The sequence below is a fragment of the Microtus pennsylvanicus genome, chromosome X (assembly GCF_037038515.1).
Source record: "Microtus pennsylvanicus isolate mMicPen1 chromosome X, mMicPen1.hap1, whole genome shotgun sequence".
Lineage (NCBI taxonomy): Eukaryota > Metazoa > Chordata > Mammalia > Rodentia > Cricetidae > Microtus > Microtus pennsylvanicus.
In genome coordinates, this window is record NC_134601.1 from 119,770,984 (window position 1) to 119,915,162 (window position 144,179).

Consider the following 144,179-nt stretch of genomic DNA (forward strand, 5'->3'; position numbering starts at 1 on the left):
TTTGCTGGGTATTATAGCTTACAGCAGTCTTAGCTAGAAAGAATTTGAAATAAAATTGGCTCAAAGATGGGGATATTATTATTTTGAGAATAAGAATGAGCAAAAATGTACAGTTCTGTCTGAGTTCAAATCCCTAATGGAATGGATAATCCCACACTAACAGAATTTGATTTGAGCTGTGATGGCCTCTACCATGGTGTGCCAGAGTTGACTACCTTCCATGTCTCTTCTCACAAAGCAGGACTCTTTCCTAGTGTAATTCCAGCTTTTAGGCCTCTTTACTGCAGTTTAGATGCCTAGTCTTTGTATTTTATGGAATTTTCAAGTGTTTCCTTGAAATCAAATTAATACGGAGTATACCATGTTAGCCAGATAGTTGCCAGTGAATTTTCTATTTGCTTTTAGTTTTAGAAAATGTAGATCATGAAATGTCCAAACAAATGATGTCATAATCCTTCAGAAATTTTTCCAGTTAATCCTCTGGTTCCAGACTTTGGTGAAAACAAGCGATTTCAGTCCTATTTTGTGGTCAGGACAGGATCAAGGTCATTCTGACCAAGTGGGTGCGACCCTGGGTATTTCCTAATGGAGTATGACAATGAATGAGGGCAAAATGCTTCTGAGGGGGAAGAAAGAGAGGAAAAGGAAACCGGTACAGGTAACGCATGGCTGAGGGAAAAAACAGACCAGATCAGAAAGACAACATCCCGAGCATTCTTGGTGGCCAACCCTGCCGGGATCGTCGAACAGAAGAGCATGCAAACTGAAAAGGCGGGATTTTTGTTTTATTTTATTTTATTTTTTATTTATTTATTAAAGATTTCTGCCTCCTCCCCGCCACTGCCTCCCATTTCCCTCCCCCTCCCCCAATCAAGTCCCCCTCCCTCGTCAGCCCAAAGAGGGGATTTTTATTTTAATATGAAGAACAAGAAGAAGGTATTCGGGGAAATAAAGACACTGAGAATTAGTGGCGCTCCAGAGAAGTACTATGCTTGCTGTTGAAAGCATCTGAACACCTCCTCAGCTCGGTCAGCATTTCCACAGACAGCTCCACTTAAATGTGGTTGGTCATCCTGTGCCGGGAGAGCAGAGGCTTGGGCTGGGTCTGCAGGCTAACATTTTCATTCCTGATGGCGATAGTGGTAAGAACGGGCATGTTCATATATCAATGAAAACTGTAGCAGTGTCCAGATAGTGATGCTGATTAGTCTGGTAGACCTAAGGATCAACCGCCAAGAGGCACACTGTAAAAAACACCTAATAGTAGGTAAAGGCCCTTTGCAAGAGAGACTGTTGGCCTGAGTTTAAGCCCTAGCAACCATAAAAAGGTGAAAGGAGACAACCAACTCCAAAAAGTTATCCTCTGACCTCCACACAAACACTGTGGTACACACACCTACATACACATAGCATACAATCATAGTAATAATAATGATAATGAATAAAATATAAACATATATATATATATATTTTTTTTTCTGGTGCCAAATAATGACATTTTTTTTGTTGTGAAATGGAAAGATATAATGATCCTTTCAGTACTTGTGTGGGCCCTTCTATGGGCTAGGGAAGTACTCTACCCTACTCCCCTAGCCCTCAACATTTTTCTGTTGAACTTTCATCTTGGCCATTGGTTTACCACTTGTCATTGATCATTTGTCAATGAGCATAAGTTTGGGCAGAGGACATGAGCAATACACGCATATCTCCTTTGAGGCCTATTTTGAACTGGACGAGGTGATGGTTAGTCAGCATCCCCAAACGGTTTGTTAGGATTATTGTCCTCGCATGTGCTGACTTTTCTAAGTTAGCAAAGAGCATCATACTACTGGTCTACAAACAACTTTAAGGGTGGGGAAGCATGCTGGAAATGTGCTGAGGGTGAGGGCAGTTTCCGTATTTCTTACCTGAAATCCCAAGACTTGCTTTAAAATTTCTTTCTTTTGTTTTTTTGTTTGTTTGTTTTTCTTTGGGGAGTGAATGTGTATGTGTGTGGAGGCCCTTGGATGTGTGAGGTCAGATGCCTTCGGGGTCCACAAGAGGGATCTCCTTGTTGGGGTTACAGGCAGTAGTCAGCTTCCCAGAGTGGGTGGATGCCAAATTGGGTCCTGTAAAAAGCAGAATGTGCCCTTAACCACGAAACCATCTTCCAGTCTTGAGACCTTGAGGCTTTGTTTAGTTCTTTTAGATTCTTTATTAATAAGCTCTCTAGGCCAGGCTGGTCCTGAATTCCCTGTAGAGCCAAGGATGACCTCGAACCTCTGACCCTCTGTCCTCTACCTTCTGAGTGTTGGGATCACAGGTGTGTGTCACCGCAATCAGTTTGTGCGGAGCTGGGCTCCACCAACGAAGCCACCTCCTCAGCCTCCTGTCAGTTTAAAGAGTCCTTTTTTTTTTCTGTGTCTGGCTAAGCGTTAGGTCTTCAAATATCCGGTAAAACTGTCAAAATTAAAGTCATTTGTTCACATTTAAGCCAGGAGAGTCATTCTTAACCTGAAAATGTCTACGTAGGAGGCTGTCAAGGCCCTAAGGAGCCAATGGGGCAAGCATGACTTCAGAAGAGCAGCTTCCCACGGGGAAACAAATCACTTTTATTGCCTTTTCCTTTTCCTTTTTTTTCCATTTGCAATTTGTAGACTCATAAATATTACACATAGTTAAAAATTGAATGGAATTTTATGATTTACTTTTTCATAAATCTTTTAGAGAGTATTTGCCTTGTTCTCTGAAGCGATCATGATATTGGAGATGAAAATATTATATAAGCATTTTGATAGATTCCAAAGTTTTTTGTTGTTGTTGTTTTAATGTGGGCCAGGAATATGGCTCAATTGGTGGAGTGATTGCCCAGCATACACAAAGCCCTGGGTTTCCATCCTCACCAGTGCATAAACTGGGCACAGTGATAAGTCCGGTCAAACCAGCACTTAGGAGGTGGGGGCAGGAAGAGAAGGGTGACGAGGTCATTCTCCATCATATTGGAAGTTCCAGGACAGCCTGGAACACATGACATCTGTCTCAAAAACAAAAAGTTGTGGGTTTTTTTTTTTGTTTTTTAATTAGTTAAAAGACCCAGGAGTAATGGCATAGGCCTGAAGGGGAGGCAGGCTGATCTGGGATCCAAGGGCAGCCTAGGTTACATAGTAAGTTAGAAGCTGGCCTTCGTAGGCTACATGAGACCCTGTCTAAAATGGAATGAAATGTGAACTAAAGCGAGTTGGGTGGGGCAGCACCTGTTCGTGATCCCAGTACTTAGCAAACTAGAACAGGAAGACCAAGTTTCCGACCAGCCTGGGCTGTATCGAGAGAGCAGGTCTCCGAAGGAGAAAGCAAGTCATTGAAATGGAAAGGGCTGTGTTCTAGGTTCTAGTTTGCCACACTCAAAGGAATAGAAACAAACCAAAAGAACAAAGCATCCAGCCCACCCACAGGGATACCAAGACCTTGCCAAGTGCAGTGCAGAAGTCTCTGCATCCTACTTGTACCGCTTTGCTTTGATCAGCCAAGCATCTGTGGAGGTGCAGGTGAAAGGGGTCTAGTGGCATAATGGAATGGTCTTTGTGACCCCAGTAGCCCAGGCTCCTGCAGCTCACTGACATCCTGTGCGGCTGTTTGCAAATCATTGTTTGAATATTGTAAATCACTCCCTGGGAATAATAGTGCACTCGCTTACAGGCGACACCTGTCTGCTTCCCAACTCCCCATCCATTCTCCTCTGCTCGCTCTGCTCCAGCCACACCAGGTTTCTTTCTTTCTTCCTTTCTTCCTTTCTTCCTTTCTTCCTTTCTTCCTTTCTTCTTTCTTTCTTTCTTTCTTTCTTTCTTTCTTTCTTTCTTTCTTTCTTTCTTTCTTTCTTTCTTTCTTTCTGGTGATGGGGATCCAACCCAGGGTTTTCTGCATGTTCAGGCAAACACTTTATCATTGATCTATACCCCAGCCTCAAACACAAACTTAATTTTTCACCTCAAAAGTTGCCATTGTTTCTCCTACTCGGCTCCGAGACTCAAATCCCTGTGACTTTAGCCCTCACCTTTTGGCCATGGTGCTGGGACTGGAACCTAGGGTTTGATGCATGTTAGGCCAGCAGTCTAACATTGTGCTACAAGCCCAGCCACAAAGCATCGTCCTGCTTCATGCTTTTCAGAAAGTTGATATCATCATACTCACCAGGACTGGGTACCCTCACTTTCTTCTCATCTGTGCTCAGATATCACATTGCCCATTTGGTCAGGGATAGATTCCCTTACTACTTTATCCAACAAAACAACACCAAATGGCGTCTCTTTTGGCATTGTTCTCTGGCTGTTTATTATCTCCTGGCCTATTTATACATCTGCTTATTGTGTGTCTCTCATTGTTCCTTCCATCCTCTTACCTCTTGGCACGCCTCACTCCGACATATTTATGTATTTATTTTCTGATTTTCTAGATCCCTTGGCACACTATAGGTTTTCAGTATTTATTTGTGTAATAAATCAAAATTTGAGCTTGAACTCCCCTTAGTCAGTCAAACAAGAATTACTGAGCAGTGTTGATATCCTAGACACTGTGTGGCCATCCAAAAAGCTGGACTATGCTGAACATGGAAAGGACTGAGATTCTCTTGAAAGACCAAGGAATATTTCCATGGAAATTCCCACTCACAGAGGTATAAGAGATCACAGCTTCTTCTGAGACCCTCAAAAGTCTCAGACAGGGGCTTTACTTGCCCTGGGGGAAAAAAGGTAGCACTTACAGTCACCTCATTATTTGTTTATCAGTTTATTCTCTTTTCCCTCACCTCTTGGGTTTACTCACCTTCAGATCAAGCTCCAAGAGCCTGACCCTGAGAGGCCACCACTCAGAGTCTGGCACCTATGGGCATTGAACAATGTAATTGATCATTGGGACAGAAAGTGAAGGGACAAGGCTGAGAGCCCAGCCGATAACGATATTTGTACAAAGCCCACATTATCCCTACTTGCAGATGGCCACGGTACTTAAGAAGGCTGCCAAGTCAGATTAAAATCAATCAAGAATGTAGAATATGGGTCTTAGGTTCAACAGACAGAACTACCGGCGAGGGAGTAGTTGCCAGACAAAAGCCTCCCTGTCTCGGCGTAGGTTGGAGCAGGGCAATGTTCAGGGAAAGGCTGGTTAACCAACCCAGCATGTAATTGAGTCTGTCCTTTTCTCTGTTCTCCTAATGATTCATTAAGCAGACTGTACCGCTCACTGCGATCCAGACTCATGACTTCAAATCAAACAGAGGAGGCCAATTTCTGCAAAGTGTGGGAAGGAAACAGTCAGTGCCCTCAGCTTGACTAGGGCGGGCTACGGAGGCAGAAACCCTACAATTGCTTCTCTCTGAGCAGAGTATTTTTGGAAAACTACAGCTTCTGGCCTAAACAGAACACAGGTACTTTTTAAAAAAATGCTCTTGCCTACTGATAAATACATGCCTTCGACTCAGCTACCATTATGTCGATTGTGCTTTAATGAACCTATCAGTAATTAGGAAGCGAGAAGATTTTAGCTGCAGGTAAATGGTTACATTCGAGAAAGAAATGCGCATAGGCACTAAACAACTTAAATATACAGTGTTAAGAAATTAACTTTAACATATTATTTTAAGTCAATGCTAGGAATTGTTGGATAGCAGGGAGTTCATAATAACATTTGATTTTCATTGTATGCCTGTTGCATACTAAGTGTTATGATAGGTACTTGGCAAACTTCATTCTATTTCATCCTCAAACGGCTTTCTGGAATATATGTATGCCATTAGGCTCATTAAATAGATGAAGAAACTGAGTTTCTGTGAAATTAAGCAAGCTGACCTAGGAATATAAAGAAGCCAAGACTTAAAGCCTGGGTCAGTCTGACTTGGAGGGTATACTGTTTGTATTGTATTTCCAAGAAACTTGTTCAGGCTTTTGTAACAAAGATCAAGTACCCTTTTTCTTATTTTTTTCAAGACAGGGTTTCTCTGTGTAACAGCCATGGCTGTCCTGGAACTCACTCTATAAACCAGGCTGGCCTTGAACTCACAGAGATGTGTTTGCCTCTGCCTCCTATGTGCTGGGTTTCAAAGTGTGTGCCACCACAATCCAGCAGATCAAGTACCTTTTAAAACAAAGTCCGAGACTGAGGGTAAGCCAATGGTCAAGCACTTGATCAGCCTGCACAGTATCCTTGGTTCCAGCTCGACACTATAAAAGTCCTATCAGAGGGCCAGCCAGATGGCTCAGCTATACAAGCCTAATTCCCTGAGTTCAAGTTCCAGAACACATTTTACAAACATGAAAGAAATTAAAATAATTTTCAGAAAAAATTGAAAATGAAGAAAGTGTGAATTTGCTAGAGATCATATTGAGAAGTAACAGCTTTTTTAAGTAGTTGTGAAAATGAGTAATTCTCCATTCTTCAATAAATTAGGAGATATCATCCCTCAAAGAACATCAAAGAAGAGAAGGCAGAAAGAATGTAAGAGCAGGATGATGGAAAGAAATCCTGTGAAAAGCTGTCTTCTGGATCTGATAAAAATCAGTCCTTGCCAAAATCCGCAACAGCCATGCTTCCCTGCACAAGAGCTATGCAAGATGGGCCCTTCAGTATCCCATCATGCACTGGGGAGGGACAGTTGGCAGTTGATGGTTATGATGGGGGGTTGATGAGTCATTTTCTTCAGTAGTGTAGACACTGGTTACTTGCTGGTGCTCCAGCAAGTAACCCCACACTCAGGCTTACAAAAACAACCCTAAATCGAACTCAATAGGTCACAAAAGATCAAAACCAAAACCAAATCAAAAAGACATGAAAGTTTAAAAGTAGGGACTTGTTGGGAGTCCGAGGAGGATGCAAAAAGCTAATGGAAAAAAAAATGACCGAAATCCATGATATATATGTATGAAATTGTCAAAGAATTAAAAAAAAAGACTAGGAGATATCCACTGGGCAAACAAAGATTGGAGGGAGATTGTAATGAGTCTTTTCCTGTCCCTCCAGCCATGTCCCAAATAATGACATGGAGATGTCTTATTAATTATGAAAGCTCAGCCTATAGCTTAGGCTTGTTCCTAACTAGCTCTTATAATGTAAACTAACCCATTTATATTGATCTATGTTCTATCACAGGGCATTACCCCTCTTCCATCTTGCATCTCCTATTTCTCTCTGTGTCTTTTATGCACCTAGATTCTCCTCCTCTTCCTTTCTCTTCCCAGAAATCCTGCCTAAACCTCTTGCCTAGCTATTGGCCATTTAGCTCTTTATTAAACCAATCAGAAGGTACCTTGGCAAAGACACATCTTCACAGTGTACAAATATTCCGCAACAGAAGACCTTCAAGAAGATGAAAACCACTTCAAAGCTAAGTCATGAATATAAATAAGGAATGCAATAAGAAGGCATTTTCTCCAGGCAGTGGTGGTGCATTCCCTTGATTCCAGCACTCTGGAGGCAGAGGCAGGCTGATCTCTGTGAGTTTGAGGCCAGCCTAATCTACAGAGCTAGTTCTAGGTCAGCCAAGGCTGTAACACAGTGAAATCCTGCCTTGAAAAACAGAAAAAGAAGGGCATTTTCATGAGCACTACAAAGAAATCTCAACAAAATGAGCTCCTTCCTTGAGAACTTGCATATTAACAATCATGGAAGTAATCCTAAGGAACTTTCTAGACGCTGGCTTTCCAACATGTTTTGCCTGACCGTCTCTAGTGTTTCATCATGAAACACTTAGAGAAATAGTCTCCCCGTCACACACAGCTAAAGAGCAGCATATTTGGACTGGGCTTTTGGGAGTCACTGAGTGAGAAGTCTCTTTTAGGTTCTGGCTGGCCAGTCTTTCCTGAACATCTCCAAAAACATGAGGTTCACCTCTGCTGCTCCAACTCCACACTCCTAATTGCTTCTCAATACTTGTTTATTCTTGATCTGAAAATGTCTAATACCTTGTAACTTTCATCCTTGTTTAGAATTAGAGAGAAGCCCATCTTCCTATTCTAACTCCAAAAGGACCTGCCTCGTGCCCCTAAATATTTTATTTCCTGAGCAAACCATCCTCATTCATTCATCTGTTGCTCATCTGTCATGATTTATAATGCTGTATGATGTGACTCTTTCGGAGGAGGTGAAGTTGGTCTGTGTCCTCATGAAATATATTTCCCAGAATTGAACATAATAAATCAAAGTATGGTAAGATACATCATCAAAGCACAGAACAGTCAGAATGCTATATTTCTGTTTCAACGGCCTAGGAAGGCTTTGGTTTGGATGTCCCTGCACCCAACCTGTATTTTGAAGTTTCATATTGCTTGGCTGCCATTGAATTCGGGCCACTAATGCCCTCAAATTATTTTCTTTTGCATGTTGATATTTACCATGCTCTTTCAACAACCTTAACTTTTGGTCCAAGGATAGAACACAGGACTGGGTCCAATTTAAATTTCACCTTGGGCTAGAGCTATATCTCAGTGGTAGAGCACATGCTAGCATATGCAAGGTCCCGGATCCAATCCCCAGCATCATGAAAACAAATTAAATTTTACCTTTATACATGTATACATTTTTTACATTTATGCATGAATCCTGTTTTATTCTTTAAAAGGTACTGGATGGCCAATATATCACCTCTGGGCTAATGTCAGCTTGGCTAATGTCTTGCCTTGCGGGATGATTTATTCATATTTCCTCACGGCTTCTTGATACTTCATATATTGAGAACCAAGTCCACTCAGCCCCTCTCCAGGTTACTTAAAGAGAGATTGCGAAAAGACTTGTCTGGGAAAATAATCCTAGTCCATACAGACTGTTGAAGAAATTTGCCAAATTTGATCAAGATAAATGTGTTCATCAGCACTTAGGCCTTTTCTATGGGATTCTAAGACAAGCTTTGAAAATTCCTTGTGAAAATATGGAAACTAGATTCACAGGATTGCTGTAGTCTACTAAGACAATAAGAATATCACAAAAGACCCAATACCCATTTGTCAGGTTTAGTAAAATAGTCCCTCTACAATGGCATTCTTCTCATTTGATTTCTCCCTGCAAGATGTCTGAAGCCAGGACCTTGCCTATGCTAAGCCAGCCCTGCACCACTAAGCTATAGCATCATCTCTGAAACATACTGAGAGGCCAAACCACCACTGTATTTTCATAGAGAATTAACATTGCAATCTTATAGTCACATTTGTATCCTCTACTGTCTTTCCAGTTTTGAAAAGCAAAGCATTTGCCATTTCCTTCAGGGATTTTCTAGTTCTCATAGATTGTAGATGATATTTTATGGATCTAATTGAAAATTGTTTCCATATTCTTAGATATGATTTACCCAAATTTGAAGATTTATATTCTTTCGGGTGTCATTTTGTTTTCTTTCCTTTTGTTTGCTTGTTCATCTAGCAGGACTAGGGGTGGAATTCAAGACACTGCATATGGTTAATGAGTATTACACCACTGAGAGACATCCCCAGCCCAAATATGGACTTTCTAAAGGACAGTTCCAGGTCATTGTTTTTGTTTGCAGCATTGGTAGTGGAATTGCAGTACCCTTCCGAAAAAATTGTTCTCAAAATGAGTAAAGGATACTGAGCAAGCAAAATAGAATTCATGGTGGCAGTGAACTTACAAAAAAGATGCAGTTCTTTCTAGTTAGACTTTCTGAAATTTCGGTTCCAAGTCTGTGTGGTTCTTGTGGTTTGAATCTTTGGCTCCCTTCTCCCTCTTCCCAGACTTTTTATGTATCTTACAAACTGAGCTGCGCAGAGAGCCTAATCCCTAGCTCTCCAGCAACTTTGGGCTCCTGAGTTGTTTTCTCTATACTGTGGACTTAATGTGCATGTCCTCTTCAAATTCCTATGTTGAAACATTAATCCCTGATATGATGATAATTGGAGATGGGGCCAGAGGGATGTAATTAGAGTCTGATAATCAAGTCCGAAAGATGAGATTAATGTTCTTATAAAAAGAGGCTCAAGAGAGTTTGTGTTCTCTCTCCCTCTCCCTTTCCCTCTCCCTTCCTGACCTCTCTTTCCTTTTCTAGAATACAGGGAGAAGACTGCCTGCCTACCAACCGAGAAGAGAGCTCTGACCAGTTACTGGATAGGCTGCCCTATAATCTTGACTTTCCCAGTCTCCAGAATTGTGAGAAATAAATATCCTTTTTGTTGCTGTGACTGTTGTTGAGTTAGGGGCTTGGGGGTCGTGGACATTGAAGCTGGCATGTGATATATACTACAGCATGATTTTACCACTGGACTGCACCCCAGACTATCATTGTTTAAGGCACCTAATCTATGGTATTCTTTTGTAGCTATACAATGAGAACACTCCACTCTTATTATTAGGGGCTCTAGTACCTTTACAGAGATAATTCCTTTTGCTTGTTTGTAACACACACCTCTTGGAAACAGATGCATTCATTCAGGTTTATTGCTTTTGGTAAGCTCTGGTGCTATTTCTACAGTTCCTGTTACCAATGTGGTTGAAAATTAGTTTGCAAGCAGAAAAGATGGAGTCATCGAGGGCTTCTGAGGTCAATAGGCTGGGAAATAAATTGTTCCGTTTATCAGGGTGAGAACTGAATCCTTGTATTAACCTTCCTAATTGCTTGCTTACCTTGTTTTTATACTTCCTAAGCGAACAGGAACAAAGCCACTTGCTGCTGTTCTCATTAACACTAATGATCAATAAGTAGAAAAATGCTGATTCTTATATTTTGTTCAACATTATGTGTGCTTAATTTAGAGCTTATTAGGGCATTGCCAGTTTTGCTCATTATGTCTTCAACAAGATGAATGTGTTTCTTCGGCAAGCGGTTACCATGAAGCAGTAATGACTGACTCCGGTTTTGTAATCAAGCAAGGTTTTCAGTTGTAGTTACAGCCGGGAGTGGGGAGAGAAGATATAAACATGAACATTTAATATTGTCTTCTTCTCTTCTCAAGAGACAAAGGTACCTGTAACTGTTAGGCATAGAAGATAAATAACCAGAGCTAACTTGGTAAGCATTTGGCCTTGCACCCTTCCCTAATTTCCTTGAGGTTCATTCCATCCATTAAAATCATGGCATGATGGACTGGAGAATTAGATCAGAAATTAAGAGCACTTGCATTCTTGTACAGGGCCTGGATTTGGTTCCCTGTACCTACATTACAGCTCAAAACCATCCATAGCTCTAGTCCCAGGGGATCTGACGCCTTCTTCTGACCACAGGTGCCACAGATACCACGTAGTTATGTGGTATACATATAGCAGACAAAAATACTCATATGCATAAAATGAATAACATTTTAAAAACACAATCGCAACACAAAATACAAGTAGATGCTACAACATGGATGAATTGCAAAATGCTTTTAAGGAGTTAAAGAAACCAGTTACAAAGGACCAAGAGTTGAGACCCTAGAAACTTTTGTAGGATGAGTATTGAGTTGATCTAGCTACTTTAAACTGAAATGGAATATAGGAGGCTTTAGGGTTTTCAGTTTTGCTGACCTTCAGCTTTGGAGGATGATCAAGGGGATCTGAGCAGATGGAGTTAGGTTGCCAGAGGACCATCTGATGGTGAACAGCTGCTAGGTACATGAGGTCCAAAGACTGATAGAATCACAAGGACTATAACACATACAACCCATTTCCACCATGAAAACCAAGAGATCCAATTCCAAAAATTGCAATGAAAAAGATGACAGTATCTGATATGTTCTGAATCTGATTTGGTAGCCTGCATAAGGCCAATGAGACATTAGAGAAATTATCAGGACTATATACATAATACTTAACCTTGTTCCAATGACATCGTGTAACCCAATAAATGGTATGAAATTAGAAGCTGGGTAATTGTGCCCATGGAAAACACTGAGTCCAGCGATGTTGTAACACATAGGTAAGTTACTAAGGTGATCTAGAGCTTTTCCTCTTCGTTATAAAGAAAACAGAAATAAAAGACTACCTAGAAATAAAGACAAACCCAAGGAAGGAAGAAACAGTGAAACTTTCACTGCTTTGTTCATCTGACAGATATTTAAGATCTCTTAGGTGTTGCCTTTTTCCTGAGTCTATTGTAACATGAGGGTCTGTTTGTTGGGGTTTCTGTCCTGCCCGATTCCACAGCTGTTTAGCCTCAAAGAAAATCATACAGAGGGTGTGCCTAAGTTATAAACTGATTGGACCATTTGCTCAGGTTATTAGCTTCTTATTAGCTCTTATAACTTATATTAATCCATTATTCTTATCTGTATTAGCCACATGGTTCAGTACCTTTTTCAGTGGGGCAGGTCACATTCTGCTTCTTGGGTGTCTGGCCAGAACTGCAGAGAGAGCTTCCTTCTTCCCAGAATTCTCCTGTTCTCATTGTCCTGCCTATACTTCCTGTCTGGTTGTCCCACCTATACTTCCTGCCTGGCTACTGGCCAATCAGCGTTTATTTAAAACATAATCGACAGAATACAGAATTGTCCCGCACTAGTCTATGGGAGATTTTTCATCAGGAAGGTCTTCTTCGCAAGGTTGAAGTGGGGAGTGATGGGCCTAGTTAGCAATTCCTGAGACCTTGCTGATATAAGAGAAGGTGAAAGTGCCATTGACCCTGAGGACCCTTCCTGTTAGGTTTAATTGGCACCTGTTCTCCCAGGTGAAAAAGAAGCTAATGTTTTTTTTCTCCATGGGTTAGGCAGCCTCTGTAACTCAGATTCTTTGGTATCTCATTGGAGTTCAATGAGTCTAAAGGCAAACCCTGGTTTCAAGGTTTCTTCATCTAGGAATGGATCCACTATAGAACAGGGTGTTCATGAAGCTCCTTCAAAGGCTTAGGCTGGGAGTTGAATGAGGCCATGTGTGAACTCTCTGTAGAGCTGATGGTATGCTTGCCCTCCCAGAAAACCGAGTCTCCTGGCAAAGGTTTTGTTTTTGTTTTGTTATTTTAAAGGGTTTTGTTTGTTTGTTTGAGACAGGATTTCTCTGTAGCTTTGGAGCCAATCCTGCTGGAACTAGCTCTTGTAGACCAGGCTGGCTTCGAACTCACAGAGATCCACCTGCCTCTGCCTCCTGAGTGCTGGATTAAAGGCATGTGCCACCACCACCCGGCTTAAAGATTTAATTATTTATTATGTATACAGTGTTCTGTCTGCAGGCCAGACCAGAAGAGGGCACCAGGTCTCATTACAGATGGTTGTGAGCCACGATGTGGTTGCTGGGAATTGAACTCAGGACCTCTGGAAGAGCAGCTTATGCTCTTAATCGTTGAGACATCTCTCCAGCCCCTGGCAAAGGTTTTGAAAGGATTACCTTCGGGGTCTCACTGTTATATTACAATGCTTCAGAGAACTGAGGTCTTCAAGAGGAATGAAAAAGTACGTAATTCTCAATTAGCTACATACTAAGCAAACTGAGAGATAAAGGAAGGACCACTAATTACCGCTTTAAAGAGATCCTGGAAAACCAAATCGGGGAATAATTTAAATGGCTGAGGTTGGAGTATTGGAAGTGAACAGCAGGAGGTAAAAACTCATAACGGGGGTCAGTTACTGATTAGAGTTTTAAGTTTCACTCACACTTTAGGCCAGAGAAAACATTCTTTATAATTAGGAAAAGCATGAGAATCCTTTAATCTGATTGGAGAGATGGTTGTGAGTGCCCTACCTGTCATATCAGCAGCCCATACTTGGGAGTTAATGAGGATGCCTGAAAGGACTCAATTGTTGCTTGCCTCTTCATCAGAGGTGATCATGGCTATTATTGTGAGATTTTGTAGAGGGCCGAAGATAATTTAGGCTCCTGTTTTTGTTTTTGCTAGGTTTCTGCCCAGTAAAGTAAAAGGATATTCAGGAATTAGAATATGGAGACAGAATACATTACTAGGACTGGTAAAGTGCTTACTGTACAAGCATGAAGACATGAGTTCAAATCCCCAGCAGTTACTTACAAGCCAAAAGGCAGTCTATACCAGTAATCCTAGTGGTGGGAGGGGAAATGGAGACAGGCAGATCCTTGAAGCTCATTGGCTATACTGCTTAACAAATCAGTAGGCTCCAGGTTCAATGAGAGATCCTGTCCCCAAAAATAAGGTAGAAAGTGCTTGAGGAAAACACCCAACACCACCCTGGAGAGCATGCACACAAGCATGCACGCACGTGCACGGCGCACATACAGACACACACAGAGGCACACATGAATGCACAATGCACATGTATGCGCTCACGCCAACACCATTCCATAGACATCATAGAACAGGATAAAATATTTGGTTACAAATGATAGCCTTTGCTGGAGAGGATGTGGAGTAAGGGGTACACCCATCCATTGCTGGTGGGAATGCAAACTTGTACAACCACTTTGGAAATCAGTGTGGCGGTTTCTCAGGAAATTCGGGATCAACCTACCCCAGGATCCAGCAATACCACTCTTGGGAATATACCCAAGAGATGCCCTATCATACTACAAAAGCATTGTTCAACTATGTTCATAGCAGCATTATTTGTAATAGCCAGAACCTGGAAACAACCTAGATGCCCTTCAATGGAAGAATGGATAAAGAAAGTGTGGAATATATACATAGTAGAGTACTACTCAGCAGTAAAAAACAAGGACTTCTTGAATTTTGCATGCAAATGAATGGAAATAGAAAACACTATCCTGAGTGAGGTAACCCAGACCCAAAAAGATGAACATGGGATGTACTCACTCATAATTGGTTTCTAGCCATAAATAAAGGACATTGAGCCTATAATTTGTGATCCTAGAGAAGCTAAATAAGAAGGTGAACCCAAAGAAAAACATATAGTTATCCTCCTGGATATTGGAAGTAGACAAGATTGCCGGGCAAAAATTGGGAACTTGGGGGTAGGGTGGGGGTAAGGGGAGATGGGGAGAGAAAAGTGAGAAGGGGAGGATGGGGAGAGCTTGGGAGAATGGGATGGTTGGGATGGAGGAAGGGTGGATATGGGTGCAGGGAAGTACATATCTTAACTAAGGGAGCCATTTAGGGTTGGCAAGAGACTTGACTCTAGAGGGGTTCCCAGGACAATGTCCCCAGTTAGTTCCTTGGGCAGCTGAGGAGAGGGAGCCTGAAATGGCCCGATCCTATAATAGCCATACTGATGAATATCTTGCATAGAACCTTCATCTGGCGATGGATGGAGATAGAGACAGAGACCCACATTGGAGCACCGGACTGACCTCCTAAGGTCCAAATGAGGAGCAGAAGGAGGGAGAACATGAGCAAGGAAGTCGGGACCGAGAGGGGTGCACCCACCCACTGAGACGGTGGGGCTGATCTAATGGGAGCTCACCAAGGCCAGCTGGACTGGAACTGAAAAAGCATGGGATCAAACCGGACTCTCTGAATGTGGCTGTCAATGAGGGCTGACTGAGAAGCCAAGGACAATGGCACTGGGTTTTGATCCTACTGCATGAACTGGCTTTGTGGGCGCCTAGTCTGTTTGAATGCGCACCTTCCTTATCCTGGATGGAGGGGGGAGGACCTTGAACTTCCCACAGGGCAGGTAACCCTGACTGCTCTTTGGACTGGAGAGGAAGTGGGAGGGGAGGGGGGAGGGGGAGGAGGCAGAAATTTTTAATAAAAAAAATAAAAAATAATATTTGGTTACAGGAGTCCCGTGAAAGCCTATTGTTTGGCAAGTGTTGGAGGCCAATTATCTATGTTATTAGATATTATAAGAGTAGGAAGTCTCAGTATCCAGGAGAAAACACATGGTCCTATCTGTGGCTTACCCGAGGTTCCATTCTGTTGATGTTAATGGTCAGAGTTCAAGTGGAGCTTGTTCCATTGACACCTGAGGCTCTGATAGGTAGTAAGCCTTCCAGGGTCTTCCTTGCCACTTTGAAGGCAAATGTCCTTAGGAAAACATCCAATATCTGGACAGTTTTCTGCATGACCTACCTACCAAGAGACTTGGCACTTGTTTGTCAGTTGATTTTCTGCAGGAGCAGAACCAGTGGGAGACCTTAAGACCTTATGCTGTGAGAAGTTCTGCCTGATTTTCTTCTCCTTCTGTTAGCTTTAGCCTCCTTTTATCGGCCCTCTTCCTCTTCTAGATCCTGGTCATACAGGATTTGCTGTGATTAGCGGGCCATCATTGGGAGTGTTAGGGCCAAAAGATGATTTCTGTCATTTCCTTCAGATGCCAAGGAAAGATTGAGGAACAACTCCGTCTTGGGAAGGATATGGCCTTTACAGGAGGATAAATCAGCCAGAGTGGACTTTTACATAGCCTTCTCAGAGCACTCTAAATAGGCAGAAGGTTTTTCTTTCCCCACTGGGCCTCTGGTCAATAGTTGCCAGTTACTAGTCATATCTCTCTAACATCTATCTTAAATTGTTTGGTTATGCTTGTTTGTGCAAGGCCTGCTAGCTACATAACAGATATAGAATGGGTGCTTTGTTTGTTTTTGCTCTTGTTACTGTTGGCCTCTCTTCCCTTCCTAGAGGCTATACTCATGCTCTTCCAAGTGGTCTCCTCCATCTCAGCAGTGGGGAAGAAAAGAGAGAACTCTCTCAAGGCTGGAGAGATGGTTAAGCGGTTAAAAGCACCTGCTGCTTTTGCAGAGAACACAGGTTTGGTTCTCAGCATGGCAGCTCGCAGCTGTATGTAATTCCAGTTCCAGGGGATCCAACCCCCTCTTCTGAATGAACTCTGAAAGAACCAAACATGTATGTAGTGCACAGACATACATACATATGAAAAAACACTCATATATATATATGCATATATATAATAAAATAAATCTTAAAACATTTTTCAAAAATCTGTCCCTCATTGTATTTCTTTATGCTTCAAATATCTCATATTAAAAAATCATTCCCCCCCACTTTGTGTGTGTGTGTGTGTGTGTGTGTGTGTGTGTGTGTGTGTGCGTGTGCACAAGCATGATGTTATAATTGTCAAGATCGGAGGACAACTTCTAGGAGTCTGTTCTCTCCTTGTACCATGTGGGTCCTGAGGATTGAACTCAGTTAATCAGGCCTTGGTATCAATCACCTTTACCCTCTGAACCAACTTGTTGACCCAAAATTATTTCACTTCTGATCAACCAAAGAAAACTCTGTTTTTAGAGAGCCCCATATGATCAGGTTAAGACTACTTAGATTAACCTCTCTACTTTATGGTCAACTGGTTAATAACCTTAATTACATCTGCAAATTAATTCTTTGTGAGTAGTAAAACAGAATCATCCCAGCAATCCGATAGGAAATGTGTGGGAACCAGCTAATAGCTTTGCCTGTCATGGTACTTTCAGATGCATCATTGTGTCCATACTTGAGGAGTGATCTCATCTTTCGGCCAGTTCAAAGGTGCCGATGGCTCCCAGCTCTCTACCTCTAGCTCCTAACCCCACCCGGGTATCTGTAGACCTGCACCAACAATTCTCATGGTTCCATGTAGAGTTCCTACTTGAAACTCGAGGCATCATTTCCCCACCAGCGGGACCTCTTTCTAGGTTCCTTTCCCTCAAGGAATCATTTCTCGGCTGCAGTATTAACTTTAAACCCATTGACCCTGCTGCTGCAACTGCCTTACTTTTCCCACTGCTGTGACTTAAGGGGAGAAGTTTTACTCAACTCGTGTGGTTCAAGAGGCCAAAAGCCCTCATGGTAGAAGAAGCGTGGAAAGTTTATAGAAGTTGGGACTATGTGCCAGAGACTCTTCACATCTTAAGGGGTCAAGAAGCAGAGAGGGTGGGGGGTGGAGTGCCCACACTCAGCTGACTTTCTTCTTTCATCCAGTTCCTGAGGTTGTTGGGCTTCTGTCCAGAGCAAGGCATGCCTCCTAAATTAATCTTTGCTAGAAAATGTTTGGCAGACATCTCTGAAGATGTGCCTCAAGTATGCCCTTGGTCTTTCTTTTTTTTTTCCTTTTTTTGTGTTTGGTTTTTTGAGACAGTTTATTTCTGTGTAGCCCTGGCTGGCCTGCCTCCCAAACGCTGGGATCCAAGGCATGAACTACTACCTCTGAGCCATCCTTGCTGTTTCTTAAGCCAATCAAGTGGAAATTTGAAATTAACCATCACAGCAACATATACCAATCGACCCCGCCCCCAAATTCCTCCAACCTGCTTCCATCTCTTTACTCTCAGCTACGGCTACCTTCACCTCTCACATGAACTGTTTGGCAGCCCCATAATTCATCTCTTCACTTTGACCTCTATAGAGCACATGGCAGATTTCCACTTTAACCTCCTTTCGGTTCCTTTTAGCAAGCTGCCTCCCTTAGCTCGGCTTCTGGTTGTGATATACAGTTCAACAATCAAGTATACCCATGCAAGATCTAGAAGGTGGAAATGATGTATCGTGACCAGAGGGCCTTGCTTCTGCTATTTCCATTGGCAAGGAGAGTTATAGAGCTATTTGGCCCTTAGTGACTGCTGTGGAGGGAGTGTCCAGTGCCCAGGCTCTCACTACATGAGTGAAAAGAGCATTCAGTTTGCTGGATGATTTCCAGACCATGGCAAAGAAGAAAAAGTCTTGGAGCCAGCCATTATGTGGAGACAGTCTTAATATTCCAGTTCACTGATCGCAACAGAAGCAACAGATTTCTGGCAGTCAGGCTATTCTGAAAGGTTTGTTGGAAGCTCAGTCTAGACTTTGCTCCCCTAACAATTCCAATTGTTTTTTAAACAGCTTGTATTTGTACCCAGGCGGTATATTTTATCAGTACCTGAACTCTGCCTACCACATCACCTAACAAACAGCCATGTCTCACCCACTGTGATATTCTTGAACTCCGAACCCCCAAATCAATGGGGGCACTACCTTTCCTTAAGATCTTCCAATATCTCCAATATTTTTTTTTATCAAGTTTGAGTCTTGTTTACAAGATGTATTTTTATTTATTTGTATATGTTTGTATCTATGTGGTTGTATGTTTCATGTGTGCAGGTGTTCTTGAAAGCCAAAAGAGGGCACGGGGTCCTCTGGAGCTGGAGTTACAGGCACTTATGAGCCTGATGTGGATGTTGGGAACTTAAACTGGGGTATCTTAGAGAAAGAACAGCTCTTTTTCATATATATGTATGTATGAGAGTGTCTGCCAAGACCAGAAGAAAGCATTGTATCCTCTGGAGCTGGAGTCACGGGTATTTTTTAACTACCTGACATGAGACCTGGAAACCAAACTCAGGTCCTCTAGAAGGTCAGGAAGCACTCTTTAACGATCGAGCCATGTCTCTAGGCCTCTGAGTATTTGAATCCTACGTGAAAGGTCTTATAACTTGATCCCCTTATCCTCTGCAGCCTCGTATTTACCCATTCATTCTCTGGCCATATTTGTCTTCATTGAGGTCTGCAAGACAGCCACGAGCCTCCTCTCTTTGTCTTGGTTCGTGCTGTTTTCTCCTCTTACCCTGTCTTCTCTTGGCTAACCTTCTTTTTTTTCAGTTTTGGCTAAAGGAACTATGTTCCCCAAGAAAGCTTCTCTGACCACACCATTATCACCCAGAGTCTGGGTGAATACCCTGCCATGTTCTCACACAGCCTCCTACCCCTGACCTTTGAAACACTCCACTGAGTTGTGATTGCCAAGTGCAACCTGTACTCCCTCCCCAATTATGCCACATTGGAGGGTCCATGTCTAAGTTGCTTTATATTCTCACTACTCAATGAGTACCTGGCCCAGACATGAGTGTACAAATTAGATGAACTAATAAAGAAATGGAAGTTTTTATTTTAGTTATTTATATATTTATTGTGATGGTATTTGAGATACAATCTAGGGCCTCACACATGGTGGACAAGTCCTCTACCACTGATCCACAAACTCAGGCCCAAATCATAGGATTTTAAACAGAAGCTCTAATCCTGTTTGTATTTGTGTCTTAGAAAAATACACACTCACCAAAGGAACTGGGGTGGGATCATCTGGAGGGCAGGGGCTGAGACAGAAAGTACAGTTTGCTCGTCTGACATAGTGCAGTATCCGTGGCAATGAAAGGGAGACTATTTCAGAAAACTGTAATTTACAAGAACTAGAACTAGAACAGTGAGTGGGCAAAGGGAGAAAGAGAGAACAGACTCCCATAAGCTGTCCTCTCCTCTCTGTATGCAAGCCATGGTGTTCACACACATATAGCCCCCCCACACACAATAAATAAACGTAAATAAAAAATTAAAACTAAGTTATAAGATAGGGCTTTATTATGTCTTTTGACATTTCGATTCCATTTCATTCACATTTTTTGAGTACTTACTCTGTGCAAAGCTTTGGGCTAAGTTGTGAGGCATTGCAATTGCTAAGACAGCCAAAACCTGGTGGTTGCAAGGCTTTGGGTTAGCATGCTGGACATGTAAGTACTTTAACATCAAGCAGAGAAATCAGAAGTGGCATAACTGAGAGTTTATGTTGTGACACTTTGTGGGCTTTTAAAGTTTTCATTTGTTTTGTCTAAAGTTAATGGGCTAGTAACCAGTGACACTAGACATAGTGTACCTTGCTGGGAAGAAAGTTGACTGTCTAGAGAAAGAACACAGGACTCCTTAATTCTTCACCTCCCACTGTCTGGTAATATGATCTTGAACAAGTTGCTCAACTTCTCTGGACTTTAATTTTTCTCATCTGGAGGGTGGACTTTTTGAATGAAATGACCCTAAGAATTCTATTATTTTCTATATTTGTCATATTTAAAATGTGAAGTAGCTCTAAAACTCTTTCGGTCATCTGATTAGAATGTCAGTACCTAAGAAATAATGTCAATATCATTTTAAGTGTGCTAGCATTTCCTCTAGTGTTTAGAACATAAGGACATATCATGGTCACCGACTACAAGCTTTGATTTCTTGATTCTAAGAGATGAATATTAGTCACCTTTGCCAGTTTGATAACAATTTGCTCAAATGTGCTTCCCAGTCCACTTTCTCGGCCCTTCCAGCCTTATGATTTTCTCTTTCTTTTGCTTTTATATATTGCCTGATAGGAATGCAAAGGAGAACTTCAAATATGCGATTTTTTTTACCTACTTTGATAAATGAGTCGTTTTAAATTCTAGACTCAGACTGTGAGGCAATTGTCTTCAAATATCAGTGGAAGGAAGACATATGAAGGCACACAAAAAATAGGATTAGAATCATGAAAAGAGCTATTTCATCACCTGATCTTCTCTTTGCAACTAGGCATGCAACAGCTTACAAGAATGGTCAGGAAGGCTAGCGGCTGTTAACAGATGAGCCCAGAAAGAGCAGTGACTTAAAATAAAGCCATTTCTCTTTCATTTTCAGTACAATTGATGGCAGCAATGATGATGGTGGTGATGTCTGCCTGCTCCATGCAGTCTGTCATTCAGGATGGAGATTCAGTTACTCTCATGCACAATCCATGACCTTCAAGGACACCCAAGGTATTAACATTCAGATATCAAAAGCAAAGTTTAGGAGGGCATGAGGGAGGGAGAGTCTTACTTGTTGGATATTTTGAGGATTAGTGGTAGTGGTGGGTTTTGTTTCTTTTGTTGTTTTTTTTTGGGGGGGGACAGGGACTTTACAAGTAACTGACTAGCCTGGAACTCACTATGTAGACCAGCCTGTGCCAGAGATCTCCTGAGTGCTAGGGATTGAAGCCAGGTGCCACTGTGCCCAGCTGCTTACTGGATGCTTTTGTGATTAGTCTTGGTACTGTTTCTATCCACATTCTGTTGGTCTGACCTCAGCAACATGGGCACACACAGTTGCAGCAGAGGCTAAGGAACAGGGTCTAGCTCTTTGCTAATGGAGGAAAATAGCAAATTTTGATTACTACATGCTGGTCTTTGGGCTCTGCCTTATGCAAAGATACTGATTATTCTTTATAGATATTCTCTCTAGGCTTCCTCCTTCTACCATGTCTACACTTGCTGATAAAATATTTTAGAGTCGATTCTCACTTGCCATGAACAATTGAAAACTCTGTTCGGAGTGTTGATATTCACCAGGTAAGCATGGTTTTCATGGTACAAGCTTCCGGCTTCTCTAAGCGCTCTAATTTCTGCCTTGGAGTCTTATAGTATGCTACTTTGTACAAAGTATATAGTGACCATATGTCACTCTGGATGACACACAGATTTAGCTTCAGGTCCATAAAACTAGGAATATCGCTTGCTTAATGTTATCAGGTTTAGGAGGTCAATGATTAAAAAGGAAATTGACTTCCACTTCACTTTAGGCCATTTATCTAGGAAATTAAATCATAGCTGCTGACTTTAAGAATCTTCTTATAAGATACATAGCTTGTATTTGATGTGGAGTAGTGTTTCTCAGAATATGGCCCCTGGAGTCACATCAGTACTCTTCAGTAACTTGCTGGTAATACAATTTTTCAGGTCTCGGTTCAGACTCTGTCTTACATATGTGGCTAGCCTTTGCTGCAGTTTGGGTAATAAGGCCCAGTAATCTGCACAAGTCCTATAAAAGCATATTCTAGAACCACTAAATAGTTATTTAGTTGAGTTGTACTATTTGCGGGAAATTTTATTTCAAGAACCAAGTCAAAAATATTATTTCAAATTTTTTTCTTTCGTGTATAGTGTGTGTGTGTGTGTGTGTGTGTGTGTGTGTGTGTGTGTGTGTGTGTTGGCATGCATGTAGAGGTCAGAGGATAACTTTGAGGATCAGTCCTCACATTTTACCTTGCTTGAGACAGGATCTCTTGCTTGCACTGTGCACCAGGCTAGCTAGCCTGAGAGCTTCCAGGCACTCTGTCTATGCCTTCCGTCACCCCGCCCCCCCCCCCCCCCGAGCACCGAGATGACAGATACATGCTACCACTTCAAGACTTTACATGGGTTCTGGGAATTCAAACTGAGGTCCTCATCTTTGTACAGCAAGTTCTGGATTTACTGAGTCATCTTCCCAGAAAACAAACAAAACATAAACCTTCTTCCTCTTTTCTCATATTGCTGTGAATTAAGATTGATGTAGGAAATTCACAAAATGAAAAGATTGCTGCTCTTAAGAGTCCTGAGACTTGCCTGAGGATCAGAACGCAAAGCAGCCACACCAGTCAGCCATACAGGCCAGGCAGTGGTGGTACACACCTTTAATCCCAGCAGTCACACTAGTTAGCCATAGAGGCTGGGTGGTGGTGGTGCTTGCCTTTAATCTCAGCAGTAGAGAGGAATATAAGGTGCTCTCTTTTTCCGTCTGAAGATTTCACAGAGGTAAGAGCTCTCTAGTGGCTTGACTGCTTTGTTTTTCTGATCTTCGGGTTGAATCCCCCCCAGTTAAAAAAAAAGAATCCTGCGACATCACAAGGGCATCACTTCCAAAAATGTCAGCCATAAAGATGTAAAGTTCTAATGAAGCATGTCTGTCTAGCAGCTTCCTTAAAAAACCTGTAGTCATACATGTGATTCATGACTGCTTCTTTGGTCATCCAGGCTTTGTCTACAAATGATGAACGCAGAGGTTCACAACTATAATGCCAGCAGTAGGGAGCATGGGGCAGGAGGACTGTTGAAGCTTCCAGACCAGGCTGGGGCAGTGAGTTCAGAGACAAATGTGAGACTTTGAATAAAATGAGAAGACAGAGATGAGGGAAGGAAAGAAGGAGAGAGTGAGGAAAAGAAAGTGTCACAATTCTGTTTGGGTCAGAGATACATAATGAACATTTATGATGAATGAATGCGTAGTTATCTCATGGATTCAGGTGCTGTTGACTACTATTCTGGAATGGGGTCCGTTGTTTGAAATCACATTTTGATCCTTTATTCTAGTTAAAGTTTCATTAAAAGATACTGAGTGCCTTAAGTATATGGCCAGCCTTTTCTTCACGTCACAATTTTATCTATCCACTATTAAGACTAATGCCTCCAGTCCCTCTGAGAGACACCGAAAAAAGCTTTCTATGAAGGCTGTGCTGTTCCATTTCTGGAAATGTCTCTAAAAGATCTGCTACCGCATGTTAGCATTTGCCGTGACTAAGACAGGCTTTGTTCCCCTAGTAGCACTGACATTTGGAGCTGGAACCTTCTTTGTTGTGGGGCGAACATATATGCTGTAGGGAGTTAAGCAGCACCTCCCATCCTCCGTTTGTCCACTGGATGCCTAAAGCATCAAGGACTCCCAGCTGTGAGATATTCCAGACACTGCCACGGGTGCCCTGATGAGTAAAACTGTCCAGTGTGAGAGTAACTTAATAATTTTGTTCAAAGCTACAGAAAGAACATAGGTTCTACATTTTCCTCTAGATCACTGGTGAGGACTCTGGAATGGCAGAACTATTTGGAAAAGATCCACTTCACAAATCCTCATCGTTTTAGGTCCATTTTCTTTTTGGGACAACTTTATCATGAGATGTACAAATGTATAAACTCTAAGCATCATTTCTGCACATAACTTATATACTGACTTAATACTGAGTTATACTACTGTGTACAAGTAATCAAAAAAGCTGACTACAGGAACTCTATAAAAGACTCTACTAGAGAGTGCACCACTAACTGAATGGCTTTTAGCTACTCCATGATAATACTTAAGTCATTTAAAAATTGAAATAAAATATATTAATCCCTCTGGTTACAATCTACCTCAAGATTCTAACCATGGAAATTCGCCATTGATTTCAGAATCTGCTTCCTAGAATGGAAGAAACAAGCTAATAATTCAGCTTCTGGGTTTCTTTCAGATGTCGTTTACTTCAGCATTATTGTGACCTCTCCTTACTTCTGCTTGAATACTTCATATTTTCAGTGTGTCGACTTTTTATTTAAATCGTCAGTATTTAGATGATATTGTACTTTAATTTCCTTATTGACCTTCTCATTATCCTTAATGTTCCATCTCATCATCCATGCGGGCATGTTTTAGCTATTTTTTAAAGTAACTTTTATCATATATATTATATATGCTTTGCCTATGTGCATATCTGTACACCCCTTTGTGCCTGGTGTCCAGAGAGACCAGAAGAGAGTGTCAGACCCCTGGGAACTGAAGTTACAGTTATGAACTGTCATGTGGATGCTGGGAACTGAACTTGGGTCTTCTACAATAGCAGCCAGTGTTCTTAACCAATCAACCATCTATATAGCCCTATGTGGGCATATTTTAAACACTGTCCTTTTTCCCTTTTCATTTAGTCATATTTTAATATGGAGCAAGCATAAGAATGTGCATCTATGGCAAATTTAACAGGAAACTAAAATTATTTTTTAAAGCTTTAGATAATATAGTATCCAAATTTTATTGCTAAAAAATAGAATCTCTCTTTTACCCTCACATCTTGTAGCTAGCATACATGACAGCAAGGCACTCTTTAAAAAATTTAACAAACACATACAAATTCTGGTTATTAATTTTTCACACATAATTTTGTATTATTAACATAAGGCAGAATCATTCTGAAAACAAGGACAAAAGAATAAAAACAATAATGCATTGGCATAGCAGATGAAACCGATATTAGGTCAGAAGAAACATGTATACAACAAAGCCTACAATTTGAGAAATGTGGAAATCAAAGTCAAGCTAGCTAATTACTAACAAAGATGGCAGCCGTGTTTCTTTTTGTCTTTCACAGTGAATGCACGATTAGCACTTAGTACTAAGGCTGGGGAATAAACCATCTATAATCTACTGAAAAAGACCATCTGCTTCTATAAATTTTGTTCTCATATACTTGCCAAAGGAAGAGAACATATTAACAAAATAATGGGCCCTGCTCTGTTAATTGTAGGTTGTTTGCAGTTTTGCTATTGCTATTAGAATTTAATAAGCCATTCCTTCTGCTAAATTAATAAGCAGCCAAGATTATGTAATAGCTGCTTTCAGCTGCTAATTATTTTCCCATAATTCCTTCTCTACCCCCAGCCCTCCCCACCTTTTTTCTTTTTTTCCTTTTTTGGCTAGAAACACAGAAATGAGACTGCCAATATGTCATTAGCAAGTCTCCCATCATTTCCAGAGGTACAAACCAACATTAGTAACATATCCAATGAGATTAGACTTGGGAACTGGCTAGCTCAGAAACCTTGAGGACATAGGTGTTCTGTATACAAAAAGAAAAGGCAGTGTCTTGAATCAGAGGGTAGGTTTTCATTGTGTAGTATTAGTGCTCTCTTTAAACTGGCTAATGACATCTGTTTCCTGTATTAAGGGAGAAAAAAAAGACATTGGCATTTCAGGGGCATGTTTGGACAGGAAACAAGAGAAATTTGGGCAGGGGGCCTAAAGACCTACCAAAAGCCAATTCCACTTTCTGTTAACCACTTTCATATTCCAGTATATATCAATCACACACACATCAGTAGGAACCTTTCCAAGCAGCATATTATTGCTGAAAGGGGAAGGTATTCTAGTGTTATTTTGCTAAAGAAAAGCATCATAAAATGACCTCAAATTCCTATCATATATATTACATTGGCACTGTAAGGCATAAACATGAACATTAATCTCTAATAGGGGATTTTTTTAAATTGAGTAAATACAACTTTGTTTAAAATGTAGCATCTTTTTCTTACATTGGTTAATTTAAAATTCATGTTTAGTAACCTCTGCAAAGGAAGGCATGGCCCAACAAATGCTCTTTTGGCTTCCTTTGTAGGAATAGAGGTGACTGAAGTACTGAAGAGTATTTGACATAGGAAATCCACGGCTGTCCAAGCAAGGTCACCTAATCCTATGGGTCTCTATTCCCCCTATCTATAAAAGATGAGTTGAACTAGGTGATTCATCCATTCTATCATTCAAATAAAACATGGACATCCATTATATGCCCAGAACTAAGTCAACATTTCAGCTTTTAACAAGTCTATCATCATTTCATAATTTGATTAGGCAACTCACATTTATCAGTAGTGTTAAAGACCAGGCGGGGAACTAGGTTCTTAAACGAATAAAATCCAAGATGCGCTAAACAGAAGCATGAGGGTAAAAGAGGGATTCGTTGTTCCGGGGCTTTAGGGTGAGGCTTCAGAGATGTGACATTAGAGGAAGGACATGCCAAGAAGAGCGAGTCGTCAGCAAGGCTAAACTGGAACCCGGTCGGGGTGAGGTAGGGGGCGAGACCGTGAGAAGCGGGATCTGGAGGACTAAGCGCCGTCTGGGCTTTTGCAGCAGAGAGCGGACCGCAACTCCTCCAGTCCGCTGCACTGCTGGGTGAAGCAAGCCCTGCAGAGCGGCTCTTGCAAAGCTTGGGGCGAGAAGTGTCTGGGCTAGCTAGGGCTGGAGCAGTGCAAAGGAAAGGAGGGGCCTCCCTGCAAACGCCGGCACCACGAAAGCGCTGACTTGTTTTCCCCAGAGTTGCAGCCTTCCCGTCCTTCCTCCCACCATCAGCACCGACTGTCACACCTCCCCGCCCAACCCTCTGGGGACCAGGAGAGTCACTGGAGCTCGAAGTCAGCTCTTTGCAGGGCGGACCATCCTTAGCCTGCACCACAGGGTCAGCTAAGGGCGCCGCGGAACCCCATCCTCCCGCCACTAAAAGAGCCAGGACAGCCGCGCGGGCTGTGTCCCGGCGGCACGGGGAGAAATACGCAGGCGCCCCCCCCAGGCCGCTTCCGGGTCACGTGGCCAGACTTCCGGCCCTCGCCACGCCTCCCCGCGGCAATTTGACCAATCGGCTTTCTTGCTCTCGCCGGCAACTGCTAGGATACTAGAGGCGGTTGGCGCCCCCTTGGCAACTTGGCGCTCGTCCTCCGGCCCGCCTCTCCGCTCGCCGCAGCCCGGGCTCCTCCTCCGTCCAGCCTCCGGGGCGGGGACTGTTGGCTCGCCCTACCCTCGCAGCCTGAGCCTGCCGTCCGCCAGACGGGTCCCCTCCAGGCGGCACCACGGCTTCCCTACAACAGCACGGAGACGGGGGCTTCCCCTCAGCAGCCGCCGCTGCCTCGGTCTCCGCAGCCGGCCAAGCTCCGGCGCGTCCGCGGCCCGCGGCTGCCGTAAGTGTCGAGGGGATCCGCTGAGGTGGCAGGGATGGGAAGAGGGAGAGATGGTCGGGCGCGCCCCCCGCCGCCCCGTGAGCGCCCCGACGACCCCACCCCGAGTCCTCCCGGGGCGCCGCGCCCCAAAACTCACTTCTGGCGGCGGTGGAGCCCCGCTCTTCACTCTGCGGCGCGCCAGTGATGTTGGGGCTGGTCCTGGGTTCTGCGGGGACCCCGAGGCACCTGTGGTTCGCCGATCGCCTCAAGTTTGGCGGGGCATTTTGGGGAGGGGCCGGGGGTAGCAGCGACCGAGGACTTGGCGCCCCTGGCGGGCCAGCGGATGCCATTGTCTCTGCTCCGCTCCTTGCTGGTCACCTCTCCTGGCTTTGGGCAGTGATGGAGTGTGGGTCCCGGGAGGAGGGGAGGCGTCCAAGACTGCGGGACCCCAGGGATGCTGGACCGGAGCCCATTCCAAGGCTGAGCCCATTGTTGCTTTTTGTTTTGTTTTTGTTTTAATATTAATCTGAAGAAATTTTTGTCCCGAGATTTGCGGCAAAATCAAAGCGAGGGAAAAGGAATACTTGTGCCAGGGCTTTCGCCCCATGTTAGCACATCATTTGTTTGAAGGAAAATGCGTGGTTTCTTCGTCCTACAAAGTGGTAGGGCGGATACTGGACCCTGCTACAGATAGCCTGGAGCACACTCCTGTCGTTAGCAAACCCTCTCCTGGTCACCAAGATTTAAGAAAACCCAATCGTTTTCTTCCCCAAGTTCTAGTAACGGTTTGCGTTGAATGTCCAGTTGATGCTTTACTTGTCCTCTTCGAATGCTGCTGTCTTCAGAACTTATATGGGCGACACTTGGCTAGCAATGAATTATATAGCGTGTTGTGTGTGGGTAATAGCCAATTTTAACTTTACTAAAGTTAAATGGCTACGCCATAAATTTCCGGATGTTTTCTTGATGCCTTTTTGGGATATTGCGAAATGAATTTCCTGTTGAAATTTAGAGCCAGTTTGATTTTATATTAGTTACGTAAATTCCTCTTCCCGATGTTCAAATTTAAGGTGGTGTAGTGAATATTAAGAACCTGCCTTGGGGTCTCACTTGCACTGTCGCTGTTAAAGGAACTTAAAAGGGTTAAAAGAGAAACCTACCTGGATTTTATCTTCAAATTAGCTTTACAATACAGCTTGCTTTTATCCGTTGAATTATAAAATACCTGCTTTAGAAAACTAGCCTGACCAACAGTCATGCAAATGCTAAGTAAATCCATACAAATTAGCTTCAGTATAAAAACACACTAGAATCCAGCATACATTCAAATGTGTTCTTTTTTGTTTTAAAATTAGTATTCTGTAAGATGTCTCAAAATTTTGTTTTCTTTATTTTTTTTTAATTTAAGTATTCTATGCCCTGTCTCAATATGAGTAACTTTTGGTCAAGCTTTTCAGACTTGTATTCTCTTTCACGTACATTAACTCAGTTCTTGAGTGCTTATTTGTGATAGATGGATTTTATAAAAATGAAATGCAAACATAAAAATCAGGCTTTTGTTAAGAAAAATGTGTTGTTTGTGATTAGCATTCTGTTTTGCTTAAAATATGCTAGCATAAATTTGGGGGGAGTGCTTTAACTGATGAGTAGTCTGTCTGCAAGAAATTCAGCCTGAAACTACAATGGCCTCAGGGTGAAAAACAGTAGGTCTCCTCTTTCCTAGAAATGTCCCTAAAGCAACTACCTGGTGTCTACAGTTGTCTTTGATGCACAAAGAGTGTGGAATGTGTAACAAGGGAGAAAATTGTTTTTTAGATTATCAGAGTTCTTGTTCAAAAATTTCACTCGAGCTTACCACCTATTCTTATTGCCACACACTCTCTTCCACACTTACCTACATATCATTGTAAGAAGACCTTTCCAAAAGAATTTTCTGTTGTTATAACCTGCGTAGAAATGTTGATGGCTTACTAATCATTTGGCAGGGTGTTTAACTGTATCCCCAAAGCAGCTCTGCAAGCCATGTGATCTTAACAGTTTATCCTAGGTAATTGTATGTAATCTTGATTTTATTTATCTTAACAGATGCAGTTTATGTTGCTTTTTAGTCGTCAGGGAAAGCTACGGCTGCAGAAATGGTATGTCCCACTCTCAGACAAAGAGAAGAAGAAGATCACAAGAGAACTTGTTCAAACCGTTTTAGCTCGGAAACCTAAGATGTGCAGCTTCCTGGAGTGGAGAGATCTGAAGATTGTTTATAAAAGGTATCATTTTGTAAAATTTGTCAGAAAGGGGAAATCAAATGCTAGCATTATATCAGATGAGGACATTTCAGACTTTTCTGTTGATAAACAAGGATTAACAAATATTTAAATGAAATAAGTTTAAAGGAAAACTTTCCAAAATGGGTGTTTTGATTGCTTGCCTTAGACTGAAGTACTAGCAGCAGGGGAATCATTTTTAAATTAATTATATAATTAAAGACAAATAATTATTTATGCTTGGTCATCGTTTTAGAAAATAGTCAATGGATTCTTTTCATTACGGGGTTAATAGGGTTAGTATTTTAAATTTTTAAGTAATTTGATAAATTCAGGCATGCATAGACAATAGTATGATGATCCTTTCTCCCAACAAATCCATAAAGATTTATTTATCAAATAATTGATATTTGGCATTCATCTTTATTTTACAGAATGTTTTTTGAGGGAACATTTATTTCTTCCCCATTTCCTGCATTTAAAATAAAAGCATTTCTGCATATAAAACACTGTTTTGATGGTGTGTGCAGAGAACAGTATGGAATGCCATGAAGGTGAAGAGAAATCATGTTTTCTTCTGTTTTCTGTCACGACATTCCAAGTATGGATGGATTTTGTGGTGGAGGAGGTGCCAGGGGAAGAAATTAGATTTATAGGATAGAAAAATCATCTTAAATACTTTAGGCTTATCTTTATTTCATAGTGAATTTCATCAGTTTGGGTGGATTTTTTATTCAATGTTTGGATTGGTACTTGTTGAGAAAGATCATAGAAAAATCACAGCATTTGAGAACTGGGAAATGCCTTAGAACAATCTACACACTATATAGATATATATATATATATATATAGATATAGCCCAGGGACAGAATCTTTTCTAAAACAAGTAGAAATCCAATTGCTTTTGCGGATCAGAAATAAGAACCCTGTACCCTGGCTCAATTGGCCTCTGCTGTCTGCACTAGAGATGGGTCTTCGATTTACAAAACATGGTTACTGTTCAAATTTCAATTTATAAAAGATGAGAATTTGGAAATAGGTCACATACTAATGATGGACATGGGGCTACAACTTAAGGTTTAAGTGTGGAGGCAATGATTTTAAACAGGTGTGGAAAGAAATAAGGTTAGATTTGCAGTTCTCAGAAGATTGCAGTGAAACCCTGGCTGGGGGAGTGAGAGGGGCTGAGACTGGCACCTGCAGGATCAGTGGAGAACTACATGATAATTGGATCCTGAGCTGAGAGGCTGGAAGGGAGACCTGTTACCTAAGGAAGTTGGAGAAAATTTGGTCACCCCAAGAAGCAGAGAGCCAAGAGCAGCCAAAGAAAGAGGGAGTGGTATCACCTCCACTTCTAGAGTTTGGCTTATGGGAAGAAAGGTAAGCTAGAGAATTTAGTTAATTTGGGGGCAAGTTGATATGGCCATATTTGTTCACTTGGCTCTCTGATGGGATGTGGTAGGCATAGCCATGAAACTTGAGGGTGAAAATTAGACTTTATGTATTAAATCACCAGCATTCTGGTGCGGGTGGAAGGGCTAAAGAGGGGGCCCACAGATCGAAATGAGAAGCAAAGGAGTGGTATTAGGTCAGTAGTCAGGAGCAGAGAGATTTGAGAGTAAGAACACTAATGCCGGCTGTTGCGTGAAGTACAGTAAGAGTGAAGAGCTTTTTAGAATCTTCTAGTGAGCATTTCATGCATTGCCTGTTGCCAGAACATTGTCAGTGAAGTAGAGACAGGATTTTTAATGTAATGAGGTGAAGGTGGAAAGGTAGAGAAATTGAAACTGCATGGATAGAATATTTGGGAGAGCTTTGCCAAGGACAGAAGAGGTGATAGCTGCCCATAGACCTGGATTCTGGAATCCTGGATAGGGTTTATAAAAAGTGCGAGAAGTTTAAGCTTATTTCTAGATAGTGAAAGGAGTCCCCCGTGTGGAGGAAGAAAATCCTAGCAAGAGAACAGAGCCCATGAATGGGCGGGCCATTCAGAGGAAAGGAAACATCAGGTTGGAGATCATACACTTGCCACTCAGCCTCTTCCTGTAGATCTCCCCATCTTTTTCAGAAATTACAAAAGAGAACTCCAACCTGATCTGATATTTAAATCAAAGGGATATTTTTTTTCAAATAAAATTTGGATTTAACAAAAAGAAAAAATAATTTTATTGGGATGTTTCATATACAAAATGTAAAATGTTTTTCTGTAGGCCCCTCCTATTTCATACTGAAAACATCATCTACTGCAAACTTAACCATGTATTTTGTTATTATCAGGTGATGTGTTTTCCCTGCTCCGGCTGGAAGAGATAAGACCTTTTAAGGCATAGAACTTCTACTGAGTTCCTAATAAATTCTGCTCCAGCACTTTCAATGTTTCTCTTAGCATGTGTTTTTTATATTGTCTTTGTTCATTTGTCCCTGAACATTTGGCATACATATTTTCCCTTTGTGGGAGGAAGTGGTGGGGGTACAAGGGTAACGTAGTTGAGAAGACAAGCTGAAAAATTTGAAGACTTACTATATGTTCCCATGTGCCATTACCTAGTTTTGTGACTTTGAATATTTTGATTTTTTTTGCCTTTGTTTCCTCATCTTTAAAATAAATGCTCCCGAATATCCACTAGAGACAGAACATTATATGCTTAGTTGGTGCAACATTTTATAGTAGAGGCGATTGAATTTAGGCCTTTTAAAATTAATTTTAAAATGCATCCCCATGTTACCAGCTTGAGAATTTGTTGAAGGGTACTTATTGATTTTCTTTACTAACAAAAGAAATTTTAACGACATACCAGTGGGTATTGAGAATAGTTTAGCTACATTCATGCACAGTCAGCTGATATTTAGCTGACTGCAGAGAAGTCATGTGTTTTGAATATAAGAATAGGCACTTTCAGATGTTCTGAGTGCCAGTAATTAGAGTAAGCCCTAATCCATGGTGCTAAAAATAACTAAACACACCTCTCTTCTTACTAGTCTATTATTAATTTTACTAAGAGAACAACATGAGCTCATATTGAATTTTAAAGCACCATTTGGTCCTAAAAATAGGGAGTACTCTTCAGGTTTTCTTAGTAATCTTTTACTAAATCTGTATGGCATTTTTTATCTCTTTCCCTTTCTCAAAGTTCTTAATATTGAGCATATTTTAATTTTAGCCAGGTGCAGGATTATTTTAATACACTTCACAGCTGTGGTTTTTAATTGAAAATTTGGGCTCCTGGGTCAAATTTCTGTTCTCATCCAGTTACTCAAGCCTGGTTCTCCTATAAGTGCAAGTAATAATGATATCTTGGTAGGAATGTTATGGGATTAAGATGGTAAAATATGCAAAAGCCTTCACTAACTTTTAGCACCTCACGGATAGTGACTCTGTTCTCTCTCTCTCTCTCTCTCTCTCTCTCTCTCTCTCTCTCTCTCTCTCTCTCTCTCTCTCTCTCTCTGTGGTACCTGCTATTGTACTTCCCCAGCTTTCTGAAGAGGTGTTCTTATCATGCTAATAGCTGTCTCTTCACCTGGAAGAAGTAGTTCTTTAAGTTGATGCCTTTTCCTCATTCTTAGTGAAGTAAACATTTAGAGGACTAAAGCTATTAGTGAATGATATAAGAGATACTGGATTTGATTTCTAGAATGAAAAAGAAAAAACTCAAATGAAATACTAGCGGAGGAGTTCAATTTTTTTTTCTTTTAAAAGTATTTTTGGCCAGGCAGTGGTGGCGCACGCCTTTTATCCCAGCACTTGGGAGGCAGAGGAAGGTGAATCTCTGTGAGTTCGAGGTCAGCTTGGTCTACAGAGCTAGTTCCAGGACAGGCTTCAAAGCTACAGAGAAACCCTGTCTCAAAAAACAAACAAAGTATTTTTGATTGGTACCTAGATATATCAGTCCTGCTCATTTTTAAATTCATGGTTAGTATACTTTAAGACCTTTAACTATTTAGTTGGTATTTAAATATTGCTTACTTGTAAACAAAGAGGCAGTATTGTGGATAAAAAAAAAAGCAAGGAGATACATACTGGATGCCTAACAGTAGCATGGGAGACGTTTGCAATAAAGAATGTTACTTCACATTTACTATTAATTATCTCTGTAATAGGATTATTTGTTATTCTGTTCAGTTCATAGAAATAACTTGTATCTGTCTTTTGATCTGTCATTTTTTAATTCTTTTTTTAATATTTATTTATTATGTATACAATGTTCTGTCTGTGCGTATGCCTGCAGGCCAGAAAAGGGCACCAGACCTCATTACAGATGGTTGTGAGCCACCATGTGGTTGCTGGGAATTGAACTCAGGACCTTTGGAAGAGCAGACAATGCTCTTAACCGCTGAGCCATCTCTCCAGCCCTGATCTGTCATTTTTAAATATGTTCCTTTCATCTTTAGTTTTCATAATTCAGAGAATTTCCTATATCAGTGTTTCTCAACCTGTGGGTCACAGCCCCTTTGGCAACACTCTACCTCCAAAAATATTTACATTACAATTAATAGCAGCAAAGTTACAGTTATGAAGTAGCAATGAAAATAATTTTATGTTGGAGGAGTCACCACAAGAGGAACTGTATTAAAGGGTCGCAGCATTAGGAAGGTTAAGAACCGTCCTATATCATTTGTGCCACTCTGGAGATGCTGTTGAAAAGCATGGATTAGGGAGGGTGGAGAGTTGGAATAGTCTTGCTTTTTAAATACATAAACAAATCAAGGCTATGATGGGAACAAGAGGAAGTTCTTTGCTCAAGTTAGAGATGGTGCCCTGTTTTGTCTTTCCTGTTTTTTTTTTGTTTGTTTGTTTGTTTGGGTTTTTTTGGTTTTTTTTTTTTTTTACTGGGGATGAGGGAACACATTGAAATGTCTACTCCGAAAGACCACAGGCTTACAGATTTGAGATTTCTGTGTATACATTATTCTTCAATGACATATTCTAAAACAATGACAATATCTTCAATAAGCCCGTCAGTTGGGATATATTGACAGCTTGTTTTCTCGCCATTTGCTTGTAGTTTGAATCAATCACACTGTATATTTAGTTCTAATTAAGTAAACTAAAGAAAAACTGGCTCAATTATATTTTTAAATACTCAGAAAGCAACCTGAAAAGAAGAGCAAGATCAATTACTCCTTCTAAGAGACATGATTGAGTTATTCCTTTTTCTCTTTTCTTTTTGCTTGTGTTTTCCAAAATTTCTCTTGTACATTTATTACTTTTGTAATTTAGGAGAAAACAAATTTATTTTAAAAGAAGAATAAATGTAATTCTAATAAGCATGAGGACCAGTACAACAGGACATTGAAAATATATTTAGAAAACATGATTATAGGGGTAACATTTTTTCTGTGATTCTGTTTCATTACAGATATGCCAGTTTATATTTTTGCTGTGCTATTGAGGATCAGGACAATGAACTGATTACCCTGGAAATTATCCATCGTTACGTGGAATTACTTGACAAGTATTTTGGCAGCGTGAGTAGTAGTAGATTAGTTTTTATCTTGTCTCTGATAAGCTTATTATTTGGGGATTCTAACTGTGAGGAGAGGCAAGACTGGCTATTTATTTATTTATTTCGTTGGTTAGTTGGTTGGTTATAGTTGGTTGGATATTTCATTTGTATTTTAATAAATAATAAATAAAGCTTGCCTGAAGATCAGAGAGTAAAACAACCTTACTGGTTAGCCTTACAGACCAGGCAGTGGTGACACACATTTCATCCCAGTAGCCACACTAGTTTGCCATAGAAACCAGGCGATAGTGGTGCACGCCTTTAATCCCAGCACTAGAGAGGAATATAAGATGGGAGGAGACAGCTCTCAGACACAATCTCATTCTGAGATTCCTGGAGGCCGGATCACCATTTCAGACTGAGGCAGAGGTAAGAGCCAGTGGCTGGATGCTTTGCTTTTCTGACCTTCAGGGTTTTTACCTTCTGGGTTTTTATTAATCGTGCTACAGTTGGTTAGTTGGTTTTTCAAGACAGGGTTTCACTGTGTAGTCTTGGGTATCTTAGAACTCACTCTGTAGACCAAGCTGGCCTTGAAATCATAGGGATGCACCTGCCTCTGCCTCCTGAGTGCTAGGATTAAAGGTGTGTGCCACCACCACCCTGCACTGACTCTTATTTCTTGTCAGTGCATCTAGTCAACTTTCAGAATCTCTGGCCCTGCAAATCTACTCATTTAATTATAATAGTGAGAATAAGTTTTAAAATAGTAAAATTGAGGAGCTTAGTTGGTGAAATGCTTACCACACAAGCATGAAAACCTGAATTTAACCCTAGTATGCACACATAAAATGCCAATGCTGGCTCCTACTGCTGCTGCTTTTTAAATTTTGTGTATGGGTGTTTTGCCTACATGCCTGTCTATGTATCACTTGCACTCTTGGTGTCCACAGAGGCCAAAAGAAAGTATCAAATCCCCTTGAAGTAGAGATACAGGTGCTTGTGAGTTAGAATATAGGTGCTGGGAATTGGACCTTGACATTCTGGAAGAGAGGAGACAGTGCGTTTAACTGCTGAGCCATCTCTTTAGTCCCTAACTTTGACTTATTTCCAGGAGGATGGAGACAGGTAGATCTCTGGAGCTCACAGAAGCCAGCCTTGCCTAGTCTGTGAGACCTAGGTCCCAGTGAGAGACCCTGACTCCCAAGAAACAACACCCATTTGCACACTTATACACCAAACACACACACACACACACACACACACACACACACGAACACTAGTGAAATAGAAAAGTCCTATTGCTGACATTTGCATTCTGGAAGTGTGAAGTATAGCTTTCAGAATCATTAGCAGCTTAATCACATTACTCAAGAAATATGTACTTAAAGATTGGTTTCTATGAGTGGAAAATTACTGGGTTGACTACATAGGGCGTGTGCAGAGCCAGATTTAACTTGTAGGCATTGTGTTGTCAAGTACTTGAGATTTGAAAATTAAAGCTTATTTAAATCAATGGTGCTTAATCAGCAAGATTTCCATTTTGAAAAGAATTAAGATCAGTTCAGTCTGATCAGATTTTATTCATTACCTAGTAGTGAATAAGCATCTTTAGCTTAAGTTTTAACAGGCTTTGTTTTGTCTCATTTTGCTTTTGCTTTTCAGGTGTGTGAACTTGATATCATCTTTAATTTTGAGAAGGCCTATTTCATTTTGGATGAATTTCTTTTGGGAGGAGAAGTTCAGGAAACGTCCAAGAAAAATGTCCTTAAAGCAATTGAACAGGCTGATCTCCTGCAGGAGGTAAGTTACTTAGGCTCCTGAAAAGAAAACTAGCATGTTTTGCTTTTGCTAGGGAAACCTCAGTCATCATTCCTACAAGTTTCAGAAATTACTTCAAAGCATGCTTGGTATGTAGTGTTCATGTACAGTTTGACTGGAATATGTGTCAGTCACATCAACTCAGTTATCTGTGGATGGATGGTTCTCTGTGGAGATGGCCTGCAAGTCAGGCTGATTTAGACAACAGACTACTTGAATTAAAATAAGTAAATGAATAAATAAAAAATAAATGTATATATTAAAAGGGGGGAAATTGGCCAAAAATAACAACATTGGAGAACTCCTCATCCTTTGTTTTGAATTACTTAAAATCCCCCCACCTTTTTCATTAGTGTGGATAATTAGGAGTTGACTGTGAGATTATGGCATTTCCTTTCCAAATTGGTTCATGTTTTCATTTCATGTCCATTAAGTGCAAATGTAGCCAAGCAAATGTTAGTGTTTTCTAATTATGCTTTTTATAGAACCCTCTGGCTTTGTGTTAACAAAATTAACTTAAGATAAATTTGTACTTCTCTTTGTTCTTTTGAAATAACTAACCATGTTCTGTCAAAACTATTATATTCCTATCTTAACTTCCATATCCCAGAATATAGCAACCCCCTTTCTCTTCTAATTGCCTTCAACATCCTGAGCTAATTCATGTGCTTGATGCTTAGGTACCAAATTAAATTATGGGTTAGAACTAATTGTGGTTGTTACAATATAGAAAGTTTAGCATGAAAATGGGTTAGTAAAGAAAAAAAATAGGTATTTTCATTACGGTATATATAAAACCTTGTGTGTGTATATATACATATATATGTACACACACACACACACAACATAAATGAATATTTGTGTCCCATGGGTTCATTTACTAAAGTGTCCAAAGTAGATTTGTATTCTTAGTTTATTTTAACCTTTTATTACATACCTATTATGGCTTTAATTAGTAAAACAGACTTTAAATTTTTTTCTAGCATCTCTGAAATGGCTAGCTTTAAAGGAATGACTAAGGGAAGGAGAATAACTTGTTCTCTGTTAAAATTTCTTTACTTTTGGTCTCTGTGGTGGAGGGAACACCTAGTGAATCCTCTATCAGTCAGTCAGCTGGAGGGCCTGCGTCAAGTTGTGTTGATATCATCCAGAGTCTACAGCTCTTAAACGTGAGGCAGTGAACTGTGTGTTTAATGGTGTTGTAGTTATCAGAAAAATGGTTGGTGAGTGGAAAACTGTAGTATTTCAGTGACAGCCCCTCATGCTATCTGCTGTTTGGTAGTCAAATGAGCACAGTTTGCCATGGTGGCTTATTAATTGATTGCAAGCATGTCATTTTGGAGGTTTGTAATTTTAACATCAGGTATGCTGACTCCAAGAGTACATTCTACTGTTATAATATTGGTTTTAAAGTTAGCATCTCTTTTTTGTTGTTTACTAATCAAAGTTAGGAGAAAAAACAGTATCAAAAAAGGCAATTATGTCAAACTGGGGATGTAATGTAGCTCAGTTGGAAGAGTGTTTGCTTAGCTTGCATGAAGCCCTAAATTCAATCCTCTACTCAGCATAAACCAGATATGTGCCTGTGATTTTAGCACATGTGGAGACCGAAAAATCAGGAGTTCAAGGTCTGGGGTACAAAGTAAGTTCTGAAGGAAGTCTAATCAACCTGAGGCCCTGCCAAAATATGAAAAATAAAAATAACCAAAAGATAGGCCCCAGGATTAGGAATTAGAAATTATTGTCTTAATAATGTTTAATTATTATAGAATTATAATCTCTTGTGTTAGAACTTAGTATTTCTTCTGTTTTTCACCATTTTCTGGTTAATTCTTTGTTGTTGTTTTTAAGACATTTTTAAAGCTTTAATGAGCTCAAGTTTTGCTTTTAATGTATTCCTAGAGAGTAATGCTTAGGGCACTGATATCTTCTTGTTCCTGAGTTACTTTCTAAGTGCTACTTGGAAATTGCTCTATGCTTTATAAGACAACAATGGCATAGTGTGTATTTTACCCTATGAAGGGGGTACAAAGCATTATTATAGCAGTGTGTGCTATTTATTACCTCTAGGCCTGAGGATATTCACTATTGTCATTATCAGGACTTTGAACCCTTTATTGAATATGTAGACTTATAGACAGTATTTTCTCAGAAGTCTCCTTGTTAAGATTTGTTAAAATACCTAGGTCTATAATAACTTTCTAGATCTTATAATTTGAAATATAGTAGTCACTTCATCAGTGTCCTCAGGTGATTTTGTTTCTAAAATTGTTCAAGTATAGCTAGTTTAGCCTAATGTATCCTAAAATTTGCAGTAAAAGTACTAGAAACCTAATCTAAATGTAATTTTTCATGTATTATAACTTTTCTATTTAGTGTCAAATCTTTATTTGGAGTATTTAAAGCACTAAATATAATTTTGAATTAACAGTGAACTTTATATGTTGGCTTAATAGTCTATACAAGTTAGAATAATTTTGATTTTATGTATTTTTATAAAATTTGTGAGATATATATATTCCTATTCTTTTTTTTTTTTTTTTTTTTTTTTTGGTTTTTTCGAGACAGGGTTTCTCTGTGGCTTTGGAGCCTGTCCTGGAACTAGCTCTTGTAGACCAGGCTGGTCTCGAACTCACAGAGATCCGCCTACCTCTGCCTCCCGAGTGCTGGGATTAAAGGCGTGCGCCACCATCGCCCGGCTATATTCCTATTCTTAATTCTATTCAGAAAATTTATTAAAACTTTGCTTTTGCCCAATTTATATAAATATGAAATTTAGGTAGTCTTGCATTTTATGGGCAAGCAGGGCAGATGTCAGTGTTTAAAGTAGATTTTCTTCTGTTATGCTGCAATCAGTAATAAAAACAAAATAAATGTATATCTGAATAATAACTGTAAAAATATTAATAAACATTGTGGTTTAATAGTATATTTTTCATATTTGACATTTGTGGACCAATTCTGTGTTTAGTTCTTTTGGTTGCATGAATTCATTATTAGCTTTGGGAGCGAAAGCCCAGAAATTGGCCCATTATCCAATTTTTAATATTTGACTGTTAGGATTTAAAACATGTCATATCAAAATGCCACTGGTACTAAAGTTGATTTTTAAATTAAGCTATGACATGCTGAGATTAATAAAGTTATATTTCCCTCCCCACATAGCTAGTTTTTGTGTGCTAAGGTGAGTTATAATGATGCAGCTGATCTTATTTTATAACCACATATATTGATAATTCCCCTGTGAAGTCAGCACTTACCAGTTTTTCTCTGCTCCTTAATTTTGTAGAGCCAGAATGAAGAATGGGGAGGTTTGTCTGAGGATATCTTATGATAAAGAGCAGTCTAAGACTTTAGTTCCTTTGACCCCAACTTATTTATTGGTAACTATTAGCATTTTTGTGGCATGGATAAAATGGCACTATGCAGAGACTGTTGCACGTGAGATGATTTCAAGTCCTTGCTTGATCTGTGAAGATCAAATAATTAAATATTAGGCGTTGGGCTTGTTATAACCCTAAAGGTAGATGCATGATGGTGTTGATCAGCGCTTTGAGATGTGTTGACCTTTTTTTCTTATACTAACAGCATCATTTTAAAATTTGTGGGGATTTTTTTCTTTTGAGCTTTGTTTGCTGTTGGTATTGTTTCTCACTAAAGTAATCCATGAAATGGAAAAGAAGTGAGGTGCCAAAAGCAAGCACTATACTAATGAATTTGCTTCTACTTGAAGATGGTCCACTTTATGAACAGATTCACTGGATTTGCAGATGTTTGTCTGACTCGTTTAGAAAGCACTAGTCTATGGAGAATTACTCCTGCTAAAATTGATTTGTTTTAGTGCTGAGGCCTGCATGAAATATCTTAATAGTCTGCTATGTCTTTGTGAAAGTACTCAATCTGTGGGACTGCATAAAAATGGAAAAGTAAGAATTTTGAGAGAAAACTGATTTCTTTAAAGAAATGAGGTTTTTATAATAACATTAGGCAAATAAGTATTTCTTGAAGTATTTTATAACATGAAGATTTAAGTTTTTCAAAAAATTAAACCTTCCTAATTAAGAGTATTTAGGCATGTTAGTGAGATTCACAGATATTTTAATTGTTTTAAAAGCATAGATTTTTTTCAAATATATACAATATCATTTAACAGCAAAACACATTTTGTTATAAATATTTTTCTGATTTGCTTTAAGAAGACAAAACCCCTGTAATTTTTTTCTAATTACCATTCATTCATGTTATAACTCTTGAGCCTAAACTCGTTCTTTAATTGGGTTAAAAGTTAAGGCTATAGTTATTACTGCAAGAAGATTTAAATGTAGGTCTGCTAGAACAGATTCTGGAAAAATGAGGTTTTATTGATGCTTAAAATAGACAATCTAGAAGCGGGCAGATACACAAGACATAATAAATCTCTAGCTTTACTTTTAGTGCCATGCAATATGACTAGTGTCATTGGCGTCTGCTTTTCAGATTGTAATCATTTTTATTCTATATAGTTTTAGTCAGTGTTTTCCTTTGTTTGTTCTTTGGAACACCCCCCCCCTCCCTTGTTGTTTCTTTTCTAACTCATGGTGAACAGCTCTGGCTACTCTGAGCTCTTTGTTTCTTGTTTGTTTTTACAGTGCCTGGGGATGGATAGAACTCAGGGTAGTACTTGTGCTAGGCAAGCCCTCTATCACAGACCTGTATTCTTAGCTCCACTTGTCTTTTTCTAGTCATTAAAAGCCAAAATAATTTAAATATCAAATTATTGTAAATTTGATCTTGAAATGATTTTTTCACTAGAACCCATAGTAGTAAATGCAATTTTATATCATAGGGCATACCAAGTACAAAACAAAAATTATTGAATAATATTCCCATTTCTGGCTTTGTTCTCTCAGTTTTTCTAGTCTACATTTTTTAAGTGCTAATCTTAATAATTGATTTCATGATCCCAGGTTTAGGACCTGCTAAGAGCATATTCCAAATGATCAGTTTTTTTCATTAAACAGTACTTGATGAAAATTTTAGGTTTGATGTTATACTGACATTATAATTTGTTTTGTTACCACTGTGCTTAAAAATTAATCCCCATAGTAGAAAAATTAGTAAATACAGGCCAACACACTAGAATATAATCTTATCCACCAAGTAGAGCCAATTTGATAAACTCATACATTCTCCTAGGAATGAGATGGGGCAGTCGTGCACATTCAGGGTACTTTGGGCTATGCATGCTCAGACAAATTCCTGGTTGTTGAAGTGCATTGTGACTGGCATCTACTAGGTAAAGACCAAGGACACTGCTAAATACCTTATTCCGTCCAGGACACACCCACCAAAGAATTATCCAGCTCCGAAAGTCAGTTGTATTCAAGTTAAGAAACCCTGACTTAATTTAACACCTTGAACTAAAATTTCATTTTCATTTATAAGCTGTTACATCTTTTTAATAGTATATGTAGTATTCAATATAAATAATGGTTGAAAATTAATCAGAACTAGAAAGGAGTAGAAAAAAAAACTTTAAAATGTGAAAAGAACGTATGTTAAAGAAAACATAAATGGCTATTTAAAAAAAAATCCTTGTGATTCATATAAACTACCTTTGCCTGGTAACTAGCAACTAGGGAGATAATCTACGGGTGCCTTTAGAACCTGGCCCACAGAAAAGCTTATGGGATGTCACTGAATAATCTAATTTCCTCAACAACAACTAGATCTGTTCACTTCTATTAAGGTAATTGGGTTTTTATGTGGAAACAAGATTGAATCTACCCTGCAGGCAGGCAGAACACTATTGAATTTTCTGCCGATTTCCTCATCCACTTTTAGATGTGACCATTTCTTAAAGGAAGAATAAAGTGGCCGGAATTTACATATACAGACTTCCTTTGTTACAAACTTTTTGTTCTGCCTCACAGTTAGTCTTGAACAGTTTGTTTGCAATTCTGATTCTAAGAAATCATGTTTAGAAAACTGATTAAATTTAGGGTATTTGAAGGCAAATACATCTATACTAGAATAAACTTAAAATATTTTAGTCTAAGCTAATTTTTTTGTTGTTTTATTTTAAAAGTATAATTAGATGCCACAGAAAGTAGTTTGTCCTTCATATCTTATAATTAACAGCTTTTAGAGTAGCATTTTTAAGATAAAATAAAAGTTATTCCACTTATTTTTAAGGCAAAAATAATAGAAATAGATGAGTAGACTGGGAGGAAAGAGCAGAGGATCTGACTAAGTCAAGGATGAGAAAACAAAAAGTCTTTACTAAGGGGATACAAATTAAAATACCAATTAGCCCTTTAAAAATTTTATTGTAACAGTTGTATTCAAGTTAAGAAACCCTGACTTAATTTAACACCTTGAACTAAAATTTCATTTTCATTTATAAACTGTTACATCTTTTTAATAGTATGGAATGGTCTTGTGGTGTCTATTTTATGATCAAATGTGTACTATACTTTTTGTCACATTAGTTGCACATCTAAGAATTGTATCCAACTGAGAAATGTATATGTATACATATGTATATGCACCAAGACATAGGCTCAGCATAATATTTAGCCATTGGAATTTACCCAAATGTCCATTAGTGAAGAAAATTACAGTGCAATCATACCTGCAGTTGCTAACATAACTGTAAAATAAAGACTAAGTTTCTGTGTAATGATATGGAAAGATACTCAAGACATATGAAATGACAAATGATCAAGGAGCAGGATATTGACTCTATAAAGCTCCTCACTCCATTGTTCTAAAGAGAAAAATGAGCATGTAGTTAGTATTATGAAGTTTTTGGTAGAAGAATGCTGCTGTTGAATGAGGGTTCACGTTGTGATATCACAGATGGTAAAAACCTGAGCAGAATTTGTTAAAATAAAGGTTCAGCAAACAGAGTTAAACACTTTGAGCTTTTGTCCATTTTATACACTAACCATCTGGAGCAGCTATAAAGCTCTTGTTACTCATTAGTAACTTAATGTTAGAGAAAATCAGTAGGGGCCTGGAGAGCTGACTCGATGCTTAAGAGCACTTGCTATTCATCCAGAGGCCTGGGTTCAGTCCCCAATACACACATCGGTATGTAATGTATGTAACTCCAGCTCCAGGGTGATCTGACATCTCTGGCCTCTGCGGACACTTGCACTCATGTGCATACTTACAATATATGTAATATACGTATAATTAAAATAATAGAAATAATTAGAAATATAATTCCAAAGAAAATCAGTAGAGGTTCTTATTAATTTACAGATGTTCATAAAGCAGGACTACATCGTGAGCCCTATCGTCTAAAAGGTACCTTATGAACTGTTCTCAGTTCGATTTTTTTAAAATTTATTGTTCAAAATAGATCTTAGTGAATTTACTCTATTGTGTGGCCCTTTGGAGCTTCTAACTCAAAGAATAGACAGACTTAAATAAAATGTTGAGCATAAGAAGTTTGCATGCTTTGCCACAGAATTCAGTTAGGGTCAAATATAAAAGGAGCATCGTGTTATAAAACATGAGATAAAAACTACTATTTTATAACACAAGAAGTATGAGCAGAAACTCCTTTAAACATTGCAGTAAGGTGATAAACTTGAAATCACACTTCCTTATATTTGCTTTTCACTAAATAGAAACCATTTCCTCTGAGATTCTGTTGAATCATCTTCTAGGTGCCAGTGAATCCAAAGCTCAGATGATTGTTCCTCATGGTACAGTCAGTGTCACAGTTAGCCGTTCAATCCTGAATATCTAACACCATTAGCATCTCTCAGTTCAACAGTAGTTAAGCCGATGCAATTGCTAGTTTAAGAGTCTTTAAACTCTCTTGTTAGTTTTACGGATGATCCCTGTCATAAGCTTAGCATGGTGAATAACTAGGAAATTTCATGGTAGTAAGGTTTGTCTTTTTTTTAAGACAGATTGTAGTAATAAGGAGCGTGGCGGGGCTGCGTCCCCAACACCCCAGCCGCCTGCCCTGCCCGGCTAGCTTTACCCGAAATAATTACACGGACACTGTATTCATTTAAAACCGCTTGGCTCATTTCTACCTAGCCTCTTCTAGGCTAACTCTCGCACCTAGACTAGCCCATTTCTTATCATCTGTATAGCACCGGTCTTACCGGGAAGATTCTAGCCTAAGTCCATCCTGGGTCAGAGCTTCATCACGTGCGTCTGCCTGGGAGCTGGGCATGGCGTCTCTGCTGAGGTGTCTGCTCCGGAGAGGAGAGCTGTCGAGTCTGACCTCACTTCCTCTTCCTCCCGGCATTCTGTTCTGTTTACTCCTCCCACCTATCTCCTAACCAATGAGAGCCAAGCAGCTTCTTTTATTTTAACCAATGACCTTCCTCCATCAACAGATGGTTTTGAAAACAGATCGAAATTGATTCTTGTCTGCTATGTTTGACATCTTATCATGCCACACTACATCTAGTCTTTCTTATAGTTTGAGAATAAAATTATTCTCAGTGCAGAGGAAAGTTGAAAAAGCATATGTATTGGGAAGGAGCTCATGCAAAGAGTGACGGCCATTAGGAATAAAGGGAAAAGTATGCTAGATTGAAAGGGGGATAGGGGCAGAGTCTGAAGCCCTGGTTTTAGGCAAGAAAACATTCCCTTTGTTATAAGGTACTCATGGAGTAAAGCTGGAGATCTATTTTCCTCATGAGCTAAGTGAGCAAAATTGAGAAAGTTCTTATTTTCTTGGGCTTGAAAAATATCATCTAGAGGAGAACTACTGGGGATTGGGGAGAAGAGGAGATAACAAGCAAAGTATGGGACTTGGCAACAGATTCAATAAAGAAAAATTAGTACTGAACAAAGGGATTGCTCAAAAGTGATGGCCCATTTCAGGTTGAAAATAATGCATTTCTAATTCTTATTCAGAAAAATTGATCTTGGCAAAGAATCTGCACTAAGGAAAATTAGTGGTTTATGCTTATATAATGCACCTAGATTACATTTTTCTCAGTACTATTCTAGCCTTTATTCCTACTTAATTTAAATCACCAAAATTTTAGTATATTCATAAGTTCAGTTTGATGGGATATATATATATATATATATCCCATCATATTTGGAAACATATTATATATATAATGTTTCCAAAGGAAGAGCAAAATAGTAGACCTAGCTGTGCGGGTCTCTTGTATGCTGTGATAAGCTCTTACCATTACCTCCCTAGTTCTTACATTTTTTTTTACTCAAAAAATGTACTGGTAGTATGAAGGTTCAGAATACTTAAGTTTATGTTGAATTTACTATATATCTTTTGCATATGAAGAGAAAAAATGTTGATACAGACATAGTTAAATCTTTGACTTTAAAGCCCAGCTTTAAATGTTAAGTAGTCATTAAGGCTATAGCAGTCGTTATCTATAGCAGAACTTCTTCAGATGTTCAGTCTGAACTGGACATCTCCTATATCCTAAAGCACCTAAAAGATTTACTGTATATACCTTCACTGATTTTTGCACATTTTAAAGGCTATTTTTTGCTGCTTTTCCAATGAAGAGGGGTTTCTTCCTATTAAGAATATTATTGACAATTGATGGGTACTAATTTCTTGTTTAAGAACAGTAATATGAACCTTTGGCTTTAAAGATTAGTTTGACTTATTATCAACCATTTTGCTTTCCAAAGGGTAATTTTAAAAAACAACCAAAAACCTGTTACTTAAAAAGTGACGGCAATGCCTGAGGTGGCCATATTTCAAAATTGCTTATATAGAATTTTTGTCCTTGTAAGTTTTCTCTAGGAAGGAATGACTGTATTTTATTATAGTTTTTATTTTATTAAACTATTTTATTAAATTTTATTTTATTATTTAATATATTCAGCCCTGTTGGAAAACTACCCTTCTCCTTCAATGTGCATAAACCTTTTCATTGGTTGCTTTTCATATGATATGATATGATATTAAAGTTGAGAAATCAGAAAGTTTAAAAAACTGTAACATAAAAGCAAAGAACTGGTATTGAAGTATAAGGTTATTTGAGACTTAAACTTTTCTTGTTCTCTCTCCAGAACACAGAGACTATGTATCACAGCAAGAGTTTGATTGTGTATAAGAAAGCGTACTAGAATACGAGCTGGAGTACAGACATGCATCAAAATGTAGTAGGCTATATGAATTCAGTTTTAATTATAATTTTGTCAAGCTTATTATTTGTATTTTGGCATTATTTGGAAAGTTAATTGCATTTAAATTCCAATGGATAGCCCCTATTATTTCATTAAATTGATACTTTGTAGGAAAATTTTCCCTATAATAACCCATAATTGGGATTACTGATTTACTGCTTAGAGTCAGACAAAGTGTTTTTAAATACAGTAAATCATTAATGCTGTTAGTACAGAATTAGACTTTCCCTGTGAGAATGAAAACTTCTATAAGAAAATGAAGCACTGGGCATTTATTACTAATATTACGTTACTTGTTTGTTTTATCATTACACTATTCTAAATGGTAAAGGGGCAGCTTTTATAGTTCCAACTTTAAAATCAATATGGATACTGGAAAGTGCACTTAAGACCCTAGCTTGGGTTATTTGTCACTTTTTGGTATGAGAACACCTAATACTTTGTTAGATATATTTGTAGGCACAGACATTTAACAAATTTGGGAGATTCCTTAGAATAATTTTGAGGACTTAAAAATTAATCTGTAGCCTCAAAGTCACATTTTTTTTTAGCTAAGTCAACAATTAAAAGCTTTCCTTGATACTTAAAAATGCCATATAGTGACTAGTTTTAACTTGCTCTTGGGGGAGCTTTTCTCTGGGATCTCTCCTTATTGTAATAGGACTCTAATGAATGTAACACACGGGTAAAAAGGGAGTATTCTAACTGAACTTGCCACTAACTAGCATTGACTTAAACTGGCAATCTCTTCAGATTAGTAGTAAGTACAGTGCTTTAGGATTGTAGAATGTAGGTCATTTTGTTTACTGTTACATAGTGTGAACTTGAAAAAAGGTAATTCTGAACTGGGCATTTTTTAAGAACATAAATGTTCAGCCAAAAACCAAAGAGCAAAAGTAAATTGATGCTTTAGATAACTTTACTGTGAACTAAACAATCTCAAAATATGATTGTGTCTCCATCAGCTTGTATACTGTGTATAAGAATATATGCATTTCTTTTGTAGCCACGCCATGAATATTTTAATGTCCCTGTGTACTAAATGACTGCTCATCGACTATGCAGAATTTCAGAGGAAATAGAGAGCTGATATACTTATGAAAGAAAATGTCCTCAGCTTGGTGACTAATTCTCCTGTAAAAAGATAAAAAGCATCTTAGAGCTAGTACCTTTGTGATTGTATTTTTTCTGTGCACATTCCTAATTCCATTTTCATTCTGTATATGATATTGATATGTAGTTTATTTCTGTCTACCACTGTTTCTTCTTGACAAAATATGACTTGTGAATATTTTAATATCCTAAACACATACAAGTTTTCATTAGTAAACCATCTGTGATTAATCTTACGAGAGTATAATAGAAAGGCTGGGCAATCACAAATGTTTACCAAAGAAAATACAGTTAAGAACTCGGGCAAAATTAGCAGCACCACAGTATTTAGTCCATTGTTGAAGAAAACCAAGCTTTATTTAACACTAAGATTATCTTACAGTTTGTATGAGCTAATATGTTTGACTATCACATGAAAGTGTATGTTGAAGCAATAAAAGATCAGTTACAATTATATAAGGCCCAAGGTTAAAACATTGAATTTTCAAGAAATTTTGTAGTGCCAATATATGGTGAACCACATTTATGCAGTGTCAAACAGTCCCCTTAAGAACTCTCGGAAAGCTGTGTCACAGTCTCCTGAAATGTTTGTTGCTCCGTAACACTTTTGAAGCAGTAACACTGAGCCTACTTATATGATACAAAAATTCTTATATTCATTTTCAATATCCAAATATATTTATTTTATTAGTTAATGGCTTCCTAATTAATATATTAAACCTTTTAAACACTCAGTGCTGTGTTAACTATGGTTGTATATTTTTGAAATATTAAAAATTTTTAATAACACTTAGCATATTTTATTATAAAAACTACCAGGTAACTCACTGTTTAGAGTTTAAAGCCTAAGTAAATTATCATTAAACAATAACTTCAGAGGCATGGTAATGTATACCTGTCATCCTAGCATTTGGGAGGCTGAGGCAATAGGAAGATGAATTACTATCTACCTAGAGAGTCCTTGTCTCAAAAGACAAAAATTAAATATGCCAAAAAAACTACCCAAACCAGTTTCCCACTAAAGGATCTGTGAAAACGTTATAGGAAATGTAGTTATTAGGCAGCTGTATAGATGAACTATCTCCATTACCATCTGAAGCATCACATCACAAAACATTGGTCTTTCATTTCCATTTTTCACATCCTCCCACCCTACATGTTGTTCATCTGATTTTAATGTTGCATAAATATGCATTGTCTCATGCCTGTTTGTTTTGGATGCTATGTGCTGAGCTGTAACAAAATGTTGCGCTTTTGGGGGTGGGGTATCTGTAATACAGCTGCTTGCTTTAAATTAGCAGATTCTGAATAGCTTTACCTGCATGTCTAAAATAAAGTATTGCATGTACTTTGTCTGATGTGAATGACTTTTTTCTACTCCATCCTTTTTGATAAAATAACATTTTATATTTTCATTTTTCCAGGTAATTTTAAAATTGTGATTTTTAAAAAATAACATAGAATTCACTATTTTAACCATTTCTGAGCCTACACTAGTGATAAGCATATTCATATTGTACAAACAGATCTCCAGAACTTTTTCATCTTGCAGAACTGAAATTACATAACTCATCAGCCAACCACTTCCCATCTCTCTCTCACTGAAGGAAGGCCCTGGTAACAACCATTCTATTTTAATCATTTCCCTAAATAATTTTGAGCTACAATTTCAGTGGGAACTTGTAAAAATTACATTTTGTATTATTAACAGTTTATACAAACATTCAGCTTATCTAGTCTTAAAGGAATAAAATAAAATGTGTAAAGTAGGTCTTTTAGAAAGGACATATATTTTAAATAATGCATATTCAGAAAGCAACATTATTCTCTTTAGACAAAAGACAGTGAGCACCCTGGAGAAATCTGATTACCCAGGGAAGTTATGGGCCATTTTTATCTAGATGGGCTGAGAATATAAACTGTATAAAATTCAGTGTGGGGATCCTTTAACATATTAAAGATTGCATGAAGTTTTTAAAATGACTTAATTTTAAATTCTCATGTACTTTGTCTGATGTGAATGACTTTTTTCTTCTCCATCCTTTTTGATAAAATAACATTTTATATTTTCATTTTTCCAAGTAATGTTTCAAGTTGTAGTTTTTAAAAAAAATATCAGAATTCACCATTTTAACCATTTCTGAGCCTACAGTATGAAATAAGTTTAGTAATTCAGATGTCACTCTCCATGTATTTGTTAAAGCCAAACATTTTTAAGCCTAAGACATTGGCATCACTATTCCACTGCCTTAAACTATCATGAAAACAGACGAACCAGAATCCCATACAGAGCGCTCATTTACCAACCTCATACCCACTTGTGTCCATTTCATCTCTAATGCTTGTGTGTATTCCTAGCAGATCAGTTCCACAACAAACAAAATGGAAAGTACTTCATTTTGTTTTGGGCCTGCCTCAGCTTTTCCTAATGATCGGAGGGGAATCAATGCCTTTTTAATATTTGTTAAATTAGATCCAAAGAAATTTTATACTGGATGGTTCATAGGCCTTTTGTCTCAATTTTTAGCAAGCCTATTATTTTTGTTTTTGTACTCCTTGCCATCAAAAACCAAAAATGGACTTTTTGATGCCATACACTTCCCCACATTCCTAGTTAGGTGATTACATTCTTGTGGCAATGTTTACCTTTTTCTTTTCTCCTCCATCTTAGATCTGTCACCTGATCACATTGAAGTTCAGTTGGGGGCAGGAGCAAGTTTACTTCATAGATTATACTACCTTCTGGAAAAATGTCCTTTCACTAAAGCTGATTTTCACCCATTTCTCACTACTAGACAAGCATACTAACAGGCATTCTATGAACTTTTTAGGCTGTAATATTTAGTACTAAATGCTAAATCCCTTCATTCAGATTTTAGTAGTGTAACTATCAGCTAATATACTTAGAAGCACTTTCTTTAACTCAGGCATTGAGCCTTAAACGGAATCTCAACACATGAAGGTAAGTACTATTTTTCTTTCCCAAATATGGAAACCACAGATTGTAAGTCATTTAAGATTACACTATATAGTGCATTTCCTACCATTCAACCTAACATTCTAAGAACTCTGATGTAATATACTTTTCCTTTTCCTTGTTTTGTGCTGTCTCCTGATTAGGATGCAAAAGTAAGTTTTATTGCATAACAAAATCTTACATTGTTTTCATCTATTAAAGGAACAATGTTGCCTTTTAAGTATAAAATTGCTAGTAATAGTTAATCACTGACCTATGTGGTCCCTTTTTATTTTTGTAGTGTACAAAATTGGCCAGTTTGGAAAATTTTAACATACCTTTTTTAGATTTGGGTGATTTAGCTTTTACATTTAAAAACAAATATTCATTCTTATACTGAGATAAAAAGGCTTTTTGTTTCATAGTGTTTCTTCTGTATGTCACCTCCACCAGTGCCAGTGGTTGCCCAAGGGAAGGATAGAAAGGTGGCTGTTTCTAAACCATTTGCAGTAGACAGTTAAGAAACGTAGACATTTCTCTAGATAATGTGCGACAAGGCAAACCTTATTAAAAGTTCTAAATGACTCACTAGAAATTGTGAAGAGGGGCTTTTTATTTGGGAGACATTTTGAATTTTAATATTTTCTGTATATAATTTCATACATTGCTAGTCAGTTTACAATGGGCTTGATTGCTTTTTGTTATTGCAGTGGTGCCTAGCTCAGAAATTAGGTATTTAGTAAATGCTGAAAACATTTTTCAATGTTTTAGGCATCCATCTTTGAAAACCACTGGCTGTCACTAATAGAATTGCCTCCTTCAATCTCTGAAATGAGCATGCCCTTCATGTGAGCTTTTCATTTCTTAAAACTCTCCCTCTATCTACTTACCAGAGTCTCACATTTTTCCTCCACAGGAAGCTGAAACCCCACGCAGTGTTCTTGAAGAAATTGGACTGACATAATTGTCCTCCCTTGCTGATGACTTCTTGTGGCATTTCACATACTGTAGATGGTCACTGCCTCTCATGTCCATGTTAGCTAATGGTGTAAGATGATGTCTTGTCAGTATTACTGTTTTGCTAAGCTGCTTCATTCAGGCCTACCCAATTTTTTTTTAAAGGGAACTTTGGTTAATCAAATGATAAATTAAGGGACCTAAATACAAATTAGAAAGATGTAGAAAAAGTAACACTTCTGGACATTTTAAAGTCAGTCTCATAATTATGTGCATATATAAAAATGATATGTCTATATTCATGTATACCCAACAATCTGGCAAAATACATTTACTACTATACTTGAAAAAGGAAACTTAAATTCTGTGAAACCTGGTTTGACGAAACCAGACTTGAGTAGTATTTCAGTATATGTAAGAAGAAAGGAAATCTACACATCACGTATCAAATGAAAGAAAGTTTATTGAAAATTTAAGCAGCCAAATTTGTACCAAAGAACCTTATTTGGATACAACATACATTTAAACAAAGGGAATCGATGCTTTAGAGGACTAACTTAGAATGATGCTATTTTACAATAAAATTAAGTATTCTGAATAAGTGGGACAGGGAACAAAGACTTTCCTGATCTTGAGCACATAATTTTTAAGGCCAAGGAACATTCGACTCCTAAGGTGAAGTTTTAGTGGTCATAATCATGTAGCTACTAAATTATTTTCAATGCCCCAAACTAAGTAGGATGGTAAATTACCAGGTATGTTTCTCACTTCACGAAGTGTTACATAAAGTCATAATCTAAAGCATGAATGTTCCTTCTGGAGTGCTTGTTAAAGCCTTTTTTTTTTTGCTTCCCCATTGCTTCCTTCCAATTATAAGTGCTACAAACTCGACAGCAGTTCCCTTTCCTTCCATATCACTGCCTAGTCATTGGAAGTCTTACGGAAATTTAAGATACCTTTCATAGAGCAAAGTGAGAGTTGAGTGAAGTAAATGGCATAAGTTGGCCCTCTATTTTTTCAAGCTATATAAATGCTCGGCATCACTTTTATAAATACTGACACATACCTGAATACCTCCCCCTGATTTCTACTTTGCCCTATATATGCTAGGCTGGAGTAAGCTTTGCTGTGATTGTGAACAACTTTCAAGCCACTTGAACACTGTCTTATCACATCACCGATTAATAGTAATAAATGTTCTACAAACACTGTGGTGGTTCTCTTATCTCCAAAAGTTTTGTCAAACTAGGGAGAGCTGTTGAAAGAAGGGTTCTGCTTTTTCGATACAGTGCTGACAATCCCTCTCATCTGACACCCCATTCCCTGCACTGGAATGTGATAGTGCTTGCAGACACACACAAAAACGGCAGAAGAGTCAAGGAATTTCCATGTACATCCAGCTCATTAAAAAAAAAAATCACATGAATTCTATGCTATCAAGAACTTACAACACATTTATTTTCAATTAATAAATGCCACTTTTAAAACCTTGATGCAATTGCCTTCTATACGCTTTCTGATTTAGCAACTCAGATTACTCCGGATAATCAAATAATATCCAAATGATGAATCCTCACCTCCTACATGAGGAAGTGCTAGCACATGCAACAGACTAATTTGCTGACTGTGCTGCCTAATGTAAGCAACAAGTCAAAACTTCCAGTTACAGCAGTGATAATGGTTATGGGGCCTTCTGCTACTACAAATAGAAACCGGTACATTCTAAGCCTGAGGTATTTAAGAATGAGGAAAGGATTCTCAGCAAATGAAGTTGAACAGTCATCTGTAGATTTAAAGGGCTTTTATGAGTGCAGCTGTTCACTGAAAAGCCTGAGGGCTTCTGTCAGTAATGTGGAGTTGAGTGGTAAGTGGTTTAGCACAGACACACAGGCACCCGATCATTAGAGTAAATGTAAGCTCAAAGTCACTGTCGGGGTAATGATCTAGTCACAGGTTTTCTCAACTTCCCCTGCAGTCTGTACTGGCCAACTAACATTTGAGGGGAAGGTAATCACCTGTTCAGTTGTCTTCACTTTCCATCATGATCTAAGAATATTTAGCTTTACGACTGGGGATGTACCTCAGTGGTAGAGCCCTTGCCTACCATGTTGGAAGCTTCAACATCACACATACAAAACAATCTTTACATAATCTTGGCTGAAGTTTGAACAGTATTTTAAAAATACCGAATTTACTTAAAATTATTCAGCATTAATGAACCTAGTGAACCTAGTCCATAATTTTTAGTGTGAAGCAAGCATTTAGAATCAAAACATTTTCAAAGCATTTTCTTAAACATTTTTTAACATTTTGTGCCTTTTTTTCTTTCCGGAAATGAGGCCGAGTCTCACTCTAGCCCTCACCACTCGGCCCCCAATTGCAGGGATTACTGGCATAAGCCACTGCATGCAACCTGTATGCATCTTTAATGAATTCTCAAATGTCAGATTGCTAAATACCACGTGACTGAATCTCAAGGTCCAGAGTGACAGTGAAAGACTGAGAGGAGAACATCTTGGGAACGCTGGGGATAATATACATGATCCTACATTCAGTTCTCCGCTGATCACTCTTTTGTGATTATTATACCAGGACTGTTTTAAAGTGCATGGAGTCAGTAGTGACTCTAATTTTCTGGGAAATGACAAGATGCCTGTATATAAATAACTTTCACAACACACTATTCAAAAAGGATATACACCACAACAGCCCCCAGGTGAAGAACAAACAAATCTAAGAGGGTCATCTTTAAAAATCCAACAATAGGGATATTGTCAAATAAATGTAGATGTATTATTCTCTATGTGGTAAGTAAAAATACGAATTATGGGACTACAGAATCAGGATTGATGAAATGAGACAAGTGAAAAACATTAAAGCCATATGTGACCTTTGAATTAAAATATAATGTGTTGGGCTGGAGAGATGGTTCAATGATACTCTTCCAGAGGACCTGAGTTCGATTCCCAGCACCCAAATGGCAGCTCACAACATCTGTAACTCCAGTCCAAGGGATCTGACGCCATCTTCTGGCCTCCGTGGGCACTAGGCACACAAGTAGTGCACACGAATACATGTTAGCAAAATGCCCATTTGCATAAACCAAAAGTAAAGGGTATGGACACTTAAGAATAACAAGGTGGGCTAGCAAGATGGCTCAAAGGGTAAAGATATTTGGTGAGAAAGCCTCATGACCTCAGTTCAATCCCTGGATCTCACTGTGTAACTGACCCCTGAAAATTGTCCTCTGACCTCCATACTTGTGATAATTTACACAGAGAAAAAAATATAGAAAACGAAAAAATACTAAAGTATTACTCTAATGTTAACTGATGCTCTCAAAGTTAGGATTACAAGTAATTTCATGTTATTATAAATACAATTTATCAAAAAGTATGATTTACATCATAGTATCTAGCTAGCCTTGTCAAACTACACAGGTGAGTTAGCTGCCATAGAAAGACAAATTGATATTTAAAAACAACCAAGTTTATTTAGATTTGGGACTCTGGGTGGTTTTGTCTCTACTACCTGACTTCCTCCGGCCGTGACTCCTGGACCTCGATGAGCTCCGGCTCCAACTTCGGCTCCTACTTCGACTCCGGCTCCTGCTCCTGCGGCTCCTGCGGCTCTGGCTCCAGGGGCCTGGACTGTGATCCCTCCTCCTTCTTCCTCTGCTCAGTGAAGGGCGCCTCTCACGGCTTTTTGTCACATGTCTGTGAGACTTCTTACCCCTGTGAATACTACTGCTCTTCCTGTCAGATTCACCGTTTCTCTTGTGGGAGAGGTCTGGACTCAGGCTCCTTCGTCTTCTTGACCTGCTGTAGTAATCATAGTGACTGGTCCTTTCCCTCCTCTCCAAATTCTTAGCAAAGGAGGAGCTTGTCCAATCTGAAGACAGGTAGATGTCTCTATTAGCTTCCCTAAATTCATTGTTGGGGTTTCTGAACACGTGAAGAAAGTTGCAGTGTTTTCCTCTTGGACACTGCTGTACTTCAAATAAGCCTGTGAGGGCGAGTGAAGAGGCAGTGATTATCACTATGCATTACTGTAAGTCATTCTTCTGAAAGCAGATGAGGTTCTCAAGTCTGGGTGTGTCTGCACTGTTTCTTATAGTGTACCATGTAGATAAACTGATGCCCTCATTTGCTGCCTATGGTTGCAAGAACACTCAAATGCTACAAGGTACCCTAAAAAGGTCACCAACTAGTTTTAATTAATCAGAGCATCTGTGTCTTGTGGTGTCAACAGAGTGCTACTGAATGCATAGTGACATCATCCACTGACTCAAGAACTGGACTTTGCAATCCATATATTAGCAGTTTTCTGAAAGCATATGTTAGTCAGGAAAAGTCCAACATAGGTGGGGGATCCTGCAATGTTATTTACATAAGAACATAATACCCAGGTATGATGGCACACTAATGTCCACAGCCTGCAATACATGAGGTCCTGTCTCCAAACACACAGATACAAAGAAAGAGGGAAAACAAAAAAGAAAGAAGCCTTTGTGGCTGAAGGTAAATAAAACGAGCTAGCATTTGCAGCTGACCTCTGGGATCGGGTACTGGTATATATAGAACCATCAAGAAATTTCTAGAGCTGACTAATAAAAGATGTAATGTGGCTAAAAATGGGCACCCACCTAGGGATCTCTCCAAAGAAGATATTTCTGAAGTTTATTATTAGTAATAATAATAATTGTTGTTAGAAATGAAATAAGACTCCTAGTTTGAGGTTTCAAAGTTATACTCAAGGATATCACTGGACTCACACTGCACCTTGAGGAACTAACAAAACTAAGTGCCTAAAAAAATACACTGCCATCTTGTTTATCTGCCCAACCCTTGAACTTAGGGTAATGGTGGTTCTTGTTTTTAAATACCAAACACACACACATTTTCCCAACACAGGGTTTCTCTGTGTAGCCCTGGCTGTCCTGGAACGCACTCTGCAGACCAGGCTGGCCTCAAACACAGAGATCCGCCTGCCTCTGCCTCCTGAGTGCTGGGATTAAAGATGTGTACCACCACCATCCAGCCATCCAGCTTTTTTATTTATTTTTAAATTTTTAAGGTTTATTACATATATATATATATATGAGTGTTTTGCCTGCACTTATATATGTGAACCATATACATGCCTGCTACCCATGGAGTCAGAAGCTGTCAGAATCCCTAGAACAGGAATTACAGCCAGTGATGAGCCAACATGTAAGTGCTGGGAACTGAACCTGGATCCTCTATAAGAACAAGTGGTCTTAACCACTGAGCCATCTCTGTAACCCCTGCTTTTTGATAGCTATCACATTAATTAACCAATTAATTATTTAAGAAAAGGTCTCATTATATAAAGCCCATGCTGGCCTTGAACTCACAATCCTGTCTTGGCTTATCCCAATTTTGGAATCGAAAACGACATCATCCATGTCCATCGTAATTTGTTTGTAATGACAGCATTTATTAAGAAAAAGCTGCTAAAGAATTAGACTTGCTTGATACAAAGCACCTGAGAAGGAAGAGTGGCGAAGCACAAGGAGCAGGCAGAAGCATACCCCTGAGTTAAGAGAGCTCTGTGTCTCTTCGCCTGGGGAACTTCTACACTTCTTTGTCTAAGCATGCTTTTAGAAGGCGGAACATGGTGAAACCTTCAAAGCAGCTGGTAACTCTCAGCAGTGCTGAATCATTTCCTGGTTTGGCTGCTGAGCTCAGATGAGTCAGTGGAACTGAGAGCACCCAATGTACAACTTAACTGATCCACACCTACTAACGGTCTCAAATGCACAAGAGCATGACTTCAAATAACGTGGGAAGTGTTAGCCACGGGTAATGTTTGTGGTGTTGATGGTGGAAGATTCCTTAGGGATCACGACTGAAACAGCCAGCTCAAGTGAAAAGAACCAATGAATAGGAAACGCCTTGGAAACTGCAGTGCGGATCATGTGGGGACCTTTTGGTTTAGACACTGCACTGTCACACACAGAAGCCACGACTGGGGGTCTGAAGACTGAGATTCAAGCCGCAATTCTGTCACCAATCTATTGTGACCTCAGTAATTGCAACCATAGAGTGACCCACAGGCCTGTACAGATCTAAACTATGGTGTCCTTTACATAACCACTCTGCTCATCTGTAGTGTGAGACAAAAACTGTACTTCATCCCTTTAAAACATTGTTTTCTCCCTATAAGATTCCTTTGTATAGTGCAGCAGTGGGGGAGGGGTGTCACTACATTGGCTTTTTACCACAAATGGCCATTTTCCACCGGGTCACTGGGCAGAATTCGCACTGAAGCTGTCGTCCTGCATACCATCGTCCATTAAAAAGAGAAAAAGCTGCTTGACAGTCTTCTTCCCTTGGAAGCAAAAATCAAAGGTTGTGCTTTTAACTCTCATAGGTAGAACAAACCTATTCTCAATTAGCCCTCTTGTCCATTTACTGTAGGACTACCAAGTTCAGGTCTTATACTGCCTAGGAAGTCTTCAGAGTACTCAGGTTCCCACAGCCTAGTTTATTCAGGGACCTTTGTCATTAACCCCCTGAAAGGTTTGGTCATAAGGCAAGTGGCTGGTATCAAAGCTTCTTAATCTGCAAGATTAGACCATTAAATCTGCAGAACCCATGCTTCTCAGCTAGGACTGCTATTCTTCTTATTACAATGGTTAATTAAAACCATCAGCCATGGTACCATTTAGAGAAATGACAATACATCCAGGAATGATACAGGAACTACATTGCTAGCTGGTCAAATGAAGACTATTTGGAGTTTTAACCCCTTGTACCTTAGGGATTTTCTACTCTATTCTAATTAGCCCCCTTTCACTTTGTATTTTAGTTGTGAGAATTATAAAATATATATAAAACCATATTTATAAAAGAATCAAAACTACTTAAGTATACAAAAAATGAAAAAGTATTATTTTCAACACTTGGCCACTTCACCGTGAGCTCTTCATATTGACATTTTGAAAAGTACCATGCATAGGGAAGCTATATATTCAGCAACATCAAAAGAACATAATACCCTAAGTATGATGAAACATGAAGGTGCATGTATGTTTATAATACTTACGACTGGTACTGAACATACACATTGCCGCGCAGATGAGGTTCCAAGTTGCAGCTGACCTAAGGAACAAAGAATGATGTTAACAAAAGAAAAAAAAGTTTCCAAAAGAAGCCAGCTACCAAATGCATCTTGTCCAAGCTTAGCCCCTCGAAGAGTCCATGTAGATCAGCACACCTGCTTATCAACTCAAGGCATATCTAAGCACCTAACAACATTGCAGACCTTAACTGCCTCATCTCCACTGAGCCTTGTCTGTCATTTTTAAACCCTAAAAGTACGAAATGCTTCACAGATATATAAAAACAGAGTACCGGAAACATGGCTCCGCAGTTAAAAGCATTTGTTAGGTGGGGGCATGGGCTGTTTCTGTCTGGAATACATATGTATATTATATGTGTAGATTTCTAAGACAAATGTACACATTTAGGCATACATAAATTATGTATGTGCCAGATAGGGAAAATACATCATATACATAAATATATAAATATATACTAACCAAAATGGTATATATAATAATTATACATACTGATTCAGGTGAGTCCAATACATAGCCTCCTGTGAGCCACATGTTGACAGTTATGAACGTGGAAAAACACAAAAATCACAGTTCAATAAATCCTTTTGTTTTTGTTTTGTAACTCGATTGCAGTTCTCAGGCATGAACTCTGTAGATAACATTATGTCACAATGTCAAAGGTCTAGACACACTTGCTAGTATTGGTTTGTACCTTTGAAATTGTTTAACCTTGTTTTTGAGACAGGGTCTCTACATAATCCTGACTGTCCTGAAACTTACAATGGAGACCAGGCTGGTCTCAAATTGACAGAGATCTCCCTGCCTCTGCCTCTCAAGTGCTGGGATGAAAGGCAAGCTTCACCATGCCTAGCTCTACATTTTTTATATACATGGTATTTTTATTTTTTTTCAAAGTGTCAATACAAGCTTAATGATTCAACTACTGTATACTAGCTATATCAAATCACATTTCTGTATCTACTCATGACTGCAAAGTGCTTCCACTCTCCCCCTCACAAAGTTGTCTCTGTAGGTATAAAAACCTCTACAGTCTTCGTAAACAAAAGCATGCTAATTTATAGATCCCTAATTTGCTAGCAAGTGCACAAGCTGCTCTGAGAGGCAGCTGTACTGAGTCTTCTGCCCAATCGTGAAATTAATACAATTTATACCATGTAGGTGTGTAGGTGTGAAGAATATCTCATTTTCATGTGTTGCCCCTACTATAAGTACGGTTAAACAATTGATCATTGCCTTCAATTGTATAAAATGACATATAATCCTACCATGCCGGATGGTGGTGCATGCCTTTAATCCCAGCACTTGGGATGCAAATGCAGAGGAATCTCTGAGTTTGAGGTCAGTCTGGTCTATTGAGCTAGTTCCAGGACAGCCAAGGCTACACAAAGAAACCCTGTTTTGAAAAACAGAAAAACAAAACAAAAATTCCTACTAGTGTTTAGCTTTTATCTTCATAATGAAGCTACAATGTTTTGTTTCAGGGTGTTGTCATTAGAACATCCAAAGGGAGACAAGACTCCTACTCGATTTGTAACACCATCTTTAGAAAGAAGAATAAAGGGCCTTAGGAGTCTATGTCAACCATGTCTAGGGATCTTAAAATTCACTTAATCTAGTCAGGCTTGGTGGCACATGCCTAAAATCCCAGTAACAGCAAAGTGGAGGCAGGAGAACTACTACAAGTTCAAGACCAGACTGAGCTGCAAAAATAAAAAGTGGTACAGCACTGTTGCCCAGCATGTACAACGTCCTAGGTTCAATCGTCAGAGACACGTAATGAAAATATTAATAATTTAGTTCCATGGTTTCCAAAGAGCCATTGATTTTCCATAATGAATTTGATGTTGTGATCATTTCTCACAAATTTCCTAAACAAGTTTCTTTTCATTTGTAACAGTCAATGGGATTAGTATGACTTCTATCATCCTGTTTGCTTTCGAGAAAAAAATGTTGTGGTGAGTGGATGCAGCCTGTTACATGTAATAACACAACTTCCACTAACCTCCCTGAAACCCACTAGCCCTACCCCATTGTGCTGGGGACAGAACCCAGAGCCTTATATATGCTAGGTAAGCACTCTATGACTGAGCTACCAATCTGAAGTTCTGAATACAATTTCACCATCACCACTTCACAGAAACAGTAACAGGGCCGTATGAGAAACCACTGCTGTTAGCCAATCTCACTGTTGAGAGGCACACAGAGATAAAAAGACATCTGAAGAGCAAACAAACTTGTTTCCATGGGAAACGCGGCAGACATGACCACACACTTCCACTTCAGTGGGTATCATTTGCTCTTAGTGAGAAGATAGAAAGGCACATGCCACAGAAATAAAAGTTTAGAGAAAAATTTTAACTTGTTTTACACTTTTATTTGCATGTGCATGCTGTGCTCATGTGCAGGGCAGAGGAGAGTCTGCAAGAGGCAGTTCTCTCCTTCCGCCATGTGGGTCTTGGAGACTGAATTCGGGTTGTCAGGCCTGGTGGCAAGTGCCTTTATTCGCTGAGTCATCTTGCCAGCTCCAGAGGAAAACACATTTCTTTTAACTAATTTAAATTTAATTTAAAAAAAGCCTACACTCCTCCCCCATTTAATCCCCTTATTCTAGTTGCCCTTTTTCTCTTTATAACACTATGTTTTATTTCCCCTTATGTGGAACACAAATTTTCAAGAATGTATTTTAAATCTGTAAAGTAAATTGTAATCTCAGATTTCTTATGTCTATGGCGCTTCATTATTCCAACTCTATACCTCATTTCTGTTGTTGTTTTGTTTTTTTGTTTAGTTTTTTCGAGACAGGATTTCTGTGTTGCTTTGGAGTCTGTCCTGGAACTAGTTCTTGTAGACCAGGCTGGCCTCGAACTCACAGAGATCTGCCTGCCTCTGCCTCCCGAGTGCTGGGATTAAAGGCATGCACCACCACTGCCCAGCTTATACCTCATTTCTGTCAAAAAGAAAAAAAAATCTACAGCTTTATTCCTACTTTTCTCCAAAACAAGGGGCATTTTCTTTGTCCTCATATAATAGTCATTCAGGTTCAGATATGATCAAATCAAGATAAGCAGGAGGCCTACGTATTGGGGCTCCCTCAGAGTGTCCCAGGAAGAGCAGCAGCCAGACCTCACCTTACTGAGTGAAACTGAATGACAGTATATGTAACATTGTGCTAGGTGAGGCACTGAAAGGAGAGGAAGGGAACCATGTCCATTGCAGATAACAGCTAAGTAAAGGCTTGCATGGCTAGGTAAGCAAGCCTGACAATCAAGTCAAACTGCTGGACAGAGCTACATCACAAAGGCACTGAAGAAGGGCCCTTCCCGACCCAGACTCTAGCATTCCAACAACATGCTAGCACAGGTGAATGACTTCCTGCAGTATCTACATGGCATTGGCCAGAGTGGGGGTGAACGGGAAGAGACTTGAGTGGCATTTACAAACTGCTGGCACGCTCAGCCCCAGGCCAGACATATATTGGCACATGGCTCGAGCCAGGCTAACAGCCTGAGCCCTAGCTCTGCCCTGTATTATAGGATATTTTATGGGAAGGTGTGCCCGGCCCCTTCCCAACCTGTGCACACCTTAAATTGAACCACTTTTCCCACGTTCTTGAACTCCGGCAGGACATCGTGGTAGAAGTCTAGGAACTGCTGGTAGGTCTCTTCCTCACTGTACTCCAGGCTTGAATCGGGGTCATAGTCATCCCTCCTGCACTGTTCCATTCCAAACGTTGTAAACATGCTCTTAATAAGCAAGGTGGGACTTGACGTGGGGAAGTTGTGTTTACGTGAACACCTGCGGAAGAAAGCAAGCAAATTCACTTGTCCGATAACTAAAAGTAACATTAAAAACTTACCAAAAACTCTGTAACATGGTTGTTTAGACTTAACTGTGAGATAAGGAACACTGCTTGGATATCCAGTTACAGCACACAAGAAAACTGTCCTAAGACTGTTTCTCACTGAAATAAAAGATTGAGAATGGTTTCTAAGGTCATATGCCATTCAGGAGCTTTTGACTATATTCGGAATGATCTCTCCACATTGAACCATAGGAAAAGAAGGTCCAACAGTGTAACAGACTGCAGTGACGGGAATCAGAAGCTGCATGGGAGACTCAAGGTGAGAATTAGCAATACGATTTTGCTTGTACACAATTCTCAACTGATTTACATACTTAGGGAATACGGTAACCTGGACCAGTGAGGTGGCTCGGTAGGTAAAAATACTTGCTGCATAAAGCCTGATGATCCGGATCTGATCCATGGATCTACTTATCCTCCCTCCTCCCTCTGTCTCTGCCTCACACACACACAAAATAGTAATGATAATTAAAACATTGTTTAAGCTGGGCATGCCAGTAGGCAGTTTTAATCCCAACACTCAGGAAGCAGAGGTAGGCTAATCTCTACGAGTTCTACGACAACTTGTTCTGCATAGCAAGTGCCATGACAGCCAGTGTCTGTGCGGGACTGCCTTGCTACTTTAACTGATGTAGGGAAACCTGCCTTAACCATGGGTGGGACTATTCCCTGGGCAGGGGATCCTGAACTATCTAAAATGGAGAGGTCAAACTGAGCATACACATGCAAGCATGAAATCGCAGCTCTCTGCTCTTGACTCCGGCAGTAATGTGACTGGCAGCTTCAAGTTCCTCCCACCTTGGTTTCTGCACAATCATGGACTGTAGCCTGGAATTGTGTGCCACATAAACCCTCTCTCCTTTAAACTGCTGGATATTTTACCACCACAAGAAAAAGAGTCAAAACACAAAGGCAACTGAAACATAAAGAAGCACACCTCCCCAAATCATGTGACTGAGAAAAGCCTGATCCTAGAGAGCTGGGTTAACCTGGCATGTGGTCAATATAAAGTACAATAAATATAACTTAATTTTTTATTCACAGAAGGTACCCAATAACTGTGCAGAACAAGTTCTTTTCCTAGTTTAAAATGGACCAAAGTAAAGCTGACTAGGCTATTCCAGAGAAATTTTTTAAAAAATCATTTATGAGTTCATTCTCTTATTTACTCCTTTCTCCTGAAGTGCACTGGTAGGAGGAACTAAATAGTGCAAAGTCCTAAATAAACTTTTTCCTGGTTAGGGTTCTAATTAAAAAACAGTAATACAGGGCAGTGGCGGCACACACCTTTAATCCTAGCACTTGGGAGGCAGCCTGGTAATAGAGTTTCATCAAGGACAGCCAAGACTACACAGAAAACCATGTCTCGAAAAACAACAACAACAAAATCAGTAAAACAAACCTAGGGAGAGAAAAACTTAGGAAGTAAGTTGTAGAGTAGGAAATACTGCAAGAGACAGAGTGATACAATGACCCTGGTCTGAACAATAGCCATCCTGATCCACAGAGAGGTCTAGAGTAAGACCCTGTTACAAAACAAAAAGATATATTTAAGGTGTCTCTGCAGCCTAGCACCCAATTAGTGTTGTTCTCAACCTTAGTCAGAGAAACTCCTTTTGTGGTGGACAGTGGTTAATAACTGGCCAAACTGCTGAGCAAAAGTGCCTGCTGAATGCTCAACTCTAAACTGCTCCAAGGCTCATGGAGGAATGGAAAGGGGGTGGAAAATGTAAGAGCTGGTAGATGAGACTGAATGTTGTGAGACACGGCTTCTAGCACACAGCATGGCCACTGCAGTCGTGAACTCAAAGCAGCTATGGCTACCTTTGTAAGATGTAGCAGTCTGAATGAGAATGAACCCCACAGGCTCATGTATTAATATATAGGTCCCTAGATGGTAGACTGTTTAGAGGATTAGGAGGTGTGTCACTTTGAGGTTTCAAAAGCCCACACCAGGCCCAGTCTGTCTGTCTCCCCGACTACCCCCACCACTCTACCCCTTATGGCCTCTGAATCAGGATATAAAGTGCTCAACTACTGCTCAGCACCATGTCTGTCTACTTCCCACCACGGTGATAATGAACTAAACCCTCTGAAATAATAAGCAAGCCCCCAATTAAATGTTTTCGAAGAGTTGTCTTGGCTAGGCCATGGTCTCTTCACAGCAACAGAACATTAAGACACCACACCTGCATAAATTCAAGCACATCAACATTCTAGCATTGATAGGGGTGAGGTATTAAAGGCCTTGTCTCTAGCCATCAACAGCTGCTGGGGATAAGGGACTTCCGGGATGCAGCTACTGGGAAGTTGCCAATGATGCAATAAATAACCATGCACATACAAGCAAAACTAATTAAACTCAGTGGATTACTTTAAAAAGAAAAGACATTATTTAAAAAAGACATAAAAACAGAAAGAGGATGTATTGGGAAAAATGGATCCAGAGAGTGGGAGGAGAATAAGAGGGTAATGGAGGTGAATATGACCAAAATATAGTTTAGACATGTATGAAATTGTCAAAGAATCAACTATAACCAAAAAGTTGAACACACAAAAGCAAGCTTCCGAAGTGTTTCTCTACCCGGCATGGTCTTTATATGTCTGGAATCCTAGCTACTCAGGAGGCAGAGACAGGAACATGACAAGTTCGAATTCAGCCTGGATTATGGACCAAGACCTCCTTTTGTTAGAAAAGGAAAGAAACAGAGGCATTTCTTTGGCATCTGCCGATCCTTAATAGAGATGATCCAGCTATGCTATTTGGAGCAAATGATCCAGCCTCTCCACCAAAGGGAAACACTACAGTTTATCTGTATGAAAGGACGGCACTGACTTTCATAACCACTAACTATGCAGTTCTATGCACCTCAGCACTTGACAATGCAAATAGCTATGTTCTTCTCACACTCTGACAGTGTGATGGTAAAATCTCATATGCCTTATGACAATGCTAAGAAGTGGTCACAAACTAATCTGACTACAGCCTATATTTTTTTTGAACGACTATCAGAGATGGAATTTGACAGGCCACTCCCTTTTCCACAGGGATTATATGTCCAGTATTCATAAAACTATTCAATACACCAGTCCTCTCACGTCCAACAGGGGAATCCTAAATCTGGCTTCCAAGGTTAAATCTCAAGGAAATTAGAGACACATCACAAATCTTAAAGGCAGCTTGGCTCAACTACCCGTGTGAATGTGAACTAAGTCGGGGCTCATTTATCCCTGGAAGGCCATCTGTCCAGCATCTTGCTTTAGCAGCAGCGGTTTTATGCAGATCATTATTTATTTACTGTGTGGTTGGACCCACGCCACGGTACAAGTGCGAAAGTTACAGCAACACTAAAAGGAGTCCGTTATCTCCTTTCACAACGCAGATCCAGAGATCGACTTCAGGTCCCCAGGCTTGGCAGCAGGCACCTTTACCCACGGAGCCATCTCACTGGCTCATAAGCAGATCATGGTTTACTATTGCTTTTTGAGAATGAATTTAGGGGAAAAAAAACGTTCCTAAGGTACCAAAGGGAGGGTAGCCTCCTTCCCTCAGTTCCACAGATCCACAAAAGGAGCCTTTCTACCTCTTACCAGACTGAGCCCTTTCCCAGATATTCTGGCCATTCACAATTCCAGCCATCAAATCCAGTATCTAAAGGCTCCTTAAAACTAGAGTTACCCTAGCCTCTGAAATCCCGAGTCACTCAATTTGAGGTGAGACAGACTGATTTTGTTAACCCTTTTTCCTTTTTTACTTGATTCCATTATGTGTCCAGGGTTGAGAACTACTATTCTCTTTTAATTTTTAAAAAGATTTTAACATTATTTATGTGTACTTGTGGGGGGTATGCATGAGTACAGGTGCCTGCTGAGGTCAAAGAACAATGTCAGATCCCCCTGGAGTGTCCCGGGACACTGACATGGGCTGTGGGAACTGAGCTCAGGTCCTCGGAAAAAGCAGTACCTGTTCTTAACTGCCAAGCCATCTCTCCAGCCCCAAACTATTATTCTTGAAAACTAAAAGATAAATGGGACACAGTGGCACACAACTGAAATCTCAGCAGTTAGGAGGTGGCGGCAGGATGAGCAGTAGTCCAAAACCAATCGTGGCTACAAAGAGTGTTCAAAGCCAGCCTGGGCTCTATGAGACTATCTCAAAAGACCAAATGATTCCTGGGTGTGGTGGCACATACACAGGGAGACCAAAAAAATAATAAATAAATAAATAAATAAATAAATAAATAAATAAATAAATAAATAAAAAGCCCAGTGGTTGGTCAACACAAAACAAACTCAGTAGTATTTTGGAAGTTTTTTTTGTCTCATAATGCTTTGTCTAGGCATTTCTTCTGTTACTATGCAGGCCTTTTGCTTATATATTATGGTTTCTGGTTTTGTGTTTTTATAGGATTTCTGTGCATGAGAATGTGTATTCTACATCTGTATCTGTTTTTTTCCTCTGGGTTTTTTTCTGTTATTTTGTACTATTCTGGTTTGTCATTTATTTGTTAGATGTCTGTCTGTCTTCTAATGAGAGAAAGAAAGGGTATAGATTCTGGTGAGTGAAGAGGTAGGGAAAGATCCAGGAGGATCTGGGGGAGGAAAAGTCATGATCAGAATGTTATTATATGAAGAAAATCTTGTTTTCAATTAAAAAAAGAAGAAGAAAAAGGTCTTCCTATGGCTATGAAATACAAAGGATCCACTCTGTTAAACCTATCGAGTAGGCAGGGCAAGAAGGCACCACATACCTTATGGAGAACATTTCACACTGAAGCCCATGCCTCTTCCAAAACTCCGACACTTTCCATCATTTCATTCTGACACAAAGCAAAATCCATTACCTATCGCCAAATCTGCAAGCTCCCGTTTTTGTGTAGAATGGACAATTGGCTCGATCTTTCTCCAATACTCTCACATCCATGGGCGGTTCTGGGTTCTGCCAGGTGCCACCATTTTCCAACTGTTAAAAATAACCACGACTTAACTGATGATGTAAAAGCCCATCAAAAACTTGTTTGTCCAAATAGTCAAATATTTTAATCAAGAAGAAAAATGCTTTCATATATAAACATACATAGTTAAATTACAATAAAATCTTAAGGGCAATTGTTAGAAACATGAGCTTTTCTTCTTTTCTTGGCTCCCAGTCATTTTCCTTGATTGGGGGTTACTTAATGCTACCAGATACAGTCATGAAGGTCTTCTTTCTATCCATCTATTCTAAAAGGGTCCATGGTCATAGGGAGCCACCAGAGAGAAGTACAGTTACTCTGAATCAAGGTGCGTAAACCAACCATTTGGGACCGGTAGTATGTGATGTAACTCACATACATTTTTAGAACTTAATACAAGTATAGCCCATGGGGTGATGCAATACCATCATCAACCGTCTTCTATTGTTATATAACTGCAAGGTTACAAAAGTGATTCCAGGTATAGGTATACAGAAGTAATCCAAACAAAATACCACAAAACTCATGTTTTTGGAACTATTATTGTTCCTAATGAAATATTAATTGATCTCAAAATCTTTAAGACGGTATCTCTCCATGTAGCCCAGGCTAGCCTCAAACTTGTCATTCTCCTGCTTCAGCCTCCCCAGGGCTAGATGACTGGAACGTGCACCTCTACCTAACTCAAAGTCTTAATGAAAGATTGTGAAAATACCTCATTTTCAGCCTGATCCAGCATCTTCTGCACGGCTTCCTATAAGTGGTGCAAACATAGAACTAATGAAAACCAGGATGTCAGGTAAGTCATGTCCGGTTTCTCTAGTTATGAATCTCATATATGACAACCCACACGTGAACACACATACAAAAGGATTCTGGTTCTGATTTCCTTTCTAAGCATACACCTCCTAAAAAGCTTTCAAAAGATATATAGCTTAGAATTTTTATTCAAATACAAAACTTGAATAGAGCACATTGCAAATATTGAAGTCATAATAGCTTCAGTAGCATATCTGTACATAAATACCATGTTCTAGCTCTTGAGATATCAATGACTATATTTTAAAAGTTAGGTTAAACATCACAATTATTTAACAGAAGCAAAAATGACATGGTGAGTAGTATTAGGATTTAAGAGAAATCTCAAACCTTTAGTAAGATAAAGGAAGTCCAACAAGGTAGCAATAAATCTCTAAGTAGTTGGCTTTAAATACATATAGTCAGGTACCTTGGCACCTTAAAACCATATATACAACTGTGTTTAGCTGCTTACTTGGTAAGTCTGCCTGGTCCTGGCAACTTAAAAGTCATTGAAGCAGTCAGGTATGGTGGCGCAGGCCTTTGATTCCAGCCGTGAGAGGCAGAGGCAGGTGGAGTTCGGGGTTCTAGGCCAGCCTGGTCTACAGAGTGAGTTCCAGAATGGTCGGGGCTACAAAGAGAAACTCTATCTTGAAAAACCAAACCACGCCAAACAACAACAACAACAAAAAGAAAAACAAACCAAGTCATCGTAGTTGAATGTGATCAAAACAGGTTCTTTTGGCTTTGGTTTTGGCTGAGGGTTGGAAATCAAACTCAAGGTTTTACTTTCACTAGTAAGTTCTACCCCAGCCCCTCAAGGGACCTCTAGATCTCCACCTATGCACCCTCATCCTCCAAACCTAAACATCCCCAGTCACTGGCACTGCCATTTTCTCATTTGTTTAGAAAATCAAACAAAAATGACATCTAAAACATGACTTCTGCTCCTTTTCCTTCTCCCTGCCATGCAATCTGCCATCTAGTCAGCCCTGGTAACTGTGTGCGCATCTGTCTGAAGCTCTGTCCTCATCGGAGCCACCGTTATCTCCGGCCCACTGTAACTGGTCATTCTATTTCCTCTCTGGCCCATGTTCTTTGTAGAGAAATTGGGGTGCTCTGTTGGAGGTGACATTGCTAACAGGATGAAGTCACCCCTTGTTTAAAAGCCCTCATCATAGTATGGTAAATAAAACCTAACTTTTAAATCTAAGAGGCTCGTGATCCTCCTGCCTCCGCCTCCTTCAGCAAATCCCAAGGAGGGTGACACCAACACAGTAACCTGGGCTCAAATAACCTGGGCAGAGACTGACTAGGCAAACACAGGGCCTGCTTGTGTCTTCACCAGGACTTCTGCGCCATGTTATGGCTGTTAGCTTGGTGTTTTTGTGGGACTCCCAACAGTGGGAGCCGCTGTACCTCTGACTCTTGCCTGCTCCTAGGACTCTCTTCCTCCTACTGGGTTGCCTTGTCCGGCCTGGATGAGGGCTTTTGCCTTGTCTTATTGTATCTTGTTTTGCCCTCTTTGACTCTTGTCTCTTGGAGGCCTGTTCTTCCTGTTCTTCTCTAAAGAGGAAACAGAAGGGTCTGGGGAGAGGGGGAGTAGAGGGAGGGGAGACTGGTCTAGTTGTATTGAGAGAAGAATCTACTTTTAATTAAAAAAAAAACCTAAGAGGCTCTGCATGATCTGCCCTTCTGATCCTCTCTACTTTCTCCCAGGGCTCACCCCAGTCTCCTGTGGTCTCTAAGTTTCAGGTGCCTCCACGTTCCTTCCTCCCATTATCCCTACACTCAAGTGCTAATGACCTCAAACACCACTTCCACAGAGATTTCCTTGGCCAGGAAATCCAAATAAGTATCTTGACCCCCATTATTCCACTATCCTTTCTTTCTTTATAGAGCCTACTGTTCTTACAATGTGTTTTGCTGACCGCCCTCTGCCCCTCCCATCTAGAAAAGGTCACTCTAGGAGAGCCGAGACCGTGCTTTTCACTGCCTGTCTCTGTCCACCCATGCAGTGTCCGGCACGCAAAGAAACACACATCGCACATTCCTTTATATGTATGTGCTTTATACATGGATTTCATTTTACCCACTTCTTAACCAGGCTCCCTTTAAAACAAAAGCATTTAGAAGAAGCCTTAGCTTTTAACTGATCCACGAAAGTTGAAGAATATTCTACTGTTAAAACAGGACTTGGTTCATCTCTGTAAGGTACTGGCAATCTAAACAATTGTGCCCCTAACATCCCCATTTGGAAATTGCCTCATCTAAAAGGCAGTGCCCAAACAAGGGTGCCAACACCCTGTACCGGATCTGCCACCTAAGACACAAAACTGGTTGTGGAGACGGCTGCTACCTTTCCATGACACATATATCTCTTCCCATTCTAAGATGAGTGACTACGGAATATCATGCCGTTCAAATTTGGTGATGCTAAAGAAAAAAGGAATAAAGAACATCCTCAAGAATCAGTCAAGGGAAGATAAGCCGTGTTATATTTGAAAGAAATACACTGTTGAAGGCCAGCAGGAAAACAAACCCATAAAATGTACACGAGATATGCAAATACAATACAGAATTTCCTTTTTTGTAAGCAATAGTGGGGGTTATTAAGGAAAGGTTTTTAACAAAGATTTAAGCATAAGCATTAAGAGAAACATGTAAGAAAAGGACAGTAGCATTATGTCCTAGAGTGCTCACAGGTTTCTCAAACAGAAGGTCCCTTGGAATTTCTTAAATGACTGCCATTTGCTTTGACAACAAAGTTAGATAGAACAGCAAATGCAATGACAAAGCTATTTAATTCCTTAATTCCTAACATCCTGATTCTATTAAACTAATTCTTGCTGAGATGCCATTAGCAGTTAGGTTGCATATGAATTAAGAAAGTGTGCAAACTAGTCAAGATACTGTTCTTCTGTGAAGAAGTCAACACATACACAACAGAATCATCGAGAAGTTAACACTTGCTACAGAGCGGTACAGAGTGTAGAGCAGGGCCAGATGCCCGGTTTACAGAAACGGTTTACTAGAACACAGCCACATCCATTCATATACATACTATTTCTGTCTGCTTTAGGGTGCACTGGCAGAGCTGGATGTCCACAGAAGCCAGACAGACATCACAGCTAAAACATTGACTAGCTGCCCCTTGGGGAAAATGTTTACCCATCTCCAACATAAAAGGTAAGGTAATGTGAGTAAAGGAATCTGCCATTGCACAACCCAAAGAAGAGAAACATATGGGAGCTAGTCTAGAGTATTCCTAACAAAAACTGACACTTTCCAAATGAACAGAACACAAGCAAAAATTAAAACCAAACCCCAGCCCTGACATGCCCACTGCCAATTCCACAAGCCCATTACATGCACACGTGCACCCTAAGAAGATATGCAGGGCTCTATCCTCCCACGATAGAAGTCACCTCTCTTTCTCTCTTCTCCTGCTGTCTCTGCTCCTCTTCCTCTCGTTCTTTTCTCTGCTGCTCTTCCCATTCTGCTTTTAACTTTCTCTTTAAAGGAAAAAAGAGAAAGTCACTTATTAACTCATGCTTAAAAACACATAGTTTACAGAGTAAATGGCTGAAAATTTTTAGAAAAAGTGGTCATTGAAAAAGAGACAATATCAGTTTTTTTCTAAATGTTAACACATGTAGCTCCTTTTTTGTTTACACAATGTTGAGGCTAGAGCCCAAGGCCATGCACATGCTGGGCTAGAGCTCTGCCACAGAGCTATATCCCCAACTACAAGAAAACAACTTCCTTTTTTCTTTTTTTTTCTTTTTTTGATTTATTTTGTTTTGGTTTTGCTTTGTTTCAAGACAGGGTTTCTCTGTGTAACAACCCTACCTGTCCTGGAACTAGCTCTTGTAGACCAGACTGGCCTCGAACTCACAGAGATCCGCCTGCCTCTGCCTCCAAGTGCTGGGATTAAAGGTGTGTGCCGGAGATTTTGTGTATGAGTGTCCCTGTGAACATATGTACATGTGAGGGTACACGTGCAGCAGCCAAAACAGAGCACGGAATCCCTTGGAGCTCAACTTAGACAGTTAGTGGTGAGCCACCACATGGGTGGTGAAACAAACCCAGGTCCTCTGGGAGAACAGCCAGTGAGTGCCCTTAACCACTGAGCCATCTCTCCAGCCCCACAAATAACAACTCTAATGTGTATTGGTGTCATGCCTGCATGTATCTGCACCATGTGCATGCCTGGTGCCCCAAAGACCACAAGATCCCCCAGAACTGGACTTCTGGGTGGTTGTGAGCCACCTTGAGGGTGCTGGAAATCAAACCCAAGTCGTTTAGAAGAACCAGTGCTCTCAACAACTGAGCCATCTGTCCTAACAAACAGCTCTTTATGAGACTTACTTCAGTTCAGTATTTACTCAGTTAGCAGGCTATGTAATACTCTACCTCTTGTTCTTCCTTCCGTTTTCGAGCTGCCTCTTCTTTTTTCTTCTTTGCACGGAATTCCTCTTGTGCCTTCTCTTCCCTCCGTAACCATTCTTCATGCAATCTTTGCCTGTTAATATAAAGATGCAGTCAGTAAAAACAAATGGGAATTTCTAGAATGTATCAAAGACAGGAAACCAAAATACAACATGAAAATCTTAAGGTATTTTCTGTACAGCAGTGAGGAGGCATGGCCTTTGGAAAAGCAACTATCTTCCTGGAGAGAAATAAGTGACAGTTACTATTCCCTTTCAATAGCATTTATGGCTGTGACATCTTTTCTTCCTGTAAAAAGTAACAGTGACTTTATCTCAGGAAAACATCTCAAAGCAACATCTATATGGATTTCCACATTCATATGGTATTATTCTTCCTGGTCTATGCTTTCTTTGCCCACTACCATTACTAATTCCTCCTCCTCTTTTTGTTTTTTGTTTGTTTTGGTTTTTTTTTTTTTTTGAGACAGGGTCTCTCTATGTAGCCCTGGCAATCCTAGAACTCACTATGCAGACCACGCTGGCTTGAAACTCTATGATTTGCCGGCCTCTGTCTCCTCAGTGCTAAAATTAAAGGTGTTCATTACAACTGGCTAAATCTACATTTACTAATTTATTTTTATAACTTTTCATCTTGTCTTAAAACTTTCATTTGTACGTGTATGAACATTTGCTGGCATCTAAACATCGGTATCACATGCATGCCTAAAGGGGCCAAAAGAAAGCATCGGATACCCTGGGACGGAAATTACAGATGACTGTGTGCCAGTGGATGCTGGGAACAAACCTGAGTCAAAGTAAGTGCTCTGACTCACTGAGTCTTCTCTCCAGCTCCCTTAAAACTTTTAAGACATGCTTACAACTCACAGTGGCACTTCCCCACCCCCAGCACTTTAAAGAGTCGAAGGCAAATCACAGGAATCCCTTAACTCTAAGGTTATAGAGAAAGATACCAGGATTTTTAACGCTGTAATGATGACTGACTTTTTAAAGGCACAGAATAGCCAGAAGGTACATGTCGATGATCCTAACAACTGGAAGGCTGAAACAGGATGACAAATTCTAGGCTAATTTGGGCTTACATAGCGAGACCCTAGCCCCCCATAAAACAAACAACACCCCTCCCCACAAAAAGATAATGTTACCATAGATTGGTACATCCCAGACATTCAAGAGCACAAGCTTCTCATTTAAAATCTTCATTGTCAATGTGAGTAGATTTGGAATCATCTAGGAAATGCTGCTCTGGGTATACCTGTGAGGGAGTTCCCGGGAGTATTAACTGAGGAGGGAAGACTCACCCTAAGTATGAACCCGTATCTTATAGACTGCAGTTCCTGGCTGAGTATGAACCCGTATCTTATAGACTGCGGTTCCTGGCTAAGTAATAAGGGAAAGGGGGAAAAAGATGAGTGCTCACTCCCTGACTAAAAGAGACAACTGAAGCCAGGTTGTGATGGCACATGCCTTTAATCTCAGCACTTGGACAACAGAGGTTACCCTGATCTACAGAGTAGCCAGTTCCAAGACAGCCAGGGCTACACAGTGAAACCCTGTCTTGAAAAAACAAAAACTACAAAAATAAAAATAAGAAAAAATAGACAATTTGGAACAGCTGTTTCTCATTCCTACCGCCACAGCAAGAGAAGTTACCATACCTTCCCCAGTCTGATGAACTACAGAGGACTATAGATTATGAATAAAGAATTACGCTACATCCATATAACACATAGTGTTATTAGAATTAGGTCTTTGTGTCAACACTAAAATATAAATACGTTTACTTACCAATTAGAAAAGCAATGAAAGACGGATAGTGGTGGCACATGTTTTTAATCCTACCACTTAGGAGGCAGAGGCAGGAGGATCTCTGCGAGTTTATGGCCAGTCTGGTCTACAAAGTGAGTCTGAGGACAGCCAGGGCTGTTACACAGAGAAACGCTGTCTTGAAAAACAAAAAGAAAAGAAAAGCAGAGCAATGAACAATACTTCCACTAAAAAAACAAAAAACAAAAAAACACAGTATGATGTCAGAAGCCAGTAATTCCAGCATTCGGGAGGCTAAGGCAGGAAGGGGAGACCAGCCTGAAAAAGAATAACAAAAGAGAAAGAAAGGGAAAAAAGACAAAAAAAAACATCTAATTTTAGCCTGTCGGCTAGAGATTTGGTTTATAAGAGGTATTTTTTACAGGATTTTATACAGAAAGCCTTTCCTAGCTGGTAAAGATGGATAATATTACAATAACCCAACAGTTGACTTTAAGTGTTTCAATTAGTCCTGACCTCTCTTCCTCCATCAGCCTTTCTTCTTCCAATCGTTTTTCTTCAGCAATAGGATCTTCTTCCTCCTCATTCTGTGCCAATTCTGTAGAAATTCACATGTTTTATTAAACTGAGTCTTTATTCATGGAAAATGCATAAATCTCTAACTTTTACAATGACGGTAAAAACCTAAAATTAAGGCAGTGCCACGCGCCTTTTATCCCAGCACTCAGGAGGCAGAAGCAAACGGGTGTCTGAATTTGAGGCCAGCTACATCTACACAGTAAATTCCAGGGTTACAGATCCTACCTCCAAAATGTTTTTAAAATACTTAAAAGGGATAGTATTTTCACACTGGGAACGGACCCTTCATTCTCTGGAAGAACAGTCAAGTGTTTTTTTTTTAAAAAAAAAAAAAAACAAACTTTTGTCCTTCTTTCATACCTTACCCTCCCTCCAATCCTCCCAGTCCCTCCCCTACACCTCCCCTCCCTCGCTCCAATCCTCCCAGCCCCTTCCCTGAACCTCCCCTCCCTCCCTCCAATCCTCCCAGTCCCTTCCCTGCACCGCCCCTCTTCCCCAGATCAACTCCTGAGTCCCTTCAATTAAAAAAGAGCAGGCCTCCCAGGGATAGCCACCAAACGAGAGAGGACTTTTCTGTGTAGGCCAGGCTGGTCTCAAATTCAGAGATCTGTTGGGGAAGGCTGCTTGTTCATTTACCAGCTGCCCAGACCCCCGAAATAATTACACAGAAATCTGTATTAATTGCTATACTGTTTGGCTAATACCTTAAGCGTATTTCTGACTAACTCTTATATCTTATATTAACCCATTTCTATTAATCTGTGTATTACTAAGTGCCTGTGGCTTATCAGCAAGGTTCCAGTGCCTATGTCTCCTGAAGGCAGTTACATGGATTCCCTCTGACTCCGCCTACTCTCTCTATATATATCTTTTCCAGCCTGGCTATATTCTGTTAAGCCACTGGCCAGAAGCAGATTCGTTTATTCACTAACCATAAAAGCAATACATAAACAGAAGGACTTCTCACACCAGAGATCCCCCTGCCTCTGCTCTCAAGTGCTGGGATTAAAAGCATGCAGCACTAGCCGTAGTCAGCGTAACCATCGCTCCAGGCCCACGTTACTTTTTTAAATCGGTGGTTCCATAATGATACTCAGGCTGTGCAAAGGGTTCAGAAAAAAAAAACTACTTAATCATTTGGCAAATTTATATGAAGCATGAATATTTAAATGTCCTATTTCTTTTCAACTTCTGTACATTGTTATATTTTCAAAATAAAAACGTGGTAAAATAGTTCCAGTAGAAGAAAACTTTATATCTTCTATTCAAAATTTAAATTTGGAGGTGGGGGAGGCAGTGACAATGGAGACAAAGTAAGCTTAAGAAATTTAACAGCTCATCTTCAGGCTTAAAGGAAAAGGACTTTGTCATCAATATCAACAATTTACCACTGTTTTTCTTTTCATCCTTCACATTACATCCTGTCTCTCCCGGGCTAGTTCTTTCTCAAGGACTGTTAAGCACGGCCTCTGTGGTATGACTGGTAGCCATAACCTAGAACTGCTGTGTGATTTCAACCCTATGGCCTGCATTTATACGTACTGATTTTTACAAATCTACTAAGTTTATAAACCTAAATCATAAATATCAGGTTCTGTCACTTGAAAGCCAAACAGCATGGTGGCTAGCTGCACAGATGGCTTTCCACCTCGGGTCTGTGCAGGAAACGGGGAGCAATCGCAAGGGCTGGGGATGCCATGCCTAGCACGCAGCAAACAATCAGAGGCAACCTGGCATGGTGGCCGCACTCCTGTCACCCCAGAACTGGGGAGAGGGAGGCGGGAGAATCAGAAGTTCAGTCACCCTGGGCTATACAGCGAATTTTATTTAAAGCCAGCCTATTCGAGGTCATAGCTCAAGCGGGGATGGGAGTGGGGCGGTTGAGGGGGTAATTTCATACCCAGAAGAAAGAAGGTTTCTCCTACCTGCATCTCTCAATCGGGCGAGCTCCTGTCGCCGTTTCTTCCGTTTCTCCTTCTGCCGAGCAGCCCTGGACTTCTTATGGCTGGAAGATTGGAAAACACAAACGCACGGTGTGAGCCACGGACTGTTAAGCACGGCCTCTGTGGTCTGTCAAGGACAGCACTCGGAGGCGGAGGAGGCAGGCGCCCTTCCCGTGCTGCCATCCCGACACCCGCCATTCAATTCTCCCATCCCCGATAGCAGACGTCCTCCATCTTCTCCCCTCCTCGCCTCCCCCAAACTACAGCTGCCCAGTACAGCCAGGGATTCTGGGCAAAAGCAGATTAATAATCGTCCCCACGCGCGCGGCGGCGGCCTAGGTCGCCTCAGTTCGTCATCGTTTGCTGTGTTATACCTCATTTTCACTGGAAGCTCAGCCGGCTCCAACGTCGCCATGTTACCGCCTTCTCTTCTCCCACAGCGGAGCGGAAGTAGAATCACAGATGACGACACTCGCTCACGCAGCGCGGCCAACCGGATGGAATCAAAACAGAAGGAGGGAGGTTTCCTCCCGCAGCTAGGCAGGCTGGCAACGCTGTCTGAGGAACTGTTTCCTCACCGAAGCCGCCGCCGGAGCTCTCCCTCCACCTGGGACTCGAGCCTTTGCTCCCCGGAGCTTCCTCGGTGCTTCGGCACCCCCCATTGCCCTTTGCGCCGTGAGGCGGTGCCCGGAATTCAAGGAGTTAAAGACTGGCCCCGCCTCCTTTCACCCACCAATCTAAATTCCCACCCGTGCAGCCTCGCTGGTTCCCACGGAGACGCCTCGAGGCCCCGCCCCACTCTGCGGATCCACCTATCAGCGCCTCAGGCAGAATTTAAGACCCTCCTCCTTTTTACTGAAGGGGGGTGGCTCAGGCTGCAAAGGCGTCGGGTTTGTCACTGGTTCACTCCTAGGACACGGAGAGGGACTGACACCTAGGTTATAAGGAGCAGGTGAAGGTAATTTATTGCGCTGGCACTTGAGTTGAGCTTGGAAGAAAGATAATCTTTACCAAGAGAGGGAAGAGAAAGAACAAAGTTCGAGGCCAACCTGAGCTACCTAAAACCAGTCAAGCAGGGCAGTGGTGGTGAAGGCCTTTAATCTCAGCCATCTGGAGGCAGAGACTGGAGGATCCCTGTAAATCCAAGGCATACTGGTCTACAAGAGCTAGTTCCAGGACAGGCTCCAAAGCTGCCGAAAATCCCTGTCTTGAAAAACAAAAGACAAAAAAAAAAGACAAAAAAATGTAATACTGTATCACAATAATATAGGTAAGGTGTGCTGTGGAACTAGATGGAAAAAATAAAAATAGGGCTGGCAAATGGTTAAGTAGGTAAAAGTGCCTGCTTTCAAGCCTGAGGACCTGAGTTCAATTCCCTTAATCCCCAAAGACCCACATAGCAGGAGAAAATTAATTCCCACACATTGTCCTCTTACTTTGATATGCGCACCTACACATGCTCTCACACAAAATAATAAATAAATCTAAAAACAATAGAAGAAATCCTTGCTAATAATATAAACAAGGCCAAAAAGAAAGAAAGGAATGTTTCTACCAAACTCATATTAACACCCTCCATCTTTAGAAGGAATTTTCCCTTGATTTATCTTCGTACAAAACAAATCAAAATAGCGTTTTCTTCACATTTCATAGCTGTCTTCTCGGTTAAGAAGAGATTCTACTAACGGGAAGAGACCCCTACTGCTAGCTCTAAGCACTTTTTCAGGACATTGATAACAAGTCCCACAGGAAAATCTGGGAGATGTAAGGGACCCTTGTTTAGCAGCTTGGACTTCGTGCCCTTGTGGCTCTCGAGGGAATTGATCCACATCTTCACATGTTGTAGCAACTTGTTGCAATGCTTGTCAAAGGCCTTTACCTCAGACACGATATTCTTGTTGTTGTGACAATCGATGAACACTTGCTTCCTGGGCTGTTTTCTGTTTGTTTGTTTGCTTTGCTTTGCTTTGGTTTCTTCAAGACAGGGTATCTCTGTGTAGCCCTGGCTGTCCTGGAACTCTCTTATTTAGACTAGACTGGCCTCGAACTCACAGAGATCCTCCTGTCTCTGTCTCCTGAGTGCTAGAATTAAAGGTGTGCCCCACCACCGCCAGGCTGGAAACATTTTATTCTGAAGATTGCATAAGATAGTCCATACTATACACAAAAGGAAAAGTATTAGCTCAGGACCCCAAGACCAAATTCTTAGCACGAAAGAGATTGATTTTCCTGAGAAGTACAGCGGGCAGGGAATAGAGACAAAGACAGGAGATGGAGGACAAGGGAGAAGGGAAGGGAACAGAGGAGATGGAGGAATGCCATTTGTCCTGCGGTGACAAAGGACCGCCTCTGGACAGAGAGGAGATGGATGTGGCACATAGGCAAATGGCAGTTTATAAAGGTAAAGGGGGGAAACCCCTGTTAGGATGAGGTGTTTAATTTTAATTGGGCATGTTAATTAGGTGAGCCAGAGGGGGCTTTTGATTGCTGGACTTCAATACTTTGGTACCTGGACCTTGGTAGTCAGCCTCAGGAGAAGGAACTGGCCAAATAAGAGAATAGATCTTGGTGGCCAGTTTTAGCAATGTAATCTAAGGCTTTTTTTTTTTCAGCAGTAAGGAAGAGGGAATGGGGGAGTAGGGCGCGGCCTGCCAGAATCACGTTTGCCATGGCTGGGCTGGCCAGAGTCCCTTCAATCCATGCACACAGTGCTTAGCAAGTGTATCCCCAAACTTAAGCCATGAAAGCGCCTATCATCATCACTGGTGTGAAAACTTCCTGACTCTCCTACCAAATGTGGGGGCTCGCTGGTGGGGCCACACTCCCGTCACCTGTATTTCCCACCTACCCCCGTATGCTGGCCTGCCTTTCTTCCCTTGCATGCCTCTTACTTTAAAACCTGTTTGTTTCATTTTGTTTCTTGCAAACAGTGTCTCATCTACAGATCCACTCAATAGCTGAGCATGACTTTGAACTCCTGATCCGCCTGCTTCTACAGCCCAGGTGCTGGGACTATGGGTGTATGCTACATGCCGAGCCCTTGCATAAATCTCAACTTTTTGTGAGATTTGGAAAAAACAGCCTGAAACTACAAAACAGCTCAGCATGGCAATGGTGATTGCAGCTGTGTGACTCCCCGATTGTACAGACCCCCACGACTAGGATTTACACTTCAAATTGCTGCCATCCGGAAAGTATCAGAGCTTTAGTGGCTGCAACAGGCGCTGCGTGTGACTGTCACTTGCAAACAAATAGCGCATCTTCTGGGAAGATGCTCCGATTTTTTAAAAAGGCACAGATGTAGATTTCATTTTATTATGATTGATAAAGGAACGTAAATCGCCTTCAATTGGAGGAAGACATTTATTTTCAAGTTAACTACTGAATTCATTTTCAGGAAACAAGCTTGAATTGCTCAAGTTAATTTCTTTACAGAAGGATCTCTGGAAGCCAATTCCCTTTCCAAACTAAGATTACTACCATTTGAATCCAATAAAGAAAAGGGGGAGAGATAAGTAGACAACCTTATCCTTATCCATGCGCAGGTGACTTTAACCTACCCAGTTCTCCCTCCTGTCTTGCCTATGTTTCTTTAGAGTAATTGCAGAATCTACGGGCAAAGCATGGGCCTGCCCCAATTAACCTGGACATTGTTCCGGCCCCTCCTTTGGAATCTCCCGTTTCATTTAGGGAGGAACTACTCTGGACAGTCCAAACTTGATTCCACTCCATTCAAAGCAGGATGACCTTTTCAATTTTTTGCCTGGTAAGTCCTACAGCCCTTGGGGTATATACAACACGGAGGCAGCAGCCTTTGGGGGGGGCTGTAACAGAAGTGAAGCTGATGCTGCCCAGCTTCTGTCTACCCCCGGAAGCTTTGGAGGACCACCCCACAAATGACCGTAGGATTCTCTTGTGCCTTGTGAGAAATATGCCTGGTTTGTCAACCTTCCCTATGAACTTGCTCTGTTTGGGAACTTAGATGAGTTGGGAATGTCTGTGCAGTATCCCTATCCCACACCATGTAGTCCTGGGGAGAAAGAATGGGAGTAGCTGCCAGCCTCGTCTAGTGACATCTGAAGATTGTGTGCTGGGCTATGCAAGCTGTGGGAAACTAGCTGGTTCTCCCCATTATTCTTTCTCTAGTAAATCCCTTCTGAGTTTTCCAGTTACTATCTCATCTGTTAAAGGGTGTCTCGTTGATTTTTTTTTAGAAATCTTACATGTCCAAACAGCTAATGAGAATGAAAACCCATTACAAACCATTAACATTGTAAATAATAATAAAAGTATGGAGGGGCTCAGTGGCCTACCTCTGCTTAATGGATAGGAGCAACAATTTTCGTGCAAAACTCTTTGGCTAGGGAAGTAGTTTAGTCAGTATTGTGTTTGGCAGCAATGTACAAGGCGCTGGGTTCAGTCCACACGAAACTGGGCATGGTTATTGTTGTGGCTGCAACGAGATGTGTCCCCCATAGGCTCCTGTATTTGAACACATGGTCCCCAGTTGTTGGCACTGTTTGGAAGGGCTATGGACTGAGCCTTTCGGGGAACCTCGATGGAGGAAGCCCACCACTGGGGGTGGACTTTGTGTATTTATAAATTCACTTTCTCTCCTCTCTTTGCTTTTTGTGTGGATGGAAACGTGATTAGCCAGCTTCCTGCTCCGCTCCTGCCGCTGTTCCTGCTCCACCGTGGGATCTATCCCTCAGGAATCAGAAGCCAAACTAAACCCTTTCTTCTCTAAGGTCAGGATAGTTTTTCCCAACCACAGAAAAGTAAGACAATGCTGCACACTGTAACCCGAGGGCATGGGAGGTGGAGGCAAGAATATGAGGGATTATAGTCAGCTACGCAGACACTAGGAAGCCAATCTGGGATACATGAGATATGAGATTCCACCCCCTCCCCTCTCCCTCTCCCTCTCCCTCTCCCTCTCCCTCTCCCTCTCCCTCTCCCTCTCCCTCTCCCTCTCCCTCTCTCTCTCTCTCTCTCTCTCTCTCTCTCTCTCACACACACACACACACACACACACCTCTAGACAAGACTTTGGACCAGTTCATGTTTTGAAATGTACAAACAAAACATATTTTAAAGTACAAGGTCTGTAGTGGTTTGAATAAGAATGGACCCAAAGGTTCATATATTTGAATGCTTAGTTACCAAGGAGTAACACTGTTTAAAAAGTGTTACGGGAGGTCCTCCCACTCCTCCAGCCTATCGCCGCTGAGATACCAGCCCCTTGGGGCGTGGTCTCTCTCCCTTTAAAAAAGCGGCCACCTCTCTCCCTTATTACTACAAATGGCGCCCAACGTGGGGCCAACTAAACCCACTTAAAAAACCTGAGAAGGCTTAAAAATAAGGGAGAGAGAGTTTAACACAGATTTTTGCTGTTTGTTGGTGGCATGCTGTAGAGAGATTTCCTGATTCGGCAACAGCAGCAGAAAAAACGCTGTGTCATTTTAAAGCACAGCTCCTTGGGGCTGTGCTGCCAGTGCAAACTCTGGCTTTAAAGCATTTCAATGGATTTTATGGGACTGGATGTTTCTGTTCCCGCTTGGGATAGGAAGGAGAGTGCTCTGAGACCGCGCTGATGGCTCTCGGCGCTCCCCGCCTGCACCTGGGCCGAATCAGGCTTAGGCAGGCGGAAGAGCATGGCGGATTCCTGACAGAGACGTGTTTTCAGACTGCGCAGTGCTGTGTGTCAGATTTGGACGTAACTTGGATGAAAAGAATTTCTGTGCTGCATGCTCAGTCTCAGAATTAAAGTGCTGAGTGCCGCTCCTACCTGGCGGCCCCAGAGCTAGCACAAAATGGTACGTCCTCCATTTTGAAATTTTCCTGACTCAGCTTTAGCTGCAAAACCCTGCAGCTCATTAAGAGATCCTGCCACGAAACACTTAAACGGTGTTGACGAAAAGCTGAACACATGCTTTTCGGTTTTCAGCAGTAGCAGGAAAAAAGCTGTGCCATTTAAAAATGCTGGCTTTCTGGGCCATCCTGCCAGGGCAAACTCTGACTGTTTGAGGCAGGAGGGCCGGCTACAGAGAGAGGACTTGAGTGTTGTCTGTTGTAGCCCAGAGAAACCCTGTCTCGAAAAACCAAAAAGAGAGAGAGAGAGAGAGAGAGAGAGAGAGAGAGAGAGAGAGAGAGAGAGGTGGCCGCTTTTTTAAAGGGAGAGAGACCACGCCCCAAGGGGCTGGTATCTCAGCGGCGATAGGCTGGAGGAGTGGGAGGACCTCCCGTAACAAAAAAGGATTAGGGGGTGTGGCCTTTACGGAAGAAGTATGGTCACTGGCATGGGGGAGGGGCTCTGAAGTTTCAAAAGCATACACTGGCCACAGCATCTTCCTCACTCTGCCTATGGATCAGGATGTAGTTTCCAGTACCCTGCCTCCCATGCCGGCTGTCATGCTCCCCACCATGATGATAATGGACTAACCCTCTGAAACTGCTTTCTTTTGTAATAGTTGCCTTGGTCTTCGTTTCTCTTCACAGCAACGGAACAGTGACCTGTTGGGAGCAGTGAGACCCCAGATCCTGAATTTCTTGTAAACAACTTGTTTTCCCCTGATCTGAGTGCCTACAGCTGCTCTGAGTACGAGACCTTCAGGAGTTCCTGATGGCAGGAGAGTGGTTTCTGGTGGGTTTGGCTGGGGCGTGGCTATCTCTATATAATCTGCCTCTGAACACAATAAAGGGAGCATTCTTGGGGCTCTCGGTATCAGTGTTAAGAGGTCTGCATATCGGTCTGTCTCTGCGTCTGTATTCTCAACCTCCAGCCCCTTGTCCGAAGCTCGCGAACTGGGGTCTATCGCACAGAACACAGACATGGGGGCGCGGTGCGTGGCAGTGACCAAGACAGGGGCTCACTATATAGCTCTGGCTGGTTTGGAACTTGCTATGTAGACTAGACCACAAGCTCACAGTGACCCACCTGTTTCTGCTTCCTGTGTGCTGGGATTAAAGGCATGCACCACTATGCCCACCCAAATAAAACACTTTTTTTTTGAGACAGGATTTCTCTGTGTAACAGCCCTTCCTGTCCTGGAACGAGCTCTTATAGACCAGGCTGGACTTGAACTCAGAGATTCACCTGTCTCTTCCTCCCGAGTGCTGGGATTAAAGGCATATGCCACCACTGCCCAGCATTAAAACACTTTTTAAAGACATAAAAGGGGGGGTCCGGAGGCTGGGTGGCATATTGGGAGATGCTCCTACCGTGACACAGGGCTCTCTTCTAAGAACAAGATCCAAGGTAGCTGGTGGCTCAGCTGCCAGTGCTGGTCAGCTTCCGTTGGGACCAGCACTCTGCCCAGCCAGCCTGGTTCCTCACTTTGTGCTCAGTCTATACAGTGGGCCTCAGCCGCAGGAGTCCTGCAAAGGACTCCCATAGCTGAGAATGGCAAATCGTACTAGTCTCAAAGTTAACCTGGCTTTATCTCTAAGGCAAGAAAACGCAGAAGACATTTGTGTGGTCAAGATTCCTCAAGAAGTGGCCTGAGATGACCTGTGAGGATGGTTCAAGACTCTCTAAACCCAGAAAGCCTAGCAAATCATGCAAATCAAGAAATCCGTATCTTCATGTTCGTTTTAAGAATACCTGTGAAATTTCCCAGGCTGTCAAGGGTATGCATATTCAAAAACCCACCAAGTGTCTCAATGACGTAGCTTTAAAGGAACAATGTGTATCATTCTTGCTGTATGATGAAAGGTGTGGGTGTGCCCTGACCAAACAGTGGCCAAGACAGAGTGTCTATGGTCCCCAAAGACCAAAGAGGGTTTGAAAGTAGATTATCTAGTTATCGATCATACCCAACAAACAAAGCATCCAAGATGTACCGTTGAATTTACAGAGCTGATGGTGGGGCTAACCCATGTGTCAGCTCCCCTGCCACATTGAGATAAACCTCAGTGAAGAGGAACAAACTGTTCCAAAGCCAGAAGAGGAGGGTGCGCAGAAGAAAAAGATAACCCAGAAGAAATAAAAGCCATGGCAAAGAAATAAATTCAGAATTAAATAAATGTAAATTGTAATTTTTTTAGTATTATTTTATGTGTATGGATGCTTGGCCTGTGTGTATGCATGTGTACCCCTTGTGGATCTGGTATCTTCAGAAGGCAGAAGAAGACCTTTGATCACCAGGAGTTACAGTTGTCAACCACCACCTGGGTACTAGGAATCAAACTCCTGGAAGAGCAGCCAGTGCTCTTAACTGGTGAACCATCTCTTTGTCCAACAAATGAATTCTTTTGCTTTTTATTTTTTCAAGACAGGGTTTCTCTGTGTAATTGCCCTGACTGTCCTGGAACTCGCTTTGTAGACCAGGCTGGACTCAAACAGAGATCTGCCTGCCTCTGCCTCCCAAGCGCTGGGGTTAAAGGTGAGCACCACCACCGTCCGGCAACCAGTAAGATTTTAAAAAGAAAGTTCCTCTACAAAGGAGGGTTGGCTGTGGATGTTCAGCTGTTAAAGAGCATGCTTAGCATGCAGGCAACTCTGGGATCAATCCTTGGTCACACATAAATTTGTCATGGTGTCACATGCCTGGAATCCCAGCACTCAGGAGGTGGAAGCAGAAGGGTTAGGAATTCAAGGTCCTGTCCCCTCAAGATGCTGAGGGGCTTTGGCCAGGAGCACCTGCCTGTGCCCTGCCAGGAGACCTGTGTTCCAGCTCTGCCCTGGACATCCAGGGAGGACAATGGCAGTGCCCTTGCCTGGCTAGCGCACTCCTATGCTGCTTAAGCAGAAGCTGCCAGGCACCATGCACATCACCCAGTTCATAAAGTGTCAGTATGGATGGCAGGTTGGTACCCATGATATGGATGGCTTCCAAGCTCACACCGAAGAAGATGAGGAGAAGAGGACAGAGGCTCTGATCATACATGTGCTGGAGGTTGGAGTGAGAAGCGGTCACCTATGTCCACATTTTGAAAATTACAGGTGCCAATTTGAAAGACCCAAGAACTCTGGGAGACAACAATCCAGGCGGCAGAAAGTGAAGTGTAGGTACCCAGAGCTCAGCGCTAAGAGGGGGCAGAGCTGTGGCAGCAGTGATCAGTACCTCCTTCTCACTGTGTAAGGTTCCTCCTTCGGCGGGTGGGGGACTAGCAAGAGCGGAGGGAAAGGAAACTTCGGTCAGGATGAATTAAAAATAAATGTGTGTGGGTATATGAGTTTACATGCACCACAAGTGTGCAGAAACACCTGAAGGCCAGAAGAGAGCAGCAGATCTCTGCAACTGGAATTACAGGTGGCTGTGAGCTATCATGTTAGCGCTAGGAATTAAACTCAGGTCCTCTGCAAAGAGCAGTAAATGCTCTTAACCACCAAGCTATCTCTTTAACTTCCTATTTTTAACTCTTAAGATAGCTCCTCTTCACGTTTGAAACTGAAGCCTCTTGTGCTGGCTAGTTTTCTGTCAACTTGACACAAGCTAGAGTCGTCAGAGAGGAGGGAGCCTCACCTAGAAAATGCCTCCATAGGATCAGGCTGTAGGCAAGGCTGTGGGGCATTTTCTTAATTATGGATTAATGTGGTAGGGCCCAGCCCATTGTAGGTGGAGTCAAACCTGAGCTGGTGGTCCTGAGTTCTATAGGAAAGCAAGCAGAGCAAGCTGGTAAGCAGCATCCCTCCATGGCCTCTGCATCAGCACCTCCCTCCAGGATCCTGCCCTGCTTGAGTTCCCACCATCACTGCTCTTGATGAACTGTTATATGTAGGGTTAAGACTACCCCTTTTGGGGGCGGGGTTTGCCTCGGGCAAATGCCTGCCAATAAATGGGCGTGCGCGGAAGCAGCTCGCTCTCTTGCCCTCCCTACCTGTACTACGCTGGAACTTTGGTTCTGTAAGTTTATCATTAAAGTGGTAAATATTCTTTGATATCTGCATTGCATTTATTCTGTGCGGGTACAATTGGCGCCCGCCCCGTGGGGCTTTGCCGAGAACCGGTCCCAAATCGGAGTCTCTTGCACCCCGGGCCGCTGCGGCGGTCTCTCTGGGCGCTCGCGGAAACAGCTGAGATTCTGAGCGACTCGATTTTCCCTGCTGCTTGCTAGAGAATCAAGCAGCGGGTTTGAAATCGACAGAGCCTTTTTTAACAGCGCCTAAGTCTCTGTTCCGAGCCGCCCAGGACAGAGCCACCTTTTTCCCGTGCCCTCTCACGCCGGCGTGCGCGCTGCCTGACCGGGCTGTCTGTTCCCCTCCCACCTCCGCCGGCGCTCGGGTCACGTGACAGCGGCCTGCGAGCCCCGGCACAAAAACGCCGGCATCCCTTTGATTTGTTTACCTTGCTGGCTTTTATTTCTTTCCTGGCCCAATTGCTACTTATCAGCCTGGTGTCTGTTTCAATTTTGTTTTTGAGTCATTTTATTTCAGATTTAGGACACGTGGATTCAACTGGACTCTTTTGCCACCACTGGCAGGAACCAGTTATTACAGGTAAGAGAATTTTTTCTTTTATAAATAATGTCTGAGAACGTGACGATATCTGATTTCAATAGCTTTTTTGAGTGAACCATTTGGGAGATCTTACAAGAGGTGTCTACCACACCACATATATGGATATTCCTGGGATTCTTAATTTTCCTTAGCACTATTTGGTTTGATAATAGGAAAATGATCAAATCTCTTAAGGCAGAGGTTGAACGTTTGAAAACTATTGAGAACGACAACAATCTTCTCAAGAATCAGTTTGAAGTTCTCCAGGAAGAAAACAAATCTTTGTTTAACATGACTCGGTTAACTGAGCAAAATCTAGAAAAGGTACAGGCTGATGTTAAGGAGAAATTCATTACTATGGAAGAAGGAACAGCTGAATTAGATCGTAAGTTCCAGCAGTCCCTTTCTGTAGGAACTGAAACACTAACTGAGAGAATCAAAACTGCTGAATGTGACAATCGAATTTTGTCTAAAGCTTATGACAGATTGGCGGAAAGATTGTCAATACAAGAAGGCACGGTTTATGCCATAAAAATTATGTCCAAAGATGACAAGTTATCTCTACTGGACAAATTTCATACTTTAGAATCCTCAATGAAGGCTTTAGAACATAATTCTGGGCAGGAGATTCTGACATTACAAAAAGCAATGGTGAATAGAATTGAAAAGATTGAGGAATTTCTTTTTCTTTTTTTTTTAAATATTTATTTATTTATTTATGATGTATACAATATTCTGTCTGTGTGTATGTCTGCAGGCCAGAAGAGGGTGCCAGACATCATTACAGATGGTTGTGAGCCACCATGTGGTTGCCGGGAATTGAACTCAGGACCTTTGGAAGAGCAGGCAATGCTCTTAACCACTGAGCTATCTCTCCAGCCCCCAAGATTGAGGAATTTCTAAATTCTGATGAAGAAGAGCAAAGGGTAGAAAGGCAAATTTTAACTACATCTGTGGATAAATCCCTCCGGGACAATTTCCACAAAGCTCTACCTACAGCCCTACATGCCTTTCCTGTAATAACAACAGAAAAGGTGATTGGTTCCAGAAACCCTAGGGTCATCAAGGAAGATACATGGGAGCCTGTCCGTATGAATGATCTCAAAGAAATTAAACAGGCCGTCATGTCTTTTGGGATGCATGCCTCTTTTGTTAAAGAGATGCTAAAATCTTGGGCCACAACAAGCAGAGCAACCCCCTTGGACTGGCTCCAACTGAGCTCCGCGGTCCTTGAGAGTGGACCGCAATTAAAATGGAAATGTTTATTCAGGCAAGAGGCTAGACTTTTAGAACAGCAGGAAAAGGCGAAGGGAATTGACGTTTCCCTAGATAAAATTCTAGGTGAAGGGCTCTTTTCCGACCCTCAGGAACAAGCTAATTTGGATGAAAACATACTCTCCATGTGTACTACAGCAGCCTTAAGGGCTTGGGACAGAGTACAAGACCCAGGACAGAGAATGGAATCATTTGTCACAGTTAAACAGGGTCAGAGAGAACCCTTTAGTGACTTTTTACAAAGATTAACTAAGGCTGTACAAATAGGGATACCTGACCCAGAAGCAAGACGTATAATAATTGAGTCTTTGGCTTACGAAAATGCTAATGTGGAATGCAAAAGGATCTTGGGGCCTTTAAAGTTCAGATCAGCGTCCTTGGAAGAATGGGTCTTGCATACACTAGATGTTGACACATTTGACTATGGCACTGAAGCATGGGTAGAAGAAGCAATTTCCAATGGTAAAAGGAGACACCAGAATACCAAATGTTTTAATTGTGGCAAAATGGGTCTTATGAAAAGGAATTGTAAACAACGGGTTTTCAGAAACAATAATAATGCATCTTCTAGAAATAACAGGAATAGAAGGACTCAGCCTTCAGGTATATGTAGAAGATGTGGAAAAGGCAGACACTGGACGAATGAATGCAGGTCTACAAGAGATAGACAAGGCAACCTGATACAGAAAGGAAACGTAAGAGGGGGGGCCTCTCAGGCCCCCATGGCAAACATGGTTCAGTCATTTCCAGTTTCTGCAGAGAACATGCCTCGTCAGGACAATTAGAAAGCCACATGCCTACTGTTACAAGCAATAGTAATCAGAAAGATGAGTTACGTGTGTTTTGGCAAACTTCTATAAATGATCAAAGACCTAAGCTGAGAGTGTGTGTAAATGGCATTTTTATTACTGGCCTGCTGGACACAGGTGCTGATGTAAGTATCATTACCCCAGAATCTTGGCATCCATATTGGCCAAGAATGTAAATGTTCAGCTCCTGGGAATTGGAACCCTATCTCGAGTAAGGCAGAGCACAAGATGGGTTGAATGTATAGGGCCTGAGGGACAAATAGGAAAACTAAGGCCTTATGTAGCCAATATTGCAATGAATTTATGGGGTCGTGACCTATTACAACAATGGAATACTCAAATTAACATTCCTGCTACTTCTAGAGCCCATATTTCTGAAAAGAATATTAAAAGTTATTACAAACGGACAAAACCGGCCATTAGGGCTGTGCAAGAACAAGCAATTGATGTCCCTTCAGAAATACCAACAGCCTTGCCTCTAAAATGGTTGACTGAGAAACCAATATGGACAAAGCAATGGCCTTTAGCTGAGGCTTTAGAACAGCTGGTACAAGAGCAACTAGATGCTGGACATATAGAAGAATCTACCAGCCCTTGGAATTCTCCTGTATTTGTGGTTAAGAAAAAATCAGGTAAATGGAGAATGGTGACAGATCTCAGGGCCATCAACAAGGTTATTCAACCTATGGGCCCTCTGCAATCTGGAATTCCGTTGCCCTCTTTATTACCAAAAGGATGGCCTCTCATAGTTATTGATTTAAAGGATTGTTTTTTCACTATACCTTTGCAAAAAGAAGATAGAGAAAAATTTGCCTTCACAGTGCCTACTTATAACAATTCTCAACCTTCGAGGAGGTACCACTGGACCGTCCTCCCCCAGGGTATGTTAAATAGCCCCTCCCTGTGCCAATATTTTGTGAACCAACCATTGCAAATAATACGCAAGAAATTTCCCAAATCTATAGTATACCATTACATGGACGACATATTGTTATCTGATTCAAACATAGATACCTTGAACAGACTGTTTGAAGAAATACAGATACTGTTACCTAAATGGGGATTGCAAATTGCTCCTGAAAAGATTCAGAAGGGAGATTCTGTTAATTATTTAGGTTATAGAATAGGTTTGCAAAAAATTAAGACACAGAAGGCACAAATTCGGAGAGATCGCCTACGGACTCTTAATGACTTTCAAAGACTGTTAGGAGACATTTCCAGTTTACGACCAACTATTGGGATAACACCTGATCTAATAATTCATTTGAACAAGACCTTGGATGGTGATAAAGATTTAAACAGTCCCAGAGAATTAACAGCTGAAGCAGAAAAGGAACTGACAATGATTGAGGAGAAATTACAACAGGCACATGTGGACAGAGTGAATCCAGAGCTCGATTGTATTCTCGTCATATTACCATCAAAAATTTCTCCTACAGGAATTTTAATGCAGAGAGATGATATTATCTTGGAATGGATCTTTTTACCACATAAACCAAGTAAGAAACTGAAAACTTATGTGGAAAAAGTCTCTGAGTTAATTATAAAAGGCAAGCTGAGACTTCGTCAACTAGCAGGCATAGACCCAGCAGAAATTATAGTGCCTTTCACTGCTGATGAACTAAAGAAATTATGGGAAGATAATGAACCATGGCAAAGAGCTTGTGCTAATTTTTTGGGAGATATTAATAACAACTATCCAAAAAGCAAGCGGCTCAACTTCATAAAGAGAACTTCTTGGATCCTTCCTCAAATAGTCCGTGATGCTCCAATAACTGGAGCCCGTACATTCTATACTGATGCCAATAAATCAGGGAAGGCAGGTTACAAATCAGAAGACTTGGGTAAGGTGGAACAAAGTCCTTATGATTCTGTCCAGAAGGCAGAATTATATGCCATTCTTATGGTACTAAGAGATTTTAAAGAACCTATTAATATAGTTACTGATTCACAATATGCAGAAAGAGTTATATTGAAACTGCTGAATTTATACCTGATGATACAGAACTAACCTCATTGTTTATCCAGATTCAAGATTTGATCAGGAACAGGCTTTGCCCTATGTACATAACACACATCCGATCCCATACGGGTCTGCCAGGTCCTCTAGCACAAGGTAATGCAGAAATTGATCAATTATTGATTGGTAGTGTGCTACAAGCCTCTGAATTTCATAAAAAACATCATGTTAATAGCAAAGGTTTGAAGAAAGAGTTTTCTATTACATGGCAACAAGCTAAGGAGATTGTGAAGAAATGCCCTACCTGCTCTTTCTATAACCAAACGCCACTGCCAGCAGGGGCTAATCCAAAGGACACCCATAGAAATGAAATCTGGCAGATGGATGTGTTCCACTTTGCAGAATTTGGCAAATTGAAGTATGTTCATCACACCATCGACACTTATTCAGGCTTTCAGTGGGCAACTGCTTTAAGTTCAGAAAAAGCTGATTCAGTAATCACTCATTTATTAGAAGTCATGGCTATCATGGGTATACCTACACAAATAAAGACAGATAATGGTCCTGCTTATGTCTCTAGGAAGATGAAACGGTTTTTTGATCATTACAATATCAAGCATGTTACAGGTATACCATACAATCCTACAGGTCAAGCAGTCATAGAAAGATCAAATCGAACTATAAAGGATATGTTGAACAAACAGAAAGGGGTGGAAAACGCCCCCAGAAATAGGTTACATAATGCTTTGTTAACCTTGAATTTTCTCAACGCTAATGAGAAGGGAACGACGGCTGCAGAAAGACATTGGATAATGGAAAAGTCTGCTGAACTAAATCAACCAGTTTATTTCAAGGATGTACTGACCTCACAATGGAAGCCAGGAGATGTGCTGCGTTGGGGAAGGGGTTTTGCTCTTATCTCCACAGGTGAGGAAAAATTATGGATACCGTCAAAATTAATAAAGGTTCGGTTTGAGGAAGAAAAGTCACTTGGAAAAGATAAATAACAATTCATTCACAAGGATGACCGGCATTCAGATGGTAAGGATTACTGATAGGATGGGGGCAGGGTTCTTTTCTTATCTCCATAGGAAAATATTCATCTCCAAAGAATTTAAGGGACCCTGAATATTTAATTACTGATGGATGGAAAATAGTTACGACCCACTAAACATCAACAATAAAATTCTATACATATTGTAAGTATTGATTTTATATATGTATATATTTATATGTTTTATTGAACACTTCTTTATAAATGTGTAGAGCTGGTTTTGGAGTTGGACTATGGCTCAGTCCCTCTTCAATTCCAAGCCTGTTGATAAGAGATATTTCAAAGTTTCTGTCTCAGGTCAGGAGCCATGAAATGGGACAGAATAAGAATAATTTTATACTTGATAAACTTTCTTTGCCTTCCCTCACATCTGTGTCTTTCTTTACATGTCAGTACATGTCCATGTTGTTAATGTTTAAATTTCCCATAACAAGCAACATATTTTCCTACAGTAATCTTTGAAGTTTCCAGGATGAAGATGGGGCCCCACAACATCAACTCAATCTGGTTTTTATGACGTCATGAATTTTTTTTAAGCACTAATTTTAGACCTGTTTTTTGGTACCAACTGCAAGAGACAATTTCATTTGATGCACATTTTTGACAACGCTCTGGCTGGACCTTCTCAAAACACACAGAGACTAGTTATACTTTTCTTAAGTCAAAGGTTAATTTGGGAATTTGCTTTCTCAGGGGCCCCTAAGAAGAACGTCGCCCCCATGTCAGCTAGAAGCAATCTAAGAGGACGACGTCCCCTCTCCCAACAGAGTTTGCCCACAGGGTTAGGGACATCTTTTAGTGGTTGGTTTAGGGTTGAGGGGATGGGGAGATATTGTATGGATTTAGGGGTATATTCTTAAAAAAAAGAGGGGGATTAACTGGGTTGATGGGATGATTGGTATTTGTGACTTACTGTTTTTAGAAAATTATGTTGGTACTGTTTCTTGTATATTGATATATTGAATATTGTATGTGAGTGTTCCTACCTCTATTTTGGTATAAGAGTATGCTTATATTGTATGGATACATCTATCATATCACAATGTACATTTCTACCTCTGGTACTATTTATGTAATAACATTGTTTACATTTGATAAGTAATGACATTGTTTACAGGTGAAGATCATTGTCTTCATACATTGCACAATTGTTTATTCTCTTAGTTTTCAAATTAGATAGGTATTGAGAATTATATGTTTGTCATATTATTTTTAGGTTAATCAGGTCTTTTAGATACATAGAGATTATTTTCAGTATAGATAGTATAATCTTCAGCCTCTTTGAAGAGCTGTAGAAAATGGCCTTTAATCTAACCTAGAATTCTGTGCCATCGAGACACAATTTACTCCTGGCAACACCACTCTACTCCCGAGAGAACGTTGAGCACCAAAGACACTCCACTGGGAGCTTGTCTTCTTGGCAGAACTGGCCTTTGGGTTAAGAAAAACCCATACCTCAACTACTGACTAAGATATAAAACAGGATTGTCTTATCTTGCCAAGACAGGGTAGGATAATCCTAAGAAAGTTCCTTGCATTTGAGAATGGTATGTCAGTTATGTTAGGCCTTAGCCAAAGTTGGTTGACTCAATATTACAAACGAGATTTTGGGTGATTGCCCAGGCAGTCAGTTGTCTCTGTCATTTGTTGCACATTTTGGATATCTCTCATTTGTTAAGTAATATTTACTCCCTTCTCAGATCTTTGATGGAGTTGAAGATTATTTAATTGTAGTTACTCTCTAGCAAAACTTTTGTTCTCAATATTGTTTGTTATATTTATCATTTGTTATTATTGTTTATAGTTATATTTGGTTTAGTTGTATCTTATTTAGACAAAAGGGGGAGATGTAGGGTTAAGACTACCCCTTTTGGGGGCGGGGTTTGCCTCGGGCAAATGCCTGCCAATAAATGGGCGTGCTCTGAAGCGGCTCGCTCTCTTGCCCTCCCTACTTGTACTACGCTGGAACTTTGGTTCTGTAAGTTTATCATTAAAGTGGTAAATATTCTTTGATATCTGCATTGCATTTATTTTGTGCGGGTACAGTTATACACACTGTGAGTGAAATAACCCCTTTCCTCCTCGTGTTGCTTTTGGTCTGGTGTTTCATGACAGCAACATAACCTACCTAGGACACCTCTCCCTTCCTCTAAGGCCCTGACATGTTCCGATCTCCACATATTGCATTGTTTCTATCAATTTTCTGCTTCTCACCTGAAGGCCCTCTCTCCCATAAACTGCATCTTCTCAGGAGAATTGTGTCAGCTTCTTTTCTCCACTAACACCTGCTGCTTTACTATTGCCTAATTTATTATGTTTAACAGAAAGGATCGAGGCAGGGGGAGGGAATGAACAGGGAAGGAAGGATGGATTTGACTCTCTGTGATATAAATAAAGGTAATTCAGTTAGTCTTTACGTTGGTTCTTATTCCAATCTGGAAGAGTTGCCGCTATTCAGTGTCCATAGAGGTGTGTAAGAGGCTGGGGGAGCTCATGTACCCTGGGGAAGACACATTTTGTGTTTGCCCTTTGGGGAAAAAAACAGAATTTGGTATGCATGAATTTTATTAAGTTAACAAAATTATTTTTCAAGATGTTTATTTTTGTGGTGATGGGAATTGAGCCCATGGCCTTGTACATGCTAGGGAAAACGCTCTACTACTGAACCACACCCCCATTTCCTTTTCTGTCTCCCCCTTTCTCTCTCTGGAGTGTGTAAATGAGTGCAGGCGTGTGCAGCACAGCTTGCATGTAGATGCTGGAGGACAATTTTGGGGAGTTGATTAGCTGGCCTCTGAGCTTTGGAGAAATTCTCCTGTTTCTTCCTTCCATCTTCCAGTAAGAGAGTTGAAATTACAGATGGAGATTATTGCACCTGGTGTCTCTCTCTCTCTCTCTCTCTCTCTCTCTCTCTCTGTGTGTGTGTGTGTGTGTGTGTGTGTGTGTGTGTGTGTGTGTGTGCGTGTGTGTGTTAATGTGAGTTCCCGGAGGCAGAACTCCTGTTAGGCTTTACCCTTTTACCAACTGAGCCATCTCTCTGTACCTTACAGCATGCTTTAGTTTCATTGCTGTTGCTGCAATAAAGCGCTCCAACCAATAACTTAGAGGAGGGAGGGTCTATTTTAGTTCGCAATTCCAGGCTGCAGTTCATCCTTGTGGGGACGGGAAGCTGACAGGAACTTGAAAGGGCTCGTTCCATCACTGCCACAGTCAAGAGCAGAGGGAATGCATGCACACTTCCTAATGTTCAGCTTGCTCTCCACATTTATACAATCCAGGATCCCTTGCCAAGGCGACGGTGCCACCCACAAGAGGCTAGGTTTCCCTACATCAGGTAGCGAGACACCCCTCCACAGACATGGCGCAGGCTAGTTTGCTCTACACAGTTCTTCACTGAGCCTCTCTTCCCAGGTGATTCAAAGTCAGGTCAGCAATTATAAAATGGGGCACTGAAGTAAACAGAGAATTCTCAACAGAAGAAGTTCAAATGGCCAAAAGACACTTAAGGTCATGTTCAACTTCCTTAGCGATCAGGGAAATGCAAATCAAGACAACTTTAAGATACCATCTTACACCTGTCAGAATGGCTAAAATCAAAAACACCAATGATAGCCTTTGCTGGAGAGGTTGTGGAGAAATGGGTACACTCATCCATTGCTGGTGGGAATGCAAACTTGTGCAACCACTTTGGAAAGCAGTGTGGCAGTTTCTCAGGAAATTCGGGATCAACTTACCCCTGGACCCAGCAATACCACTCTTGGGAATATACCCAAGAGAGGCCCTATCATACAACAAAAGTATATGCTCAACTATGTTCATAGCAGCATTGTTTGTAAGAGCCAGAACCTGGAAACAACCTAGATGCCCTTCAATGGAAGAATGGATGAAGAAAGTATGGAATATATACATACTAGAGTACTACTCAGCAGTAAAAAACAAGGACTTCTTGAATTTTGCATACAAATGGATGGAAATAGAAAACACTATCCTGAGTGAGGTAAGCCAGACCCAAAATGAGGAACATGGGATGTACTCACTCATATGTGGTTTCTAGCCATGAACAAAGGACATTGAGCCTATAATTAGTGATCCTAGAGAAGCTAAATAAGGAGAACCCAAAGAAAAGCATATAGGCATCCTCCTGAATATTAACCTTCATCAGGCGATGAAAGGAGACAGAGACAGAGACCCACATTGGAGCACTGGACAGAAATCTCAAGGTCCAAATCAGGAGCAGGAGAGAGAGCACGAGCAAGGAACTCAGGACCGCGAGGGGTGCACCCACACACTGAGACAATGGGGATGTTCTATTGGGAACTCACCAAGGCCAGCTGGCCTGGATCTGAAAAAGCCTGGGATAAAACCGGACTCGCTGAACATAGCGAACAATGAGGACTACTGAGAACTCAAGAACAATGGCAATGGGTTTTTGATCCTACTGCACATACTGGCTTTGGGGGAGCCTAGGCAGTTTGGATGCTCACCTTACTAGACCTGGATGGAGGTGGGCGGTCCTTGGACTTCCCACAGGTCAGGGAACCCTGATTGCTCTTCGGGCTGACGAGGGAGGGGGACTTGATTGGGGGAGGGGGAGGGAAATGGGAGGCGGTGGCGGGGAAGAGTCAGAAATATTTAATAAATAAATAAATTTAAAAAAAACAAAGTCGGGTCAAGTTAACCATCAGCACTAACCATCACACCTGCCTTTAATCACTTTAAGCATCTTTTGCAAGGCATGCACAAAAGTCTGTTTCCACTTTTCTTTAGAAAAGAGATATCCCCAAGATATGTATGTATACCACCAAACTATCTTCAAAACTGAATTTAGGTTTTTACTTCCGTATTCACAGTTTTCAGTGTTTGCCATCCTCGGTCTTTGTAAGTATATAGTTCAACACTGCTAAATATATCCACATTCAACAGGTCTCTAGAACGTTTTCATCCTGCAACGCTAACACTCCATCCATTTGTGTTAGACTTTTTGTTACTATAACGAATAGTTGAAAGAAGAGGAACAGTTTAAAGAAGGAAGTATTTCTTTGGGCTTAATGTTTTAAAGGTCTTAGGTATGGGAGTTAAGGAGGGCATTAAGACTGATTGCTGGGACTAAAAAAAATTGTATTCAAATTTTTTAATTCTAAGGACAGTCAGACAAATAGCCACATGACTGGGACTCGGGATTTCAGGCCCCAATCACCACAAATAAACAGCATGATGGGGATTCTGAAATCAGGTCCTAGAGAGGAGCCGGAGTGGGGGTTCCTTATAGTTCTCTGAGGAAGTAGGAAAGGCTTATTATAGCATGAGCCTTCAGCCAGACTTTCTGATCCCCCAGTAGATGGCAGGGAGAGGATGAGGTGGGTGGTGTGTGCTATTGGTAGCCACCCATATCTCATTGATGTTTCTAAGCCTGCAAATCCCTCAAGTGAGAAATCAGACCCCTGGGAGTCCATTCGTTAGACAGTCATAGAATTGGTGTTCATAGGTTGCCTGTCAGTATCTGTGGGCTGGCAAAACGCGAGGGACTATTGCAGGTATTGTGGTTTGAGCAGCAGCCTAGTCTGGAGTTTAACAGGTTCTAGTCCATGGTGGTTCCATGCATCTGGATCTGGAATGAAGTCACTGTAGAAGAGCTCGGTGGAGGAAAACTATTCCCTTCAGCAACCAGGAAACAGAGAGCAGTAACAGAACTCAACTGTGACACAGCAAACCCCCCACCCAAAGACACACTCTCGGTGATCTACTTCCTCCTGTCAGGCCACACCTTCTACAGTTCTAACCACCGCCCAGGAATCTATTCCAATTCTGAACCCATCATTGGATTAAGCTATTGATCCTATTTGACCTCTCATGATCTAGTCATCCCTAGAAGCTCCTTCAGAGACAGACTCTGTAAATTCCGCTGGGCCTCAGAATCAGATCAAGTTGACAAGATTAGCCTGTTGGGGAATATTATTTCTAGGTGTGTGACTTTTGTTTACGCTGCATTTGTTTACCTTGGTGAAGCTGTGTTACTGTGCCTGTCTAAAACACCTGATGGTCTTAATAAAGAGATGAATGGCCAACAGCGAGGCAGGAGCAAGGATAGGCGGGGCTGGCAGAGAGAGTATAGATAGGAGAACTCTGAGAGGAGGAGCAAGAGAATAAGGAGAGGAGGATCAGGGGCCAGCCACCTAGCTATACAGCAAGCCATGGAAAAAGAAGTAAAGAAATACAGAAATAGAGAAAGATAAAAGCCCAGAGGCAAAAGGTAGTAGGATAATTTAAGAAAAACTGGCAAGAAACAAGCCAAGTAAAGGCTGGGCATTCATAAGGAAGAACAAGCCTCTGTGTGTGATTTATTTGGGAGCTGGGTGGCAGGCCTCCCCCAAAAAGCTAAAAGAATAAACCAACACACAGTATTCACTTTTACCACTAGACACAATTCTCCTTCCCTCTCTCCCCCCACCCTTGGCAACCATCTTTCTAATTTCTAGTTCCATACTTTTGATGACTTTCGACCCATTGTACCACTGAAATCATACAGTGTATGTCGTTTTGAAACTGGCTTCTTTCACTTAGCACAATGCCTTCTAGTTTAACTCACATTGTACATGCAGCTGGGTCCCTTCTTCAAAGCTGATATTCCATCATATCACATCCCATTTAGTAATATATTGGTCCATGGGACATTTAGATTGCTTCCACCTCTTGGGTACTGGAAATAATGCTATTAGAAAGGGTGTACAGTTCTCTCTCTGAGATCCTGCTTTCAAGTCTTCTGGCTATCTACCCAGAGGTGGAATTTCTGGATCATGCAGTCAGTCTGGTTTTAGTGGCTATACCAGGGCACTTCTCTGCATCCTCACAACACTTGGTATTCTGTCCTCTAAACCTCCCGTATAAATCAGGAGGTTTTATTAAATAAGGCTCCTGCCTTATAAAGAACCTCAGCAGCACCCACCCACCCACGCACGCACACACACATACCTTGGCTAATGAGTAAATAAAACCAATTTGATAAAGTGTTAAAAGGGGAAGGAGAGATGACTCAGACGTTTGGAGCACTTGATACTCTTGCAGAGGAACCCACGAGATGGCACATAACCATCTATAACTCCAGTTCCAAGAGATCCAACACCCTCTTCTGGCCTTCTTGGACACCTGGCATGCATGTGGTGCACAGACATACATGCAGGCAAAATACCCACACACATAAAAGAAACATCATTGTAAAATTAAATGAGAAAATGTTAATGAGAAGGTAAGAGAACTCAATTATTGTTGAAGATACCATTATATTCTATGTAAGTGTATAAACAATATACGTACCATACTACAAATGATAGACTACTAGATGATTAGGTCTTTGAAACATATTTCTATAAATTCAGCATAAAAGATTTCTATATTATAGCATTTCAATCATCAGAACATTCTGAATATGCTTTGTCCTGGCTAGTTTTATGTTAACCTGACACAAGCTAGCGTCATCTGAAAGCATGGAAACTCAATTAAGAAAATGCTTCCCTAAGCTCCAGCTATAAGGTGTTTTCTTAATTAGTAATGGATGTGGGAGGTCCCAGCCCATGGTGGGTGGTGCTATCCCTGGGCTGGTGGTCTAGGGTTCTATAAGAAAGCAAGCTGAGAAAACCATGGAAGCAAGTCAGTAAGCAGCACCTTCCATGGCCTCTGCATCAGCTCCTGCCTCCAGGATTCTGCCCTGTTTGAGTTCCTGTCTTGACTTCCTAGAAGGACAAACAGTGCTGTGGAAATTTCAGCTGAATAACCCCTTTCCTTCCCAACTTGCCTTTGGGTCATGATGCTTCATCGCAGCAATAGAAACCCTCAGATGGCTTTCTATAGAATCCCAAGTCTTTCAGTAAAATATCTGACCTTCAAAAATGCAAAAGAAATTCTAGATATAGTAAAAGTCCTTGTTTTCTTGTGATTATAAAATATATTTTGTTTTTTATTCTTTTGAAGTTCTCTTTATTATTGTGTGTATCTATGATGTATACGGAGTTGTGTTATGGCACGGAGCATGCTTGGTCAGAAAACAACTTTGTGAGGTTAGTTTTCTTCTTTCATCTTTACGTAGGTTCTGGAGATCGAACTAAGGTCATTAGATTTTCATGGCAAGTATTTACCCACTAAACCATCTCACCAGGCCATTATTATAAAATATATTTTCTATACAGCAAGTTGATAATAAGTACACATATCATATGCTAGCAATAGCAACTAAAGATTAGTACAGGCGTACTCATTGACAAGTCTGAATACAAAAATTCTCACTCACATTTTGAAACAAACTATACCTAAAACTATGGTCAATATTCAGGTAGGCGTTACCAGTCTGGGCCCATAGAGATGTTTTCTGAGAAGCCTGTGGTCAGTGTCTATGCCTTTGGTAGATGTTAACATTTTGGCTGCAGTACCTGTTTAGAATTCTACAGAACTCTAAATATTGAAAGATAGCTAAAGCTGAGTGAAGTGGCCCACACTTACAATCCTAGCAGTTAGGAGGTGAAGGCAGGAGAATCGGAAGTTTAAGAGCGGTTTCAGCTAAATAGCAAATTCTAGTCTACCCTGGGCTACATGACACCTTGTTTCAAAAAATAAAAAATGATAGCCAAACGTGTCACATCTAATAGTCAAATGTGGTACCTTATACCTCTAATCTAGCACTTGAGAGACTGAAACAAGAGGATTACTGTGAGTTCCAGGCTAGCCTTGACTATAGAATGAGATCCTGCCTCAAAACACAACACAACACACACACACACACACACACACACACACACACACAATGTCAGCTATAAGAACACATCATAATTACCAACGGGTTGCTTTAAGAGCAACTTGCATGTCCTGCTGCTATCCCAATGACACATACTATTAACAGCCAAAGAGCAAATGCATTTGGTAAGACAAACGAAAACCAGGAGCAGTGGCACAAGACTTTAATCCCAGCACTTGGAAGGCAAAGGCAGGAAGATCTCTATGAGTTCAAGGCTAGACAAGTCTACAGTAGGTTATGGAACAGTCAGGGGTACACAGAGAAACCTTATCTTAAAAAAATAGATGAAATACTCTGAAATCAATAAATGCACACCTAACCTTTGAATGCCACTTTGAGGTCAGCAGTTCCAAATGATGGTAGCTAAGATTGGGACCAATAGTGTAAAATGAGACAATTTAACAGTTTGGACAAAAGACTGACGTCATTAAATAAAATTCACAAGAACCTCTTGCTGTGGGTTTGTTAAGCTCCTGTATTAAGGCCCAAACAGAAAAATCAAGATGGGTTATTTACACTGAACTTCCATTTTACCAAGCAAAAACTAAACTTTCTCTGATTTTCTGAGAAAGAGAGATTAGAGAAATTTAACATCAAAATCCCTAACTGGCCACTTCAATTGATGTAAAGAAGATTCTTCTTCCTTAATCCTGTCCCAAGGAAAGGTAACCTAAGGTAACCTGATGTGATTCCGTTATGGGCTTTTTTTTTTTTATTGTTTTGTCTCCAACTCTTTGCTTTACAAGGGTAGAAACTTTGAAATGTTGTTACAAAAATGGAAGGAAAGAAATATAAATGTATACATATAAGTATTATTAAATGCAGAATTTTAAAATAATCTAGTTAAGATTTTAAGTGAATATACATTAAAGCAAGATGCTGCCTAAAATACGAACATCTTAGGGGGTGACTTGGTTGGCTGCTGGCTTGGGCTTCACTTGTATATTGAGCACATAATCATGGCGGAAGGACGAGCGGACAGTACGGTTCATCAGTGGCTGCAGAGGGCGGAAGTTGTCCACCATTCTTTTCTCTTTCTCCCCTTCAGAAGTGACAAGCAGGGTTCGAAACTGCTCAAGCTAGGAACCAAAAACATTAAGAATACCAATCAAAAATGAGCTTTAGTACATGGATAAACTACTTTCATTTTGTTTGTTTTGAGACAGAGTCTCACTTAGAACTCATTACATAGATCAGGTTGGCTTTGAACACCCAGAGACCCACCTGTTTCTGTCTCCTAAATGCTGTGATTACGGACATGCACCACCACACCTGGATTGCCCTCACTTAAAGAATTCTACAATACTTTGTTTCTAACTGAATCCAGAAAGAGAACTTATTTCTGGGTGAGATGTCTTCACTACTTGACAAATAGTTTAATGCCATGTTGTTGGCATGGTTCTGTGACAGCAGCAGGAATTGTGGAAACTAGCCAAGCTTTTGGGATCTGAAGATTAGGCACAACGGTCCTTGTCCCCACATAGTAGTTGTTTGCCAAAAGTGAATTGCATCATCTCTTTGATTCTGAGAACGTCCATGGAAAGAAAAAGCTAGAAAAGTAGTATGTACAAAATGGTTCCATTTAGTCACAAAATTATACATAGTATTGTAAAACTTTAAGACAATCCTGAAGCCATTTTTGACAATTCTGAATCCTCTCAGCCTCTGTGCCATAGTGCTTCCCCTCCTCCCCTGGGAACCAAGGACCTAACAGCTACACTCGCACGTACTCAGTTCCTGAACAATTACCCATATACATATGTTTTGGTTCGGTCCCCTGGGAAATGGGGTCAAAATGACCTCTTACCTCCTCTGATCTGGCAACAGCTCTCCAGTCAATTATTGGTAATAGCCCTTTCGAATAAGCCAATCAGAATAGTCAAAGAACAACCCCACTTGCTTCTGTGGCCCCTTTAAAAGTAGACTGTACCAGCTATTCGAGGTCCCTCGGCTTCCCGAATGCTGGGGGACCCTGTCATGACAGAATTAATAAAATCCTCATGCTTTTGCATCGGCTGTGATGTATGAGATGGTCTCTGGGGGTGACTCCTTCTCGGTGTTTGGATGCTAGAGTCCAACATTATAAAGATAAAAGATCAGATGGATTTACACAAATAATGAACAATACTGAATGTGAAAATAACCAGTGATTAGGATTATAAATGACAGATAACATTTTAAATGCTTCATTAGCATATATTAATTATAGCTAATAATGGGTTCCACCATGAAATTTTCTTACGTGTATATAATATATTTTGATCCTATTCACTGCTACTCTCTGTCCCTGTTACCTCCCACTTCCAATCTTACTGATTGTTTTTAAAACAAACCATCAGCTCACCCCTATCCAAACCAAAAACGATGGCATCCTAAGAAACTATGGCAGGGGTTATGAGCCTGGGATCAATGGCCTTTGAACTCCAACAAGTTCAACACAACCAGCTCACTCAACAAATCAAGGCTGATCTGACACGGGTACAGGACAGCATCAAAAAAAACTCTAGACGTGGGGTCAAAGATATGGCTCAGTGGTTAAAAACGCTGGCTGCTCTTCTGGAGGTCCTGAGTTCAATTCCCAGCACCCACATGGCAGCTCACGACTATCTATAGCAGTAGTCCCATGGGGTCCAGTGCCCTCTTCTGGTGTGCAGACATGCATGAAGACAAAATACGTGAATATTTATTTATCTATTTATTTTTATTGTTTTGTTTTTGTTTGTTTGTTTTTTGAGACAGGGTTTCTCTTTGTAGCTTTGGCTTTCCTGAAACACTCTCCGTAGACCAGGCTGACCTTGAACTCACAGAGAGCTCCCTCTCTGCCTCCCAGGCACGCGCCACCACTGCCAGCAAGTCTTTAAAAAAAAGAGGAAGCAGAGAAACCCCCGTCTCGAAAAACCAAAAAAAAAAAAAAAAGAGGAAGGAAGGAAGGAAGAAAGGAAGGAAGGAAGGAAGGAAGGAGAAGAAAACAAAAACTCCACCCTCAGTTGAACTCCCTGGCCTTCACCAGGACAAGATCTCATTGTGGAAGCCAGGCAGTGTTGGCGCAAGCCTTTAATCCTAGCACTCAGGAGGCAGAGGCAGGTGGATCTATGTGAGTTCAAGGCCAGCCTGGTCTACACAAGAGCTAGTTTCCAGGACAGGTTCCAAAGCTACAGAGAAACCCTGTCTCGAGAAAAACACACACACACACACACACACACACACACACACAAAACAAAATTCTAATTATGGTAGAAGGGAGGGATCTATGCTATGCTATGCTAGTCGAGAAATATTGTTTCTTTGCTAGTCGAGAAATATTGTTTCTTTGTGAATTTATCAGCTGTGGAAAGAATAAAATCACGAGCCAGACAGCCACCATCAGGCTGGACAGGTTTTGGGAGCCCTTGGAGTACATGAATAACATGAATAGCCCCGTTTATTAGGACCCTTATTATAATAGTTCTAGCTCTAATTTTCAGTCTTTATGTTTTGAAATTCCTCTCTAATCTGTTGCAGCAAGGAGCCCTCACCTCCTCGACTATCACTCAACTCCTCCTGACTCAGAGTCCTGGAATCAGAGATCCCAAAAAGCCATATAGTCTCAAAGAATCAAGATACCTCTAAAGTCAAAAGACCCTGGAAAAAAACAAAACAAAACACTTTTTTCTCTCTCCCTTGCAATGATCCCCCAACAGCACTAAACCGTTAAGAAATCATTGCTGACCCTGTCCCTTACTTCTTTCTACGCTTCAGGGCCTGAGATGACAGAGGGCCTGGATGTGAAAACAGGATTTCCATGAAATTACCGATGGCTGTGCGCTCATCCTTCTCCGACAGCCACAACCCAGAGGAGAATGTTTGCTGGACAGCTTATCTCTCCAAAATAATCTGTCTGGTTTGGGCAAACAAATTCAGGAAGGAGAGTCGGCAGAGCTGCACATAATCTCCTGAAGCTGCGTCATCAACTTCCTCATTCCCAAACCCCGCCCCCAATCTCCAGAAAGGGTCCCAGCGAGCTTTTCCCCTACAGAAAACCTCTACCCCATGGGAGAGTGCCTATCTTTTTCTGTTTGAAAGAAACAGTCTCATCATTTGAGATGAGATCAGGTCAGACTCTGCTCTCTTTCCCACCTTCTGTCTCTTTACTCTGTGCTCCAAAATCTAACACTTCCCTCTTCCCAATTACTTTCATGTCTTAAAAAAACATTATATGAAAAAAAAACATTATATGACCCACTGAGATTTATTAGGGCCACCTACAGGAGGATGGGCACTTTACCAGTGGCTACACCACTGAGGAAAAGTGTCTCTCCCTCCCCCATTAACTATTAACTATGTAATCCTCAGGTAACATTGCCTTAATTACTGAATTATCTATGCATATGGGTTGTATTTTTTGTCATCCTGACAAAAACTAGAGTCAGATTAGCACGTAGCCAAATCGGGGGGGGGGGCATTTTCTTGACTAATAATTGATCTGAGAGAGCCCAGACCACTATGGGCGATGCCACCTCTGGGCGGGTGGTCCTGGGTGCTCTAAGAAAACAGGCTGAGCAAGTCACGGAGAGCAAGCAGTAAGCAATGCACCTCCATGGCCTGTTTCAATTTCTCTGGTTCCTGCTTGAGTTCCTGCCCTGGCTTCTCTTAAAAAGGGACTGTAAGCTGTAAAAAATGAAATAAATCCTTCCCGTCCCAAGTTGTTTTCACAAGAAAACAGAAAGCCAAGTAGGATACTATGTTAAAAATTGTACTGGAAATTCCCTCCATAGGCCACTGACCCTCTGCTTTTCTTTTCGGAGTTTTATGAGTCTTTAAACATGAAGGATAGCAGCGTAGCAGACGGAATGTGTAGGTCACAAAGGTCAACCTCATGAACAGTCCAGCTCTGGACTTTGTCTAATGTTTATAAGTTTCATCATAAGAAATGTTGAAATGAGGTCTAACACGAGTTTGAGGGCTTGTGTTGCTTCAGACTTCTGGTTTCTTTTGTGGTTGAAAGAGCGCCATTCGGCTTGCAAACTGGAGGGATTTCTCTATGAAAGTTTATGCTGTTTGTCTGTTTTGCAGTACTGAGGGTTAAATGTGGGGCCACGCGTATGCGAGGGAAGCAGTTTTCCACTGAGCTGTCTCCCCAGCTCCTATTATGCCATTTTGTGCATTTAATATATTGTGTAAAGCTTGAATACTTAATCCAGCTCCCCTTTTACCACCAAACATCGCCCTTACAACGTATCTTATAGAATGCCTTGTCCTTTTTTTCTTCACTGAGTTGAGATGCTGTGAGAGCCAAAGTTATGTTTTAAGTTTTAATGACTAGGCTGTAGAGATCCCTGACACAAAAATGCCTGTGATCTGCAAGGACAGACAGTTCCTGAAACGCTGGAGGCTACTGCTTATGGAAGATAATAAGCCACATGGTTTGCATTCCCCTAAACATGTGTGTTAGGCCCATCTGCAGCAGATGTGCATGATGACATGTGGGAGGTACGTAGGCAGGACATATGTCACGGTATATGCTTGCCCCTGATTGGACCTGATGGCAAATGCAATGAACTTTGCAATGCTTTTCCTTCTTAAGCCCTTGCCATACTTGATTCTGGGCCATTTCCTGAGGAACCTGGATATGGACGTGGCTAGATCCCATCCACCGGGCCGGTATTTAATTAAAGCTTGCTACTAATTTAGCTATTAAACTGTGGTAGTGGTCTTATTCTCGGTTGGTGGGATTAACAATCCACCTTCGTTCATCATAAAGTAAATTCTCATATGTAGTTGGACACATTTTTGAACTTCCAACTTTCTTCTTGCAAAGGCTGATTTTTCTCTGTCAATGAGACCGAGGCTGTGCGGATAGCTGCGTAAGTATGTCTGTGAGGCTGTGCGGATAGCTGCTTAAGTATGTCTGTGAGGGTGTTTCCCAGAAGAGGTCAGGATTTGAACTGGGGGACTTAGTAAAGCAGATGGTCTTCTTTTATGAGGGTGTCAGCCACTGTGGAGAGCCTGAATAGTACAAAAAAGTAGAGGGTTAACTTTGCTGTCAATAACTGTCTTTTCGTTTTGTTTTGAGAAAGGGTCTTAAATAGCCGAGGCTGGCCTCGAACTGCTATATAACTGAGGGTAACCTTGAACTCCCGATCTTCCAGTGGTCACCGCCCAAGTGTTGGTATTATAGGCTGTACCACAACATCTACTTTGTGTGGAATTAGAGAACCGACTTTATTAGGTCCCGATAGACCAACATAAAGATCAAATGGAGAAGCTGGGTATGGTGGCTTTTCAATCCCAGCACTAGGGAGACAGAGGACAGAGGCAGGCAGATCTCTGTGAAGTGAGACCAGTCTGGTCTACACAGAGAGTTCTAGGTCAGCCAGAGATACATAGTGAGATCCTGTCTCAGAAAAAAAAAATCAAGATGGAGTCACAATAGGCTTCCATTTTACCAAGGGGAGACTAAACTGTTTATCTAATTTTCTAAGAAACAGAGATTAGAGAAATTTAACAGTGAAATCCCAAACAGGCCATTTCAATTGGCCTTGTAATGAAGATGCCTCTGCCTTAATCCTGTTACATGAAAGGGGAACCTGAGGTCACCCGATGTTTTTTGGTTGCGGATTGTTTTCCTATTGTTTTGTCTCCCTTTCTGTGCTTTAGCAGCCCCGCCGTGCCCGCCTTTTTTCTGTCTTTACAAGTCCCACCATGACTGCTTTTGAACTGAGCCATCAATCTGCCTCTGCACTGGGAGCTCCTAGTTCTCAGGTCTTGAAGCCTAGACTAGAAGGCCCATTGTTGGCTTTCCAGGTCTCAGGCCCTGGAGCTCACCTTGCCGGTAAGCTTCAGGCTGTAGATTATCCGGTGGTCCTGCCTGAAGGGCTGCAGTCAGCAATGGAGCTTATGAGCCTCAGCCCACCAGACAACAAAGCTATGATGGGTACACGCTGGAGAGGGATTGCGTCCAGCAAGTCCCTTTCTTCTGCTGTGCTTTCTCCTGCTTGCTGCTGCCATGTTCCTGGTGTGTTGGGCATGGTGTGATTACCAGGTGAAAGGATCCCACTGTCCTTGGATAGTGGGATGGTTTCATGGGAAAATCCCGCTCCTCACTGAGCATTTTACTTGCCGATCATAATTAAGATGACTTTTATAGGAGCAATGGTGGGAGCCATGATTTAAAGATACAGGTGCTATGATGATATGCAAGATATTCGTCAGTATTGCTATAGGATAGGGTCATTTCAGGTTGCCTATCCCCAGCTGCCCAAGGAATTAACTGGGGACCTCGGCTTGGGCACCTGGGGGCCATTCTAGGTTCAAATCTCTTGCCAATCCTAAGGTGGCTCCCTTAACTAAGAATTGTGCTTCCGTGCTCCCCTATCCAACCTTCCTTTATCCCAATCCTCCTTTTTCTCCAAGTTCCCCCCTTCCTCCCCTTCTCCCTTTTCTCTCCCCATCTCCCCTTACCTCCATCCCACCCCACCCGCAAGATCTCAATTTTCTCTCCGGCAGCTTTGTCTACTTCCCATAGCCAAGAGGATAGCTATATGTTTTTCCTTTGGTTCACCTTCTTACTTAGCTTCTTTAGGATCACCAATTGTAGGCTCCGTGTCCCTTATTTATGGCTAGAAACCAATTATGAGTGAGTACATCCCATTTTCATCTTTTTGGGTCTGGTGGAGATAGAGACAGAGACCCACACTGGAGCACTGGACTGAGCTCCCAAGGTCCCAATGAGGAGCAGAAGGAGGGAGAACAAGAGCAAAGAAGTCGGGACCACGAGGGGTGCACCCACCCACTGAGACAGCGGAGCTGATGTATTGGGAGCTCACCAAGGCCAGCTGGACTGTGACTGAAAAAGCATGGGATAAAAACTGGACTCTCTGAACATGGCGAACAATGAGAGCTGATGAGACGCCAAGGACAATGGCAAGGGGTTTTGAACCTACGTAATGTGCTGGCTTTGTGGGAGCCTACCCAGTTTGGATGTTCACCTTCCTAGATATGGACGGAGGGGGGAGGACCTAGGACTTACCACAGGGCAGGGAACCCTGACAGCTCTTTGGACTCGAAAGGGAGGGGGAAAGGAGTGGGGGGAGGGGGAGAAGGGTGGGAGGAGGGGGAGGGAAATGGGAGGCTGGGAGGAGGTGGAAACTTGTTTTTTTTCTCATTTTCTCAATAAAAAAAAGATAACAAAAAAAAGATACAGGTGCTTAAGACAGAAAAGATGATTAGGGAAATGGTTTAGGTTAGTCTGCCAATTGCTGTAATAGAACATACAAAAAAGGGCAAAATTAGGCTAGAAGTCACTTTCCCCTTTGTTAGATGTAAGGTTTGCCGAGGATGGAAAATAACAATAAGGAAGTTTCAGTGCATTTACAGACCCATGAACTCTGCCTGTGGGCAAACAGGCTGTTATGTCCCCACACCCAGGGTTAGGCCTGAGGTCCCTGGTCATGTAGCCTACAGAATTAATCACAGCCCTGGTGTGCACTCTGAAAAAACAAAGCTGTGAGAGGAAATTGAATGCCCCCATTGTGTGTAAGGGAAAACAGATGGTGAGCTACACCTCTTGTTTAAAGCTTTATACGAGTCTGCTGCACTGAAACCTGAAACAGCTGCGGGCCAGTACAAAGGAACTGGCTGCAGTACACTGGCTTGCTTAGACCTTTGCTAATAATGAAGAAATCATTGCTTTGGGAGAAAAATGTTACAGCAGGAAAATTAATACAAAGAAAAATGTTGAACTACTTGTGGGCTTCTACAAAATAAAAACCCTGTAACTTGTGATTATGATATGATTTCTTCCTTTGTAAAGATTTTAATTTGTTTCTGGAAAATACGTAATTGTGGTTGTGAGGTAATTTTTTCTTGCATAGAAACTTTTGGCATTGGTATAAAAGGGATAAGAGAAAAATTAAGTGGCAGAAGAAGAAAGAGAAAAATAAAATGAACAATTAAGTTTTGCCCCCTCGGATAAACCTCTTGTGTATATATTTAGTACCGGCTGACTTCCCATCGCTCCAGTTTCTCTAACGTGCTGAAGCTGGTTCTTCAGTAGAAGACAGCAAACCAGAAGACTTCTCAGCCTCCATAAGCACATGAGCATAAGAAGCCCTATTCAAAAGAACCCAGGCTAATTCATTCCCACTTTCCCTTCCTTCCTTCTTCACTCCCTTCTCTCTCTCTCTCTCTCTCTCTCTCTCTCTCTCTCTCTCTGTGTGTGTGTGTGGTGTGTGCCTTTCATTGGCTTTATTTCTATTTCTAACCGCTTTTCTTGATTGTTTGTCTTATTCCTGTACCAGAAATCTCCCTGGCTATTTATGCATATCTGTTTTGACTCAAATTTATGTCTAGGGGGCTGGAGAGGTGGTTCAGTGGTTAAGGGTGCTTGTCATTTTTTCAGAAGATCCAAATTTAGTTCTCAGCACACATGCTGAGCAACTCAGCCTCTAATTTGAGTTCAAGTGGATCTGGCACCCCTTTTCTGGCTTCTTTGTGAGTGCACACATACACACATTCAAAACCAGAATGAAATGAGGCTGAAGAGATGGTTCCGTGGTTAGGATCACTTGCTGCTCTTGTAGAGAACCTGAATTGAGTTCCCAGCAAACACATGGAGACTCACAACCATCCATAACTCCCGTTATAGTATATCCAAACCTTCTTCTGGTCTCCTTGGAAACTAGTCACACATGTGGTATATACATATACATGTAGACAAATATTCATATACATAAAATAATTTTTTAAAAATAAAACCTTTTAAAAGTAATGTGGTCACTTTAAGTCCTGATGACATGTTTATTGGAGCTACATTAAATTATGGAGACTAAAGAATTCATGGAAAATATAACAACTTAAGGAAAACTAACATCATTATGATGTCTTCCTGGCCAGTAATGAAGTTAATTAAGTCTTCTTCAGTATCCTGGAAGCTTTTAAGTTTTATGGTTAGCTTTCCTTGTTCAAACTGCCCAAGTGTATTTTTCAGTTTTATTCTGATCATATCTATGACTTTTTAAATTATATCTTTGTGTCATTATGTCTTTTAACTAACATATAGTTGATATATATCTTTACTTCTATATATTAACACACTGCACCAACTGTTAAATTATTTTATTTTTGCATTTTTAACTGTTTTCCTCACTTAGCTTTATTTTTTGATCTGATCATATGGGCCATTTCTACAATGTTTCCTGTCTTTTGTTTTTGAGACAGGATCTCACTAGTGTTGGGATTAAAGGCATGTACCAACATACCCGGCTCTATAACATATTTTTTAAGAGAGAGGAGTAGTCTTGATATATTGCTCAGCCCAGTTTTGAACAGCTAGGCTCAGACAATCCTTCTGCCTCAGCCTCCTGAGTAGCTAGGTCTGTAGGCGTACATAGTATATAGATAATTCTAGAATATAATTTAATATAACATTTAATATGGTAGCAGTTATTTCCAGGTTTACCTGTAATCCCAGTATTTGTAAGGTAGAGACGTGAATATCAAGAGTTCGAAGGTCATCTTTGGCTACATAGTGAGTTGGAGGCCAGAGTGGGGCTACATGAGGCAAAAAAAATACTTCCATATAAGACATAATTATTGTAATTATTGGTATTCTGTATCCATGGGTTCCACATGAATATTAGAAAAATACTGTTGATAGTCAGGAGGCAGAAACAGGAGGATCATTGTAATTTCAAGGCCAGTTTGGTCTACACTGAGCTCTAGGCCAGCCAGGAAATTGCTTCTATTGACCATATACAGAGGCTTTTCTTGACATTACTCCCTAACCAATACAGTAGAAACATTACATAGTATTTCTACTGTATGGCAATATGATCTCAAAAAGTAATATACAGGTGATTTAAAGTATATTGTAAGGTGTGTGTAGGATACATGCAAATGTTAAAGTCTTATGCAGTTCCATATAAGGGACTTGAGTAGCTGCATCTTTACTATATTTGGGGTTCTGGAACCAGTCTTCCACAGTTACCAATGGATGAATGTATTTGCTTTCTAAATTATTTTATTTTATTTTTACTTATGAGCGAGAGAGTATGCCACTTGTGTATGCTATCTATGTGGGCCAGAAGAGGACATTGAATGCCCTGGAACTGAAGTTACAGGTGGCCGTGAACTGTCTGACATGGCTGCTTGGATCTGAACTCCTGGCCTCTGGAAGAGCAGCAAGTGCTCTTAACTCCTGAGCCATCTCCCTAGCTCCTGTATTTACTTTTGAACTAAGATCACCATGTTAAGGAAGTCTCTATTCATCTGTATTTTAGTACAAATTATTACGGACAGAATAGCAAGGTACCCAGAACTAAGGGGACTGAGGCAGGAGGATCCCTGGGAGTTTGAGGACAGCCTGGTCTACATAGTGAGTTCCAGAACAGATAGGGCTAGATAGAGAGACCATATTTTTAAAAACAAAAAATGAAACTAAACGAAAACAAACTAGAGGCTGTAGGGGCTTTCCTTCAACTCACTAGCTCACTCCTATTTGAGGGAGTATTACTTTCTCCTTCTTAATAAACTTCTATTTCTTTAATAAAAAAATAAAGACTTTTACAACTGTCATTAAGAGTCTCCAGAAATGAGGGCCAGGGATGTGGCTAAGCGGTAGACTGCTTGCTTAGTATGCACTAGATCTCTCAGTACAATTTTTTTAAAAAAAAGAGTCTGGCGGGGCAATGGTGGTGTATGCCTTTAATTCCAGCACTCAGGAGGTAGAGGCAGGTGGATCTCTGCGAGTTTAAGGCCAGCCTGGTCTACAAAGTGAGTTTAGGACAGCCAGGGCTACACAGAGGAACCCCTGTCTCAAAAAGCCCAAAAAAAGAAACACAAAGTTCTGGCAATGTTAATATTTTCTTTAGGTCACTGATACCATGAATTTTGTTACTATAATAAACAGGCATCCGGGGTTGGCTCAGCAGTTAAGAGAATTTGGGACCAGTAACAACTATCCCTCTGCATCTGATACACTGCTGGATTCTGTTTCTAATATTGGATTTTACCTCTTTTACTTTCTGATCAGTCTCAAATTCACTTTGGTAGGGCTATTGACTTCATAAAAAGTTTGGAAGGTTTTGTCTATTTCTTGTGAAAAGGATTCATAATCAATACATATCCTACACAGCAAGTATGAGAAAATATTAGAAATTATCTGTTTGGAGTGTGTGTGTGTGTGTGTGTGTGTGTGTGTGTGTGTGTGTAGGGAGGTGTTACAGGGGATTGAACCCAGAACTAAGCTAGATCCCAAACCCATGATCAAATATCATTGCATTTTAGTAGTAAACTAAACAAGACTTTGTGTATAGGTATAGTAATTATCACTTCAACTGGTTTTCTAAGCAAATATAGACCACAGGTTTAAATAATATTCAGTTTTCTTCATAGTCATTGTTAGTGTCCTGGGCTTTTACTGCAGAATTCCCTTGAGTATTATAAATGCTCTGGACATTTCCAGCTCACCCATTCCTTCACCGGGGTCTTGATTTTACATAGAGATTCACAGTTACAGAGGAAGCACACAATTCCTAAGCAAATATAAAGGCAAATAGCTACGTCCATGTCATTCTGTGTTTTAAGTCTTTTTCCTAGTTAAGGCTAGAGATACAGAAGCAAATGCTTGCCTAGTCTAGGCAAGGCCCTGAGTTCAATCTCTACCACCACAAGACAATAAAACAAGCACAAAAAAAGTTCCTTTAAAGTTCCAAGCCAGCCTTGGCTACATGAGACCCTACTTCTCCCAAAACAAACAAGCAAAACTGATGTTAAGATTAGAGCCAAGCGTGAACAGACAGACGAGCATTTCCCTGGATGGAAGATGCGCAAGGAATACCTGATCGTGATCAACCTCTACTGGCTGCTTTTTAATGATCCAGGTAACAGACTCGGAGAGGGGCGGTGTAGTGAGAGAGCCAGAGTAGGTCCAGTAATCTGGGCAAGCAGGCATCAGACAAGAAGGGTCAAATGATCCAAATTCTGCCAGGGTGTCCTGTCCAAGAGAAGGAGTTATTACTTATTGGTCAAAGTTACTCAGGCATCAAAGGGTAAGGCAGTGAGTCTCATGGATTGTCCAGGGACTAACAGTGGTCCAGGGCATGTCCAGGGACTAAGGGTACTTTCTAAAACAGCCATCACTACTTCACACAAAATCACATTGTGGATTTCTGATAGTTCTCCCAGAGAGAAACAACAAAAACGTTTTCTCCTTTAATTCTTTTGGGGGGTATTAGGTAGTGGCTGCTCATAAACAGAGAGGTGTCTCTTCTTCAAGAGAAACTAACAAGATTTGTCCTTTCAAAACTAGCCCAGAGCTGAGGGTATAGCTCAGTGCTAGACTGCTTGCCTAGCATGCTCAAACACTGAGTTCCATCCCGGCACTGCAATGAAAGAGAAAGGGAGGGAAGGAGGAATTGGAGAGGAAGGAAATAAGGAAGGAAGGGAATGCCAGAATCCTGAACTAAGAAGAGAAAAAGAGGAAAGCAAGAAGAGAGGGAGGGAAGGAGGGGAATAGGAAGGCAGAGAACAGAATGGTGTACTGATTTCGGGGAAGCCGCCCATATGGGATTCTGAATACTGAGGAATTCATCTTGGCTGTTGGACAGAGGACACAGAGTGCTTCACTCTAGACAAGTTTCTGTACAACTCTTCTCGCTGCCTACTCATGGGAGGTAGCTAAAGAAAAGAAGGTTGTTCTGAGTGTCCCTACAAAGATGGAGAGGGAGTTGTCAGGAAAGAGTAGATCCCCGGTTAGCAAGCACTCAGCAAAACCAGAAAGCTCCACCAAGGTCATTTCTCCTGTGCCCTGCAGGGTTTAACCACAGGATGGTCATCATCAATGCACCCTCATCCATGCCAGGTCTCCTCCTGCAGCAGTGTGGAAAGGGAATGTAGTTCCTTTAATTTGTCTTCCTGCTTCTAAGTGCATTATCTCCTCCGAGATTCAAATATAAGATAGGCTTCAGGTGATGTAAGGGGGAAGATTACCTTGTGCTTAATTGATGGCAGAGTGTCCACCAATTTCTGTAGTTCTTTATGATGTTTGCCTAGCTGGAAAAATAAAAGGAGAAGAAATATTACGCACAATGGCCATCTCGCTGTAGAAACTCAAATAGGATGCGAGTCAAAATTAACCACCTGGTGGTTACACATAAACAAACCACAGGGCTGAAACTAGATTTCAGCTGGTAATTACAAATATTATAAACAGCACTAAATTAAATTAGACTGAGAGCAAAATGAACAGGCTGTTTGCTGGCAAGAGCAGCCTGTCTACAGAGAAAGGTGCCTCCTGTTCCCATTAACTATCATTTCTTACGCTGCATTATAAATGAATGAAATTATAAATTACCCTGCATTTTCACTAACCTCACCCTTTTAAGACAGGGTTTTAGCATGTAGCCTGGGCTGGCCTCAACGTCTCAAACTAAGCATATTCCAAGTGCTGACGTGCCCCAGATGACTTGTGCCTTCTCTATTTGGCTGTGTATTTTTAAGACCTATTTTATTTTTTATTTTTATGTATGTATGTCTGTCTGTCTGAGTAGGGATCTGTGCATGTGGAGCAGATGCCCATGGAGTACAGTAGCGGGTATTGAATCCAATGAAGCAGGAGTTACAGGCAGCTGTGAGCAGCCTGGTGAGCATGCTGGGAACTGAATATCACATCAGCAAGCACTCTAGAGCACCAAGCCATTGCTCTAGCCTCTGTAACACATTTTTAGACCATTTGAAACACACTCATAATAGTTACTGCTTTTTAACTACTGCTGGTTTTTCCATCTATATGTAGAACACATATATTTTTAGACAGTCTCACTACATAGTCCTGGCTGGCCTCAAACCCACAGAGATCCACCTGCCGATCGGTACCTCTTGAGTACTCGAATTAAAAGTGTGCGGCACCACACTTGGCCTGGTACTAATACTCTTTTTAAAATGTTAATTATGCAGGATAATGAACTCCCTTGTGAAATTTCCATACGCATATATCATATACTTCAATTATATTCATTCCCCTACCTGTCCCTCCTCTTCACCTTTCCTATTGATCCCAATGTTTTGTTTGTTTGTTTGTTTTGTTTTGATTTCCTCTGTGTAGCCCTGGCTGTTCTGGAATTTACTCTGTAGACCAAGCTGACCTCGAACTCACAGAGACATCTCTCCTCTGCCTCCTGAGTGCTGGGATCAACGGTGTGTGCCACCACCATGCCTGGCAGCACTCTTAAAACTCTGAGATTTCTCAGTAGTCCCTCTTCTTAAACTTTTTGAGACAAATTCTCATGTTGTATCCCACGTTAATATTTAATATATCAGCAATGCTAGCTACTGCTTCAGGCTTCTGAGTGCTGGATTTAAAGGCATGCGTCACCATGCTTGGCCCAATGTTCTTTTTTTCTTTTTTAAGATTTCTTTTTACTTGTTTTAAGTGTGTGTGCATGCATGTATGTGCATGAGCATAGGGAGGGTTGATGTGCATTTGAGTGAAGGCATCCAATAGCCCTGGAGCTAGACTTAGAGGCAGTCATAAATTGGTGGATGTAGGTGCTGGGAACTGAACTGTGATCAACTACGAGGGTAGTACATGTTCTTAACCATTAAGCAATCTCTACAGATATTTTTCCTTTTAGTTCTAAATTTTCTTCAGATGAGTAGCTTATATTGTAATGTTCTATCTTTTCAGTGTAAGATACAATAGACCATTTGAACTTGGTGAGCTGGTTGGCTTGCTTGTTTGTTTGCTTGCTTGCTTGAGGCAGGGTCTCTCTGTATAGTCTGGCTGTCCTGGAACTCATTATGTAGACTAAGCTGGCCTCGAACTCACAGAGCTCTGCTTGCCTCTGCCTCCAGAGAGCTGAGATTGAAGGTGTGTCCCATCGTGCCCGACCTGAGCGTTTGTTTTTACCTTTAAAAATACACCTATCACAGCCAAGCCGTTTTCTTCCAGGGCTGCATCCTCAAAGCTTTCAAATTTGACTGCATTCCAATGTACCAAGTGCAGCTGAAACAACAGGAAACGCGAGGTTTATACAAGACCGTGCAGGGCTGCACCGAACTAAACAGACAGCCCCATCCAACATGGAACATTTAATCTCGTTTCATCTCCTAACATAGAGCCACTGAGAAAAGTATGTGGCGGTCTGGTACGAAGTGAGATCAACATAAAGAATGGGAAGGAGACATTGCGGCAAGAAGAGCAATATTACTTTGAAAGAGAGGGATTTGTTAGGAGAGAAAAATAAAATTCACATAGGAAAGTAACTTTGCAATGACGGATCAACATTTTCTTCATCCCCACCCTGATTTGCATGAAATACTAATATCCCAAATCCATTTGCATCTCGAGGCAAGAAGATGTTTATATTAAGAGAAATATATTCTCCCTGTGAAAATTAGATGGGCGCTAGAGACAAATTTCTTCTTGGAGGGATGATCACTTAAAAGGCTTTCATTTTTAGCATCACATTTAAAACTAAATTGAGGGAAAAGTTGCAAGAAGAAATTCTATTTGCAAAGAGAAATCCTATTTCCTTGTGCTCGGCTTGCATTTCCATATCAATCATTCTCCGCCCACCTTTCTCAAACCAGTGCATTCCCATCACCTAACCTCCCAAGTGGGCCACTTCGAGGTCCCAGTTAGCTCTCCGTCCTGAAGACGAACTCAACTGCAAGTTCTGGAGCTTTGGCACTCTGACTTCAGAAGCCTTCGATAATCTCCCTGTTTCTCTCATTCTCTCTTGCCACGGCCTTCACTGAGAGCCCCACTATTTCCCACCGGGATGAATCTGTTTTGCAACTCTACAGAAACTTATGGCTTTAGGAATGACTGCACCTAACTCAGAATTCAGAACGAATTCCATTCTAATTTTCAATATTTATTTATTTTATATTTTACGTGTCTGAGTGCTTGGCCCGCATGTATGTCTGTGTATCATGTATGCGCCTGGTGCCTACTGAGGTCAGAAAAAGGCATCAGATCCCCTGGGACTGGAGTTACAAATGGTTGTGGTACCATGTGGGTGTGGGGAACTGAACCCAGGTCCTCTTGCAAGAGCAACAAGTGCTCTTAACCGCCGACCTGTCTCCCCAGCCCCAGAATGCAGTTTCGTCATCTTAAGGTTTATTTCAGGTGTACTATTCTGAACAAATATAATTTTTACATGTATAAAATGGGAAGGCTCAAGCCTGTCCCCAGCAAGCTAAACAGGATTTAAAGCGTCACCTGGGACTTCTTGGTAATTTCTGTGAACTAGAAACTCAGAACTCTCCCCACTTACACACACCCATTGCTCTCTGGGACCTTTTCAGCATCCTTCTGTTGTTCCAGCCCGGTCTGAACACCTTTAATCCCAGCACTTGGGAGGTGGAGGCAGGAGGATTTCTGTGAGTTCAAAACCAGCCCGGTCTACATAGTGACCTCCAGGACAGTTAAAACTACAGGAAGATCGCATCTTAAAAAAAAATTAGAGGATGAAAGGAAAAGAAACATACCTCTGCTGGGTAGCATTTGTTGTCCACAGTGTGCTCCGAACCCCAAGCATCAATGGCCCCCCAGTGAAAATGAAACTGCTTCAGTCGGTAGTTGTGTTCCAGGGGTCCTCCCTTAATCACTGAAATGACACATCCAGCAATTCAGGAAAACGTGGAGAAAGGGTGGACCCTGTCCTTGAATCATTTGGAGTCTACCATATCACATACAAGTATTTATAAAACTGATTTCCACAAAGTAAACACTGTCTAAAGATTCGGCCGAATAATATCAAGACTGGATCACGTACCAGGCAACATGCAAATGGTAAATGCTAGATTTCAGGTTATTTTAATTAATTTAATTAATTAGACACAAGTTTTCATGTATCCCAGGCTGGTCTCAAACTCACTATGTAGCCACAGATGACCATGAACCTGAATTTACATTCACCTTCTGAGTGCTGGGATTATAGTTTGACTTATTTCTCATCTGTAGTTATTGGACCTAGTTTCCATTGTGTGAAATAAAAATGCAAATTTCTCTTGGTGTGCTTATCCAATGCAATGAGATAAAACTAAACTATGCAGACAAAAGCTATTCGACAAAGATTTTAAATTCACTTAGGCCAGCCTTCCCTCAAACTAGGAATTAGTCTGGCTGAGCCTCCCAAGAGCTGCCTTTAAAGGTGTGTTTCGTTCTCCTTCTTGGAAAAAAGTGAATGCATTTATTTGTGTTTGTGTGTCCCAGACACCATCAGACTTGGCAGTATGCATCTTCGCCTGCTGAGCCAGCTCACCAGCCCCATTCTTTTTTTTATATATACACTAACACCCTCCTTTTCAACGTTTGGGGTTTTGTTATTTTTAAGCCAGGGTTTCATTGTTACCCCAGGTACAACATGGGCACAAGAAGGGAAAAAATGTCACTCTCCCATCCGCTTTGAGCTGCGCTGATCCCCACCCCCAACTTTGCTAAACCATTCTCATTCCTTCGGTCTCATCAGAGTCTAGCAACATCTGTACATGGTCAAACCAATCCAGCAGCGCTACAAGCACCCATCTTGTGTATCCTTTTTATTTAAAAGGTTTTTTTCATTTTATATATCAGCCACAGTTCCCCCTCCCTCCCCACCTTCCCCCCAACCCCCCCTCCCGAGCACTCCTCAGAAAGGGTAAAGTCATGATCTTCAGCATGTACTGTGTCGTGAGTTGCAACTTCTGTGCACAAATGGTGGAATCTGGCAACCCCAAGGACCAAATGCACTGATGTAGCGGGCAGTGGTCCCCTCTGTATCTTACTGGCCTCTAAAGTTTTCTCACATGATGTCTTCTTTCGAAAAAAAAAAGTTTTGCCAAGCATAGTGGTACACACCTTTAATCCCAGCACTTGGGAGGCAGAGGCAGGCAGATCTCTGTGAGTTTGAGGCCAGCCTGGTCTACAAGAGCTAGTTCCAGGACAGGCTCCAAAGCTACAGAGAAACCTGTCTCAAAAAACAAAAACAAAAAAAAAATGAGGTTCTAATCCCAAATTAAGAGGCAAGGAGGAAAGGGTCCATTTTTTCTCTTCTTTCCCTAGGACAACCCTGAAAACATATCCTGGACCTTGACTATTTGCTGCCTCCAAAGACGATGAACAAAGCAGAGAGGAGATGTCACCAACAAAGTGGCTATGAGGGAAATGAAAGGCAGAACTGGCCTCAGGGTGTTCCAGTTTACCACATAGCACTGGTTGACACCACACTAAAGACATTTTAAAATCCGAGTGCCAAAATTTCAAGCTGGAAAATTTCAGGGCTAGGACAGAAACTCCATGGTCAAACTGCTGGTGGCCAAGTGTGAGTGAGGACTAAAGGTTGAATCCCCAGAACACAGGTGGAATGCTAGGTGAGTAGGTGGATGAGGTGACTCACCTGTAATTCCACCCTAGGAAGCAGAGACGGGAGATTGCCAGAGCAAGCTAGCTAGCAAGACTAGCATCGGCGGCAAGCTCTAGTTTTGAGTCCAATCAATAGGGAGGAAGAGCGATAATCCCTAGCACCAATCTAAGGCTTCCACAAGTACATGTGCTACCACGAGCATGCAAAAACCATGCACACCACACACACATGAAAACTGGGAGCAGGAAACAAATTAAAGCTGGGCAATTTCTTACAAACATACATATTTTCAACCTGACTTGCATCCGTGAAACTGCTCTGGCCATGATGGGCACACAATCTCATTGGACCACAGGCTGGGTGGGTGAAAAGGCTGCCCCCTTGGAGTAGACCCACCTGTTCTTCATTGCTACTGCTTCCTTTAAACTCGGCCAGTCTGATTAGTTCTCACTAGCTCTCTGGCCTGTAGATACAGCCACACTGTGAGTCCTGGGAACAAAGAGCTTAGAGTGCTAGCATTGGCTCCAGCACTTTCTAAGTTACAACCCCCTTGGTGTGCTTAGCATCATATCTGTGTAAACTGGACAACGGGGGGAGGCAATGCAGAGAAGGGTTCTACCATATAACACTGTGGAGAAGATGAACTCTGAAGCGAAAGAACTTTGGCTTGGACCCATTGGCTGTTTGTAATTGAAACGCAGTAGGCAAGGAGTTAGATATGAGGTAACAGGAAACAGGAGCTCTGTGCTGGGAGTTGTGTCTCTTGGTTAAGGAGGGAGGTGAGACGTGAAGAAACCAATGAAACTGTGACTGGGGGCTTCAGTGCCGTGTTGTGGTTAAACATCCTTGAAGCTGCGGTTAGGTTTGTCCCCGTGTATCAGAAACCCAGGCCACAGGAAACAAAGGGACCGACTTCTACCCTGCTTGCTTGCTTGCTTGCTTGCAAAGCCTGATAGAGCTTGCACGGAAGCAGACTCTTTGCTAGTGAGCATACTTGCCAACTGAGGAAGTTCATACGTGATATCACTCTGTAAATTTACCAAAATAATTTATTTTTTAAGTTAATGTAGAACCTAAATAGGGAAGGGGAGCTGAAAAGGTTTTGGAAAGCATTCTTACTAGATTCGCCACCTCCTGGTGCCCATAAAAGTATAATGTGAGGCACCATTGGGTAGGCAGCACCCTTAGGAGAACAATGGGACCCTCCTCTCCTCCTCCTGAATGCCAGTAAGAATTTCAAGAAAGCTGACTAAGTTGATGACAGGGACTGTCCATGTCAGCCCAGGGATAATGTAGCATCCTCCACTGTTGTGGAATATTACCTTAGCTATGTAAAGATGTGTTACATTTATTTATATTGTGGAATATTACTTTAACTATGGAAAGATGTCTTGCATTTGTTTATGCTGCATTTGTTTAACTATGGAAAGATGTGTTGTATTTGTTTTTATCTTGCCTGCCTAAGGCACCTGATTGGTCTAATAAAAAGCTGAAGAGCCAATAGCTAGGCAGTAGAGGAATAGGTGGGGCTGGTGGGCAGAGAGAATAAGTAGGAGGAGGAATCTGGGACTGGGAGAAAAAAGAGAAAGAGAGGGAGACGCCCGGGGCCAGCCAGCCAGGCAGCTGCCAGTCACTCAGATATGGGAGAAGCAGAAAAAGTAGGACAGAATGAAAGAAAGGTAAACAGCCCCAAGGCAAAACATAGATAAAGAGAAACAGGTTAAATTAAATTATATGTGGGACAAGTATACAATAAGGCCAAGCATTCATAAATAATAATAATATGTCTCCAAGCTATGATTTGTGGGCTGGTGGTCTGAGAAAGACCGTTATACTCCCCGACACTTTGTCATAATTAGTGTGTGGCCTTCTCAGGGGGTATGATTGTTGGATTTTCTTCTTCTTCTTCTTCTTCTTCTTCTTCTTCTTCTTCTTCTTCTTCTTCTTCTTCTTCTTCTTCTTCTTCTTCTTCTTCTTCTTCTTCTTCTTCTCCTTCTCCTTCTCCTTCTCCTTCTCCTTCTCCTTCTCCTTCTCCTCCTCCTCCCCTCTTCCCCCCTCTCCTCCTCCTCCTCCTCCTCCTCCTCCTCCTCCTCCTCCTCCTCCTCCTCCTCCTCCTCCTCCTCCTCCTCTTCTTCTTCTTCTTCTTCTTCTTCTTCTTCTTCTTCTTCTTCTTCTTCTTCTTCTTTTGATTTTGAGACAGGGTTTCTCTGTGTAACCCCAGCTGTCCTGGAACTCACTCTTGTAGATCAGGCTAGCATAGAACTCACAGAGATATGCTTGCCTCTGCCTGGCACTGGTACTAAAAGTGTGCATCCCTGTACCAACCTGTGAGTTTAAAAGTCAACTTGCTACAACCCAGAAACACTCGTGAATGGAGTCTGAGTTGATAAATTGGCTAGGTCAGGTTGGCCTGTGGGAATGTCTGTGGGTGATTGACTGTTAATCGAGGTGGGAAGACCCACCCTGAATACGACTAGCACCATGGCTTGGCACCACTTGGATGGTGTAAGAATAGAGAAAACTAGCCAGGGAGAACCAGCAAACAATATTCCAGGCATTTCTCTCTCTGCTCTTGACCATGGTTGTGAAGCTTTAAATGTCTGCCTTGCTTTTTCTTCAGTGATGGACTATAAGCTGGAACCATAAGTCAAATAAGCCCTTCCTTCCCTGTGTTGCTTTTTGTTAGGATATTCTTAGAGCAACAGAAATAAAACTAGACCAGGGACCCGGATAACAAGGCCATACTCCGAAAAGGACAGCAGTGTGGCGCTCACGCGCCTTCTAGTCTAGAGCCGTGAGTTTCTGGTAGCTAGGTTGTGTCGCCTCTTTAGTCATGTCAGGTTTTAATGGCGTCTTCTTTAATGTTTTCTTGGCTCATCTAATTGAACCTTTGTCGATGCTGTTGCTCCTTCCAAAGAACCACTTTTTCATTCCATTGATTTCTGTTCAGCTCATTATCATGGCCTTCTTTTCTGCTTTGTGTTTAATTTCTTCTGGTGCAGTTTCTTAGGGTGGGAAGCTAAGTTTAGTGATGGGACAACCCTCTTCTCTGTTATGGGCCTTTTCATCTATGAATTTCCCTTTAAAATGATGCTTTAGCTGCTCTAAGACCTGGCAGGATGCTTTATGTCACATAACTTCCCTGGCTCTTTTCCTTCACTTTATTCCAGATCATACAACACACTCTGCAACAGCATTTCTTAGGGCATTTTCATTTCCTATTGTATTTTGAAACTCATAAATTAGATTTTTCTCCCTAGAACTGTTCCTTGCTTTTCTTCATTTCTAGCATGTCTTTACTTTCTTTTATTATTTTCTTTACTTTTGATGCATAGGTACTCTATTTTTGCCTCTTTTGGAGTACTGTGGATTTATTTTTGAGACAGGATGAAGAACCAACAATGAAGAATAAGCAGGGATTAAGAGGCAGTCAAACACTGAAAGGAAAAATGAGAGAGAGAGAAAGTTACGGACTTAGTAGAGAATGATGGCATTCAACAGGAGATGATAATCAAGCGGTATAAAAGAGCTGTCACTTTGAGTCCATTCCGAGAAAGTGAAAAATAAGCAATTCCTCAAGAATTTGTCTTGCATGTTTATAAAAACAGTGTGACTGACTGCTAGGGATTGACTCACTCAGGGAAACAGCATCAGAGGGATGTTAGTCAGGTAGGTCTATAGATTCGAAACATCTGTTGTGATGGAAACATGAGTTCTTTGGTTTTCCTCTGAGATTACCCATGTGAAAAAGTAGAATAGGACTTCTTAAATCTACAGTTCAAAAGAAAAAGAGAGACTACAAAATTTTAAAACAGCTATGGAAGCCAGGTCGGGGCACACATGCAATAGCAGCACTTGAGAGGCAGAGGCTGAAGGATCAGGAGTTCAAGGTATCCTTGGCTACACAGAGAGCTAGAGGCTAGCTTCAGCTACATGAGATCCAGTCTCAAACAAAACAAAAACGTAGCCATTTAACTCTGAACGCTCTTGGGCTTAACTCACTTGGCTCAGAGAAACCATCGGACAGCTTCCTGTGATTCCCCACTCAACACAGCGATGATAAATTGTTAACCTGCTAAATCCACCAAGGGCTTTCAAAGCTGACCAACACCCTAGCGTCTGCAGACAGAAAGAAAATTACCAGGAACGGTGCTATGACTGACTCTGAAGGGACTTTGAGGTATATCCAGAGTGAATGTGTGCGGGTAGGCACCCACAGCTAGGCAGAGTGAGTGTGTGCGGGTAGGTACCCACAGCTAGGCAGAGTGAATGTGTGTGGGTAGGCACCCACAGCTAGGTCTGCCTATTAGGCCAACAGGGATAGCAGCTGAGCGCCAGCACAGTAACAGGGAACACAGGAACTTAGTTTGCTGTTTCGAAATTTCCTGGAATTCTTACATATGGGGTAATACAAGCTTGCAGTGGAAATGGGGAATAAATTCTAAGTTTGAGGGAAAGTATGAGAAAAATGTTCACAAATCTGTAAGGAAAAAGAGCAAATTCCTTCTTAGTTTGAGGCATGTTAAATAACACATTAAGGATTTGGGGGAGGGGCTGTATTGCACTATAAAGCAGAGAAGAGTGGACAGATGGCTCAGTGGGTAAAAGGATTTGCTTTGCCAGCCTTAGGACCTGGGTTTTAATCCCCAGCACCCATGCAAAACTGGGTCTGGCCACACATGCTTGAAACCCCAGCACTGGAAGACAGAAAGAGAATCCTAACATTTTACTGGCAGGCCAGCCTCGCTGAAATGAAAGCTCTGGGTTCAGTGCGAGACCCTGTCTGAAGGGAATAAGGTGGCTAGCAATAGAGGAAGACACCTGACATCTTTTTGTGGCTTCTGCATGCACACGCATGGCTACAGAGATCTGCATGCACTACATACGCTTACATATACTACACATGCACACGCACCCACATAGGACAAAGCAAAGAATGGGGGATGTGGAGACCTTGCAGTACAAAAGGACAGGTTTGAATACTGAATCATAGCAGAGAAGGATGCTAGAAGGAAGATAACGGGAGCCTCAAAGTTCTTGCCTTTAAGGCTTCCGTTCGGGGTTCAATTAAAGATGCCAGGATAAACTAAAGGAGGGACTGAAAATCTGGGGGTAAAGAAGTCTACCCACAACAGGTTCTGTCTACCCATGTTTATTTACTCTCTCTTCAATCCATCCTTTCTCGTTCCACCCGTTCCAAACATTCTCAGTCATATATATCCTTACAACCAGCAATTCCCCAGTCCTAGTAGGTTCCAGGGCTGGAATTCTTTTGCCCCATAGAAAATCAGATAGGAGTTTTCACACACAGACACACAGATCCGTGCATGTCTGATGACTCCTTAATGAAGAAAGTTAGTTAAGAAAGGAACTAAATCATCAGGGAATTCTAAAGGAGAAGTGCGCTACTGTACATTTTTAGGGGGTTAGAAAGAGCCAAAAAGTTTATTTTCAGTACAATTATGAACAGGGCATGGATTGTTTAAATCAGTACACTGTTTCTTTTCTCTTAGCATGCATGGAGTCAGGGAGAAGCTGATGGCTCTTTATCAGAAAGCACATACACCAGATAGACACTTCAGTTTCTATGGGCCCAGGTCTGGAGTTTATACTTATTGCTCAGTGGTTTTTTTTTTTTTTTTCGTTTTAAATACTTATTGTTCTAGGCAGAAGAAACAAAGAGGAGACCCAGGCCTCTAAATGATCAGTTCTGGGGTATGCTGTTATCAGCAGCTCTGGTCGTAGGGTAAAACCAGAGCAGCAACTTGAGTAAACAGTAATTCTATGTCCTTGGATATCTGTGACTATCTTAAATGGAATGCTCTTTGTCTGGGCCCTAAACACTGACCAAACGCCTACTGAGGAAGGCAGATTTCTGTGTTTACCTGGGAGAGAGGAATGAAAGCTGGCAGTGGGAAACTGTTCTGGACTAGAGAATCAATTCCCAAAACTGAAACAGAAAAGGTGTTCAGCTACAGCGAAAAATCTACCGCAAAAGACAGCCACTTTATTCACAAAGCAGTAATGCCAAAAAGCCTGCCTTTTGGTTTAGCCTTTACCAGACCCCTTGGTTCTGATAAGTCGTTTGTGAAGATGGCTGAGCAATTACTGTATAATGTTGCAGTTTGTAGCAGGAAGATAATCAGAGTGAGAAAGAGTGACCACTGGAAGAGTGGTCTGTTTGCAGTCCAGGGAACCAAAGAGGCCAGAGCACCATATCTAAGCATCCAAGAGTTACAGGAAAATGCAAATAAAACAAAAGAACAGCTGAGATTCCCAGATCAGTTACATATGCCTGTGCTTTTAAAGTACATGTTTTTACCTTACCCAGCATCACTGTTATGGACCCACCTTCTCATTTTCATGAGAGAAAGCCATTTTCCTTGAGTTCAGGAACTGCCAACATCAGTTCTAAAGTGATCCAAGGCCTGCTTGGTGTTCTGTGCACCACAGGACCTTCAGCACCATTCTGGGTCTAAAATGCTACTTGTGTTCACCTTCCCTGAGAGTTGAAATACACAAAAATGTCTACAGAGTTTCCGGAGAATCCCCTGTCCAGGGTCTATGGGAGGAAATGGAGCAATGGGAGGAAGGTGTCAAAACTGTTCCTAATTGGGAACCACTACATTATCTATACTATTTTGAATAATTGTCTCAAAGTAATAATTATTGGACATCATCAAATTCATAGTGTTTTCTTTGAGATGAGATCTCTCTGTAGGCTATCCTGGACCTTACTCTGTAGACCAGACTGGTCTTGAATTCACAGAGATCCACCTGCCTCTGCCTCCTAAAGGTGTATGCCATGACACCCTGCAAAACTAAGTAATACTGTTTAAGAAAACTAGCATGATATAAGTTTCTTATTTCTCTAATATGTGACAGCTTAGATAGTTAAGACTATAATCTAGCACACACATAAATACTATTTTTGGCCCATTTCAGATATATTGCAATCTGATAACTTAAATGTGATTAATAATATTTCTGTTTAATATGCTGATTCCTGTAAGGTCAGCAAGCAGAGGAAAAGTTGTACCAATTGAATATATATATATATATATATATATACAAAATAAATTTCTAGCAAAGTTAAATTTCACATATTCTCTTCTATAATGGTTATAGAATTTATATGTAAGTAATAAAACATCACTTCTATTGGATGGAAGAAATGATCATAAAAACATTTTACATATATTCAAAAAGTAAAACCAGTGAGTTTCACGTCATTGTTAATAAAGAGGTCACTAATATCATGGAGACTGCCTGTTTTGGTGTAACATAGTTCCTTTCACTTTTCAAATGCCTACCAGATCTTGCTTTTACCTGATTTATCTGTAGAATCTTCAAATTCCACAAGGAAAGAGTACCCATTATTCCAGATGTGGAGGCAGGTGCTGGGGTCATAAGAGATAGTGAGTGGTTTTAAGCCAGGGTCATAAACACTGTCCCTCCATCGGATGTTGATGGGTGACTGTCGATCACCCGCAGGAACAAGGTCCAAGTTCTCCCAGAGTGGAGGTACTAGGAGAGAGAAAGACCAGGTGGTTAGTAAGAACAGCCACTATTCTAGCACCACACATAAGATCATCCCATTTGGGAAGAAACCAAAGAGGGCAAAGGCAGCTCCCAGTCTCAGAAACTTGGGGCCTTAATCAGCTGCATAACGGAAACCAGGGCCGGCCAGAGAGCACCTTGCCAGGGAATCGTCATTCGGTCATCTCAATAAAACCAACCCATCTCAGCCTGTCTGCTAAGGTGACCTGAAGCCAGTGCCATCAGTTCTGTGGGATCAGCAAAATACATGGGGATCGGAGTGTGGAAATGGTTTTCACAAATGCTGCTCTTTGTTTCACGGCAGTTTCTTGAACTCCATCCACCTAAACTGGTTTCAAATACAAAGTCAAGTGAACCTTCAGTAACACACTTTATCTCAGCAAAGGAAACAAGGTTAGAACTGTTGGGAAGCAAACTTCGATTCAGAATTGTCGATCTTCAATTAGCTGGCTGGTATAGCCTGCCTCCTAGAAGATGGCTGTACCGTACACGTGTGTGTGCTAGATTAACCTTTATCAAGAGCTGTGAGGAGCAAGCAGCCACTCTGTAAGGCCTGGATAGACACCAGCATTGCTGAGGTCCCTCATGCCCACAGTTTGTCACAAGACCGTGGACACAGTCTTTTAAGGTATATTATATAGTTTGTCCCAAACTGGCACTGGCTATATAACTTGTGCGGCTCCTTCCTCCATCGAGCCAAGCCCAGGTCTTTGTAGCAATACAAACCAGCAGACTTCTTGATGCTAACACAAATCGACCTGTTAAGCCACCCAGAAATAATGAGTAGAACTCACACCTATTAATTTGGGGGTGGTCTGTCTGGTCAAACTGGATGATTGCATGTAAAACAATACAAATAGATTTATCACCCTGAACAAAACTCAACTCCAAATAAAGCAAAGATCTCAGCATAAAACCAGATACAGTGAACTGGGTAGAAGAGAAAGTGAGAAATGGCCTTGAATGAATTGTCGCAGGAAAAGACTTCTGAACAAAACACCATTCATTAACATGGGCACTAAGATCAACAATTAATGACTAAATACTACTGTTCTACTGAAAGAACATAGCAATAAAATGGCTCCTAATGACATTCTGCTCTACTCACAGATTAGTGCCTTGCTCAGTCATTATCAGAGATGCTTCCTCCTGCAGCAGAAAACAAATACAGAGACCTACAGGCAGACAACATGCAGAGAGTAAGAGACCATGGACCATTAATCCCTAAATGAGATGTGTTCATCAAATCCCTCCCCTCGGGACTCAAAGAACCCTGTGGAAAAGGAGGTGGAAAGAACCAGAGAGGATGGAGGACACCAAGGAAACAGGGTCTAATGAATCAACATGACTGAAGTTCATATGAACTCAGGGACTGAGGCAGCATGCACAGGGCCTGCTCACATCAGCACCAGATGGGGTCCTAGAGCTAAAAAGTGGGCACCTGTCCCCATTCCTAATCCAGCATTATCTCCAATTGATAACCACTTGCAAATGAAAATTTTGTTATCTCAAAGTAAGTTTCACTGGAAAACAAATTACTCTTAAGGGTAGGCTGCCTGCCCAGCAGCAGTACATGGCCAGTAGAAAGCCAACAGCATCTTTGGTGGTACCTTGTCTCATAATGCTGTGACAGGGATTTTTTTTAGCCTTTTCTTTTGTTTTTTTGAGATAGGGTTTCTCTGTGTAGCCCAAGCTGTCCTGGAGCTCTCTCTGTAGGCCAGTCTGGCCTTGACTACCTGCCTCTGCCTCCCCGGTGGTAAGATTAAAGGTGTGTACCACTACTACTTGCCTTATTTTTTATTTTTGTATTTTAAATTTTTTTTCTCCCCGTTAATGCTACAGATCCTTTATGTATATATTATGGCTTACAGTTTAGTGTTTTTATGGGATTCCTGAGTGTGTGGACAAGTGGATCTCTTCCTCTGCATCTGTGTCTTGTGTCTTTTCTTGGGCTCTTTTCCTTCTTTTTTTTTTTTTGTCCTATCCCAACATGTCAGTTTTTTATCTATATATTGTGTTATATTTATTATACGTTATTCCTTAGAAATCTGTCTCTTTTCTTAGCCTACATAGGTAAACATGGTGAGGTCTAGGACAGCCAGGGCTATATAGAGACCCTGACTAAAACATACAAAGAAAAACTAATAAAATAATAATAGAAATTTGTTAATTTTCTAATGAGAGACAGAAAAGGGGTGGATCTGGATCGGGGGAAGGCAGAGAGGAACTGGAAGGAGTAGATGGAGGGGAAACAGTAATCAGGATATATTATATTTTAAAAAACTATTTTTTGTGTTTGATTCTCGTTTTTTGTTTGAGAACAGGATTCTCTGTGCAATCCTGGCTGTCCTGAAGCTCACTCTGTAGAACTCACAGAGATCTGCCTGCCTCTGCTTCCCAAGTCCTGGCATTAAAAGCATGAGCCACTACCACCTGACAAAAAAACAATCTTTTTTTTTTTTTATCTTTGTTGCAAACTCATTGAGTGAGCTAGCCTGGGCAGTGCTGGAGAACTCATCTGGGTAGTGATGATAAGGGACAGCTGGTGACCTGACCAATCCAGCTACCAGCAGGGCCCAGAACCAGGGCTATGTGTTGCCCCCCCTCAACATCTGCCTCATCTATGAATTGTTAGGGCAGGTAAAGGAGATGAACCTACAGATCTAAAACAGCGGGATCTCTATGACACAGGACAACAACAGGCTATTCTAGAGGAGCCCCATTGGGAGCCCATCAACAGTGGCATAGCAGAAGCCAGAATCCTCAAGCCAGACTAATGACCTGTGTCAATGAACACTTGCAAGTAAAGATGAATGAACTAGGGGCTGGAGAGGTGGCCCCTGGTTAAGAGCATTGGCTGTTCTTCCAGCGGTTCTGAGTTCAATTCCCACACTCACATGGTGGCTCACAACCATTCATAATGAAATCTGGTGCCCTCTTCTGGCCTGCAAGCATACATGCAGACAGAACAAATAAATTTTTAAGAAAGAGAGGAATGAACTAAAGGATAAACTGTGTGACTCAGCGGGCCACACTATAGCTTCCATGACAAGATTCTTCTCTCTCTTTTTTCCTTTTGTTTGGTTTTTTTGTTTCTTTATTTTGTTTGGGTTTTGGTTTTTCTTTTAAATTTGGGTTTGTTTGGTGGGGAAGGGGGTTGTAAGGGCAGAGGGTAGATGCTAGGGGACAGAGATAACTGGGATTGGAATGCATGACGTGAAATCTTCAAAGAATCAATAAAAGTTAAAAAGTAAAGTTTCAATAAAAAGGAAAAAAAGTGAAGCACCAAGAATGGACAGGATCAAGGCCAACAAGAAAAAGAGGAGAAACACGGGACAGCAGAGATGGCTCACTGGTTAAGAGCGCTTGCTACTCTTGCGGAGGATCTGAATTTGGTTCCTAGTACCCATACGGGGGGGACACAAGCACATAAACCCCCAGCTCCAGGGAATCTGATTTCCCCTTCTGGCCTCTGCATATAAATAAAAAATAAAGCCATAAAAAAGCAGGAGTAACACAGATGGACAGAAGTTAGCAGCAATGCCCTGCACTTCTTGTCCCTTCGCTGACTCTATGGGCTTGGTTAAGACAGCTGTGTTGTGAGCCAGGAAAATCTCCCCATGTATGTTGATGTCATCCTCGTCCTCCTATTGACACAAAACCAGAATCTTGTCTAGGGTTCACTATCGTAGAGAAGATATTTCACCAAGTCTTATCTTTTGTTTCCTTGATTTTCTTTTATCAAAAGTGTCCTGGCAGATATGGAATCCTCCTGAGAGTGTTGACCAGTTCTCAACAGGAGGAAGAATTCAGTCCCCTAAGAGACATTTGAGTTTCCAGAAGATGCAAGACAAAATTGGCATAGGGTTCTACTGCCCTCTACTGGATAAGGACCAGAGATGCTGCTAAACACCCTTCTCTGCACAGGACGGACAGGCTCTGCAAAGCAAGAATTATCCTAAGGGAAATGTCCCTAGTGCCAAAATTGAGAAACCTTCACCTAGAACCAAAAAAGCCACATACAGACTCAAAGTTTGGTTCACAGCCCAATCAGTTTCAAAAATTCCTGGCCCAAGGAAACCTATCTTGCACCTCTGACATCCTCAGATGTCTATAACCTGAGAAGTCATAAAGTTAAAAAGCCAACAAGTCCAGCCTGGTCTGCAGAGCAAGTTCCAGGATAGCTGGGGCTTGAAACCAGAATTTCAGAGAAACCGTGTCTCATAAAACAAAAACAAAAACCAAAGCCAAAACCAAACCAAACCAAACTAAAACCAAACCAAAACCATCAAACAAAGGCTAACAGGTGATGGTCCTGTGAAGATCATGGAAGAACTGGAATGCCAGTTATCAGGTCCCTAAGATAACGTCCTCAGTCACCTTTAATTGTTCAACATTTCATTCAGAAAATGGGACCTATAAATTCTCACATCCATGCAAGCAATCAGTAGCTCAGGAAAACCAGGCCGGGCTTGCTCCTTCAACTGCTCTCTTGCGATTATAATGCTAGACTCAGTTGATAACTTTTGCTTTGCAAGTTCAGCTTCCATCAGACTTCTTCATCTGACCCCATTCCCCTCCCCTTTTACTGCTCTAGACCACTGAGAGTGGGAAGTCCTGCTCATTGTCCTCTTAGACAGCTTTTTGTCAAGCGCTTGTTTTCAAAAGATACACTCAGAGTTTTCATCCTCCTCTCTCCCTTTCTTTCTCCTTCGAAACTAAAAGCAGATGGGGATAATTTACTGGTACTTGCTGATTTCCCTTGAAATAGGAAGATTATGTTGCATGCTAAGAGGTTTTTTATCTTCACATATTTCTTATAGAAAATAAAACAGCAATGATTGTGTCAAATGCAGTTCAACTTAGTAGAGTCAGATTGTTCATAGGATTTGTAATCACTATGGTGTTAGCTCAGTGGTAGAATGTTCATCTCCCAGGCATGATACCATGATACTGTAGGTTCAAAGCCCAGAAGTGTGTGTGTGTGTGTGTGTGTGTGTGTGTATTCTGCAGCCAATAAACATCAACACTTATGTTTGTCTTGTCTTAGTTAGGGTTTCTATTGCTGTGAAGAGACACCATGACCACAGTAACTGGGGCTGGCTGGGTCAGAGGTTTAGTCCATTATCATCACGGCAGGAAACCTGGCAGTGTACAGGCAGATTTGGTGCTGGAGGAGCCGAGAGTTCTACATTTTGATCTGCAGGCAGCAGAAGGAGAGACTGCCACACTAAGCATAGCTTGAGCATATGAGTCCTAAAAGCCCACCTCCACAGTGACACACTTCCTCCAACAAGGCCACACCTCCTAACAGTGCCACTCCCTATGGGCCAAGCACTCAAACACATAAGTCTATGGGGGCCATTCCTATTCAAGTCACTACAGATTTATTTTTTTTAATTTTTATACATATGGTTGTTTTGCCTTCATGGCTGTGTACTACATGCATCTCTTCAGACCCTCAAACTTTTAGATTCCATGTGGACCATACATTTGGCCTCAATTCTTATTTCTGTAGCTTTGGTGTAGTGTGGGCTCTGGCACTGTTTTAGTCTCTGTGGGCTCCTATAACAGAATATCATAGAATGGGTGGGCTTATAAACACAGCAAATAAATGTTTTCTCAGAGTTCGAGAGTTTGGAAAGCCCAACAGAAAGCACCCGTAGATGTGGTGTCTGTTGAAGGCTACTTTCTGTCTTCCTGGTGTCATCTCTCTCTGGTCTTCATAAAAGGGCACTCATCCCATTCATAAGGGCAGAGTCCTCTTCATCTCATTGCCTCCCAAAGGCCACATCACCTACATCATCATCACTGGGATGTCAAGAATTTGACATACAAGTTTAAGGGATACACTCAGTTCGCGGCAATCAGCTATTTCTCCAGCCTTAAGAGTATTATTGCTAGTTCAGCCTTTGAAACATGAGAAGCACACTCATGCCTTAGCCCCTTTGTTCCTTCTACAAAAACTAATCCTCCCATTCAGTTCAAGGAATGACTCCCATTATCTTTAGGCCTTGGGCTTCATTGTTCCCTCCTTAGCAAAGTTTCCTCTAGTTCTCATCCCATATCTTTTTATAAAAACAAGGTTTCACTATGTATCTCTGGCTATCATGGAACTCACTCTGTATCACAGACCAGGCTGGCCTCACACTCACAGCGACCCACTGGCCTCTGCCTCCCCAGTGCGGGGATTAAAGGTGTGTGCCACCATACCCAGACATGTTTTAATCACAACATTGACTTACCCTTCCAATCTTTATTCACAGATATAGTTAGCATTGTTTGCTTAGCTGTCTGCCTCTTCCACTATTCTGCAAGCCAACCTGGCTTTCAATCAGTAGTTGTGGCTCAAATTAAGAAGAGAAAGAGCAGTATGAAGATCATGAAGGTGGCACTCTTATGGATGGAATTAATTATTCATAGCCTGAATAAAGGTGACAACAACAGACGTGCTATGGTGGACACAGGAAAGCTCACAAGGTCTCAACCCTAGATAAAGACACAGGCAACTAAGGAACCCTAAGAGTGGGAGAAATTGTTTTCCTCAGGAAAGAGCATACCAAGTGATTATCCAATACCAGATGGTCATCCTGAAAACATACACACAAGTAACATAATACAGACTGAGTCGGTTGTACTTACATATTGAGGAATATACATATGACCATGAATTTGAAAAATAGCAAGGAATATATGAGAGAATTTGGAGGGATGAGGCAAGGAGGAAATGATGTAATTATAATCTCAAATCCAGACATGAGTTTTTAGGAATTTTTAGTGTCCTAAAGAACACCGTTAGTACCTTGATGGACAGTCATTAATTTGCTTTGGATAATATGGATGTTTTTGCAATAATAATTCTCCCAATCCATGAAATTAAAAGGAATTTTCATTTAAAAAAAATTAAAGGTGGGGGGGGGTGTTACAGCTGTTGCCCAGAAAGAAAGCAGTCCTGGCACAAGTTGCTGAAACCTTCTGAAGCAAGGCTTGATAGCAGTTGGGAAACTGTCTGAAGGAAACCCAGAGTATTTAAAAAAAAAACCGAAAACATGAGGAAGGAGATTATAAATTATTGACATCAAATCTACATGGAATTTAGATTAAAAGGACAGGGCTACTGGAAGCACAGAAAACTTTGGGACAGGAAGACAGCCTGCAAAGAGATCCAAATCTCTTCCCTTCGCCCAACTCTCCTACCTTCTATCCTTAGGCTCTTTATGCTTAAATTTAGAATAGCTCCAGTTATTGCCCTGGTCCCTCTTTGTAACTGAGTCTTTGGTATGATACCCACTTAGCTCACGCAGCTAGTGTACACTGAGATGTGCTATAAATCAATGACAGTAGGGTCTTTGAAAGCTAAGCACAAAAATCATGCAAAAATTCATTTATAGTTCTAATAGTGATTTCATGTTAGAAATATAATATTTTTGATATATTAGGTTAACTAAAAACAGTAAAAGAATTAACTTATCTATTTATTTGTACTTTTAAATTATTTCTTATTTATTGAATGTATATGGATGCTTTCACTGCATATGTGTCTGTTTTGCCTACACATATGTCTGTGTACCATGTGCATGCCTGGTACCTGCATATACCTGAAGAAAATATTAGATTACAGTTATAGATGGCTGTGTGCCACCATGGTGGTGTTGGGAATCGAACCTAGACCCTCTAGAAGAGCAAACAGTCAACAGTCTTAACCACTGAACCATCCTTCTAGCTTTTATTTGAAAACACAGAATTAACCTATATGACTCATATTTGTGGCTCACATTGCACATCTATTGAATAGCACTATTTACGAATAATCCTTAGAGTAATTACATGTTAAAGACATTAACATCCAGAATATACTGGATTAAATAAAACATATCACAAAAATTAATCAGTTTCCTTTCCCTTTCCTAACCCATTAGAAAACGGAGAATGATCCTTGTGGCTTCTCCCCGACCTGCTGGGCAGCACTGCTCTCCACCCTCACTGGCTTTCTAGCCTGTCTTTGTCATGAGGGCTGTGCTTTTCCTACAGAACCAAAGACCATCTTCTAAGGCTTTGGCCTTATGCAGGGATACAAGGCCCTCTTTAAGGCGCTACTGCAGGGGTACATAGGCTCTCCTTAAGGCATTACTAACAGTCATAGAAGCACAGGTTGACTTGCTGGACTACCAGGGTTGTGGAGAAAACTGATGCTGAACTGACTAACTAATCACATGCCATTATTAGTACAGGGAAGAAAGCCCCCATTTCCTGTGCTTAGCTCCAGGGCCTCTTGTTAGTCCTGGGGAGCTGAAGATAAGCCCAAGATCACCAAGAGATTCCAAGAAGCTCTCAATCTCAAATCCAGTTTGAAGTATCCGGGGCCTATGTCACCCAGGAGTTATCAGTGAATTTTTGTTTGGTTTGTTTTTGAGCCAGGGTCTCACTATGTAACTCAGGCTGGCCAGGATTCATAATCCTTTAGATTTCTGAATGCTTATGTTAAAATTATAAGTGTGAGCCATTATGTCAAACTTTAAATGGACTAAAGAGAAGGCTCCATGCTATTTTTTTACTTAAACTAATTTTAATTACTTCTTTTTAATATACTAAAATATTTAATGACTTTAACACAGAATTGATGTGTATATTGAAATATAGACATTTCCCTCAACAACTCAAGGCAAGTAGTTTATTTAAACTATTTTAATTTTAATGACTTATTTTTTTTACTTCATTATTTATCCAGTTACAAGATACAGTCAGGAATATGTATCATCCCACATACATAACACACATTTGATCCCATACAGGTCTGCCAGGTCCTCTAGCACAAGGTAATGTAGAAATTAATCAATTATTGATTGGAAATGTGCTGAAGGCCTCAGAATTTCATCTAAAAAATAATGTCAATACGCTATTCTTGCAGAGGACTCAAACTTGGTTCTAAGCACCAACATTTGGCAACTCACAATCACCTGTAACTCCAGCTTCAGCAGATCTGATTCCATCCTTTGGCCTCAGAGGGCAGCCACACATGTGGCACGAATACACATGTACACATAAACAAAAATAAAATAAAGGTAAAAAGCAAACCCTTAAATGTGTTTATTAATTTATTTTTGTCTATTCAATGTGTTTGTTTGTTGATTCTGGGGTTACTAGAACCAGCTTTGGCCACCATCTACACTGCCCAGCAAAACAAAAATATTTAACAGAACTGAATTTTATCAAAAGGCATTTTTAACATAGATGATTATATTTTGGGGGGGTCAGGGTCTTGCTATGTAGCCCTAGCTGTCCTGGAATTCTCACTACGTACACAGGCTGGCCTTGAACTCCTACAGATTCAATGCCTCTGCCTCCTGAGTGCTGGAATTAAAGGCATATACCACTACTCCTGGTTCAACATATATTTTTAAGTACAGAAAAAACAAGAAAATAATAAGACATACTCAAGTGTAAGTATGAATTTCTTACAGGAGAGTCACCTAAATAACCCCCTCAGATTAATTTACTTATTTAATTATTTTTACTTATGTATCTGTGTCTATGTCTGACAAGTGCTGTATGTGTGGGCCTTAGAAGACCAGAAGAGGGTGTCAGGTCCTCTGGAGATGGAGTTATAGGTAGATGTGAGCCCCCCAATGTAGGTGCTAGTCCTCTGCAAGAGCCCTTAAGTTTCTCCAGCCCCCCTAAGCAAGCTTCATAAATGTTGTTGTCCAGGCTTTGTGTTCTTCAAAACTAAATAGAGAAGTAATAGAACAATGTAAAAACCCCATACAGGAATGCTCAGCAGAATTTCTTCTGAAGATGGAAACGTCCAGCATGGTAATTATTAGGCACACATGGTTATAAAATCTTAAGGAATTTAAATTGACTTGTAAATACATGAGACTAATGACTACATTTTTCCTTTCCCCGTTTGTCTTTTATTTCTTTTCTTTTGTTTTTATCTTTGTAGTCTCATATTTTTAGTGGCTATATTTCATACAATGCAGTTCAATAATTCCAATGTTTCTCTTCCTTATATAAAAAAAGAAGCCAAGTATGTTGATGAACAGATATAATCCCAGCACTCAAGAAATGAAGACCAAAGTAAGGTTTAAAGGCAGCCTCAGCTACAAAGCAATTTTGAGGCCAGCCTGTGCTGCATAAAACCCTGTCTCAAAAAAAAAAACCCAGCAAACAAATAAATGTAGGAAAATCAAGGGCATTAAAAAATGGTACAAATTTGTTATTACATACAATGCATCATTGATGTAATTACAAATTTGTACCATTTTTATTCTCCATTAGCTTCTTTATAACTTTCATTAAATTAAAAATTACTAAATCATCAAATTCATTTTCCTATGTTTTAAGATATTATGCCTAATTTTTTTTAATGAAACAATTAGGCTAAATGGTACTCTGAGTGAAAGTGATTTTGTTTTCATCTTGGGTAATGGGCATATAGCTTATTAAGTCCTCAAGAGTTACTGACTGCATCTGGGGAAAACAGCAAACAGTAATTTGAATAGACAGCCCATGATTACTGAACAGAGAAAAAAGGTGGAAGGCAATTAGCACAATGCTTCTGAATTTGCCACAATCTCCCACTTCCCTTTTATTCCGTGTTCTGCTTTACATTACCTTAAAATGGCCAGATTTGAAAGCTGGGTGTAGCGGTGCTTGACTGAATATTGGCACTCCCGGTGACTAAGACAGGAAGAAGATCAAGATTTCAAGGCCATCCTGGGCTACTTAGTGAGCTGAAAGTCAGCCTGTGTTACACTAGACCAGACAAACAACACATAAAATGGTCATATTTGAAGATTTGAGATAGCACCGAACCTATGACGATGACAAAGACGATGAAGATAAGAATGGTCACTATGGGGTCTAGAGAAGTGGCTCCGGGGATCAAACAGCATACGTTGCTCTTGCACAGGAACTGGGTTTGCTTCCCAGAACCCACATGGTGCTTCACGACCATCTGTAACTCTGGTTCCTTTTTCTGACCTCCAAAGACATTCCCCTACATGCATGCACTGCGCAGACACACATGTGGGCAAGACACACCCAAATAAAATGAACAAATCTTTTAAAAAGGAACGCGCATGATCCCAAAAGGAGCTGCCAGAACTGAATGGCTAGGCATTGCCAACCTCTTGTGTCGGGGCTCCGAGCTGTCAGAAACAATGAGTGTGGTCTTTACAATTCACAGCTAAGCAGGGGAAGGACAGCAGGCAGAGGAGGAAATTTGCTCACTGGGGCAACAAAGGCCATAACATTCCCCTGCCTGAAAACAGTCTGGGGCAGTGTTACATGCCAAGAGCCAAAGAAACGGAAAATGTGCCCCATTCCCCCCCCACACACACACCAACTTAGAAAGAAGAACATTAACTTCTCATTTATTAAGATACGTGAGAGATTATTCAAGGTAAATAGACCTTCTCTGCCACTTCTGCCTGCCAAACACTGGCCTAATAACACGCAGACAGGATAGTAGATGGTTAACTTTCAACCTTCGGCTACAACAAAAAAGAGGAAAACTTTAGTAGCCGGATCAATATGACTAATTGTTTCCATCTTAGGCCTTCGACCACAAAGTACCAGAATTCATAGTAAGCCAGTCTGGATAGGATGTGGGCATGCTTGTAGGAAGCCACACCCAGCAACCAGAAATTTCTTATGACTCAAGCCAATTTCTTTTATTAAGAAGACACCCAGTGCTGAAGGCAAGTAAGGGAATTTACAGTTAAAATAGATTTGTGGAACAGTTTCAGAATCCTGGGCTTAAGCTAGATTAACACCATTTTGGCAAGCATTATCTTCTTTGCCCATCTTTTAATTATATATATGAGTTCAGAGAGAAACCTAGATCTCAGTGCAGGCCAACATTCAAAAAGTCTGTGAAAAGCTTTTTTTTTTTTTTTGATAGTGGAAATTTTCTCTTTAGTGCTATACTTAGCTACTTCATCTGCCCATAAACACAAATGCACACACCATCTTTCCTCATTATCTCAGTAGTTCTTATCCAGGGGGCAGTTTTGTTCCCTAGAACTCACTGGGAAATGTCTACAGACAATTTTGGTTCTTCTAACTGGGGTGGGGGTAGGTTGCGACCAGGATCAAGGGAGTAAACACACTCCCCCACAGCCCTGCACCCACACCAGGGGGGAAGAAGCCCTGCAACACCATAGCACGGGCAATAGCTTGTGCCTCCAAGGGAGCCACAGGGCATTGAAAGACCATCTGCTACCTCATTTGAGCTCACGTGTTTACAGCAGAGCGCACGCTGGCAAGCTGGTCCGCTAGAATTAACTCTGGGATTTCTAACTCCAGACAGAATATTTCGTTCAGAGCACGAAAACAATGACCCACTTGCAAAACTTAATATGCAAATTCTATAAATGTAAGACCCATTGCAACAGTTTGCAGTCTGTGTGTCAACCTTAGTTGTTTTTTTTAAAAAAAAATAGTAAGAGATCAGCCTTCAAGACATCTCAAATTTTCATAGCCCTGTCTACTTTCAGCGTGACATCATTTAGCATAAAGATCTAAAAGAACTTTCCATGTCTGCTGTCATTACAGTCATGTTCACAGGTTTGGTTTGGTTTTTTGAGACAGGGTTTCTTTGTGTAGCCTTGGCTATCCTGGAACTCACTTTGTAGACCAGGCTGGCCTCGAACTCACAGAGATCTGCCTACCGAGTGTTGGGATTAAAGGTGTGCGCCAACATCGCCGGACATGTTCATAGTTCTTAAAGTGTGTAAATTTCGGGTTTTTTTATGCCGACCTTTTTACTCTTAAAAGACTGGAGTACTCACAGGCTCGGTTCCCGGTTCTGTAAGTGCAGGTATAGAGACTGCAGGACCTCCGTGGCGTAGACCTCGGAACCTGGAACCTTCTCCACAGCAATGTACACGGAGATGCGTGCAGAATCACTCTCAGGTGATTCATCAGCGGCATCGTCAGCTTGGAATCTCCAGCAGTGGCTACACGCCTCGAGAGAGTCCAGAAACCTGCAGGAAGGAGGAACGAAAGCTATACACCACAGGGAGTGGAAAGCCCGAGGACAGCTCCCAGAGGACCGCTGGAAAGCTCGTTCCCACCCCGATGTGGGGGTGGGGCGAATGGGAGGCGAGAGTTGATTCACTCCTGTTTTTCAAACTGAGTGCCTTGGTGGTATGCAGGGTTCAGAGGACTGACTCAGAGTTTGGCCATTCCCTCCGAGTTGGCAGACATTAGAGGCCCAGAGGAAAGATTCTCCTTCACACACATAAATAAAGACTGTGGTACCTACCGTTTCTCAAAATTAAAAGGAAGTTTATTCCCTCAAATCCTAATTACTTACCCAGTATGGTATTTATATGCAGGAAGAAGTCAACGATTAGTACTCCTTTCAGGCAGTCTGAATTTTTTTTTTTAAATTGTTTCTGGCTTGGTTAAAAAAAAAAAAACAAATAACAAAATAACAGCACATACATCCTGCCAAAACAGCTCTGGCTAGTTATGAAATCTAAGTTTAAGTATATCTGTGGCTCTTGCCAGTTTTTAGTGTAACACTGGCTCGGGAACACAGACAAAACGAACAACGGTAAGTCTTCAACCTGTCTCTACCACACACAGTCACAGTGACAGGCTCCGAAGCAAAGCTTTCCGAGGTATTCACCAGAGTCCTCAGTTTATGGCACCTGAACTCTGAACATTTCCCTTCCAGTGGTCCCTCACCCCTGCTCCTCTATTGCTTCACCAACTTCTCCTGAAGACCCCTTCTTATCCCTGTAGCAGACAAGTTCTGAAAATAAAACAAACAAGTTGCTTAAAGCCCAAACATATTCCTAAAACTCTTCTCCTGCCTTCTGCACCTGCTTAATCGCTGCTTATCACTTACGTGACTGACCACAGAGCCACTTCCTTAAAGGCTCCCTGGTGAACACTCACCGGGTTAGCCGAAACCCCTCTTGGTGCTTATCACAGTTGAAGTGAGCAGTTGATCAGAGATGCAGTTGCAGATCCATTCTCCCCGGAACCTAAGCTCCCTAGGGGGAGCATCTGTGTCTGTCTCAGTCATAGCTGCATTTCTTAGGGGCAAGGCCTTAAGAAAACATGGGTTTGGGGACAGGAGAGATGGTTCAGCAGTTAACAGCACCGGTTGCTCTCCTGGAGGACCAGAGTTTGATTCTCAGAACCCATATGGTGGCTCACAACCATCTGTAACTCCAGTTCCGGGGAATCCAAAGCCCTCTTGCTGGACTCCATAGACACTACATACACATAATGTACAGACATACGCGCAGACAAAATACCTGCACACACAGTTTAACAAAAATAAAGCATGGGACTGAGGGCCTGAGCAGGTTTCTTTGTGGTGGCGAATTGTAGATCCTATTTTTTGTTTGTTTGTTTGTTTGTTTGTTTTTCGAGACAGGGTTTCTCTGTATGGCTTTGGAGCCTGTCCTGGAACTTGTTCTGTAGACCAGGCTGGTTTTAAACTCACAGAGATCCGCCTGCCTCTGCCTCCCAAGTGCTGGGATTAAAGGCGTGCGCCACCACCACTACCTGGCTTTAGGTTTTAATTTTAAGAGCAGAGAATTGTAGCATGGCAGCCCGCATGTATTGGAACAGTAGTAAGGGTCTTTCCTAGTGTTACTTTATTTTATTTATTGCAGCATTACATATCCCAAGGTCTCAGGTATGCCAGGCAAGTGTTTTGGCACAGAGTTATACCCTCAGACCACGTGGCTTGTCTATATTTTTTATATACCTTTTCCCAGAAGCATCTCTTGTCTCTTCTGCTAGAACCTAAAAGATCCCGATGGAAATTAGAAGCTACCAGAGTATCATTTCAGTCTAGACACTCAAGGGTGGGAAGTCTCTCAACATTTTGTCGCTGTTTCAACGTTTATTATAATTTCCTTTGTTCCAGATACTATTGTTGGCTACTGTGATTCAAAGGAGGGACAGAAGTCACTAAAACAATCTTGATTCACGCTATATGCTATGATGCTAGAGGGAAAGAAACCTGTTTCATCCCTGTTGCTGTCTATTTC

The 144,179-nt window shown here is 41.2% G+C and overlaps 3 protein-coding genes across 6 annotated transcripts in view; 1 reads left to right on the forward strand and 2 right to left on the reverse strand.

Annotated features, from left to right (window-relative positions):
• Positions 1–27,571: 27,571 nt before the first annotated feature.
• Ap1s2 (adaptor related protein complex 1 subunit sigma 2) lies at positions 27,572–53,696 on the forward strand. Of its 4 annotated transcripts, XM_075956589.1 has the most exons (6): positions 27,572–27,831; positions 29,896–30,074; positions 35,429–35,537; positions 37,178–37,315; positions 40,623–40,716; positions 52,447–53,696. In XM_075956589.1, exons 2-5 carry the CDS (start codon positions 29,896–29,898, stop codon positions 40,665–40,667), a joined length of 471 nt encoding a protein of 156 aa, XP_075812704.1. In that variant the 5' UTR covers positions 27,572–27,831; the 3' UTR covers positions 40,668–40,716; positions 52,447–53,696. The 4 variants fall into 4 exon arrangements, with proteins under 4 accessions (XP_075812704.1, XP_075812703.1, XP_075812702.1 ...); XM_075956588.1 differs by lacking the exon at positions 40,623–40,716; XM_075956587.1 differs by lacking the exons at positions 40,623–40,716; positions 52,447–53,696 and adding an exon at positions 47,345–49,922.
• On the reverse strand, positions 53,681–78,500 carry Zrsr2 (zinc finger CCCH-type, RNA binding motif and serine/arginine rich 2). Its single transcript, XM_075956585.1, has 11 exons — positions 78,325–78,500; positions 77,933–78,012; positions 75,945–76,026; positions 73,627–73,735; positions 72,639–72,725; positions 69,128–69,166; positions 68,302–68,420; positions 63,177–63,390; positions 59,559–59,614; positions 58,732–58,841; positions 53,681–56,492 (listed from the first exon to the last, which is right to left on the reverse strand). Exons 1-11 carry the CDS (start codon positions 78,363–78,365, stop codon positions 55,978–55,980), a joined length of 1,452 nt encoding a protein of 483 aa, XP_075812700.1. The 5' UTR covers positions 78,366–78,500; the 3' UTR covers positions 53,681–55,977.
• Positions 78,501–100,754: 22,254 nt separating this feature from the next.
• Positions 100,755–144,179, reverse strand: part of Ca5b (carbonic anhydrase 5B) — a 56,983-nt gene continuing 13,558 nt past the window's right edge. Inside the window, exons 2-8 of the mRNA XM_075956586.1 lie at positions 141,954–142,148; positions 128,929–129,126; positions 119,744–119,862; positions 118,158–118,253; positions 116,240–116,302; positions 115,089–115,244; positions 100,755–103,350 (exon numbers count right to left, since the gene is read on the reverse strand). Coding sequence (XP_075812701.1) covers positions 103,171–103,350; positions 115,089–115,244; positions 116,240–116,302; positions 118,158–118,253; positions 119,744–119,862; positions 128,929–129,126; positions 141,954–142,095 — 954 coding nt within the window. The 5' untranslated portion in view covers positions 142,096–142,148 and the 3' untranslated portion in view covers positions 100,755–103,170. The remainder of the gene's footprint in view (positions 103,351–115,088; positions 115,245–116,239; positions 116,303–118,157; positions 118,254–119,743; positions 119,863–128,928; positions 129,127–141,953; positions 142,149–144,179) is intronic.

Coding starts and splice junctions, on each gene's coding strand:
- Ap1s2 (XM_075956587.1), top strand. CDS start 29,896: ATGCAGTTTATGTTGCTTTTTAGTCGTCAGGGAAAGCTACGGCTGCAG. Junction 30,075..35,428: donor CTGAAGATTGTTTATAAAAG/GTATCATTTTGT, acceptor GTTTCATTACAG/ATATGCCAGTTTATATTTTT. Junction 35,538..37,177: donor TTGACAAGTATTTTGGCAGC/GTGAGTAGTAGT, acceptor TTTGCTTTTCAG/GTGTGTGAACTTGATATCAT.
- Zrsr2 (XM_075956585.1), bottom strand. CDS start 78,365: ATGGCGACGTTGGAGCCGGCTGAGCTTCCAGTGAAAATGAG. Junction 73,736..75,944: donor AGGCTGATGGAGGAAGAGAG/GTCAGGACTAAT, acceptor TTATATTAACAG/GCAAAGATTGCATGAAGAAT. Junction 68,421..69,127: donor TGGATCAGGCTGAAAATGAG/GTATTTTCACAA, acceptor TATTTTTAACAG/TTGGAAAATGGTGGCACCTG.